Raw genomic sequence first — 144,179 nt, forward strand, 5'->3', positions numbered from 1 at the left:
CCAGTTCGGTAACATAAAAGTTTGTTTGTTAGTACCTGTGGATTAATAGAGAGGACACCAAAGTTAGCATCTTGCTCAAGCCGGAGCTCATTTATTTCTGAGCTGCGCGTGCACAGAGCCTATTGCTAGAGTCTCTCTGGTAGTTCCACGGCAATGCAAGAGCACCATCCACTGGCATAATGAAATATAACCATGGTCTGGCAACACATAATGTCAAAATAATTCACAATTATAAACAAAAAATAAGGGGGTAATTGGTTTTCTTACAAAAATAAACATGTAGCTCTACGGGGTTAATGATGAGGAGGAGACGGAGAGAAACTGAGTACAGCTACAGAACCCACTTTCTGAAACGGACCCTGCTCACCATTCACCGACAATTCTGAGCTAACAAGTTGCATGTTATTCTTGGATGTGCTTGTAGGACCGGATTTAAAATAGCATGACAAACATATACCTGTTAAAGCCAAACAGTATCATCAACGTAGCCCGGAGAACATTTGCTAATAAGATGCAGTTAGCTAAGTCGCTATCGCATCGTAGCAAAAAAAGGCAGCACCTACCGTTCTTTATGCAACTTCAAATGTCAGACAAAGTTGGAAGTTGTTCCATCTCCGTCTGTAATTCTCTTCTTGCATATTTTGCATGTTGCATTTCGTTTTTTGTTGACTACTTCGTAGTTTGTGTAGCCGAAAGAAATTTCTCTTGGGAGCATTTTTGGCTCGAGCGTTTTTTTGTTTTTGTTTGTTTTTTGTTTTTTTGTTTTTTAAAATCTGGTTCATTTGATTGGCTGTGCTACAGCTCACGCTCACGTACATACGGAGTGTGGTAAGAATGAATAAAGTGAATTAATGGTCCGCACTTTTTATATAATATGTATGTTAAATTTTAGATTTGGGTCAAATATCAAGTCTTTTCAAGTAAACAGGTTCAAGTCCAATTCAAGTCCCAAGTCACTGGTGTAAAAGTCCAAGTCAAGTCACAAGTCTTACAACCTCTTTTCAAGTCAAGTCTAAAGTCATAAAATTAATGACTCGAGTCTGACTCGAGTCCAAGTCATGTGACTCGAGTCCACACCTCTGGTTAAAACAACACATTTTTAGACCAAAGTCAATTTCATCTTGTAAATAAAGAATAAAAACATCCCTGCCTGCTAAAACAAGTCTGCATATCTGAGAGAAAAGCAACAACATGAAAGCTTCAGGATTATTTCTTCTGATTTGGTCCAAGACTGTATATGAACTCAAAGATGAGCTTCATGCTGTTTGGGTGGTGTAGTACCTGAGTGGAGGAGAAGCCTCCGTAATAGTTCTGCTGCCCAGTCAGCCACCTGATAATACCAGAGGCAGATAATCAGGATCAAACTGAATCTGTCATGTTACGGCTGTGTGCAGACAGGAATAGGACCCAAGGTGCAGACTCCGGAGACACAACGGTGAACTCAAAACAGCTTTATTGCTGAACAAAGAAAATCTACAAAACCTAAACTGAAAAGAATCTAACAAAACACACACACAGGGAGCCACAGGGAGATACACACAGCATGAGGGACGACGCGACACTTACTCAAAGAAACACAGGGTTTAAGTACACAGAGGGAGCAATCAGGGAATGGGCAACAGGAGGGAAACACAACTGGGGCAAATCAGGACTAACGAGACAAGGAGAGCAAAAGCAGATACACTAACATGAGACATGGACTTTCAAAGTAAAACAGGAAACATAACACAGACTCACAGGCAGGCATTATAACAAAGGGAACAAAGACGTGGGACCAGGGCAGACACAGACAGTGACTGGACGTGGGGATACAGCAAACAGGGGAGACAGCAACTCAGAATCACAGACAGAAAACCAGAACACTAAAACTCTAACAGAACCCACCCAGAGAACCTAAACTAAGAATAATCCAAAAACCCAAAAAGCAAAACTAGAATATAAAGAAATAACAAACTCAAAGAACCAAAACACAAACCACTGGGTCGATGACCCAGGGATCCTAACAGTACCCCCCCTTAAGGGCTGGCTTCCAGACAGCCCAAACCAGAACACCAAAAACGAAAAACAACCCAACCAGGGCGGGTGGTGGGGGAAACAGGACGGAGGGCTCGAAACAACCAAACAAGGAGCAAGAAACAAAAAAAAAAAAAACAACAACACAAAAAAAAAAAAAAAAAGCGCAAACACCGGAGCCCGGAAAGCAACACAACAAAATACAGGCTCACGACAGGCACAGGCGACCAGGAAAAACAGTTCAAACAAAAGTTCAGGGGGCCGTCCATGACGGCAATGACGTCCAGTCATTGGCCTGGAAAGTGGCCGGACAGGACGTGCAGGGCGAGCAGGCCGGACAGGACGTGCAGGGCGAGCAGGCCGGACAGGACGGGCAGGGCGAGCAGGCCGGACAGGACGGGCAGGGCGAGCAGGCCGGACAGGACGGGCAGGGCGAGCAGGCCGGACAGGACGGGCAGGCCGGAAGGGTGAGGACGTGCAAACGGAGGCCTGGAAGGAGGCCGGCACTGTCGAGGCGCAGGCGCGGGAGCCGGAGATGGTGGCGCTGCAGGCGACGCTGATGAAGCCGGAGCAGGACCAGGCGACGCCGAAGCCCCGGAGGCTGGAGCTGGCGAGGATGACGAGGCTGCAGCTGGCGAGGATGACGAGGCTGCAGCTGAAGCCGGACCAGGCGACGGCGAAGCAGAAGCCAGAGCTGGACCAGGCGACGGCGAAGCAGAAGCCAGAGCTGGACCAAGCGAGGGCGAAGCAGAAGCCGGACCAAGCGAGGGCGAAGCAGAAGCCGGACCAGGCGAGGACGAAGCTGTAGCTGAAGCTGGACCAGGCGAGGACGAAGCTGTAGCTGAAGCTGGACCAGGCAAGGACGAAGCTGTAGCTGAAGCTGGACCAGGCAAGGACGAAGCTGCAGGCGACGGCGTGGGAGCCGCAGGTGGTGGCACTGCAGGCGACGGCGTGGGAGCCGCAGGTGGTGGCGACGAAGGCTGGATGGGCCCCTCGGACCCTCCAGCGGAGACGAACAAAGACTGGTGCGGTTCTCCAGAACCCCCAGCGAGAACAGAAGGCTGGACGGGCCCCTCGGACCCTCCAACGGAGACAAACAAAGGCTGGTGCGGTTCTCCAGAACCCCCAGCGAGAACAGAAGGCTGGACGGGCCCCTCGGACCCTCCAGCGGAGGCAGAAGGCTGGACAGATGAGCGAACAGGTGAAAACATTATTGGCCGAAAAACACTAACCTTTGCTTGATCCATAAGCTCTGCAACGCCAAGTCCCAGTTCTTTAGCCAACTTAGTTATGGCAGGTGGTACTCTGTTGCCAGTTCTATTTGCCAGCTGAGGCATGGAAAAAGTCATAGGCTGAGAATCTGCCAGAGAAACAAAAGGAGTCCTAGACATAACAGCAGCCACAGGGGCTGGACGGAACACAAAACAATCACTTTCTCCCAAAACCGGGGTGTGCTCAGTCGTTCTGGGGTGGCAGTGGCGTGAACGCCGTTTACTCCGGGAAGGGGGAGCAGGCGAAATGGGCCGCGAAGCCTCCAGGTGACCGGGCTGCAAATCCTCCGGCTCACCACACAGGAGCAGTTCTCCAGAACCTCCAGCAGAAACACTGTCCTGCTGTGGCGAACGCAGCTGCTTAACAGCGAGCTCCGTCTGCTGCTCCTGCGTTGGTGTGGAGAGAGAGATAGCCAGCTCACTGGCTCTGACGTGCTCCCTCCACGCGGCTATGGTGTGACCCAGATGAGTGTCCATGGAGAACTGATGAAGCTGGGGGTTGGTTGTAATCATTGCCTCGACCGCGCTCAGTCCCACAGCCATAGCCTGTAAGCTATCGGCCTGAGCAATGCGGTCCAGCAAATCGACCAACCTCGTCATCTCAGCCTCAAAGTCTGAGGTGGAACAGTCTGCGGGGTCCATGTTCTGGTCGCGTCGTTCTGTCATGTTACGGCTGTGTGCAGACAGGAATAGGACCCAAGGTGCAGACTCCGGAGACACAACGGTGAACTCAAAACAGCTTTATTGCTGAACAAAGAAAATCTACAAAACCTAAACTGAAAAGAATCTAACAAAACACACACACAGGGAGCCACAGGGAGATACACACAGCATGAGGGACGACGCGACACTTACTCAAAGAAACACAGGGTTTAAGTACACAGAGGGAGCAATCAGGGAATGGGCAACAGGAGGGAAACACAACTGGGGCAAATCAGGACTAACGAGACAAGGAGAGCAAAAGCAGATACACTAACATGAGACATGGACTTTCAAAGTAAAACAGGAAACATAACACAGACTCACAGGCAGGCATTATAACAAAGGGAACAAAGACGTGGGACCAGGGCAGACACAGACAGTGACTGGACGTGGGGATACAGCAAACAGGGGAGACAGCAACTCAGAATCACAGACAGAAAACCAGAACACTAAAACTCTAACAGAACCCACCCAGAGAACCTAAACTAAGAATAATCCAAAAACCCAAAAAGCAAAACTAGAATATAAAGAAATAACAAACTCAAAGAACCAAAACACAAACCACTGGGTCGATGACCCAGGGATCCTAACAGAATCTGAAGTGGTCAGGAGACAGATTTCTTTCTGGCTTTTTGTTTTTGTCTATCCTTGGATTGTGAGTCATAAATTAATGTGCTCTGGAAACTGTGGGTATATTTCTGTGTCTTCTATTTCCCATAAAGCAACAGACTGAAGTGCTTGATGTTGTCACACTCGTCTTTTATTTGAAGAATTCCAGTTACAAACTGCTCCTGCAAATCTAAACTCTAGTCTGAGCTCTCTTTGAATGATTCACAGATTTATCCCTGTTATATGTATTTATACATGTCTCTCGCTCACATTATTCTGTGGCTGCTGTGGAAACTGAATCTCCCTGGTTAAAAATATTATATAATTCCCCAACAGCTTGTGTCAGAACAAATGACCAGACATCCTCCAGCTTCTGTCTCCAGAGGGGCACCAGGCAGGGATGCCCACTCTCCCCTTCACTGTTTGCAATTTTTATCGAACCACTAGCAGCAGCAATTAGACAGAATTCTGTAATTAAGGGCATAAAATGCAAGAATGTGGAACATAAAATCAGCCTTTATGCGGATGATGTGTTACTCTTTCGTCAAAATTCACAAACCAATATCTCTGGGTTAATTGAATTGATAAAGTCGTTTGCAAAAATTTCAGATTACTCAATTAACTGGTCAAAATCTACAGTCCTTCCGATTAATTGCTCCTTCCATAATTCCTCTTCTTCTCCACTGCAATCGGGAAATATAAAATATTTAGGTATTAATGTTTCTCCCAAGCTTGCAGATCTAACTAAATTAAACCATATCCCACTTTTAAAGAAAGTAGAAGGTGATCTGGCTAGGTGGAAATGTCTACCCATATCACTCATGGGAAGGGTTGCCGCTATAAAAATGATGGTCTTACCAAAAATAAATTATTTATTCTCAATGATCCCAACTAAACCGCCGCAAGATTGGTTCAGGTCTCTAGATTCATATATGTCCAAATTCCTTTGGAAAAATAAGCCCCCACCTATAAGCTTAAAAACACTACAAAAGACCAAGGATAAAGGAGGATTAGAACTACCTAACTTTCAGCACTACTTCTTAGCCAACAGGCTTCAGTTTATCTCAGGTTGGCTAAAACATACCCTCTTAGATGAACCTTGGCTAGATGTAGAAAAGGCACTTTGCAATAATCTAGAGATTTCAGACCTACCATTTATCAGCTCAAACATCCAACAACATGAATGCTTCAAAAGCGTCAACATCAGCTCTTCTCTGACAGCATGGTGGGAGTTTCTGAAGTTGACAGAGTCTTCATTAATACCATGCAAATGTACACCTATCTGGAACAACCCTGACATATTACAAAACAATAATATGATAAACTTTTCAGATTGGAGTGGTAAAGGAATCAAATATTTAGAACATATACTAGAAGGAACAGAATTTATTTCATTTGACAGACTAGTTACACAATATGGGATCAACAAGAAATGATTTTTAGAATATCAACAAATTAAATCCATAGTAAAAAAACAAATTTAAACCGGGTCAAGTTGAACTACAAACACCACCAAGTGTGGTTCAGTTTCTTACTCTTAAAACCCCCAAATTACTATCTAAAATATACAGAATGCTTTGTAAAACAGATGAATCAATATCACTTCCTATTGCAAAATGGGAAGCGGATTTATCAGTTAACTTTGACCAAAACTTCTGGTCTTAGATTTACTTAAAAACCTTTCATCTCATTAAAAATCCCAGTCTTCAATTAATTCAATACAATATACTACATAGAGTGCACTATACAGGTCATCGGATGTTCAAGATGGGCTTTACGTCTACCAACAACTGCTCACACTGCCAAACCAACTCACCGGACAATTATATCCACGCTCTTTGGTTCTGTCCACCAGTTCAGAAGTTTTGGCGCGAGATATGTGAAGAATTATCAAAGTGTCTGAAATGTAACATTCCAACTTCCCCTTTAGTGTGTTTGTTGGGCAGCTTAGATAATGTCACTACAGAAAAGAATATAGCCCATATGGTTTTCACTGCCCTATGCATAGCCAAGAAAACAGTCCTCATGAACTGGAAAAATAAAAATGATCTTAATTCTAACCAATATAGAAATTATCTATTAGATTACATTAGTCTTGATACAGCCTCTGCCACCACATCAGATCAATTGCTCTGGGCTACTTTGATCAGCTCCATCACCTAGTGGGGGTGGGGGGTCATAGTTTGGTCTCGCCTTCACTGTTGTGATTGGTGTGGGGGTAGGGACAGGCTTAGGGCGTCGGGGTGTTCCCCAGGAGAATCTTCCTTGGGGGGCTCAACCAGGGGTAGCAGTCATGGCTAATTAGGGGCTCTGTTGGCTCTTAGGTGACGGTTTCCTCGTGGCTGCGTGCAGCGGGGCTAGGGGAGGGTCTGTGCTGACGGACGTGGGTTACTGACCTGGTAGCCTGGCTGCCCCTGGGTGGGTCCGGGACGGGCGTGAGGTTCTGGGGGCGCTCTGTCTCTGGGCTAGGACCCTAGCCGGGCCTCGGGGGCTTGGGTCCTGGTTGGTGTGTTCCCGGGGTTGTGGGCGGGTGGGTGAATGGGGGCCCAGCCCTGGCGCAGGGTGCCGCTGGTGCATCGAGCCACCTGGGGGGCTCTTCAACTGGTGGGGGAGGTTGTTACACCTTGCAGGAGCTCTCCTCTCTTCAGGAACTCTCCCTGCAGGAGGGGGAGATACAGGAGAGGTGGAGGAAGATCTCAGCCTGGGCGTCTATTGTCTTGTGTAGTCTGGAAGATGAGTGGATGATGGGGTGGGTGCAGTTTTCTCTGTAGTGGGGTTGGGTGGGCTGTCCCGGGCTCTGTGGGGCCGGGCAGCGCTGCTGCACTGGGCCCCGGTCCGGATGGGCCTGGGCCCCCTTTCCCTGGCGGGTCGTGGAGTATGGGGGTGCCTACTGGGGTCAGCGGGGGAGCTGGCCCCAGGGAGGGGTCACTTGCCCCTCCCTTCCTTCCCTCCCCATCTCCAGCTTCCTCCCTCTTCCCGCTCCACCACAATCACCCACACATGCAGGGCCTTGGGGTAGGGGTGTGTCACCAGGGTGCAGAGGAGGCATCCCCCCCTCCTCTGTCCCCTTCTGGCTGCCTCTGCGTCAATTTTATCCCACAACTTAGACATTCACATTACTCACACTCTCATTACACATACATATAGGATCTTGGGGGTGGGCACGCTACACGGAATCCAAATTACCATCAGGGTGTACACCTCACCCCTGGCGTCGTTGCCCACCTCTCAATTTTAAATACACGTAGACATTGAGGGCTATCAGGTGGGCTGTGCGCTTACCTGCTGCTCTCTGGCAGGTAGCTCTATGCCCTCCTGGGCTCCAAGAGCACATTGACATCCAGGAGCTCACAAAGAGCCCAGAACAACATGAAAGACCTGCAGGCCTCACTTAAGGTCATCATTGAACAATAAGAAAGAGAATCCATGGGGGAGTCCAAGGAGAAAACCACTGCAGACCAAGAAGAACACAAAGGATGGTCTCACATTGTCCAACAACATGGTGATGATCCCGTTTGGGAAAGACTCTGTGGACTGATGAGACAAAAGCTTTCTGACGAGTCCTGTTACATCTGAAACTAACACAGCATCAATGAAAAGGAGCCTCATAGCAACAGTCACATATGGTGGTGGTAGTGTGATGGTCCCATGTGATGCATCATGGCACCAACAATACAACAACAAATACACACATGTGACAAATGTACAATAACAGATCATTAAGTGTCATGGCGCTGTGCGCATTAGTATATTTGACTTAAGCTTAATAATTAGAATAATGCTCTGATCTCTTCAAATAAATGAAATCATACCTTTCTACTAAAACTGTTTCTGTTGGTCTCCACCTTTTCCTGAACCAGACCCTGCAGGATCCACCTGAGTGTCCCAGTCCTGGACCCTGTTTGTAACCAGGAGGATCCCAGGCCTGATTATTGTTGATGTATTATAAATATTCTTGTTTTATTCTCATTAAATAAATATGTGTATAAATATGTGGATTCATGTTTCAGTCCTGGACGTTGATGCTTGTTTGTTTGAAAGGACACAGATGGACCTTGTTTCCCTCTTTCATGGTCCAAACGTGTCTTCTGTGGACATCCAGGCCTTTCTCTGGTCTTTTCTTTTGTGAATAGACCAAACTCTTGATGTGTCCTCGATGTTGCTGCTGTCTCTCTGATGGATCTGCTTGGCACAGCTGCTTTCACAGGACGTCAGGGCGTTACACAAACAGCTTTAACTGCACAACGACACACTTTAAAAGATCTCCATACCTCTTTATCAGCTTCATTTATATAAAGAAGTGTCCTACATCTGTCTGTAAAAGAGCTGTGATAGAAATATCTGATTAGCTCGAGTCTGTTGAAAAGGTGGAAGGAGAACCAAATTCATATTGATTTTCAGACTGAATAGGATACGGAAAATTATCACTGATAAAAAAAAATCCGTTTTTTGTTTTTTCTGAATATGAAACATGGTGAAATGAGACCAAGTTGCTGATGGTAACACAGCAACAAACCATCAGTGTGACATTATATTCATTCTAAAACAAACGGATCTTATTGTGAAAATCTGCCTCCTCCCCCCTCCCCACCTGTGCTGAGGTTAAGGCTAAGTCCCGCCTCCTTCCAGGAAGCAGCTGGTGTGTGACGAAAGTGTAAGTTTGCTTTGTTTCCTCCTTTAACAGTTTGTCGTTAGGAATTTTACTGTTCATCTCATGTTTGATTTCTTCACACAACAAACTGTGTGTGTTTGTATTTCCGGTCTCTCCATTAAAGTCAGTGTGTAATGTTTTCCGACGAGGCCAAGTGTGTCCACCATTTTCTGTTACTGTGTGATCAGACTCCGGGAATCAGACCAAACACACTGAATGTGTCCTGAGCTCGGCCGGAGAGCCTCTGAGCTCCGAGTGTTTATATTCACAGGGACAGCAGTAGACGGAGAGTGGACTTTGTAAATCAATACTTTTGTATAAATGTGTGTTAGATACAGATTCAACATGTTGGTCTTAAGAAAACTGCGCCACAAACTGTTGGCTCCGCTCCAACAGGAAGAAGCGTTACAAAACACACAAAAATTATTGTAGTTCACTAAAACTGAACTCAGAAATAAAACTAGATCAAAATAAAATAAAATAAAATAAAATATAAATAAAAACTACAAACAAAAATTAAAACTAAATTATTTATAGTGATCAATGAAATGATTTTGGAAAACTCAAAACTAAATAACATTTTATGGGATGTCCTTTTAATGTTTCATAGTTTGGCTGAGAAAAGAACAAAAATAAAAAATAAAACTTGCCTTATTATTCTTCGATAGACACACTTAATTAGATGTTGGATGTCTGTGACTGTGAGTCACTGCTTTCAAAGGGTTCAGTGTTTGTATTATAAAATCTGCATATAACAACTCTACTGTCTGTGGCTATGTTTCGGATGGCGTTTCAGCCACCCCAGGTGTCTTCTCTGTCCAAAATGTGAACATTGGCATCCTCGAAAGAGTGACCTTTATCCTTAAGATGCAGATGGACTGCTGAGTCTTGTCCTGTGGAGGTGGCTCTTCTATGTTGTGCCATGCGCTTGTGAAGTGGCTGTTTGGTCTCTCCGATGTAGAGGTCCGGGCATTCCTCACTGCACTGTACAGCATACACCACGTTGTTCAGTCTGTGTTTTGGAGTTTTGTCTTTCGGGTGAACCAGTTTGTGTCTGAGTGTGTTGCTGGGTCTGAAGTACACTGGGATGTCGTGTTTGGAGAAAACTCTCCTGAGTTTCTCTGATACACCGGCTACATAGGGGATGACAACGTTGTTGCGTCTGTCTTTCTTATCCTCCCTCGCTGGTGTATGATCTTTTTTTCTGTGCCTCTTTGCTGACTTTATGAACGCCCAGTTAGGATAACCGCATGTTTTAAGTGCTTCCTTTACATGTGTGTGTTGCTTCTTTTTCCCTTCAGGCTTAGAGGGAACATGTTCTGCCCGGTGGTGTAGGGTCCTGATTACTCCAAGTTTATGTTCCAGTGGGTGATGGGAGTCAAAGAGGAGGTACTGGTCCGTGTGTGTGGGCTTCCGGTAAACTTCAATGTTGTGGTTGCCATTCTCTTCAATGTGCACGGCGCAGTCCAGGAAAGGCAAACCGTTATCCTTTGTGTCTTCCCTGGTGAACTTGATGTTTCTATCCACGGCGTTAATGTGCGCAGTGAAGGATTCCACTTCTTGTCTTTGATTTTGACCCAGGTGTCATCTACATATCTGTACCAGTGGCTGGGTGCTCTTCCTTTGAAAGAGCCAAAAGCCTTTCTTTCCACTTCCTCCATGTAAAGGTTGGCTACAATAGGTCCTACGACCTATTGTAGCCACAATAGGTCCTACAATAGGTCTTTGACTTTGGCTACAATAGGTCCTATCTGTCGGCCTCCATGTGGTGACCATAAACAATGTGTTTTGTGAAACCACGAAACACACAATAGCGTATAATATGAAACTATAGATGTTTCCATATTGTCATATCGAACAGCCCTATGCAGTTAAACGTTTTTCTAGTTTGAACTTCCATGAAGACACAGGGCTTGCAAAATCGCTAGCCCGACGTCCCGGGGCTAGCGATTTTTCCAGTCGGGCTACCAGAATCTATCCCTGCCCTGCCCGTCGGGCTATCATAGGAAAGAAAAATATATGTCAATGCTTTTGCATTCTTTCGGAAATGTAGCTGGGTAAATATGTCATTGGCATCGCCGAACCACTGTCAATATGTGACTAGGGCTGCTCAATTAATCGAATTTTAATCTAAATTACGATCTGGGCTTTCAACGATCATTAAAAATGACTGAGCCGATTATTAGCACCTCCCTCATGCTTTACTCTCGCGCTGCTCCGTGTGGCAAATCGAGCGCACCTCTCTGTGTTTCGAACACGCGTCACAACAATTAAGAGGAGCTAACAGAGGGAAGCTCGGAAAGCTAAGCAGAAGTTATTTGGAGAGGAGAGTGACTGCCGTTGGTTGAAAAGAGAGGTAAAAAAGAGGTAAAAAGAGAGGTAAAAAAACCCTTCAGTGGTGTGGAAACATTATGGGTTCGCGGAGTCAGACGTGGATCCAAGTAGACATAGTGTGGAAACTTTGGTGTCGTAGCTGCACCACAGAGCGACATGGCAAAGTTCACTAAACATAGATGTTTACATTTTATTTTTTATATTGCAAACATTTGCACTGTTATCAGTATTTGCACACTATTTTATACTATTTTTGACAATCTTTAAAGCCATTATTCAATACATTGTTATTGTTAAATAAATATCGTCAAATAATCGAGATCTCAATTTCAGTGAAAATAATCGTGATTATCATTTTTGCCATAATCGAGCAGCCCTATATGTGACATATTGAAATCGCATTTGAATTTGCGCTTGTTTTTTGCTTTCACTTTGCAATCGCGCGAACTGTGTATAGAGAGACAGTACTGATTGGTGAGTGACGATAATTTGCGCACCAATTCCTCTGGCATCGTCTTATCAATCGTTAGTTTACTATGCGAACATGACAAGTGAAATCTCCCGCAGGAAGCTTAAACATGTGAGAGGTTGATCGCGCAGAGAATCGCTGACCGTTATGTGAGTGCGTGTGTAAAAGCAGCAGGATATATATTTTAATTCTGCTGAGCCAAATAAGACGGGTCAGGGTGAAGAAGTGACAGCCAAAGAAAAGCTGACCACAAAACGCAAAAGTTATGACAAATCAGACTATGAGGCAAAAAGAAAGTGCAGTTTTATGGTTTCATGGACAAAAGAATTTCTGTGGCTGGAATATGACAAGCTAAATAACCAGGGCTGCGCATAAGTGGTCCGCAGGTGCGCATTCGCTGTCAAAATAAAATACGCGCACAAGATAAGAAGTTGCAACGCGTGTTTGCGTCCATAAGATTTTCTGGAGGAGGACAGACATTTGTTTAGAACTCTTAAAGATGTCGAAGAAGCTCCTTTAAGCAATTACTTTGGTGTTCCTCCACCTCCAAAGAAATGTCAGATGGAGTCCGAACCACAAAAGAAGCGCATATTCTAGGAAAAGTGGTTGCAGGAGGTGAGCTGGCTTCAAAGAGATGATGAACGCACAGAGATTTGGTGCAGAATGTGCCATGAAAATTCCACTCTAGCGGACAAAAACAGCCTTTTATATGGACACAAACGCGCGTTTCAACTTCTTATCTGGTGCGCGTCTTTTATTTTGACAGCGAATGCGCACATGCGGACCACTTATGTGCACCCGTGTAAATAACATATTGTTCTGCCAGGTGTGTTGTTGGTTTCCCTCGATTTCTGAGTCGACAAGCGCCTTTGTTACTGGGACCAGTAATTTTAAGAAAGGCCCCCATTAGAACCCATGAGAAATGCAAGAAATGGATTATTGCTCAGTCTGCAAATAACATACTAAAAATCAACCTGAAAAATCTGGTTAGAACAGCCTACTATGTTGCAAAGAGTGAACTACCACTGGCAAAATTTAGCAGTCTTTGCAAACTTCAAAAAGCAAATGGCCTAGATCTTGGTTCCACTTGCCTCTTACCCGTGACTTCAGTGGAAATTTCAAATTCAGGATCTGACACAGACTGATTCCTGTTGTACAGTTCTTACAAGTTCATAGAAATTTCTGTTCAATTACAACCAAGTATTTTTATACAATATTGTAATTTGTGTTTCAACAATTTTTTGATTAATGTTTTGTTTCTGTTACAATATTATACATTAAAATATAATATTGTAACAGAAAAAAAAACAGGAAACAAAACATAAAAAAAATTGCTCCCTTTTTTATTCGGGCTACTTAAATTTATTTTGGGCTACCAAAAACTGAAGAGTCCCTGCCCGAAGGGCTACCAGGGATTTTGAAATTTTGCGAGCCCTGAGACATTTTCCTTGGCTGAAAAACCCCGAACATCATTCAAGGCAGCTTTGTTTCTCATGAATATGATGTGAGGAGAGAGCTGCTTGGGTTCCCCTCAATAAGCATTATTTTATCCCTTTATGTTTTCAGTCCTTCTGTATCTAATGTCTGCATGTTGGTCATCATCAAACATGAGTCTTGAAACTTTGCAGATTGTGACAGTTTTGCTTTGCTAAGTTAAAATCCCTGGTTTCTGCTCTATGGCTGCTGGGTGACCCCTCATCTGGAGCTCTCCTCAGCTCTTCCCAGGAGGGTGGGACATTTGCCCCTCCAATGGTCCTCCTTGGGCTCTCACACTCTGGGGGAGGGAAGAGTTCTGGATGTCTGGGGCCTGGATCACCTCCATACCTGCTTCATGCCCTGGGGGACGGGGCTATGGCTCCCCACACCCTCTAGCAACTCTAGCTGGTGTCCTGAAGATTTTAGATCTCACTTTGGGTCAACACACCTGAGCACGTTCATTACCAGGCCTCTGGAGAACTCTGGAAAGACATGTTGAAGAGGTCATTTAGCCATTTAAATCAGCTGTGTTGGATCAAGGACACATTTAAAACTTGCCCTCGACGCCTGGAGTTCGAGACCCCAGCTCTAGCAGATCGCTACATGGAGAAATCTTTTGAATACAAATTCGCTCATCCACACAGGTGTTCACTGACACAAACTACACCTTTATGGCTGCTACCTCAAAGCAAATTGTGGGCTGTCGGATCTGCGTGCTGTGTCATGTCATGTCATCTTACATTAAAATTAAAAACACAAGAATCCAAAATCGGCTGCTGATGTTAAAGTGTGTTTTCCATGTCAGAGAACACAGAGCTGCTGAACAGGTTTTCATGTTAGTATCTGAAGAATCGATGGAGAAAGCACTGATTCAGGTTCAGGGGAATGAGTGGAGTATTTCTCAAACAGATATGTCTTGCTGGGATTTTTGTTCTGTGGGTTAAATGAGAGGATAGAGAGGCTTATTTTGAAATTATAAAATCATATAAAATTATAAAATGATTCCTGTAGTCCCAGAATAAAAATACATTTTTAAAATTTAGATGTCACAACATATCTGAATGGGAAAAACTCAAGTCAAAGTTTGTTTCTCTAGCGTATTTAAAACACTTCAATTGACCGAAGATATCCTGCTCAACTAGAGCCAATAATTAGATTGTTAGAGTGTTTAACAAGATTGGGCCGCTCTTATGTTATTAAGATGATAATATATTTTTATTATAGGTTAAAGTTTAGGAGCCGCCACTGAAAATGCTCCATCACCTCTGCTCTCCTGCTCACTAACTGCAGCCTGAGCGTGGTCGATGGTCCACCTGCTGTCAGACTGACACATCTGTTTGACCATAAGCAGTTATAGCGTAAACAAATGTTGGAGGTCTTTATAATTACAGTGCAGGTGGATGTATAGATGTAGTAAAGAATTGAATTAAACCTGTTGGCTTCTGTCTGTTTAAAAACCTTTGTTATAAATATTGAATCTGCTTCAACAGGAAGTAATACAACAACAACACTACAAAGGTTTTTGCATTGTTTATTCACCTAAACTTCATTAGACCCAATACAATTATTATATTAAATTAGTGAAAACATTAACAAATAATTAGATATCAGTTATCAGGTATGTCTCAGGCAAAGTGAGATGTTGAGACAGAAGAATTGTGTTACAAATAAAGAAAACATTGATGAATGTTTTCAAAATGTTTCAATCAGATTTAATATAAAAAGTCATAATTACTTGTACTTTAAAATGCTATGTTCCTTTAAAATCCTTCCTTTAAAATGCTATAATAATACCATACCATAGTAACCATGATACCATAGTTATCAAATTCTGTTTAAGTTAAATCATGTCTGTGTACAAAGAGCATGTGTCAGTCTCACTGTCTGTGCCCAAAGTGTTTGACCTCAGCCGTCCCAGTAATATACTCATTTCATTGTCCCTGTTGGTCACTCTCAATATGAATCTTCGGATATTTAACTCTGCCACCTCCAGCTTTTGGGGCAGAGGGTACTTAACACAGAGCTGTAACTCTTAAAATGCTCCTTCTTTTTAAATTAACAGTACAGTTAGGAAAAAAACAACCAACAACAGACAATCAAAACAAACTCCTTGTGTTGTTAAAATCTGCCTCGTCCACCTTCCTTTTGTTTTCTGTCCACATTAACAAACTTAGAGAGACAAACTGTCACTTCTTATTTTTCTTATTACCATTAAATCAGTGTGTGTCAGTGAATGCATCGTGTGTGCTTCATGGCTCCATCTAGTGGACTGATAGTAGAGCAGCTGATGGCAGCTTCCTCTGCCTCACACTGCTGTCTGACTGCATTCAGCTGACACTGAGATGAAGCAGGAAAGAAGCAGCTGATATTTGGACAGCACACATGATGGAAAGGAGGATTTCAGTTGATGTGCACATGAATGATTTGTGTTTCCTCTGCAGGTGAAGGTAGAAAGTGTGTGTGAGCTGATGTGAATTGAGCAGCATGGATCAGTGTGAGGACAGAGAGGAGGGAGTCCCTCCCTCTAAAAGCACTCTGTGTGGGGAACATGAGAGCCAGACCAAAGCTCAGAGGTGAGATGACCATCTCTAACTGTCCATGACTCTTCTCCATGTCACAGCTCAGCACTCACATCACTGCTCCATCATTATTCACAGGGAGAAACGAGGAACTAAACGCAAACCTGAACCTGAACCCAGCTGTGTGTCCTTAAAGAGTGACTGGTCCAATGATCGTGCCATTTATTTTAAAGTCCAGCCTGTGTCTGCTGCAGAGAGGTGAGCTGTTAGTAACATGAAGTCTTGGATGTCAGTTTGGTGTCTGTTTTAAATGAAATGTTTGATTTTGTTTCCAGGGGCCCGTTCTTCGTACCTCGCTAAGTAAGTTAGCCGGATTTGAATGTTGACGATTTCGCGTAATCTTGGATCGTTCGGTTCTCCAAAGCTCAGGAGCAGGTTTACTTTATGTAAACAGGATTAGATCGCGGCCACTCAGGTATGTCCGCTGCAGTTATATGAAAGCAACAGCGACATTTCTCCACTGTTTTACCATAAATAAATATTATCAATGTAACTAAAGATAATGCAGCATTTGATTCTTTTATTGATTGCATACAGATACATACAGGTCATTTCCGAAAAAAAGGGAAATGTACTATTAATCATTCTATTACATGTAGTAGATCATGTCAGATGTAATTCATATTTTAGAGTAGTAATAGTAAATTACTACGTGCAATCAAGATGAGAGACCACGGCTATAAAAGCGAAGGTGGATTTGGGAAGTCTGTCGCAGCCATGTCCTGTCCGTTTGTACGCGAGCAAGGAAGGTGCAAGATTGATAAGGAGAGTTTTCAGAATTTAGCGTATATTGCGGGATAGACAGGATCCTTTAGCTCAGCGCGACGGTGTGCTCATAGAGAGATATCGATTCTCCCGTGAGGGTATTATTTACTTTCTTCCTCTCTCTCTCTCTCTCTCTCTCTCTCTCTATATATATATATATATATACTTACTGTACTGTATATACTTACTCCCGACTTACTGTGCATGCTTCAGTCACCCCTTGCATGGGAACAGGTAAAAGTGATGGAGTGTTATGTCAAACTACACACAAAAAAACCCACAATGTCAATAAATGTCACAGTACAAAAAGGGGTGTGACGAGGGGGTGCAGGACCACCACCTGTCTTTATTTGCCCTGCCCTTTTCTTGGTTGCTGTTATAAACAAACAAACAGATTATTCCAGGGTCTCTTGTCATAGACTAAAAGCAATATAAGTGATAAATATTACCATTCTGTGGAATATTCTTATATTTCACTTTTACTTTTTCCCATGTTCTAGTGGGTCCTGTTGTGGCTCTAATGTGAAAGAGGATATGATGTAATATAATACAATGTGGTATAATATAATATCACATGATATAATGTAATATCACGGATCACTTACGAGTTTAATTTGTCAGCAACTTTCTGCCAGCCCTCTCTCCTTGCTTTTGCAGCCTTTGCAGTGTTCCCCTGCGTTTTAATTAAACTCTGAAACTCCTGATATCCCTCAATCAAGAGTTCTTGGTCTGCTGCCGTGAAATACTGAGCGCACTCCTTCGACATCTTCGCCGACCAATCACAGGGTTGCCGATCAATGTTTCTACTATCGATGCGTAGCCCCTTTTAAGCCACCCAGTGATCTCAGATTACTTCATCCAGCTATACTAATCGTCAACAACAGGTGTGTTCGGAGAACCGGATTAGCGAGCTCAAAGTTAGCGCGATGATTTGATCTTGGATGTGTCATTTGATCTTGGATGTAGTAAGCGAGGTACGAAGAACGGACCCCTGGTCTCTAAACTGCATTTCAAAGGAAGTAACCAAGTCTGGAGTTCCTTTATTCTATAAAACATGTCCAACATTTAAACTCCTGCTGCTCACAGTGGGACCATCAATAGTCCTGCACAGTGTAAATGACCTCTGGGTGGCGCTCTGTTCTCACACTGCCAACACTAGTTCAGATTTTCCTTCAGGTTATGCTCAGCCTGCAAACCTGCAAAGATGCACCCATTAATTTTAAATCCCAGCCTGTGTCTGCTGCAGAGGTGAGCTGTTAGTAACATGAACTGTTTGAGAGCTGAGTTGGTTGGTTGGTAATAGACATAGATTAGTTTTTTGTTAGTTAATTAGTGACAGAAGCAATGACTTGGTGGAGAATAAGAACACTGAAGCTAAAAATCTGTCTCACTGTTGTGCTGCTATTTGCTGCAGCAATGACTTCATTTAAAAACTTTCACTCTCTGTCTCTTCAGCAGGAAGTGGTTCTGCTTTGTTTGCTGGCTGAGCTAAAACAGGAAAATCCACTTGTTAGTTGTAGTGTTTGGGTTTATAACAACGCTAAAGAGGAGAAACAGAGAGAGAGAACTTTATTAATCCCTCGAGTTGGTTCCTTCGGGAAGTTCAGTTAAACAACAGCTGGAACTAATCAGGTACAACAAGACAGGGAGAACGCACAACTTAACAAAATCCTGTAGAGACACAAGACATGGAAGGTACACAGGCAGGGGTGGTCCTAGGCTGTTTTGTGCCCTCGGCATCAAAATTATAAAATGTAAAGGTTTGAAATGTAATGAGTCATCGATAATATATAATAGTTTGGTAGAATAGATGAAGAATAAATAGAATAAATTTAAGTAGAATAGCAGACAAATCAACAATACAGCTCTTTCAATTAATGTCTAATTTATATTATGCTGAACACACTGAACGCACATAATATTATAATATTATGCTTGTGCTAACTTTTCACGTATATGCAGGGCTCTAGAGTGTGACCAATTTGGTCGCAAATGTGACCAAATTTTTCAATGGTGCGACTAAAAAAACTCTTTGGTCGCACTGGTGCGACCAACTGTTCGGGTAACAAAAAAAATCTCTGCAGCTCTCCGTGTGGTCAACAACAGACACACATTATGTCCCTATCGTGGACTAAACCAGTCAAAGATAGTCAGGAGCGGGGCCTCTCTGTTTGGCCGTGGTCAATTTGAAATGCAGGTGGAAGAGGGAGGTGAGTAGCTTGAATAAAACGATATTGATTCATTAAACTTTGTTTTACCAGAAACGCTAGATTCTCAGATTAAAGCTCACAAAACTATTCCAACAACCACCAAACAGTAAATGAGAGCAGCTACACGGAGTCCACACAAAGACGTAAACACAGAGCGGACCCGACGCATCAGAAACAGCTTTCTCTTTCTCGGCTTTCTCAGCCGACGGTCCGTAGACGGACACGCCGTCGGAGCTCAGCAATTCTGATGCGTCGGGTCCGCACTGTGTTTACGTCTTTTTGCGCTGATTCTGAGCTGCAGGTTTTGTCTCTCTCCAACCAAAATTCACCAAGCAAGCAGCAAAAGAAGCAGCAAACTACACTTCACAGTTGATAAACATCGTCATGAATTCCCTCTTACTTTTGCTGTTTTGCTTCCACCATGATGAAAATCACACTTCATGCACAGCTCTCTGTGTGTACTTCAAGAACAGTTTCCCGTCTCAAATCTCTGTTTTCTGCATTATCCATTCGCTTATTACCCACCAGTCTACCGTTGTTTACAGCGCTGTCGGCCGCTTGTCTTTTTCTTTTCTTTTCTTTTTTTCACTTAAATGACCTCGGACAAGAAAGCCTAATTTCTGCTGTTCAATACTGAAGAAATGTAAACTTTTTAAAATTATGCAAAATTACAGAATATTGCAGAATATTTTTAAGGTTATCTGCTATAAAACGCCAGACCAGGAAAATCTCCTTCATGTTTTTCTGTGTTTTATTCTCAGTTACTTTCACACAAAGGCATCTGCTGTGATGTTCACAATTCTGATGAAGTCTCACATGTATCAGTACTGATAAATGATCAGAATTATAATATTTCTGACTGTCTGAGGCTAAATTGAATCGAATCAGGACTTTGAGAACTGGAATTGAATGGATTATAGAAATCAGTGATGATACGCAGCCCTAGTGAGCAGCCTAGGCCTGACAGAAGTGGATGTAGCTGTGGGTAATGAGAAAAGATGAAAAGAACTATTGATAACTTTTTTGTTAAGTTAAGGCCTGATCCATCTGAAATTCATAGCCAGCTCTGACACGGTGCCATCAATCTTTGAATGCTGAAAAAGCACAATGTATCCAGAGAACACATTATATACTGCAATAAATGCACTGCCCAAGTGTCCCCTCTCCCCACTCCCTTTCAGCAGCAGGCAGCAGCAAACAGGTCGTCAGAGGAGGCCAAGATGATGATTAAGTTTAACATTTTCTACAATATTGACAAAGCACTTTAAGCACAAGATTGTTAGTTTTTCATTTAGAAATGTGTTAAGCGATGCGGTTGAAAAATTTGAGTGCAACTGTGGCAAAAAGTTAGTCTAGAGCCCTGCATATATGTGTGTGATAGAATTTAGAAAACACATCGGTGCAAACTACAAGTCTATATCATGATGTTGCTGTGGAATTTTCTGATAAAATAAAGTCTGCAACACATTGGCTCTGCAGAAACTCTGCAGTTCACCATCCACTGACCCCGCTCTGTTTTCCACTTCATGGCTGAGCTGCTGTTGTTCCCAGTAACTTCCACTCTGTTATAATCCTACTAACAGCTGACTGTGGAATATTTAGTAGTGAGGTAATTTCACAGCTGAACTTGTTGCACTGGTAGCATCCTATCACAGCAACACCCTGGAGTTCACTGAGCTCCGGAGAGCGAGCCATTCTCTCACAGATATTTGTAGAAGCAGTCTGCATGCCTGGGTGCTGATTTGGTACATATGCGGTCATGGAAGAGACTGAAACATCTGAGTTCAGTGTTTTGGATGGTGTGTGAATCCTCTTGGCAGTATCCTCCTGCAAACTGAGGCAAAAAGAATCTTCCCATTAAATTTTTCTTGTGATTTCCTGCCTATTTGCCTATTTTGGAGCTAAAAGATTCCACCAAACATATGAGATATCAATGGGAAGCCCAGGATGTCCTCTATCTAGCACATCAGGACTTAGTAGGGTAGCTCGAATAACTCAAAAGATATACACTGAAAACAAATGTCCTTTACAGAGGACATAAATAGGCTGGTTCTCATGAGGATATTGTGTATATGAAGTAAGTGTCAGGAGAAAGTAAGACAGACACAAAGCAAACAAGTCGTTGTTCCAAAGAACATCAAAGAAAAGTAAGAAAATGTTTTAGAAGCTTCAAACTGACGGGAACGATCAGCAGTTGAAAAAATGTTTAGAGTTGATGTCCAATGTCGTCACAGCAGATTCTGTCAGCAATGTTTCACATATTTCTTTGATTTTATAGATGGAGAATACTGCAATGAATGATCACCTGAAACAGTTTTTTTTTCTTCCTGGATACGACTCATTTAAAAACTATATTAACTTCTGGAAGTCATGAAAAAACCATTTGGACAAACATGGAAACAATCTGTCATGTTGTCCCGTGAGAATAAATATCCTAAAATAGCATTTAGAAGTCTGTAATTCTATTATAAGAGTTGTAGTCAGAGACCAGAGTTGGGAAAATGATTAAAACTGAACTTAGGAAATATTTAGTCTATTTAGACATCCTGGAGCCTTCATCTCACAGCTGCTGCACACAGAAAAGTCTGATTAGTTTAAAGAGGAAAACTTGTCCTGATCAAAACGAGGTGGGGGAAAAAGAACAGGAGAATCAGACACATAAATAATAAATGAAAAAATATGTAAAGAGGACCTACTGGAGCCAGTGTGGACATAGAGGGCTGGCCCACTGCATGACCCCCTGACTGTGACCGAGTCAGCGGTGGGTTGATTGTAATAACTCAGAGGTGGGAACAGCGATCTTCTCCTTTCCCTATGCAGGCCCCTCTCAACAGTTTCTGACCATGTTTCTGTTGCATATATGCTAACAATGCTAATGCTAAAGGCTGCATAACTGATGCTTAACTGAGACAAGAACTACATGTTGTGTTGTTAAATAATAAAGAAGCAGTAAAGACAAAGATGTTTGCACTTGTGTGTTTGATCCTGCAGCTGGAGCAGCTGCCAGAAACCACATCTGTAATATGGCACCGAGTACAGTCTGAGTGAAAGCTGGGAAACTTTTTTACATTCATTCATGTTTTAACTGCTTTATGCTGGAGGGTAACCTGCTCACCTTGGATATGTTTCTGGTTCTGCAGACAGTGCATTTCCTCATACTGGGACCAGTCTGCTTCATCAGGAGACTCCTCCTGTCCCCAGTGTGGAGAAAGATCCAGAACCAGAGCTGGACTGCAGACAGCCAGTCAGAGCAGCTGTGTACAAAGTAAGACTGAACATCTGTCTGCTGATGGACTCATTTCTGAAAACTGGACTTCTTGTGTTGTTCAGACATTGAAGAGTTTTCTTTCTCTTTAGTCTCATTGTTTCTCTTTCTTTCAGCAGATGTTGGTCTGCAGGAGGTTTTAGATGAACATAAGATCAGTCTGAGGAGGAGATGTGAACGTGTGACTGAAGGAAGTGATGAAACAGGAAGTAGAACCCTCCTCAACAGGATCTACACTGAGCTCTACATCACAGAGGGACAGAGTGAAGATGTTCATACCCAACATGAGGTGAGGCAGCTGGAGACAGCTTCCAAGATGGACGCCCTCCATGACGCTTCAATCAGGTGCCAGGACATCTTTAAAGCCTTCCCTGACCAACAGAGACCCATCAGAGTGGTTCTGACCAACGGCGTGGCTGGTGTTGGAAAAACCTTCTCAGTGCAGAAGTTCACTCTGGACTGGGCAGAGGGCTCGGAGAACCAACATGTCAGTGTGGTGGTTCTGCTTTCATTCAGGGAGCTGAACCTGATCAGAGATGAGCAGTACAGTCTTCTGGAGCTGCTCCATGTTTTCCATCCAACATTACAGAAGGTCACAGCAGAGAAGCTGGCTGTCTCCCAGCTTTTGTTCATCTTTGACGGCCTGGATGAAAGCAGACTTTCATTGGATTTCACCAACAGGAAGCTGCTGTCTGATGTCACACAGAAGTCATCAGTCAGCCAGCTGCTGACAAACCTCATCCAGGGGAATCTGCTTCCCTCGGCTCTCGTCTGGATAACTTCCCGACCTGCAGCAGCCAATCAGATCCCTCCTACATGTGTTGACAGGCTAACAGAAGCACGAGGCTTCACTGACGCCCAGAAGGAGGAGTACTTCAGGAGGAGATTCAGTGATGAAGATCTGTCCAGCAGAATCATCTCCCACATGAAGACATCCAGGAGCCTCCACATCATGTGTAGTATCCCAGTCTTCTGCTGGATCACTGCTACAGTTCTGGAGCACATGTTGACTACAGAGCAGAGAGGAGAGCTGCCCAAGACCCTGACTGACATGTACTCACACTTTCTGCTGGTTCAGACAAAGAGGAAGAAGAACAAGTACCATGAGGGACATGAGATGAGTCCACAGGAGCTGATAGAGGCTAACAATGAAGTTCTTCTGAAGCTGGGGAGGCTGGCGTTTGAACATCTGGAGAAAGGAAACATCATGTTCTACCAAGAAGACCTGGAGCAGTGTGGTCTGGATGTGACAGAGGCCTCGGTGTACTCAGGAGTTTGTACCGAGATCTTCAAAAGAGAGTGTGTGATCTTCCAGAAACCAGTCTACTGCTTTGTTCATCTGAGCATTCAGGAGTTTCTGGCTGCAGTCTACGTGTTCCACTGTTTCACCAACTGGAACACAGAGGTGCTGGACTTCCTGAGGATAGACTGGAATGAGTCATCTCTGGATGGTTTCCTGAAGAGAGTCATGATGATGTCCCTCCAGAGTAAAAATGGCCACCTGGACCTGTTTGTTCGCTTCCTTCATGGCCTCTCTCTGGAGTCTAACCAGAGACTCTTAGGAGGTCTGCTGGGTCAGACAGAGATCAGTCCAGAAACCATCCAGAGTGTCATCAACAACCTGAAGAAGATGAACAGTGATAAAATCTCTCCTGACAGAAGCATCAATATCTTCCACTGTCTGATGGAGATGAATGAACTCTCAGTACATCAGGAGATCCAAAAGTTCCTTAAGTCAGAGAACAGATCAGAGAAGGAACTCTCTGAAATCCAGTGCTCAGCTCTGGCCTTCATGCTCCAGATGTCAGAGGAGGTTCTGGATGAGTTGGACCTGCAGAACTACAACACATCAGATCAGGGACGACAGAGACTGATTCCAGCTGTGAGGACCTGCAGAAAGGCTCGGTGAGTCCAGATTCAATTCAGTTCAATTCAATTCAATTTTATTTATATAGCGCCAAATCACAACAAAAGTCGCCTCAAGGCGCTTCATAGGTACAGAGAAAAACCCAACAATCATTTGACCCCCTATGAGCAAGCACTTTGGTGAAAGTGGGAAGGAAAAACTCCCTTTTAACAGGAAGAAACCTTTGGCAGAACCAGGCTCAGGGAGTGGCGGCCATCTGCTGTGACTGGTTGGGGTGGGAGAAGGAAAACAGGATGAAAGACGTGCTGTGGAAGAGAGACAGAGGTTAATAACAGATATGATTCAATGCAGAGATGTCTATTAAGAGGGCGATCATGGCTCAAGAGTTGGGAGTTCGCCTTGTAATCAGAAGGTTGCTGGCTCGAGCCCCGGCTTGGACAGTCTTGGTCTTTGTGTCCTTGGGCAAGACACTTCACCTGTTTCCTACTGGTGGTGGTCAGAGGGCCCGGTGGTGCCAGTGTTCGGCAGCCTCGCCTCTGTCAGTGCGCCCCAGGGTGACTGTGGCTACAATGTAGCTTGCCATCACCAGTGTGTGAATGGGTGAATGACTGGATGTGTAAAGCGCTTTGGGGTCCTTAGGGACTGGTAAAGCGCTAGACAAACACTGGACATTTACCATTTATTAACACATAGTGAGTGAGAAAGGTGACTGGAAAGGAAAACTCAATGCATCATGGGAATCCCCGGCAGCCTATGTCTATTGCAGCATAACTAAGGGAGGATTCAGGGTCACCTGGTCCAGCCCTAACTATATGCTTTAGTAAAAAGGAAAATTTTAAGCCTAATTTTGAAAGTAGAGATAGTGTCTGTCTCCCGAATCCAAACTGGAAGCTGGTTCCACAGAAGAGGGGCCTGAAAACTGAAGGCTCTGCCTCCCATTCTACTTTTAAATACTCTAGGACTCTAGTCCAGCCTGGAAGTAATAAATGCATGAACTAGTTTTTCAGCGTCACTCTGAGACAGGATATTTCTAACTTTAGAGATGTTGCGCAAATGGAAGAAAGCAGTCTTACATATTTGTTTAATATGTGCGCTGAAGGACCTATCCTGGTCAAAAATTACTCCAAGGTTCCTCACAGTGTTACTTGAGGCCAAGGTAATGCCATCCAGAGTAAGAATCTGGTTAGATACCATATTTCTAAGATTTTCAGGGCCGAGTACAATAACCTCAGTTTGATCTGAATTAAGAAGCAGAAAGTTAGCGGCCATCCAGGTCTTTATGTCTTTAAGGCATTCCTGCAGTTTAACTAATTGGTGTGTGTTACCTGGCTTCATGGATAGATAGAGCTGCGTGTCATCTGCATAGCAGTGAAAATTTATGCTATGTCTTCTAATGATGCTGCCTAAGGGAAGCATGTATAATGTAAACAGTATTGTTCCTAGCACTGAACCCTGTGTAACACCATAATTGACCTTAGTGTGTGAAGAGGACTCTCCATTTACATGCACAAATTGGAGTCTATTAGATAGATATGATACAAACCACTGCAGCGCAGTACCTGTAATACCTACAGCATGTTCTAATCGCTCTAATAGGATATTATGGTCAACAGTATCGAACTGATGAGTGACAGTGTTGTGGTTCAGAGTGAGGCTCAGAGGTGAACCAGCTGTGCTCTCTTACTGCCATCAGTGGGACAAACTGAGTGAGAAGACACTGCTGACATCTGGACTGAACGTGTCAAATATGTGAGCTAACGCTGATGTCACAGCAGTACATGGATTCACTCTCATTCCTGCTGCTGCTCCTAATGACCAATGTCTGACTTACTTTCCTCATTAATCACAGAGCTGATTGTTCAATAGAGATTGACAGACCACGTGACTTTCGCAAATTGCACGCCGGGTAGTAGTGGCAAAACAATCAAAGCAATGCATCAAACGCAAGTATTTGCAGCACCGCAAAACGTTTATTCTCCGGTTCCAGTACCTTCTTGCTTTTTCTTTGCCCCCCAAAAATGTACAAAACGAAGGAGAACAATGCTGGTCCGTACAAAGACAGACTTAATGAAAAGTCAAAGAAAAGATACGAGGAAAAAATCAAAGGAGTGAAAGGGTCAGACCCTTACGAGCACACAGAGTGGACAAAAGACGTTAGCGTGCTGCCCAACTTTCATCACGCTCATATTTATATTTATATGGTTCTTGGAGTGAGTGCATACACTCATGAAGTTTTTAGTAACTTCAGGTCACTGCAACAAGCCCAGGTACAGTTTACCGACGGATGGGTGCAGGACCTTGAAATGCACCGTGTAGAACGAAAGACCATCGTACGAACAAAAGTAAGTTTACCAGTCTCACGAATCGTCTTCATAAATACACATTCGTTAACCATTTATTATTTTATTATGGAGTTAATTAACGGTAATTAATTAGTAGTGGAAATAATTTCTGGTACGGATTACAGAAATGCAGCAGTGACAATAATGTATGCTGTAATCGTACTGGGCAATTAGTGATACAAAAAAACTGTTTTATCCTGTGAATAAAAGTATATGTTTTTGTCAATGTACCGTGGTAATAACAGAAGCGAAACCCAATATTCTGTAAGGACAATTCACTATTTATGCACAATAAACAAAGGAGCATAGCGTGACAATTTCTGTTCAGTGCCAGACTTGCTTGTAACCTATATCACCAATTATGTTATGAAAATATTAATTACTACAAAACACTTACCTTTGTGGGAATGCTTGGAGCAGACTAACATGTGAGCTGGAATGTTCTGGGACGTTATATTTGGTCTTCGAATGGCTGCAATCCAGGCCATCCGTTGGCTCTTTGTTACTTCGGAAACATGGCTTGAACAATTTCTCTTCAACGACATAATCCGATAACAACTGATCTCTTTACCCGTCGGCTTCCCGTGGCTGTCATGCGACCGGCTATTGCAGTTAATAATATAACAGCTTCTTGCCATTTTTTGTGTTTCTTTTTATCGCTGTGTAACTCATTTCAATTGAAAGCCTGCGTGCGCTAGTACCGCTTGCCACGCGTTCCCAGAATCCTTTGCGGTTTTACCCCTGAATGACGTCACATTTTCAATCTCTATGTTTAGTTGTTGCTGCTGAAATGTCGTCCCCATTTTCTGCTGATGGAATTCACTGCTGTGTTTTTGGCTGCTGTTTACATCCCCAAGCTAACTTCCTGGCACCGCTCGCCAAACATCATGTCGTCATCAGGGCTTTATAGACAGTGGGAGGTTCAGGTTGTAACCACACAGTGTTTGTGTCTTTACGCTGCAATCTTCCACACCATTCCTTTATTATAAAGACTCAGCACAGAGCAGCTCCATGGATCCCAAATCCAAGAGTGGAGAACAGATTTGAAGATGTGTCACATCCATGTAGTCACAGCTGTTTCCACCATGTTTCCACTGATATTCAAGGTTCAAGGTTCAAGGTTCTTTATTCGTCACATGCATAGTTGTACAAGTATAACACACAGTAAAATGTAACCTGACATGCTCAGGTGAGCATGCTACCACTGCACAGGTTAGGTGAATGTGCAGTAGCAGCATTGTATGCAGCAAGCAGGTGAATTCTATACATCAAGTGAATTAAATAAGAATAGACAATCTGAACATTTTACAAAATAGACACAAATGGTTTAGGGCCTGGATGGTTTGGGGATAGAAGCTCCTCTTGAGTCTCTCTGTCCTTGCCCGGATGATGCGGAACCTTCTACCGGATTGCAGAAGTTGCAACAGTATGTTGCCAGGATGGGACGGATCCTTCAGTATCTGCACTGCTCTAGTCCGGCATCTCCTGTTGTAGGTGTCCTAAAGTGGGCGGAGAGCAATCCTGCAGCAGCGTTCTGCTGTACGGATCACTCTCTGAAGAGCTTTTTAGTCCTTAACATAGTTGTTCCTAAACCAGGATGTTCTGTGTGAGGATACGCTCCACAGCACCTGCATAGAAAGTCCTGAAGATCTCTGGAGAGACCCTGAACTTCCTCAGTTGTCGTAGGTGGTACAGGCGCTGCCTAGCCTTTTTAGTCAGGACCTGAATGTGGGCAGATCATGTCAGTTCTGAGGAGAAGTGGACACCGAGATACTTCACACATAGCAAAATTGGTATGGCCCAGATCTGGCCCACACAATGTGCTTACACATGACCCACATACCGCAAAGAATGACGGCCCTTTGGTGGCCCGGATCAGGTTTGCCAGAGGTGGCCCAGACATGGGCCAGCACAAGGCCAGTTGCAGACACACTGGTGGTCCTGTGCTGGCCCAGATGTCAGACAAATGTGTACCTTAATCAAGCCATGTAATAACAACATGTGCAGGAACATAAATAGTGCAAAAGTAACATGACGAACCTCTGTTCAGACAGTGAATTATTCTTTTACAGCGCATTTCCTTTCCCCCTTTATTACTCAAAGTTCTCTGTACAACATGCCATATTCACCCAAGCACACACTTTCTGTGTTTCCTAATTACATTCATACACATTCACACTCTTGACATGCAGACTGGAGGAGCCAAGAATCGAACCACTAACCTTCCGATCAGTAGGTGACCAGCTCTACCACCTGAGCTACAGCCACCCGGTGGTAAACATGAGTAAACTCTCACTAGGTTTTGGATAAAGTGTACACTCACAAACCTGTCATACCTGAATTTGAAACATTGGCTACCATAGCAGTATAGTATATCAACATTGCACTCGGGTCTTCCAACTTAAATAGGAACATAAATAGTGCCATAATTACCAGACCTGGCCCACATCTGGTTGACATACACCCTGCCATGACACTGGTCAGTCAGAAGTGCCAGCTTGATGCCGGATCCAGGGAAGACCTGTTTTCTGTGAGCCTGGGCCACATACACCAAACCACAATCACGCCAGATATGAGATGCCATTGCATGAACAGTGGCATCATTGCCAGACCTGGCCCACTTCTGGCTGACATACACTCTGCCATGACACCAGTCAGTCAGAAGTGCCAGCTTGATGCCAGATCTGGGCCAGACCTGCTTGCTATGTGGGCTGAAGGACTGCACTCTCTCCACTGGAGCTCCATTGATGATAATGGGCTTGTAGTCTCTGTGCTGACTCCTTCTGAAGTCACCACCTGCTCCTTGGTCTTGCCAATGTTCAGCTGGAGATAATTTTCCTGGCACCATGATGTCAGATTCTTCATTTCATCCATGTAGGTTGCCTCATCGTTGTTGTAGATGGCGCCCAACACCACTGTGTCATCAGCAAACTTCACAATGGTGTTGGAGCCGTGGGTGACCACACAGTCTGAAGTGTACAGGGAGTAGCGCAGTGGCGAGAGGACACATCCCTGTGGTGCTCCTGTGTTGATGGTAATGCTGTTAGAGACACACCTACCCACCCTCACCTCCTGAGTTCTGCCAGTGAGGAAGTCCAACACACATGCACACAGATGGCTGTTGAGTCCCAAATCCCTCAGCTTTGTGAACAGTCTGCTGGGCACTATTGTGTTAAACGCTGAACCGTAAACAACAAACAGCATTCTGACATAGTTACCCTGTTTCTTGTCCACGTGGCTGAGGGTGGTGTGCAGGATGTGGGCGATGGCGTCCTCTGTGGATCTGTTGGGTCGGTAGGCGAACCGGAGCGGATCTGTGGTGTCTGGGATGGAGGAGGAGATGATGTTCTTCAGCAGCCTCTCGAACACCTTCATTACTACTGAGGTCAGTGATCTTTTGAAGCATGTGGGGACCACAGACCTTGCCAGGGACTCGTTGAAGATGGAGGTGAACACAACTGGTACCTGGTCAGCACAGCAGGGCAGCAGACGGCTGGTGATGCCGTCTGGCTCCGCCGCTTTCCTTGTGTTCACTCTCAGTGACACTCAGATGTCGTGCTCCTCAATGCTGATCACCGGTCTCTCGCTGATGACTTCACTATCCTCGGTAGTCAGTCGGTAGTAAGCATTAGCCGCCTGGCTAATCTCGAAACGGGCTTAGAATAAGAATAGAATAAGAATAAGAACAACTTTATTTATCCCGAGGGAAATTCTTTTGTCATGTACATGCTGAAAGCAGCAGGAGAGACCGAGGAACAGATGAAATAGATATAAGATATACAATATATACAATAAGAGTAGTGTACAGTAATATACAGTAGGATAGTGCAAGACAAATAATTGGATAACTCTAACAAAGTAATATACATAACTATATCCTGGTGAATAAATAACTAAACTATCAGTGCAGGCGGTTCTAGAAAGTGACAAAGTATTGTGCAATAGAATAAAGGGAGTAGCAGCATATGATGGGGGGATGAAAACAAATATTCAATAAGTCCTCTTGGGTAATATTGCACGGTCTGGAGGGAACAGAATAACATAGGTAATAGTCTTAGGAGAATCACCTACAGAGTGAGGAAGAGTTAAACAGTCTTATTGCCACCGGTACAAAGGATTTCCTGTGGCGGTCATTTCTGCATTTCGGGGCAATGAGTCTTTTGCTGCGTTTGCTCCGATGGTCCATCATGGGGGCGTGCATGGGGTGGGAGGGGTTGTCCATGATAGAAAGAAGCTTTTTTAGCATTCTCCTCTCAGACACCTCCTCCAGGTTCTCAAGTCTGACACCCAGGACAGAACCAGCCTTTCTAATCGGTTTGTTCAGCCTGTTGGCATCAGCTGTCTTCACCCCACTTCCCCAGCACACAGCTGCAAAGAACACGACGCTCTCCAACACCGAGTGATAGAACATGGTCAGCAGTTTCCTACCAACATTGAAGGACCTGAGCCGCCTCAGTAGGAAAAGCCGACTCTGCCCTTTTTTGAAGATAGCATTGGTGTTCTTGGTCCAGTCCAGTTTACAGTCCAAGTGTACCCCCAGGTACCGGTAGTCTTCAACGATCTCCACGTCAGCCCCTCTGATGGTGACAGGGGTAGGAGGAGGAGCCTGCTTCCTAAAGTCCATAATCAGTTCCTTTGTCTTTGTGATGTTAAGTTGTAGGTGGTTTAGCTCACACCACTCGACAAAGCTGTCCACCACACTCCTGTACTCCTCCTCCTGTCCATCCCTGATACAGCCCACGATGGCAGAGTCATCTGAGAATTTCTGCAGATGGCATGACTGAGACTTGTACCTGAAGTCAGATGTGTAGAGGGTGAAGAGGAAGGGTGATAGGACCGTCCCCTGCGGCGCCCCTGTGCTGCTCAGAATGTTATCTGAGCGGCAGCTCTTCAGTCGGACATGCTGTGGTCGACTTGTTAAATAGTCCGTAATCCAACCTACCAGTGGGGTGTCCACCTGCATTTTCGTGAGCTTATTCCCCAGCAGTGATTGTCTGATCGTGTTAAAAGCACTAGAGAAGTCAAAGAACATGACCCTCACAGTGCTCCCAACAATGTCCAGATGAGAATAAGCCTGGTCCAGCAGGTAGATGAGGGCATCCTCCACACCGATACGAGGTTGATAAGCAAACTGCAGGGGGTCCAGCCAAGGCTCCACCAGCAGCCGCAGATGTTTTAGGACGAGTCTCTCCAGCGTCTTCATGACATGTGAGGTCAGAGCCACTGGCCTGTAGTCACTGGGGGTCGATGGGTTGATCTTTTTAGGGACAGGAACCAGGCAGGATTGCTTCCAGAGTGATGGGACTCTCTGCATCTCCAGGCTCATGTTGAAGATCCGTTGTAGAACTCCAGACAGCTGGGAAGCACAGCACCTAAGGGCCCTGGGACTGACACCATCAGGACCAGCAGCTTTGCCGGAGTGGAGTCTGCCCAATTCTTTTTTGATGTCATCTCCAAAGCAGGAGAGGGGGGAGGCGAAAGGAGAAGATGGGAAGAGCTGGGTGTGGAGACAGGAGATGCAGGGCAGTCGAGTCCTCCTCCCCTCTTCTTCTCGCTACTGCCTGGGTCCCTGTCCACTCTCACACACATAAATCCGTTTATATCCACCACCTGGTCCGGGATGTTTTTGTGCAGCCATGTCTCCGTGAAACACATAACACTGCATTCTCGGAAAACTTTCTCTGTCCTTGTTAGCGTCGCGATCTCCTCCATCTTATTAACCAGCGATCTGACATTGCCAGTCACCACAGACGGGAGAGCAGGACGGAATCTTTTCCTCCGCAGTCTTCGCGTTTTCCCCGCTCTGCAGCCACGGTGGTTCCTCTTGATCACCGCGGGGATCTCATGCTGAACACCGGCATGGCTGTGCTGTCTTAACCCCAGCAGCTGGTCCCGGCTATAGACAAAGGGGCAGCGTGGCGTCGCGGTCATCTCAGTTGTTTTACACGGAGTTTCGTATCCAAACACGGCTAAAAACTTCTCGACTACACAAGAAGTATAAACTAAAAAACTAACTAAGTAGACAAAAAGAAATAAATAAGAGGAAAAGAAAGAAAGGGGAAAGTAATTTCCAACTGCAGAGAGCATGCTAGACAGGCTGCCATCCGAGACGGCGCCGGAAGTGAAGTGGTTCAGCTCATTGGTGAATGCAGAGTCGGCATTGATCGGTGCATTGTCCCTGGCTTTGTAGATCGTAATAATGCGTAGTCCATGCCACATACTCCGTGTGTTGCCCTGGTGGAAGCGAGACTCCACACGCTCCCGGCGTTTGGCAACTCTCACCGCGCGTCGCAGCCTATATGAGGCCGCTTTGTAGGCGCTCATATCACCAGTGGTGAGACGCGCATTGTAGGTGGCGGTCCTGGTGCTCACTGCAGTGGGGAGGGATCTGTCCACCCACGGTTTCTGGTTAAGCAATGTGGTGACTCTTGCAGTGGGGATAATCTCCTCCGCTAGCATATTGACGAAGCATACTGCTACTTTTGTAAACTCATTGATGTCGACTGGGCATGCTCTGAACATGTCCCAGTCTACGTCGTTGAGTGCGTCCTGTAGCCTAGCTTCTGATTGGGCAGACCAACATTTCACCTCCCTTGTGGTTACTTCTTCCCTCCGTATGTTTTGTTTATACTGGGGAATAAGGAAGATGGCGTTGTGGTCAGACTTCCCAAAAGCTGGGTGTGAGACAGCTTTGTAGCCCTGCTTGTAGCAGTGGTCCAAAATTCGATCCCCCCTCGTCAGACACAACAACAACAACAACAACAACAACAACAACAACAACAACAACAACAACAACAAACTTTATTTATAGAGCACATTTAAAAACCAGCGGTATACCAAAGTGCTTAACATAAGAGACAGAGAAGTAACACGAGTATTATAAGGCCTTAGCAAAGTATCAAATATACTCACAGGTCAATGCCACTAATACACAGGGGTAATATAAAATGCATATCAAATAAAAACATAGTGAAAGCACAAGCCATAAAAATATGTATAAGAAAAAATAGAGTAAGTCTAAAAGTCAGGTGCGAGCATTAACAAGCAGGAAAGGCAAGATTAAACAAATAGGTTTTTAACCGTGATTTAAAAGATTGGATGGAATCAGACTCCCGGATCACAATCGGAAGGTTATTCCACAACTCTGGTGCAGCCAGGGCAAACGCCCGGTCACCTCTAGATTTCAGCCGAGATCTAGGCTGCACCAAGAGTAGCTGAGTAGATGATCTTAATTCTCTGGCAGGAACATACGATTTAAGGAGTTCCTTAAGGTAGCTCGGTGCTGTGTTGGTAATTTTAAACGTAAGCAGCAGTATTTTAAATTGGATATGGTATTTTATGGGTAGCCAATGCAGATCAGCTAGGTGTAACGCGGTAAAGGACCAGGGCGCCTGACTGCAGCTTCATAAACAATGAGCTATCAGAAGTAGCTTCGACTATGGAGCCTGAGTGTGTGAATAAAACACAGGAAACAAAAATAGAGCTCAAAAATATATATATTTTATGTTTGTTATGAGAATTATATAGACAGATGTACAAAAAAAAATAAAAAAAATATATATACACATATATATCACAAACAAAAATAATGTTGACAATACAAAACAACTTATTAAGTTCCAAAAGGAGGTGGGATGAGGTATAGTCCGGTATGAGATCAGTTTAGTTTCATAGACCTGTGCTAGGTCATGTGGAAACAGTTCGATTCAATCCATAGGATTACAAGTCCTACCGCAATGCAGTGGTGGTTGGGTGGCTCGCCATCCCGCGCTGATCAGGGATGATCGCGGGGGGGAAAAAAAACCTGACCTAAACAAGGTCAAAAACATAAATTATCATTCACAGAAGAAAATGAAACAGCATTCTACTGCTATGACAAAATAAATACATAAATCCATGAATAACAAAGTCAAGTAATTAATGCCATGTTTCATACAACAATCAATAAACCAATAGTCGTCATCTCTTATAATGAATATCATTCAAAATACTAATACTAAACAACATTCTCATGGGCCCCATCAAAGTATATCAGCAATAAAGCTAATAAACATTATCCAAAGTTAATCAAATATATTTACAAAACACATTTAATCACAGGTGTTGCGCAACAGATTCAATAATTCAAATGGAATTTAACTCAATGCGAAAGTCTCATAGGCCGTTTTGGCATTTAATCAGAAAAGTAACAAAAAACATCCAAAACGGACAAAACTACAAACTTCAAATCACTCGTTCAACTCTTGATACGTTAATTCAACATTCGGCCATAGTGGAATAAACAAAAACAACAATATTCGATAAATAAAACTAGTAATTGCACTTTCAGTCACTAGCCTAGCATTAGCTTACCGGCGTTTTAGAATGCGCGACCGCGGCACCGCATTTTCATTAATTGTGACAAAACAAAACAAACAAATAACTCACCGTTGAGTCGATTGTGAGGTGGTGTAAAGATGAATGAATCGGCCGGGTTATTGCACGCTGTCAACTAGTATGTAGTGTAAAAGTTGTCAATATCTGACAAGTACGCCAACCACAGGGACAACAGCAGCCAGAGGAGAAGGGAACATGCAGCTGATTGACCCGGAACTTATACAGAGTTCATTCCCGCCACAATAAAGGGACTGGCGGAAATGGGGTCAGAGGTTACCGTGGTTACACAGGACAGGAGTGATAGAGGCAAACTTCCTGGTTCTGGTCAGAATGCGTGCTGCAGCATTGTGGACTGTCTGCAGTCTATGAAGGAGGGCAGAATGAAGACCAAAATAAAGTGAGTTGCAGTAATCCAGCCTCGAGGTCACAAAGGCGTGGATGAGCTCTTCCAGGTCCTTATGCGGAACATACTGCCTAGCCTTAGAGATGAGACGGAGTTGGTAGAAACTAGATCTAACTACAGCAGACACTTGTTTATCGAGTTTGAACGAGCTGTCAAGCAACACGCCCAGATTGCTAACAGTGTCAGAAAGGGAGCTGGTAAGGGAACCAAAGGCATCACGAAGTTGGCCACGAGGAACGTTGCTGCCAAATACCACAATTTCAGTTTTCTTATCATTTAGGATAAGAGTGTTTGCTAGGAGCCATTCTTTGACCTCGCGCATGCACTCTTGGAAACAGTGCAAGGACAAAGCAAGATCATCATTTAGTTCAAAGTAGATCTGTATATCGTCAGCATAGCAGTGGAAAGAGGTGTGGTATTTCTCAAAAATTTCACTTAGAGGGAGCATATACAGTGAGAAAAGAGTAGGGCCTAACACAGATCCTTGAGGCACGCCACAGCAGACAGGTGCAGCGGAGGCATGCTGGTAGAAGTTCGGCATGACTTGTCTGAATGTGTGTGTGGCTACATTGTAGCCACAGCCACCCTGGGGCGCACTGACAGAGGCGAGGCTGCCGGACACTGGCGCCACCGGGAAGTCGACCACCACCAGTAGGCAACAGGTGAAGTGTCTTGCCCAAGGATACAACGACCGAGACTGTCCAAGCTGGGGCTCGAACCGGCAACCTTCCGATTACAAGGCGAACTCCCAACTCTTGAGCCATGATCGCCATGATCGTTCAGTGTTCTACGTTTCATATCGGTGAATATGTTCTTTAGAACATCCACTGAAATGTTTATTTGTCCTGCTGGAAATCACTCAAATCATCCATGAAATCAATACAAATCCTTTTAGTGTTTGACTTCACCATTTGACCCCCCCCCCCCCCCCCCCCCCCCCCTCCCTCTCTCTCCCTCTCCATCCTCCTCACTGCTTCTTTCACTGATAATCACACAAAAATCGTATTCAGCTACAAAAGAACACAATAATATAATCTGATGATCATTATTAAAAGAACAGGATCCATTTTTGATATCAGAGTAACACACTGCTTGGTAATGTGCAATTGTCATCAGTGAATGTGGGTCGAACAGAAGCTTTCTAATTGGTTGCTGACTTTGGTTACCTGTCCAATCTCACCTGTTTGTGTTTGTTCTCTCTTTGTTGTCTCCATCCTCTCTCTCCTTTTTCTCCCTCTCTGTCTTTGTACCGTCACTCAAGTTCAATGGAAACAGTGACATTTACAAACCAATGAAAGACATTATTTTGACTTGTTGTCATCTGGATCTGGAGTCATAAACACTGAAGCCCAGAACATGTATACAAATCTTTTTCTGCCAACTAGCGATATACCAGCATACTAATGGCTCAGAAAGATAAAATGAGCCAATCATTTCTCTGTTTAGTTCCCCTGAAATCAGATATGATATCAGCAGCTCTGCGTTCATACATCATTATTGTCCAGTGATGAGATTTCTGGTCCGTTTGGTAACAGTCCGCAGATTTTTCCTGCGTGTGAACGTGAACAGTCGTACCTGACAGCAGCAGGTAGCAAACAGAGATCAATTTTCCAGCTGGAACTCTTCACTGAGCTGAACTCATTTAAAATGTTCTGGAGTCAGATTCAAAACACGAAACAGTCCAAATGTGTGTCTTCTCTCTGACTCTGGATCAGATCTCATGGACAGACTGTGGACATTATGGAAGGCTAAATGTGACACCATCTTGCTCTTTCATCTGCAGATTAAAGCCAAACAAAGATTGTCATTAAAAGTCTGCAGGTCTGAGAGAGACTGAACCATTGTGTCATGTCAAACACAGTAAGAGGAGCTGAAGCACAGATGTTAATCAGATTATGACGTCACTGTTTTGTCTTCATATCCATTCAGTCTATGTTTATAATGCAGATTTTCTGCTTTTATAATAACACATTTTAAATTTTCTATGATCGCAGACTGGCTGAGTGTGGACTCTCAGAGACTCACTTTGAAGTTGTGGCCTCAGCTCTGAAGTCCAACCCCTCCCATCTGACAGAGCTGGACATGAGTGGCAACAACCCGCAGGATCTGGGTGTGAAGCTTCTGTGTGCTGGACTGGAGAGTCCTAACTGTCGACTGGAGACTCTGAGGTGAGTTCACTCACTGCAGCTGTTGTTGTTTTTCTATATTTCAGATCTTTGAGTGATCTTTGAAACATTCTTTAGCTCCTAAATGTTCAGGATGTGTGTGAAGACAAATGTGAAGAAGTTTGAGTGCTTTCAGAAATGTTGTATGTTTGCAGAAGACTGAAAAACAGTTTTTGCTTTTGGCTCCAAACAAAGGTGACAGACTTAAGCAGGGTTCATTTAAAGGCTGACATTTTTCTTTTGGCCTGTCCCGTTTGGCTCTTTTGCCATCAGAATTATTGTCTAAAGGCAAAGAAAGATGCCCAATGGATTTACTTTACCAAATGGACCATCCCAGCCTTGCCGTAATGGTCTATTTGATTCACCTTTTATTGTTTATTTTATTTAATTTTCACTTGCTAAATACGGGACAGACTTGACTGGGGAAAAGAAAGGGGAGAAAGAAAGGGAAAGAAAAACAGCGGGGAAGAGGGACGGGGATAAAGGGCAAAAAACAAAAACCAACAAAATAAGCAGACAAAAAATACATATATCAATAACCTGGATCTCCTGTTGAGAAAGAGAAAAAAAAAGAGAAAACAAGCAGAAGAAAAAGAGAGCAATATAATTAACAACATCACGATGATCTATGGGATATAACAGTAAATACTAAATATTAAATATTATTGTGCAGCACCCGTGTGTACACCTTTGAGCATGAGCGCGCTTGTATTTAAAAGGTTTCTTTATGTAATGATCTGCTAGAGGGTGTGGGGAGCCACAGCCCCGTCCACCAGGGCATGAAGCAGGTATGGAGGAGATCAAAACTCCAGACATCCAGAGGCCCTCAAAACACAAGAGACCAAGGAAGACCAACAGAAGGGCAGCCACGCCACTATCCCAGAGAGAGCTGAGGAGAGCCCCAGGTGAGGGGTCACTCAGCAGCTGCGGAGCAGAAGCCAGGGGGGGTTGCAGCGACATGTCCGTGAGTTCCGCCGGCAGCCAGCTGTGCCAGAGTGACCGAGCCCCGGGCCGAGAAGCCCAGGGCACCCACCCCGAAGTGGCCCGAGCGAGCCCCAGGCTTCAGGCCCCGACAAGTAGCCACCAAGGAGTGAGCCGGTGTGTACCCAGACGCCCATGCCCGGACACAAAGAACCACCAACACACTGATGTCTGAGGGCGTCTGCCACCGGCAGGGAAAGTGGTGGGGGGAGATAGGTCTCCAAACCTTGGAGGGCCTGAGATGTCCCCAGAGAGGTGGCGTCTGACACCCAACCTTACATATAGACACAGACATACAGGCACACACAGATACAAACATCCATTCCCACCCGCATGCTCTCATATGCAATTACTCCACACTCACCCAACGTGGAGACAGACATAAAGAGACGTTGTACACAAAATCACACTCCCCAAGCGTACTTTAAGCCCCAGGTCTAGGTACCCTTGCCCCTGGAGGGGGAAACTGCACCCAGACCCATGTGGTGTTACCCTTTTCCCTGGGGTGGAGAGAAGCAGACTGCCCCGACTCAGCAGCAGCAGGGAGGCCCCACATTCCAGACCCCAATCGGACAGCCAACTCCTCCTCCTAGCCCCCCCGCTCCAGCAGGCCGCAGAGAACGGGGGTGTAGGAAGACTCCAAACCTCCCTCCACCCGCTCATATGTAGTGTTGATGTATGTGTGTTCTAAGGTGCATTTAAAACCCAGGAGGGCATGGAGCTACCTGCCAGAGCAGCAGGTAAGCGTATAGCCCCTCCTGCTAGCCCTCAATGTCTACGTGTATTTAAAATTGAGAGGTGGGCAGCGACGCCAGGGGTGAGGTGTACACCCTGATGGTGATTGGAATCCGTGTAGCGTGCCCACCCCCAAGATCCTATATGTATGTGTTATGAGAGTGTGATTAATGTGAATGTCTAAGTTGTGGGATAAAATTGAGGCAGAGGTAGTGTTGATGCGTGTGTGTTCTAAGGTGCATTTAAGATAAGTGAATGAAAGATGGCGGCGCGAGCAGTCGCAGCGGCCCGGCGCTCTCCTCAACTTAGCGGTTTTCGTTTTATTTTGTGTATTTTTGTTTCACTTTTACTCCGATATGCAGGAGCACATATACAGTACAGTAAAACTGAACTGCTTGCGGTTCTAAACTACAAAAACCTGCACACCTTTGCTGACAATGACTGGGACTCAATTCCCCCTGAGATCCGGAGGGTCAACGACTCTAATTTCACCATACCACCGCTGAAGTGGCGTAGGCGACGGAGGCACAGGAAACAGAAGAGAGGGAAGAGAGCGGGGCTGAAGGCTAGGCTACGTGCTAACCCACACGTACCGGCTATTCCGAGTCTCTTCCTCACCAACTCACGGTCACTAAATAACAAGATGGACGAGCTACGACTGCGGATCACCTCACGTTGTCTGGATTACTGTGTTATGATCATCACAGAGACTTGGCTGGACACTTTTACCCCAGACACTGCGATTGAGCTAGCGGGCCACGCTACGTTCAGAGCGGACAGGAACAAAGAGTCCGGTAAGAAACGCGGGGGAGGTCTGCTAGTGTTTGTAAACAATAACTGGTGCACCAACAACACAGTTAAAGTTGTCCACTGCTGCCCAGACATAGAATACATGATGGTCCAGTGTAGACCCTTCTACTTGCCGAGAGAGCTCACAGCGATCACAATAATAGCAGTTTATGTGCCGCCGCAAGCTAATGCTAAGTCAGCCATGGAGCTACTCCAGCGCTCCATTAATAAACAGCTAACAACGCACCCGGACTGCGCTGTGATCGTGGCAGGAGATTTTAACCACACAAACCTGAAATCTGTCCTGCCTGGATTCTTTAAAAACGTGATCTTTCCGACGAGGGAAAACAACACACTAGACCAGGTCTACACCAACATCCCAGATGCTTACAAGGCCAGCCCCCTGCCTCATCTCGGACTCTCTGATCATCTCTCTCTGTCCCTGATCCCTGCTTATAAACCTCTAATTCAAAGACAAAAACCATCTGAAAAATCAGTAAGAGTGTGGACCACGGAAGCCACCACGGCCCTACAAGACTGTTTTGATAACACGAATTGGAGTGTATTTGCAGAAGGATCAGACTTGGAGGGCCACACATCTGCTGTACTCTCATACATCAGCTTCTGTACTGAGAGCGTAACAACAATAAAGACTGTGAAAGTGTTCCCGAACCAGAAGCCATGGCTCAACAGTGAGGTGAGAGCCCTACTAAGAGCACGTGACAGCGCCTTCAAATCAGGAGACCAACAAGTCTACAAAGAGGCACGCCAATCTCTGGTTAAAGGCATAAAAGAAGCCAAGCACAAATACAAACAGCGCATTGAGGAACACTTTAACACAAACAACTCCAGAAACATGTGGCAGGGGATCAAGACACTCACTGGCTACAAAGACAGTTGCACACAAACCAACTCCCCAGACATCACCTTACCTGACACCCTAAACCATTTCTTCGCCCGCTTTAACCAAGAAAACAGGGACACCATCACCCATCCTGCCATTACAGAGAGGGACAACACTCCCATTCAGCTGGAGCAGCACCAGGTCAGAGCCACACTGCGCAGAGTCAACCCGAGGAAAGCAGCTGGTCCTGACGGTGTAGCTGGTAGAGTGCTTAAAGCATGTGCAGACCAACTAGCAGAGGTTTTCACCACCATCTTCAACCTCTCACTGCTACAGTCTGTAGTACCATCCTGCCTTAAGTCAGCCACCATCGTTCCAGTGCCCAAGAAGAACACAGTGAGCTGCTTGAATGACTATCGTCCAGTTGCTTTAACACCCATAATTGCCAAATGTTTCGAACAGCTCATCATGTCCCACATTAAAGCTGCCATCCCTGCAAACCTCGATCCATACCAGTTTGCATACAGGGCAAACAGGTCGACAGAGGATGCCATAATAACAGCTCTTCACACAGCCCTCACACACCTGGACTGTAGTAACACCTATGTGAGAATGCTATTTGTGGACTTCAGCTCCGCCTTCAATACAGTTCAACCCCACAAACTGGTTAATAAACTAAGCAACTTAGGACTCAGCAGCTCACTGTGCAACTGGATACTGGACTTCCTGAGCAACAGACCCCAGAATGTAATAATGGGAGAGCACACCTCCTCCACCCTCATTCTGAATGTGGGTGTCCCACAGGGGTGTGTCCTCAGTCCCCTCTTATACTCACTTTTCACCCATGACTGTTCACCAATCCACACCAGTAACACCATTATAAAATTTGCTGATGACACCACTGTCATAGGACTGATCGACAACAACGATGATTCAGCCTACAGAGAGGAGGTTCAGCATCTGAAGAAATGGTGTGATGACAACAACCTGCATCTGAACACAGCCAAGACCAAGGAGATGGTAATTGACTTCAGAAGAACAAAGCGATCTAAGCACTCTCTACCTCCTCCCCATCAATGTAGAGGGTAAAGGGTAGAAAGCTTTAAGTTTCTCGGAGTCCACATCTCGGCCGACCTTACCTGGTCCACAAACATCTCCCACCAGGTAGGGAAAGCACAACAAAGGCTGTACTTTCTCAGGAAACTATGTCAGGCCCAATTACCCCAAAGACTGCTAGTAAACTTCTACCGCTCCACCATTGAGAGCCTTCTGACTTACTGCTGCACACTCTGGTTCAACTGCTGCACCACGGAGGACAAGAGGAAACTGCAGCGGGTGGTGAGGGCAGCAGAGCGGGCAGTCGGCACTTCACTAAGCCCCCTCAGAGACATCTATACTGGCAGACTTCAGCAGAAAGCCAGCATCATCATCAAAGACCCCTCACACCCTGGACACTCACTTTTTTCCCCCCTTCCCTCTGGTAAACGCTACAGGTCCATCAGGTCAAAGACGAACAGACTCAACAGAAGTTTTTACCCACAGGCTGTCAAACATGCCCTACCTCCTCCCTGATTGGAGGATAACTGCACTGTCAACACTCATGGACATTACACCTTATTTATAAATCGTATTTCTGTTTATACTTCAATTCAATTCAATTCAATTCAATTTTATTTATATAGCGCCAAATCACAACAAAAGTCGCCTCAAGGCGCTTTATATTGTACAGTAGATCGTACAATAATAGATACAGAGAAAAACCCAACAATCATATGACCCCCTATGAGCAAGCACTTTGGCGACAGTGGGAAGGAAAAACTCCCTTTTAACAGGAAGAAACCTCCGGCAGAACCAGGCTCAGGGAGGGGCGGCCATCTGCTGCGACCGGTTGGGGTGAGAGAAGGAAAACAGGATAAAGACATGCTGTGGAAGAGAGACAGATTAATAACAGATATGATTCGATGCAGAGAGGTCTATTAACACATAGTGAGTGAGAAAGGTGACTGGAAAGGAAAACTCAATGCATCATGGGAATCCCCGGCAGCCTACGTCTATTGCAGCATAACTAAGGGAGGATTCAGGGTCACCTGGTCCAGCCCTAACTATATGCTTTAGCAAAAAGGAAAGTTTTAAGCCTAATCTTGAAAGTAGAGATAGTGTCTGTCTCCCGAATCCAAACTGGAAGCTGGTTCCACAGAAGAGGGGCCTGAAAACTGAAGGCTCTCCCTCCCATTCTACTTTTAAATACTCTAGGAACAGCAAGTAGGCCTGCAGAGCGAGAGCGAAGTGCTCTAATAGGGTGATATGGCATTACAAGGTCATTAAGATAAGATGGGGCCTGATTATTTAAGACCTTGTATGTGAGGAGCAGGATTTTGAATTCAATTCTGGATTTAACAGGAAGCCAATGCAACCAACACCCCTACCTCTTTATACTGTATTTATTATAACATTATTTAGTATAGTTCCAACAGCACCCCCCACTCAATGTGCAATATCATTCCCCCCCCCCCCCCCCCCCCCCCCCCCCCCCACACACACACACACACACACACACACACTCAGTGTGCAATATCACTGATCACACTGCACCTCTCAATGCACCTGCTAGTTAGATGGTATGTATGTGTATGTATATAGATGTAAGCGTGTATGTGGAAATATGTGTGTGTAGGTATGTACGGATGAATATATGTGTATATATACATATAGGTATGTATGTGCGTGTATGTTTGCAGGTGTATGTATAACTTGTACATATCTTTGTTGTGTAAATGTAAATTTGTCTGTTATTGTGTAAATACTTACGCTATTGTGTACTCCACACACACGGAGAGATGCCAAACTGCCTTTCACTGTTCTTGTAACAGTGACAATAAAAAGCTATTCTATTCTATTCTATTAAAACCCAGGAGGGCATGGAGCTACCTGCCAGAGAGCAGCAGTTAAGCGCATAGCCCCTCCTGATAGCCCTCAATGTCTACGTGTATTTAAAATTCAGAGGTGGGCAACGATGCCAGGGGTGAGGTGTACACCCTGATGGTAATTTGGAGTCCGTGTAGCGTGCCCACCCCCAAGATCCTATATGTATGTGTTATGAGAGTGTGAGTAATGTGAATGTCTAAGTTGTGAGATAAAATTGAGGCATAGGCAGCCAGAAGGGGACAGAGGGGGGGGGGGGGGCTCCCCTGCACCCCTGCACCCTGGTGACACACCTTTACCCCAAGGCCCTGCATGTGTGGGTGATTGTGGTGGAGCGGGAAGAGGGGGGAAGCTGGAGATTGGGAGGGAAGGAAGCGAGGGGCAAGTGACCCCTCCCTGGGGCCAGCTCCCCCGCTGACCCCAGTAGGCACCCCATACTCTGCAACCCGCCAGGGAAAGGGGGCCCAGGCCCATCCGGACCGGGGCCCAGTACAGCAGCACCGCCCGGCCCCACAGAGCGCGGGACAGCCCACCCGACCCCACCACATAGAAAACTGCACCCACCCCGTCATCCACTCATCTTCCAGACTACACGAGACAATAGACGCCCAGGCTGAGATCTTCCTCCACCTCTCCTGGCCAGGCTACGAGGCCAGTAACCTACGTCCACCAGCACCGATCCTCCCTCCTGCACGCAGCCACGAGGAGAACACCCTCTAAGAGCAACCAGAGCCACTAACCAGGTTATGACCACAACCCCCGGTTTAAGCCCTCCACGGATAACGTCCCTAGGGATTCTCCAGATGCCCTAAGCCCGTACCAACCTCCACATCAACCACAAGAGTTAAGGCGGGACCAAACCACGACCCCCCACCCCCGCTAGGTGATGTAGCCGATCAAAGGAGCCCAGAGGGATTGATCTAATGTGGTGGAAGAGGCTGTATGAAGACTAATGTAATCTAATAGATAATTTCTATATTGGTTAGAATTAAGATTATTTTTATTTTTCCAGTTCATGAGGACTGTTTTCTTGGCTATGCATAGGGCAGTGAAAACCATATGGGCTATATTCTTTTCTGTAGTGACATTATCTAAGCTGCCCAACAAACACACTAAAGGGGAAGTTGGAATGTTACATTTCAGACACTTTGATAAGTCTTCACATATCTTGCGGCAAAACTTCAGAACTGGTGGACAGAACCAAAGAGCATGAATATAATAGTCCAGTGAGTTGGTTTGGCAGTGTGAGGAGTTGTTGGTAGTTGTATAGCCCATCTTGAACATTCGATAACCTGTATAGTGCACTCTATGTAGTATTTTGTATTGAATTAATTGAAGACTGGGATTTCTAATTAGATGAAAGGTTTTTAAGCAAATCTAAGACCAGAAGTTTTGGTCTAAGTTAACTGATAAATCGGCTTCCCATTTTGCAATAGGAAGTGATATTGATTCATCTGTTTTAGAAAGCAATTCTGTATATTTTGGAAAGTAATTTGGGGGTTTTAAGAGTAAGAAATTGAACCACACTTGGTGGTGTTTGTAGTTCAACTTGACCCGGTTTGAATTTCTTTTTTACTATGGATTTAATTTGTTGATATTCTAAAAAGCTTTTCTTGTTGATCCCATATTGTGTAACTAGTCTGTCAAATGGAATAAATTCTGTTCCTTCTAATATATGTTCTAAGTATTTGATTCCTTTACCACTCCAATCTGAAAGGTTTATCATATTATTGTTTTGTAATATGTCAGAGTTGTTCCAGATAGGTGTACGTTTGCATGGGTTTAATGAAGACTCTGTCAATTTTAGAAACTCCCACCATGCTGTCAGAGATGAGGTGATGTTGACGCTTTTTAAAGCATTCATGTCGTTGGATGTTTGAGCTGATAAATGGTAGATCTGAAATCTCTAGATTATTGCAAAGTGCTTGTTCTACATCTAGCCAAGGTTCATCTAAGAGGGTATGTTTTAGCCAACCTGAGATAAACTGAAGCCTGTTGGCTAAGAAGTAGTGCTGAAAGTTAGGTCGTTCTAATCCTCCTTTATCCTTGGTCTTTTTAAGCTTATACGTGGAGGTTTATTTTTCCAAAGGAACTTGGACATATATGAATCTAGAGATCTGAACCAATCTTGTGGCGATTTAGTTGGGATCATTGAGAATAAATAATTTATTTTTGGTAAGACCATCATTTTTATAGCGGTAACCCTCTCCATGAGTGATATGGGTAGACATTTCCACCTAGCCAGATCACCTTCTACTTTCTTTAAAAGTGGGATATGGTTTAATTTAGTTAGATCTGCGAACTTGGGAGAAACATTAATACCTAAATATTTTATATTTCCCAATTGCAGTGGTGTAGAAGAAGAATTATGGAAGGAGCAATTAATCGGAAGGACTGTAGATTTTGACCAGTTAATTGAGTAGTCTGATATTCTTGCAAAAGAGTTTATCAATTCAATCACCCCAGAGATATTGGTTTGTGAGTTTTGGAGAAAAAGTAGCACATCATCCGCATAAAGGCTGATTTTATGTTCCACGTTCTTGCATTTTATGCCCTTAATTACAGAATTCTGTCTAATTGCTGCTGCTAGTGGCTCAATAAAAATTGCAAACAGTGAAGGGGAGAGTGGGCATCCCTGCCTGGTGCCCCTCAGGAGACAGAAGCTGGAGGATGTCTGGTCATTTGTTCTGACACAAGCTGTTGGGGAATTATCTAATATTTTTAACCAGTTAATGAAAGAGGTTCCAAAACCAAATTTGTGTAAAGTTGCAAATAGAAATTTCCAGTTAACTCTGTCAAACGCTTTTTCTGCATCTAAAGAAAATATTGTAGTTTCAATGTTTTTACTGTATGAGTAGTCTACCAAATTAAGTAATCTGCGTGTATTTGTTGATGAGTGCCTACCTTTTATGAAACCAGTTTGGTCAGGATGAATTAAGAGGGGGGTTATTTTCTCTAGTCTCTTTGAGAGGGCTTTGCAGATTATTTTAAGGTCTACATTTATAAGGGATATTGGACGATAGCTTGAGGGAAATAAAGGGTCTGTTTCTGGTTTAGCAGGAGACTAATGTTTGCAGAATTCATATTTGGTGGTAGTCTGCTATTTTCCTTGATTTCCTGGACCATTCCGTGGAATACTGGTGCCAAAATTGTCTAGAATTCTTTGTAGAATTCTGCAGGGTAGCCGTCTGGACCTGGAGCCTTATCAGTGCTTCCTGGAGTTCACCTGGCGTCAGTGGCAAATCCACTGCCATTGCTTGACTGTCTAGTAATTTTGGAAGAGTTAGGTTGTCAAGAAACTGATCAATTTCATTTTTAGACGGGTTTATTTGTGGTGAATATAAAGTTTCATAGAAATCCCTAAAAATGTTGTTTATTCTTCCAGGGTCATATATTGTGTTCCCAGATAAATCTTGAACAGCACATATAGTTGTTTTTTCTTTATTTATTTTTAGCTGGTTTGCTAGAAATTGACCGAATTACTGTGTTCAAAATTCTGCAAGCGAAGTCTTTGTACTAGGAATTGTTTTTGGGTTTTTTTATTAATAATTTCATTTAATTCTAGTTTTGTTTTGCATATTTTGTTCATTATTTCTTGAACTTGGTCGGACGCATAGGCTTCTTCTAAGGATTTGATGGTTTTTTTTCTAATTCCTGAATATTTTTGTTTACTTCTTTCTTTTTATGTGATGAGAAAGAAATTATTTTACCTCTCATCACAGCTTTCCCTGCTTCCCATAGAACAGAAGCTGATGTTCCGGGAGTGTCATTATAGTCTAAATATGAAGTCCATTCTTTTTTAAAATATTTAATAAAGTCTTCATCTTTGAGCAGCGATGTATTGATTCTCCAGTTTTTACTTGGTGTAGCGTTCTTCTTATGTATTAGTGTTAAAGATACAGGAGCATGATCGCTGATAGCTATAGGGTGAATCTCAGTGTCTGAAATATCCCTCACAGTGAGCTGCTGACTAGGAAATAATCCAGATGAGAGTAGGAGTGATGGACATGTGAGAAGAAAGAATATTTCTTACTGTTGGGGTGAAGGGAGCGCCATGCATTGCAAAGGCCATAGTCGCTCATATACTTGTCGCTCATATACTTGATTATATTTGTGGACTGCCAATTGCACTGAGTTCCTGTTGTTTTGAGCCTATCCATTTCTTCATTTAGTCCCAGGTTGAGGTCGCCTCCAAGAATAAGTGTGCAATCAAGGTGTTCAGAGAGTGCAATAAAAAATCTGTGGAAGAATGAGGGTTTATCAACATTTGGACCATATATCCTTAAATACATAGCTTATTGTTAAACATTGATAATTTAATCATTAGGAATCTACCCTCTGGATCTATAACTGTATCTGGTACTGTAAAATTAGCATTTTTATGTATTAAAATTGCTACTACCTCTTGTCTAGAATTATAACAGGCTGCAAACACATTAGAAAACTCAGGTGTTTTAAGTTTGTTTAAACCTGTGACAGGCCTTTGAGTCTTTTGTAATAAAACAACATCTGCCTGTAGTTTTTTAAGCTGGTTAAATATCTTTAACCTCTTTCCTCTGGTGCCAGCTCCATTTACATTCCATGTGACAAACCTTAATGTGCCCATAATTGTGTGTGTATGTCTAATGATGTACACTGGGTGTTTTGTTTAGACGGGTGAAGCGAATGTGGAAACATCACTTGTTTGTAAATAGAAAGAGAAAAAAAATGTGTGGTGAGAGGCTCCATAAGTCTGTTTATGTGTGTGTATTCACATTGTGTCTAATAAACTTACATCTTTCATTCTTTATACAGATTGAAGGACTGTGGTTTGTCAGATATCAGCTGTGATTATCTGGCAGCAGCGCTGAAGTTCAACCCCTCGTATCCTAGAGTACTGGACCTGAGTGGATGCTACAACAACCTGCAGGATTCAGGAGTGAAACAGCTGTGTGTTCTTCTGGAGAATCCACGATGTCGATTTGAAACTCTGAGGTCAGTCACCATGTTTTAGTTGTGCTGAGATGAATATGATGTGAAAGTTGTGCTGACACTGTGGATCAGTAGGCCTACAGACCTCTATACAGGAAGTCTGGTTCTACTCTTTGTAGAACTTCTAGGCCCTGTTTCAGAAAGCCGGTTTAGTGCAAACTCTGAGTAAGTATACCCTGAGTTAACGAAAACTCTGGGTTTTCGGTTTCACAACGCGAGTTTAGATTAATTCCGAGTGAGTTACTATGACGACACACTCCGTGAAGCTAACCTGCCCCCTAGCAGGTTTACTTCAACTAACCCTGACTTTCTCAGCCTCTTTGTCGGAAACCTGACTGTAGGAAGTGTCAGACATGGCGTGCCCCTTCCTTGAAGAGCCAGTAGATGTTGAAGCCCAAATTCTCCGCAGAGGTCTCCGCCGGGAGAGAGTGATTAGAGCGCGTTTGGACATTTTATCATTTCCCGATGATTTTTTGTGTGAACGTTACCGTTTTTCAGCACAATCTATAATTTATTTGAATAACATCCTCAGGCCTTATATGGCTCATGTGACACATCGCGGACATTCTCTCAGTTCTGTACATATTATTTGTATTGCACTTCGTTTTTTTGCAAACGGGAGCTTTCTGTATAATATTGGTGACGCTGAGCACGTTTCCAAGGCTACCGTCTGTCGGGCAGTCAGGAATGTTACAGTTGCACTGAAACGTCTCCTGTACTCGTTTGTGGTGTTCCCCGGTCATGGACCCACAAGATATATCAAAGAGGGATTCCACAAAATTGCAGGTATCAGGATGAACAAAACCTAATTCATGATGTGGTGATACTTGAACTACTACTTAGATTTTACATTTATTTTCAGTGTTCCCAGGCGTGATTGGCTGTATAGATGGCACTCACATTCCAATCATTGCTCCTTCAGTAAATGAAGGAGACTATGTGAACAGGAAGTCTTTCCACGGCATTAATGTACAGGTACATAGTTCCCTGTAGCATTTCAAATTAACAAATTATTTAATTATAGTAATGGATGCTAATTTGTGTTCTCTGCACTGTGAAGATCATATGTGATGCTGCCAACATTATCACAGATGTGGAAGCCAAGTGGCCAGGCTCTGTTCATGACTCACGAATTTTTCGTGAATGTACGCTGAGCACAAAATTTGGACATGGTGAGTTGAAAATACTTTAAAATATATAAAGACCAATTGCTATAGGGACATTTGAACTGAAGTGTATCCTTCTGTCTTAGGAGAGTTCACTGGCTACTTGCTTGGTGATAGGGGGTATCCATGTTTACCCTATTTGCTTACCCCTTACCCTGACCCTGAACCGGGCCCACAGCAGTGATATAATCTGGCTCATTGCAGGACAAGAGCCAGAGTTGAAATGACTATCGGAATGCTTAAGGCCCGGTTCCAGTGTCTTCAAAGACTCAGGGTCACCCCAGAAAGGGCATGTGACATTATTGTGGCATGTGTGATTCTTCACAACATTGCCACAATTAGAGGAGAACACTGTCCTTCTGAACCAAACATCAGCAGTGATCCAAACCATGAACATCCTGACCCTCCCACGGACATACAAGATGGAAGAGCAGTCAGAGACACCATATGTCACAATCATTTCGTTTGACCCAGCACCTCAATATGTTGAAAGAAGAATAAACAGATTTTTTGTTCAACTGGCTTTATTGGTTGCCTGTATTTCCTGTACACGAAGTATTAATAAGTATATTAGTATGTTGTTCAAACACTGAAATAATTCGTCCATCTCTGACCACTTCACCCACCCTTAACTGATGTTCCAGCAGTAAAATCTCAATCTTGGTCTTTTGGATCTGCTGCTTGAAGTGTTCCATTTCCAAGTCGCATTTTTTTATTTTCTTGATCAAATAGGTCTTGTACAGCTGCTTTACAGGGAGCTATTGAAACACAGAAAATAGCATTGACATTCATAGTACATGCCTACTTAGGTTGGTTGTAAATCAGTGCTGAACATCTTACTGAGGAAAGGTTTGTTGGAGAAGTGGCTGGACCCTCTTCCTCTGCATTTCCATCATCACTCTGTTAGAGAAATAGAAAGTCCATGGTTTTATTATAGTACCACATTTTATTCAATTGTTATATTTTCCATTGTAAGATGTAAACCTCATAAAGTATCTCTGTTGCTTCCTCCTCTGTAACAGCTGTCAATGTTTCTTCATTATTTTCCTGTAGTAAAGAAATTAACAACATTGCTGTTCTACTGTAAACTCATATAATCTGTGGAGTATTAAGAGTACTCACAACTGCATGTTGGTCTGGCTCAACAGGAGGCTGCACCAGATGCAGTACACCATCACCATCAACTGATAGAATATGAGGTTTATACAGGTCACTTATAACTTACAAGGGACCAAATGGCAATTAACAAACATATACCAATCACCTTACACTTCATTGTCATTATGCTCTCAAAGACAACCAAGACTGAGGGAAGGCAAAATCAGTAGGAAAATAACTTCACTACAAAATAATTCATTACGGTAAAGAGTTTATCAAATGAATGAGTAGCACTGCAAAGGTGACTGTGAAGAAAGGATGTATGCACATCATGTATTATTTTGAATTTACCTCTTACGTAGGCACTTGTGTCTTGTGGGGTTATTGACTCAGAGGATGTCCCCGCAGAGATGCCTTCAGCCACAGGGCGCCCACTGTTTTGGCTGAGGGCCAACTGCTCAGCCTCTGTGAGTGGTGGTGGTGGTGGACCCCCACCTGTTTTTCGGGCCTCCGCTTTTTTTCTGTTGGCTATAACGGGTCACATTTGAGCATACAGAGTAAGCAAATATGTACTTGTAATGTGCTCAGATAATTTCAATAAGTGCTTACAGAAAGAAAATTAATGTAGCCTCTAACTGCAATTGATTTACATAGGACAAACAGACCAAGCACTATGGTTCATAATACAACATAATACAATTACACCTTACCTGTTTGGACTATATTTTTATATTTCATTTTTACTTGCTGCCAGGAACGTTTGGGGCCTGTTGGGTTGCACCTGTGCTCACATCACATCACAAAATAAAATGTATAAAATAAAAAATAAAATGAAATATAATAAAATAACGTGTTAAATGGGTGGAGATCCCTAGATCAATGTTTAAATTAACACTCACGCATTGACTCTGTCGGCTATGTTTTGCCATGCATGCTCCCTTTCTTTTGCAGCTGAGGCTGTGTTACTTTTTTTCCGCAAAATTTGCATGTTATCGGCATATGCTGCCATCAGAATTTCGGCTTCAAGCGCTGTAAAATACATTGACCGCGCCTTCTTTCCGTCCGTCTCCATGGTGACTCGCTTAATCTGTGCTCCACTAATCAGGGCTTTATGTATCCTCGTGCGCGCGCTTAACTTGGGGTTAAAGCAACTCCGCGTTGATTGAACTAATTGTTATCAGCCTTTCTGAAACCGAATATTCCGAGTTGGACAGTTCGGGGTTACTCAACCCTGAGTATCATTTTTAACTCTGAGTTTTCTAAATCCGCTTTCTGAAACAGACCCCAGATCCCTGATCCTTTGAGTCCTGTTCAGTAGTTAATGCAGAGTTCTCACCAGTCACACCTGTTAGTGCAGCTCTCCTCTAGATTGTAGTGCTTGTTAAACTAGGATGGTTTTAGACACACCTATAAAGCAACCTATTCGAGGTATTTGCACTAAGCTGCATGATCTCCTTAAATGGTTGGCTGCCAGAGTGGTTTCCAAAAAATGATGTGATGTGAAACTTATTAAACCCACCAAAAAGTTACTGTCTAGAGTTTGTTAAGGGTTCAAATATTGAGGAGAGATACAGGAGGAAATCCAAAATAACAACTCTGGTCCAGGAGGTGAGGTCAAACGATGATTTTAATAAACACACGTGTGGGAGATGATCACTGTGCAGAATCAGCGTTGATCTCGCCCCAAAAACTACACAGGAATGGTTTTATAACATCAGGGTATGTTTACTGACACCCCCCTCATACGTCATCCGATACAATACATGCATGAGTTAAAGCCACAAATGTTCTGTTGACAACCTTTGACACAGTTTAAAAAGAACATTGTCTCCGTCTCCACGGCAGGCGCTTCCTGTCGCCACCGGACGCCCTGCTTATTGTCTGGAACATCAGCAGCAGTTCTGCAACAAACTGTCCCTTATGCAAGCATAATTTGCAATTGCAAGCTTTGCAAACTACTGTTTGAACTCTTACCTAACCCTGAGCCTCACTCTGGTGTGTGGGTGCGTGTGTGTGTCTGTGTCTTGACCTCAAATGCACTCTGCCTCACCTCGCCGACTAACTCATGACCTCTCACCAGACAGAGAGACAGAAGCCACTCTCATATGTGTAATAACCTAACTGAAACTATGTATATGTAATCTATTGAATAAATGTTTTAATCAAGAACCACTACTAAAGCTTAATCAAAAGATATAAATGGATAAAAGATAATAATGAATAACCTGGTTATTCAAGTAGCATCATCCAAACAGCTCCTCTGCTTTAGTTTCACTTTCTGCAAAGGCGTACTCTGCAAAAGCATGCAATTTCCTGTCTATTTTGGCACAGAGTGTAGTCAGAGTTGAGCCTTTCTTTTATAATGCAACGTAATCTGCATATAAACATTCAAGATTATAAAAAGCATTCAAAAGCATTTAAGATTATAGATTCAACTCAACAGTTTAAAGTGGTTATAACTGCTCCTGTAATAAAGGCTAATTGGGTGCCAATATGTTTAAACAACTGAATGTAATATCATTAATTATTAATGCAATGGTAATGATAATGATTATAAACAGTAGCAGCAAAATATTTCTCTACTCTCCACAAGTTGGGACCAGAAAGCAGAGCTGCAGTCTTACAGGCCTCTTTGCAGCTTCTCTCCTTCCGAACAGACAAAAAACCAAACTAAAAACCAGCGAGAAACGACTTAAACATAAAAAAAATCACAAAGAACGAACAATACAGTATCCACATCTGAACCAAAGAGTAAAACAGTGAAATGTGGATTATTAAATATTAGGTCTCTCTCCTCCAAGTCTCTGTTAGTACATGAATTAATACTTGATCAACAAATCGATTTACTCTGCCTTACAGAAACCTGGTTACAGCAGGATGATTATGTTAGTTTAAATGAATCAACACCCCCGAGTCATTCTAACTACCAGAAACTGCGAAGCACAGGCCGAGGGGGCGGTGTGGCAGCAATTTTTCACACCAGCCTATTAATCAACCAAAGACCAAGACAGACTTTTAATTCATTTGAAAGCCTGATGCTCAGCCTCGTCCACCCCAGCTGTAAAACTCAGAAACCAGTCTTACTTGTTATCATATATCGTCCACCTGAGCCTTACACAGAGTTTCTCTCTGATTTCTCAGACTTTTTATCTGATTTAGTGCTCAGCTCAGATAAAATAATTATTGTGGGTGATTTTAATATTCATGTAGATGCTAAAGCTGACAGCCTCAAAATGGCATTTAATCTGTTATTAGACTCAATTGGCTTCTGTCAAAATGTAAAAGAACCCACCCACCACTTTAATCACACTCTAGATCTTGTTTTAACGTATGGCATAGAAACTGAACATTTAACAGTGTTTCCTGAAAACCCTCTGCTGTCTGATCATTTCCTGATAACATTTACATTTACAATAATTGATTACACAGCAATGGAGAGTAGACTTTATCAAAGTAGATGTCTTTCTGAAAGCACTGTTATAATCATAAAATGCCCTGTACCAACATAGAGCAGAGCAGTTATTTGAACGCTACCCCAACAGAAGTCGATTATCTTGTTAATAATTTTACCTCTTCACTACGTACAACTCTGAATACTGTAGCTCCAGTGAAAACTAAGGTCTCAAATCAGAAGTACCTGACTCTGTGGTATAATTCTCAAACAAGTAGCCTAAAGCAGATAACTCGTAAGCTGGAGAGGAAATGGCGTGTCACAAATTTAGAAAATCATCATTTAGCCTGGAGAAATAGTTTGTTGCTTTATAAGAAAGCCCTATGCAAAGCCAGAACATCTTACTATTCATCACTGATTGAAGAAAATAAGAACAACCCCAGGTTTCTCTTCAGCACTGTAGCCAGGCTGACAAACAGTCAGAGCTTTATTGAGTAAACCATCCCTTTAACGTTAACTAGTAATGACTTCATGAACTTCTTCACAAATAAAATTCTTATCATTAGAGAAAAAATTACAAATAATCATCACACAGATGTAACATTATCTACAGCTACTTTTAGTACCATTGATGTTAAATTAGACTTAACTTCAGAGTTAACTTCAACAATTACTTCCTCCAAACCATCAATGTGTCTTTTAGACCCCATTCCTACAAAACCTGCCATTAATTAATTTTTCAATCTTAAATAGGTTGATCATATCTCTAATAATCGGCTATGTACCACAGACCTTCAAGGTGGCTGTAGTTAAACCTTTACTCAAAAAGCCATCTCTAGACCCAGCTGTCTTAGCTAATTATAGGCCAATCTCCAACCTTCCTTTCATATCAAACATCCTTGAAAGAGTAGTTGTCAAACAGCTAACAGATCATCTGCAGAGGAATGGCTTATTTGAAGAGTTTCAGTCAGGTTTCAGAGCTCATCACAGCACAGAAACAGCTTTAGTGAAGGTTACAAATGATCTTCTTATGGCCTCTGACAGTGGACTCATCTTTGTGCTTGTCCTGCTAGACATTAGTGCAGCGTTTGATACTGTTGACCATAATATCCTATTAGAGCGTTTAGAGCTTGCTTAGCGCTGGATCAGGTGACCTCAAGTCCCCCCTTAGTTATGCTGCAATAGGTGTAGGCTGCTGTGGCATTCCCATGATGCACTGGGTGTTTCTTCTTCTCCCGCTGTTTATACAGCACTCAGCAGTTACTCTACAGCTATAATATATCTCTGGCCCCATTCCACAGCAAGTCTTTTGTCCTCCTTGCCTCTCCCTGAGCCTGGTTCTGCTGGAGTTTTCTTCATGTTAAAAAGGGCTTTTTTTCCTTCCCACTGTTGCCAAAATGCTTGCTCATAGGGGGTCATATGATTGTTGGGTTTTCTTTGTATGTATTATTGTAGGGGCTACCATACAATATTTATCCCCTTTGTAGCCGAGATATAATGTACTGAGTGAGTCACAGTGAACTTCCTCTGCATCGTATATATTTTATTTTTTATTATTTAAATAGAATTTTTGTAATACTAAGGTTCCACATTTCACTGTTGCAGTGGGGCATCAATCAGTGGGACACTGCTAGTAAATATGTTGCATGTGTTGGGGGTTTTCAGCCAGAGTTGCATGGACTTCACACTGGTAAGCCACATTCTCTGTAGGTCTTCTCCCTGTACTAGATTATAAGTTATAATTAGGTGTATTTTGCTTTACTAAGATTTAGTTGTTAGGGCTAAAGGTCCCAAAGTGCCTTTGGTTACTTTGAAGAAGAAAAACAGTAAAATTGGAAACTGCCTTTTATCCATTAAACCATCCATTTATGTGTGTTTCACTTGTGCTAAACAGGGATGAAGAGAGGCCTGCTGCTGTGTGTGTCCACCGATTTTGCTGCTGCATTTTGTCTTTTAGAAAATAAAGCCAGTTTTAAAACCAGTCCTTGTTTGTTGTCACAACCCCCAGTCTACAATTTGAAATCTGCTTCAGGTTGAGGTGACTGTTGTTGTGATTTGGCGCTGTATAAATAAAATTGAATTGAAGAGTGAAGAACAGGAAAAAGAGCTCCTGTGATGGTGGCAAAGAAACAGTCAGCAGACTGTAGCAGTTTATATCTGGACAAATGTAGAACCAGCTCAGCAGAGCTCAGTCCCGTATCTTTGGTTAGAAAGGAAAAACATCAGCAATATACTGCTGCTCAAAGAGATCCCAACAGTGGGCTCACATTACAGCAGCTGATGAGAGAATCTGTGTGTATGATGAAACAGCTGATCACTTGCAGCTCGTGCACTGTTGGATCTCTAGATGTTCACTTGGCTGAAGTCTGTGAAGAAACTGTGGTCCACATAGTTCAAAGGGTACAGTCTCAGATTGGACCAAGCTCCCTGGATCACTGCAGCTTCCTCAGCTGGTGCATGGATGTCTGTGTTCCTTAGTCTTGGATCCCCTGCAGGACCAACCTCACCACCAGGGTCTTCTCACTCGCCTTTTCTTTGTCCTCGTCCTTCATTGGCCGTGCTGTGTCTTTGTTCGTGTGGTGCTGTTCCCACATGGCAGCGCTGATGTTCCTGCCTTGAATGCACAGCAAGTACGGTGCTGGTCTTTCATTGGGTGGAAAAGCATCCTTCAGTGATCCAGAACAAAGGTCCAGAGTTTGATCCTTCCTAGTAGGACAGGAAACTTAGTGATAAGAGTTTCAAAGTTTCTTTGTAAGCAGACATGATTCAAATGAGCCAGTATGAGTTTAGTTCCTGCAGTTTTTGCATCATAAACAGAGCTGAAGCAGAGGCAGTGTGTGCCTGCAGGTGAATGTACACTGCTGTTATAAGAGCTGTGGAAACTCAGGCAAAAAGGATGTAATGATACTACTGAAAGTTTCAGGACAGTCACAGAGTTACAGCACCACTTGTGAACATAAAGACAGAAAGGTCATCCCAAATTTTACTGAACAGAAGATGATCATCAGTGACGTTGTCTTTAAAATACTCTTATTAGAAATGTACAACTTTAATGTGAAAAATTGAGCACTGGTCTCACAGCCAGCTGCACATAGAGACCAGTGTTGTTACTCCAGGTCAGAAGATGACTTGTTGAAATGAAAATGAGCTTGTAGTTCGTCTGCTTTAATAATGTGACTGGAAAAAGGTGTTGGACTTCAAATGTGTCAATTTCTTTCACACTTCACCTTTAAAAGGGAAGCCATGTGGTTCCTGGAAGGAAAAACACAGCTTTTTCGTGTTTTTATGAGAAATGTACGACTTAAATGTGAAGAATTCAGAGTTTTTCTCTTGTGTTTGTTTGAAGCTGCTTCCTGTTGGCGTCAGCTGTTTGGAGTTTCCATTTTCTAAACTTCTACATTCTGAACCTTCTTCAGCTCTGAACAGATTATAAAACTGAATGATTTCAAGCACACGCTTTGTCTAATAAACTTACATCTTTCATTCTTTATACAGATTGATGGGCTGTGATTTGTCAGGGATCAGCTGTGATTATCTGGGAGCAGCTCTGAAGTCCAACTCCTCACATCTGAGAGAGCTGTACCTAAGAGTAAACAACCTGCAGGATTCCAGAGTGAAGCAGTTTTGTGGTTTTCTGGGGAGTCCAGGATGTGGACTTGAAAGTCTGAGGTCAGTCAGCATGTTTTAGTTGTGCTGATATGAATATGATATGAAAGCAGTGCTGACACTGAACTGCAGACATCAGGCTGATATTATACTGATCCACACTAAGGATCTTCATGGTAAAGTCTGTTTTCTTATTTTGTAGTTTAGTCCATTGACTGTAGCAAAACAATGTTCACATTTCAAAGAAGAAGAAAAATCCTCCACTGGATAATTCACTGTGAAACATTAAAACTCTTCATTGCTTTACAGACAGCAGTTTAACACAAACATACACATGTCATCCAAAACACAGTCCAACATCCAAATCTCCTCCACTGCCAGCATGAATGATGGGAAATATAAGGAGAAACACTCTGACATCCAGGGTTAGAATGAGTTTCATAAAGCAGACTTTGAAGATCAAAGCTGCAGTAGATAGCTTACATGAATGAATTAAATATGTGGCCATACATTTAGTTTTTAAATGTTTATTCTAGTTAACACAAATCAGGTGGGAACAACCAAAATAAAATATCAAAACTAAACAGGAGTATTGACTGCTGGTGTCTGACAAATCTATAAAACTATTACGTGATCATCAGTACTCACTTTGTTCAATACTGAATACATTGCAGCAAAAATTGTCCACATTTCTGAAATATTTCTGGGTGTTAACAATTCAGTGTTGTTTTGCTGCTGTTCTCTCTTCACCTCTCCTCTGATTCTCTCCACATGTTGCTCTGCATCAGTGCTCAGTTTCCTGGCAAAAACAAGATTAAATATTGTTAAATATAATAGTATCTCATCACACCTCAACATAAGTGTTTTCTTTTTTTAATTGTTTATCTGTTATTGTTCAGACTGGATCACTGTGACCTGTCAGAGAGAAGCTGTGAAGCTCTGTCCTCAGCTCTCAGCTGTCAGTGCTCTAATCTGAGAGAGCTGGACCTGAGTAACAATAACCTGAAGGATTCAGGTGTGAAGCTTCTGTCTGAAGGACTGAAGAGTCCACACTGTAAACTGGAAGCTCTCAGGTAAGATCAAACATTGTTTTTTGATGAACTGACAGAATTAGTAAATTAACAATAAGGCAGCCCTCTAATAAGAGTAAATGTGGAGGTCTTATGAAGTGCAACATACTCTTATGTTGAAAGGTTCTAAAAGAGGAAGTAATTCCTGGGGAAGTACTTCCTCTTTTGTTATTGTCTAAGTAGAAATGTAATGGTGAAAAATAGTGATGAGTTTGCAGAGGTGAATCCACAGCACACAACATTAAATGTACTGGTGAGTTAGCTCCAAGCTAACTAGCAAACCAGCTAACTAGCAAACCAGCTAACTGCAGCCACAAGCTGCGACTGTGTCTTTATAAGAAGAGCGTCAGTCATTCAGACTGGTTTCCTTTGTGGATGATGGTAAATGGCCTGTATTTGTATAGCGCTTTACTAGTCCCTAAGGACCCCAAAGCGCTTTACACGTTCAGTCATCCACCCATTCACACACACATTCACACAATGGTGATGCATTCTCACACTGATCCTTCATGGTGATGCTGCCATCCACCCACTGCTCCTGGATTCTTCATCATCATCTCCATCAGCCCTCACAATACTCCACCTTCACCAGCTTCATGTCCAAGAGCCTGGATGGACAGGAATTCTTTCCATGGGTTATGGTGGGACATTGAGAGCTGAAGTCAAACAGAAGTGAGAAATGAAACACTGATTCATTTCTATTTAGTCTTGTCATGTGCAGCTTTGTTCAGAGCATTAAGGCCCAGCAAAGATTACTGAGGTCATAGAGTCACTGATGAAACCTGTGTGCTTATGGAAACTGAAACCAGATGAACCAGAATAGAAGGACATTAAAAGGAAGTGTCAGCTACACAAAGGTATTCAGTTGTTGGTGTGAGTTATTTAAATGGAGGATGAAGTCAGACTTTAAGCTGCTGGACTAATTCACTATATCCTGTTCTCCTCATAGAAACTGGATACACAGACTCACCAGTAATACACAGTGTGGGCTACACACACATTAGAAAGTGGATCAGTCACACTTGTACAATCATTTGTACAATCCAAGATGGCGCCAGTGTGTACGGCGAGCCGTCTCTGGATCCGTCTTCCTGAGTGTTGTTTACTTTTTGCCTTATTATTTTCTATATGCTTTCCGGATGTTACTGCTCTAATTGCCTATGATCGACAACCTCTTTTAAATCTTTGACCCTTGAATCATCAAAAGCCGGATCTATATTGGAACTTAGGGAATTTTTCCCAGTCTCGAACGGATACTTCCGCCTGCACATACTACCTGCCTTCTTTTTACACCACACAACAAACGACATAGGAAACGAGGTAAACGGGGTGGTTTTCGCATTCGTATTAAAGCCTATTTAAAAGCACATGGAGTGGTTAATTACCGCTCCATCATAGACATCTTGCGGCCCTCCCAGTATACTTTCAGACTGTGTGGTCATCGATGGATTCGCTATGCTGGCCAGCAAGCCCACTCGGTCCTACCAGTTGAGTGCCCACCTGTATGGAGCTGGAAGCGGGTCTCTGGAGGAGGTGTGGATCACAGCAATCTTCGCCGGCTGGGACGTGCTCCTAGTAGCGTCAATGTGACTACGTTCCGAATGGCTCTGCTAAACACTAGGTCACTGGTGAACAAGTCCTTCGTTGTAAACGACTTTTTTCTCGCGTCAAGGCTGGACGTCCTGTTTCTAACGGAGACCTGGATCCGCCCCAGTGATTCCTCTTCCTTTTCGGAACTTCTTCCTCTGGATTGTGCTTTCTTTAACTCTCCTAGGACCGTGGGCAGGGGTGGAGGGTGTGGAATTACAGGGATTATTTTATATAACCATCATCTTTGTCATTGCATTAATTATCATTTCATCCAAGCATTTATTGAAGTTGCTGGCGTTATGTTATAATTGATATTATAGGGGTTATCATAATCAAATATTAACATGTTTATTACAGGTGCAGTTATAACTACTTTAAAATGATTGAGTTAAATATATATGTATCATAACTCATATGCTGAGTATATGGTTACAGTAAAATAGTAGCTGAGCAAAGGCCTGAATGTATTCAGCTTCTTGTTGCATTTGAGTTTGCCTAGTTACAGGTGACGGAAGGATGTCCAGCCCATGGTGACCTCAAAGGCCTTAGATCATCACCATATTCTTAAGAGTATGCCACAAGGAGGAACCTCTATGTTGCAGTTAATTCTTAAAATACATGAATGTTCTGTACATGCAAATTATGTGCTTGTAAACGCAAGAAGGGGCGTTACAATACCCTGATGTTATAAAAGCAATCTAGAGTGTATTTTGGGCAGAGATGTACAACTGCTTTGCAGTTTGCACCTCTCCACGCTGCGTGCATTCATTAAAATCAATTGTTTGAACGGCCTTTTCTGGACTATCATTGTTTTACTCTCATCCTCAATTTCGAACCCGTAACATTTGGTGCATTGGCCGGTTGAGGGAGAAAAGTTGGAGGTTGAGACTGAGAGGGTCCAAGGTGCTCAAACAGGCAGACACGAGTCAGTGGTCGAAGTGAGTGGACATAAGCCGGCTTATTCAAAGGTAAGGCACTACCTGTTGAATTATTTCCAAACAGTGCTGAATTGGTTCTGACAAAATTGAAAGTCTACTCACTGAAAATTACTGGTAAAAGTCTGTTTTGATTTTGGTGAAAATCTCATGAGAATTGAAGTTGAAGTAATGATAATGTAAGGTTAAGTGACAGTACTGATTAAAGGAAATGCAGTTGGACTGCTAAGGAAAGAGAATTTAAAGTAGTTGGACTACTGAATTTAGGATATAGGTCATTTGAAATCTGTATATGGTCATACAGTTATAATTGAATATAAAGCTGGGCTTGGACATCAATACAGTCGGTTTTGTGGTTTCATAGGATGTCTTTAAAATACAAGTAAATTTCTGTAGAACGGAACTGTGGGAAGTTCTAAGAAAGTGCATTGTTCGGAGGTGACGCTCCCAATTTCCTGGTGACGACCAGGATCTTCCGTTGGACGGGATAGTTCGATTGGCAATCGTGGACAACTGAGGACGGTCCAAAATAGCTACTGATTGGATCAGTTGACCGTTTGGAACGGTGTTTGCACTTTTTTTGGGTAGTAAAGGTTGGACCTTGGGCGTTGGACGCTTTTAAATTTACTTAGGAACTTTAGCAATTAGACCAGACACAGGTTGGACCTGATACTGGGTCATTGATTATCAAAAACTTGGAGTTTGTCCCTTGGAGGGTTAATTCAAATTTTGTCTAAATTATGTAGGTTGTGCAATTTAAGGCCTTGTAAATATTATTTAATTTATTAGACGTCTCTGTGTTATAATTTCTATGTTTGTATATAGGCTCTGTCTGCCACGGGCACTGCAGCAGGCTGGTTATTTTGAGAGTGTGTCTGTGTCTATGTAAATGAGATGCCTGTGACTTATTTAGAGTGACATTTCCTGTTTACTAATGAGTGGCTAATGACTGACTGCAGAGCCTGGGTTAAGGACGACTTATATTGGTGTTTTAAGGGAAGAATTGTTTTTATTTCTACTTTGTTGGCATTACGGTTGTTAATTATGATGACTACTTTATGATACATGTAGAATTGGAGTATGGGTTTTGCTTTACACGTCCTTGAACGACGTAATACTTGTTGAGAGTAATAGGACTCATGTTTTATTGACTCTTTGTAATCACACCGTGTTTTTTGACCAACATTTTATAACAGTTTGTGTAAATACACATGTTGGATTCAGGGTATTGTGTAATGATTGTGTGACTGATGCTACAAAACTGACCTAAAGAATGGTGATGTGTGTGGAGAAGCGGGGTGTGAGACGATGAGAGGTTTCAGTTTTCTTTTTCTTTTTTCTTTTGACTTGCTCTTTCTGATCATGGAAGGCATGTCCAAAATACTCGTATGAAAGCGTATTTTGTGTGATTTTAACTGTGTGAATGCTGTCAGTATTTGATTTGAGTGACTGGGTGATTTGTCTGAGTGTGTACAGAAAGAACACAGAGAGAGAGATTTAACTCTAGGCACATGAAGCAAATGAAGCCTTTAAGAAAAAATGAATATAATACTAATTATATGGTTTAGTGTGTCAATACAGGTGGGCGTCTTTCAACTTTGCAACCTTGAGTTCAGCAGCAGAAAAGTAGATTAAAAGAATTGGGAGAATAAGCCAGTTTTTGGCTCGAAATTGTGCGGCTGGATCTCTCACTTTGTCCCTGAAGCGGAGAAGAAGTTCAAAGGACAGTTAATCGCCTGATGAAGACCGATAGAACATCGTGGACTTGAATACAGCAGGCAAACGACAGTGCCACTGATCCAGTAACACTGATGACGACTGACGACCAGCAGCAGCATGTAAGTGTAATGTAACATGTACTGTGAAAATACAGGCTGGGCAGTTGAACAGTGGGATAAAGAATTGTGGAAGAGCACTGGACATTGAGTGATATTTTGCCATGCTGGGACTTAATCTGAAAGAAAGACTGTAAAGAAACAGAGAAGAAGACAGCAGCCGAGTTGAGACTGTGTTTGCTGGAGCTTTGAAGCCCGAATAGGACATTGTGCAGAGAGGACCAGTGAGAGATGAAGCTGGACGAGTTTGACTGCGAGAAGATAGGAGATGATTGGATTGAAAATTGAAACCTGAACTCATGAATTGTTTAGGGATGTCCACCATAGCATAACAAAGAGGTAAACATTAGAAAAGGTAAGAATAATGAAAGAAATAATTGTTATTACCTTAATGAATAGAAAACACACATACAAATTGTTACATGTGAGATTATTTTTGAAATGAATCAGAAGTGAGATAGTTTGAATCTAGAGCTCAGTGAAAAGATGCATAAATTAAATATGAATACATGAAAATGCAATGAATACATAAGGATGCAATGAAGAAGCAGCTTACATTCAATTAACATAAAACGCAAGGAAGAACACGCTTACATACATGGCATAATTGGTATTTTTGACTAGAAAAAGAGAAGTGGGTCGTTTAGGCGTCCGTGATAATAATGAAAATGTCTTAGTTTGTTATTTTCAGGAGTAAAGCAGACTTGGACCGGCTCTCCACAGCAGCAGTCGGAAGAAAGTTAGAGGTTAACATCTATGGATAAGTTAAGGCAAGTTTCTGGTTGAATTGTTCACAGCATGATGTGTCCAGGAACCTGAAAAGCAAGCCCCAGCTCCTGGCTGAAGACCAGGAGGGCGGTAATTTAAGGTGGGAAATCAAAATGTGGGTTAGTAACTCGGGGAAAAAGAAAACTGACTGCTTAACTGGAGAGTTGGGAAGAAGTCTGGGAGACTGTGAAGTCATAGATGCAAAATAACATATACCCATACACACACAAACAGAAAATGCATTAACCTTATAAAGACAAGCTCCTGAAGCTTAATGAACAGATATTGATTAAAAACCTGGCTAAGAACATAAGCATATGCAATGAAGATCTGCTTGCTACTTGTATGAGTGATAGAATGGTGTGAATGTTGAATAAACTGATTAAACTAGTTTAAAAGGGTGACTTAGGAGTGCTTTTGCACTGAGTGATCAGAACAAGTGATTAGTATAGAAAGAAAATGAAAATAATTGAATAGTGGCATGAGGTTTAAAAAAGTATTTCTTTTGCCAAGTTAAATTGTTGAGATATGGCTGAGTATGGAAAAAGTTTGAGAGCTCGTGTGAATGTGGACAGAGGAGCTTGCTGTGTGTGTGTGATTGAGGCCTTAAAGGAGGGGTAGATTGTTCAGAGGTGCAAATTTGATTAGGAGGTTTATAAATTAGTGTTGACACATTGTTGTAAGATCTTAGGCTGAATCTGAGTATGGTAAAGTGCCTAACCAGGGTTATTGTTGTGTACGAAACGGTGCAGCTTTTGGCGAGGTTTTCAGTGTGTCGAACGGGTGAAATTTCAGATTGTTGAAGATTTTTGAGGTTGTTGTTTTATTTTTAATAGAGGGAGTTTTGATAAACATGGACATGTCTAAAAGGGCCCATAGTTTTTATAACAGTGCACTTATAAAGAAAAACCTGTCAGGTGATTTTGTTTTGTACTTTGATGAGCTAATACTCAGCTCTCTTTTTTCTCATTTTTGTTGTAAGCAGGCCTGCAAAAGAGTGGATAACAGCGCTGACAAAGTAAAAGGATTGCCGCGAGCCAATCCAGTCTAAAAGCAGAAAGAACTATTTTCTTAAAAACAAAGTAAAACAAATAAATGAGTTGATGTTGCTGAGAGTGAAGACTGAATATTTGCGAGATAGTCTCCACTGTCAGCAAGACCTGATGTTAATGCGTGTGAGTGAATGTGTGTAAATGGATGGTGACTGGACGGACGAGGCAGACCATAGGTTGGACCGACTGGACACTGACAAAAGACTGGACTAAGGTTAGACACATGACTGATAACTTTTCTGTTTTAAGTTTTCTTTTTTATAATACAGGTTGGATCATAAGTGAGGAAAAACTGAGTATGAAATGTGAAGTTCTGGTTAACACACAGGTTTTTGTTTCTAGGACGTTTCAAGGATGCAGGCTGTGGATGGAGCCAAGAAAGGATTTGACATGATGATTAATTTGATTTCATTCCTTAAATACAGGTTTGAAGGGCCGGAGCATGTATGCCTAATATGATAGGACTAACTTTTTTCTTTTAATTTCCTAAGCTCGAGTGAAGGATTTTGAGTTTGTAACACATGAGATGTGTCACAAAAAGGGGGGTGTTAATATATGCGATTAGCTACATGAAAGGTGCTCTTTTAGGGTTACTAAGCAAATGTCTACGTGACCTTTCTGAGTTCTGAGAATAACTCTGTTAAGTTGACAGGAAACACGTCGAGACAGCAATATAGGGCAAATATGTTTGAGCTTGTAATTAAATGTGGGGCTTGAAAAGAGGAAGCAAATTTGGTACAGGACGTACGTGAGATGATCAGACGAGAGAAAGGAGAAGAACAGAGCACAAATACACCGAGTTGTTTATATTACAAAGAAGATCAAAAGCTTGTTAGACACAGGTTATAATGGAAGCATAAAAGGGATGAGAGGAACTTTACATAACATAGAAATCCTGCAACAATTCGTAAATTGCCCAAACACAGTGTTCAGACCGGATATGCGCTACCCGTTAAAGGGGGCGAAGAAATCAGGCCTAAGTTTGAAAAATGAAATGGGTTAACTCGATAGAGGATGTTTCCAAAGGTAGAGAAAATAAGGTAGGACCTTTTACCAGGAGAAAGCTAACTGTATCTTTTACACTTTACAGTGTGCATTGAGGGAAGTCAGGAATAGTTTAAATTAGGATTGAAAAAAAATTAAACTAGGTGAAAAGGGGGTGTAGCAAGTAGATTTAGGGCAGTTCACAGCCTGGCGTAAACGCAAGGTGCTGTCACACAGCTTAAGTTATTTGGTTGATTTATTTTATGACAAAATAATAAGGAAATATTAAAATATACAACACGTTGAGAAGATCTCTTATGTTATATTTTAGTGTTTAACATGGAAGATGCCTCTCTGGAGCTTCTCTCCTGATGCTACTCCACCAAAAGAAGCTTATGTATAGAGACTATGTCAGCTCCCAAACAGACAACAACAAACCAAGATTAGCAATAAACAATCTAAACAAAATAATAACAAATGAAGAACAATACAGAATCCAAATCTGAACCAAAGAACAAAATAGTGAAATGTGGATTATTGGGTTTTTCTCTGTATATATGAAGTATTTGTAATGTGTATCTGCTAATGAAGGCTTGTAGAGGCCAGTTTATACTCACAAACGAGTGCTCGGCCAGACTGAAAAACAGGAAGCTTTAGTGCACAAGGCATATTAATAAATATAGACACAAAAAGAGGAACTCCCCATATAAACAACGTTCAAAAATGTGTGAAGTAAAGTACCGAAATAACACTATATAAGTCACAGCTGATGATTCTAATGTTAGAGAGCTCTTGCAACTGGCGTCTGAGCTGTGCAGAGGTCTCTCTTAAGACAGGTATTTATGTAGGTTAGCATGAGGTTGAGTTAATTTATACACAATGCATAACTGTGCTTGTTTAGAGTTGATGTTCTATCCAAGAGGGTTTTAAGCTTCACTGGTGAGAGTGTCCAGGTGATACATGTTGAGGGAAGATGAGAACATAGCAGGTGAATTACATGCGCGCTTACAAACACACATGATTTAAATATAGGCCAGGCCAAAGGCCTGGACTTGATGCAGCTTTCAACTTTACAGCTCCTAACTTGTAGGAATGGCGTGGAGTGTAATGAATGAATGCAAAACATGCTTACAGACACAATCATAACAGGGGTTTATTTTACAGGGTAAAGGTGGACCACAGGTTGCTTTGTTTCTGCTTAGCAACTCCGGAGGTAAAAGGTGTTAAAGATAAATATGCAATAAGCGAACAGGAAATGTGTGAAGGTGAGCCGGGTGAAACAAGATGTTGTAGATAATGGAAACTTGTCTAACGGGCATTAACAGTAACCTTGGCATGTTATGTATATGCTTGAGGCCAAAAGAGGCGTAAATCCAGATAGAAAATTTTGAAGTGTGCTTTTTAGCGGAGATTTAGGCTGACAGGGGGATGGTGTGCATTTTACTTGGGTTGTGTTTAATAAGACTAAAAGCGTTGCTCACACACATAAAGAGTATTGAGATTAAATAAAGTTAATATAATGGATAGAGCCCAGAACAGGATAATACATAAGTAAAATCAAATGTAATGTTTGATTTCACTTTTATTGGGAAAATAATTAGCCAAGAAATGTGTATTGAATTCTCCACATACTTTGAAACTGCGCAACTCTGAGTGGGCAATGTAATGAAGCAACTGTTACATATTTGCATTAAACTAGCCAACATAGACTCACCACCACATGATGTTGCCCTGCAGCGGGGGCAGAAAATCATTTGCAAACCAGGGATCTTATGTTGATTATCATATTCTTACTTATGTACACACACACACACAGAAGGGAAAAATTTCAAAACAAAACAAAAAACAACTTCGCTTAACCTGTCAAGCACAGGAGCAAAATAAAAATCTTTTTGGGCTCTGTTAAAATTTCTTTAGTAAAAGTGTAAAAGGCCAAACCTAGGAAGTTCGGCAAACAGGAAAGTCCCTCCAGTATCAGGAGTTAATAGTCAGGAAACATTCTTCACTTTAACGCCTTTTTTTTTTTTTTTTTCTGAAAAACCACTGACTCATAGATGCAGACAGACATACAAGTGCACATACATCCAGATGTGCATTTAGACATTAAAAGTGTAGAGGCATGTACACACAGATTGGCAAACCGGTACAGAGTCTAACTGAAGAGCTTAACAAAGTGGACGTGGCAGTAGGGTTTGTGATTTTGCCTGATATGATATTGTGAACCAACTTTGAATAATGACAGGAACCTGAGATGAACACAGTAAGTTAGTAAGGTGTAGCAGAGAAAAGGTTGTTTGTTTTCTATCCCTTACAGGAGAAGATTTCCACTAGAGAGGGACCCAGAAAAGGAGCGGAGATTACCTAAGCATGAAGTGTTTTCAAGTGGGAGCTGGTGTTTTATTGCTGGACCACCTAGAGGACATGAGGTTGTTGTCGGATTAGCTGAGTCAGGGGGCGGCAAGAGAGGGTCAGAGCGAAGGTAGTGGACCTGGGAATGGTGTAGTGACGTCTTTGGAAGACGTCAAAAGGGGGAATTGTGGAATTACAGGGATTATTTTATATAACCATCATCTTTGTCATTGCATTAATTATCATTTCATCCAAGCATTTATTGAAGTTGCTGGCGTTATGTTATAATTGATATTATAGGGGTTATCATAATCAAATATTAACATGTTTATTACAGGTGCAGTTATAACTACTTTAAAATGATTGAGTTAAATATATATGTATCATAACTCATATGCTGAGTATATGGTTACAGTAAAATAGTAGCTGAGCAAAGGCCTGAATGTATTCAGCTTCTTGTTGCATTTGAGTTTGCCTAGTTACAGGTGACGGAAGGATGTCCAGCCCATGGTGACCTCAAAGGCCTTAGATCATCACCATATTCTTAAGAGTATGCCACAAGGAGGAACCTCTATGTTGCAGTTAATTCTTAAAATACATGAATGTTCTGTACATGCAAATTATGTGCTTGTAAACGCAAGAAGGGGCGTTACAATACCCTGATGTTATAAAAGCAATCTAGAGTGTATTTTGGGCAGAGATGTACAACTGCTTTGCAGTTTGCACCTCTCCACGCTGCGTGCATTCATTAAAATCAATTGTTTGAACGGCCTTTTCTGGACTATCATTGTTTTACTCTCATCCTCAATTTCGAACCCGTAACAAGGGCTAGCCTCAGTTTTTAGAAGTAAATTCCGAGTGCGGCAGCTGCCTCCTGCCTCGTACTCCAGCTTCGAAGTACAACTACTGGAGCTGTCCGGTTCCCCCTGGACTCTCTGTGCGGTGGCGTATCGACCTCTGAAGCACAACAAGGATTTTTTATCTGTGAATTTGCTGGTCTTTTAGGATTTATCATTTTAAATTATGATTGTGTTCTTATTTGTGGTGATTTTAACATTCATATATGCTGTGAGGCGGACCTATTGGCTAAGGAATTTCTTGCCCTTATTGACTCTTTTAATATCACTCAGTGGGTGAAAAAATCAACCCACACTAAAGGCCATATGCTGGACATGGTATTTGCGCATGGACTGGATATTTGCATCACGGACATTAATGATGCTGGGATTTCGGACCATTTCCCAGTAATGTTTGATGTTCAGGTATGCAATATGGAACTGAACTCTGAGGGTCCACTGTGCCTATCGCGTCTGATTAATTCTGAGGCTGTTGCCCTTTTCTCTGCGGCCTTTGCTAACTCTGTCTGTTACGATGAAATCAGTAATGCACCTCTCTTGGTTGATGGCGCAGTCACCTCTTTTATTTCTACATGCTCTTCTATTTTGGACACTGTGGCTCCAGTAAAGACTAAACGCCGTAAAACCTCTCGCCAACCCCGGCTAAATGAATCCACCCTCGCTCTTAGGCATGAATGTTGTCGAGCTGAGAGGAGATGGAAAAAAGATCAACTTCAGGTGTCCCTTGACATTCTGCACATGAGCCGGTCTAAATTTCAGAAGGCTGCCAAAACGGCAAAAACTTCTTTTTTGTCGAACATCATTGCAACTAATAGTCACAATCCTCGAGTTCTGTTTAAAATTTTTAACTCAGTGGTTAATCCCTGCTCTGATGTTTCGATGGATGCCTCCCCGGCCCTCTGCGAAAAATTTCTAAATCATTTTATAGATCAACGGTTTTTCAACAGTTTGAACCTGTGTCATTCTCTACTTTAAAGGAAATAATTAATAACCTGAGAAGCTCAAATTCTCTGCATAACATTATTCCTTCTCGTATTATTAAGGATGCATTGAATACAATCGGGTCCTGTATCTTAGTTTTAATGAATTCATCACTGTTATCTGGCTGTGTTCCGACTGTCTTTAAACATGCAGTGGTGCAACCTGTTATCAAGAAAAGCAGCTTTGATCATAACCGAAACTGCCCTACTAAGAGTTTTCAATGACCTCCTTCTAATCGCTGACTCTGGGCGCCCTACGGTCTCAGTTCTATTAGATTTGACTTCAGCCTTTGACATGTTTGACCATGATATCCTCTTGGCAAGGTTAGAACAAGTAGCAGGCCTTAAAAGAAATGTTCTATCATGGTTTAAATCATATTTTTCTGAGAGGTCGTTCTCTGTCATGATGGGAAAATATTCCTCTTCTTCTGCCCTTTTTAGCTGTGGTGTGCCCCAGGGCTCGGTATTGGGTCCTGTGTTGTTTTCTCTATACATGCTGCCCTTGGGCTCCATTTTTGAAAAACATAATGTCTCTTTTCACTGCTATGCTGATGATATTCAAATCTACCTCCACTTGACTGGGGATGTTTCATGTCCACTACATCCTCTGTTTGATTGTCTGAGGGATGTCAAAGACTGGTTATCACGTAACTCTCTTACTTTAAATGAAAGTAAGAGTGTTTGTTGACTCTCCGTGCGGATAAACTACGAGCTCTGAGTGTGTTCTTTGGTTTGAGAGGACTTTGTGACGGGGGGTTTGGTGAGTTTGGGTAAAACCGACAACAAAGCTCCCTAACCGGGAGATAGCTAGCAAGTTTACGGTAGCATTAGCTACCAGCAGCTGCTAGCTCGCCAGTTAAATAAAAGAAGAAAGGACCCCTGGACTGGAAAGGCTGGTTAAGACAAATATTTTATCGGAGTTTCACGAGTAACACAAACTAAAGACAGTATGCCACCCAAGAAAGGCCCAACACCAGAGGAGGTCGAGGACATAAAAACCTCCCTCGGAGCGCTGTGCGGAGACGTGGCCGCAGTCAGGGCGCAGCAGGAGCTGCTTCTGGGGCTTCTGGAGGAGGTAAAACAGCTATGCCTCCAAAATGCCGAGAAGGACAGACGAATTATGGATCTCGAGCGGCGGGTGGATGAGCTGGAGCAGTACACCCGTACAAACGACGTGGTCATCAGCGGTATTAAAATCAAGCCGCGCTCGTATGCGCGCGCGGTGGCCGGGAACGTCGAGGAGCCCAGCGACGAGGAGACCCGCTCGGTGGAGCAACAGGTGGCGTCCTTCCACCAAAGCAAGGGGATAGAGATGGACCTGGAGCACGTAGAAGCATGTCACCCACTGCCCAGGAGGAGCGACAGACCGCCGGCCGTCATTATGAGATTTGTCAATCGGAAGAACAAGGTCGCACTGCTGAAACAAGGACGCAAACTGAAAGGCACGGATGTTTTCGTTAATGAGCATCTGACACGAAAAAACGCAGACATCGCGAGGAAGGGAAGGCAACTGAAGAAGAACGGTAAAATACAACATACATGGGTAACAAACTGCAAGATTTTCATTAAGCTAAACGGGACACCAGAAGAGGCAAAAGTACTGACAGTGAGGAACATGGAGGATCTGGACTAGTACAAATGACACCAATGTATCGAGGTGTAATGGAATTTCTTTCACTTATGTATTAGTCACGTTATTGTAATGCCTTGGTGATTTTAACATGTCTGACACTCATACTTAAGACAAATGGTAGGGGGTGTAGTAAGGATGTTGGGGGAAACAGGAACTCCAGAGGACCAGTCTTTTGTCTCTTCAAGGACTCTGGGAGGTAGCAAGGGAGTGTGAACCTTAAGGTGTGAAACAGCTGTGTACTGCCTTTTGTTCCTGGAGAAGGTATTTAAGTGAGAGCCGTGCTAGGCTCAGTGAGACTCTGCTGACCCTGCCCCGTGGTTATGCAGGCTCTCCACAAGCTTGTTTGTATGTGTTCTGTGTGCTTTGGATTAAAGAATGTTGGCTACCGCTCACTGCTCATCTGCAGGCTTTATTTAAGTGGAAAAACTTCCACAACAGAAGTAATATCCCAGATAGCAAGGAAACATTGAAACAATGTTGAGTCAATATCAGGCGACGTCATTGAAGCAACGTTGAAGTGTGACGTTGACCCAACGTCACTCTTGCACCCATTTTTAACGTTGAAACAACGTCAGGTTTTGATGTTGAATCAATGTTGAAACCTGACATCGATTCTACGTTATATTTTCTAACACTGTTGACATTGAAACAATGTCAGATTCTGATATTGAAACACTGTTGAGCTATGGTATTGATTTTCCACCTCTTTTGCACAGTTGCTTTTTATTGAAAAAAAAAACAAAAACAAAAAAGGTCAATAGACATGTATCATTTGCAAAATACTTTATTAAAAGACAAAGTTTCCTATTTATATTTCTATGTTTCACGTCACTTTTTATCATTTACTCCGGGATGGGGATGGATGATGTGCGTCCTACGCGCCACCCGTACGATCTGGAGCATATCTGAGCCATTTCTGGACTGCTTGAGCAAAGACCAACTCAGACATAGAGTTCGCCCCTACCTGCTGCGCAAGGCCATCTAGGACAAAAATAGACACACACACAAAAAAACAAAGACAAAAAAAAGGGAATTAGAGCACATGAATAAGCTCTTGTTAATTGTCTTCAGCAGGGAGAAAGTATGTAAACTCCTAGGCTGATAAACATGAAAGTCACCAGGCGGAAATCAGCAAACTGCCGCATTTGATTCCCAAAGAGCTATAAGCTGAAAATGTGATATGTCTTAGCATGGTGTGCCGTTTTTTTTTAAAGGATACACGTGTATCCTTTAAAAAAAAAAGAAAGAAAACATGGGGTCCTCGGGCTGTACAAAGTGTACAACCCGAGGACAAAACAAGCCAAAGACCAAAGACTAGGGATGGGTATCGTTTAGGTTTTATCCGATACCGGTGCCAAACCGGTACTTTTGAAACGGTGCCGGTGCTTAAACGGTGCTCAAACCGGTGCTTAAAGAATGGAGAACACAAACTTTGTCCAAAAACCTCTCATGTTTAGCTGGTTTTTTGTAAAAAGATAACAATGTTAGCCTTTTCTGCAGCTACAGGGCATATATGGTCTCACTCTTGACTGGAAGTAGTGCTTAAACAATGGAAAAAAAACAAACTTCCCATATGGAAAAGAAATAGTAAAAACTTATACAAGACTTGCATAACATGTGGCCTACTTCATATAGTGAATCATTTAAGGCTTATATGATTCACTCATGAAAGTGGCCACTTTCTCATTACTTTCATATATTGTTTTAGTAAGTATCCAAAACATACAAGTTTCATTTATATAATTTTTCAAGGGATCTTATATCTGTTTTCACTCTTGTATGCTTTTCATACAAGTTTCACACAAGACAGATACAAACTTTATAAGATTTTTATATATCTTTTACATATGGGTTTGTCCAAAAACCTCTCATGTTTAACTGTTTTCCACTCTTTCTTTGGTCATTTTAGCCTTTTTGGCCAGGGTGAAGGGAGTATTTGCCATCAAACAAGAAGACAGCCGCATGTAACTACGACGGTGTTTGCTAGTTCACCTTACATGCATTAATGTGATAATGTGGTTAGCATACTCAACGTTAATTACACACGAACAACATGAAGCTACTCACGCAGAGGAGAACGGCTGCTGCTGCCATCATCATCCGTCATCATTTCTGCTACACTGGCAGGGCTAGGGGACAGGACTCTACTCTTTTGGGGGGATGTTGCTAACTCCAGGTCCGATAACAGGCACCACACCCGCAGTAGATGTGCACGGTGTGAGGTCTCGCAGCAAGCTATCAAACACGGCAAATTTCTCGGCTTTTAAAAAAAAACGCTATGCGTCGCCAGGTGTTTCATCAGATTCGAGGTGTTACCTCCTTTGACAGTATCACAGTATCAGCTTAAAGCACTTGTTGCAGGCTGCTGAGTTTGCACCTTTTGCTGTGAAGTACAGCCAGACTTTTGACCGCTTCGCCTTGGGCATTTTTAATCTGTAGCTCTGCTCTGAAAGAACGTATGTACCTGGCCCCGCCTACTATCCTCGGAAACGTAAAATGATTGGCTAGAATTGGCTCAGGAAAAAAAAAAAGAAGCACCGAAATAAAGCACCGAAATGTGCGCTGCTTTTCGGTCTGGTTACTACCGTTTATGTCAGAACCGGTGCCATGATGGCACCGGACACCGGTACCCATCCCTACCAAAGACTATCTCCAGATTAACCGGACATGAAAGTCTTGTTATTAAGAAAGACAAAGTAATATAGCAAAAACCAGACATAGGAAATGTGAAACGCACCCAGCACATCAATTGATCCCTTTATTGTTCACTTTAGGCTCATAAAACTACAATAAATGTTAAAACTTACCAAATATGCATCTGCACAGCGCTGTCTCTTTAAATGCCCTTTTTTGCTTTGTCTGGTCCTTGGTTTTTTTTCCCTGCCCAGTTGAGTACAGAGGCCAGCTCCTTTGTAATGGCATAAACCATTACACGGCGGACTCGCACCTCCAGTGTGGTCCAGCAGCACCAATCAACGCAAAGCGTCTCACCTATAGACACATTTTATGAGATGGAATTAGCGTGTCTCATGTCTTAAATGTGTATGCAAGTGCTTGTGTGTTTACTTCATGTAATTGATGATAGAAACATGTCATTTAGTTTTCCCTAAAGCCTGATTTTCAAGTCATACAAAGAATAAACCAAAGTATTGGCAGTACAATGTATTTCTATTCCCTTTTGTTGGATATTCATTTGTTAGTTCTTGTAACTGCTAAAAGTGTTTACTAGTTTTTGCCTGTCACATATATTTGTTATACCATGTAAACTGTGAAATTCCAAGATTTTCAAACTTGCCTTGTAATAGTGGCCTCACAGAGTCTCTGGAATCTACAGAAAAAAAAAAAATCACAACAAGATGACATTCAGGAGTATAAATTGGGGATTTTTTTAGATAAGAGTACAATGACATTGTGATGCAGCTTTAAAGCTTTTTTAAAAGCATACCATCTATAGGGAAGACATCAGACTCTGCATGCTGGCGAGATCGCAAAGCTGTGTCGGTTTGTGCCGGAGTGGCGAAAGGTGCCGGAAGCTGGGTGGGGCATTATGATGGTTGCTATCAGTGGGCTGGGGGGCAGACTGTGGAGTGATGAGGGCTGTTTAGAAAAAGATAATTTTTTAAGTATTTAAGAATACAGACAACTTGTCAGAAAAGTTTCCTCGTGTCAGACACAGATATGTACACAGACACTAGTCAGTATTTTATTACCTGGTATTTTCACTCGAGGGGCCTGGGGAAACCGTTTTTTTGTAGGCTGCTCATCCTCTGAGTCCATATATGTGTACAGGGGATTTGGTCTAAAGAAAAGAAATTAAAAACGGTCTTAAGTAATTGTAAATATGCTTTTGGCATATTGTTTCCTAAAGTTAGTTTGATTTCTAACAACACACACAGGAAACAGAGACGTGCAAGAAGGTACAGTATACAATGAATTTTTGAAGTGCACAAGTGTACACGGCTTTGCATTTTTAAAAAGTTTACAAACTTCCACTTTTTGGACTATATTTTGTGGTGATATTGCAGTATGCAAGCACCACAGATATGTATAAAAGACAAGATCATAAATTCTTAACAATCAAAGATATGTTTGTGAATAAAAAGGTTTTACTTGTGCTTTCTTTTAAGCCTGGTCTGGGTTTCTTCTTCGGACTGAAGGTCAGACGTATCACAGCGTTCACGTGGATATCTCTGACGACTGCGTTCTGCTTCGTGAAATGTGCCTGGAAATACAAACACAACGTACGGCCAGACATACATTACGTGTGGACAAAAGGTGCAAACGCATAGAAAAATCAGCGGTTTCAAAAATACGCTGGTACATGTGGACGTAGCCTTATTCATTATTCAAGGCACAAACGGAAAGTCACGTACGCGTGCAACGTACAGTCACGTGGGCATGCTGCATGAGCATTCGAACTGAGTCTAAAGTTTTCGTGTGCGAATTGAAGCGAGTGCTCTCCAATCATCAAAAGTAAAGTCATTGAACACGTTTATACAGTTAACTTTACGTTTATCAATCATATATCACAGATTTAGAATTTTTTGTAGTACTAAGCAACTACAGAGCGAAAGTCTGGGTCAAGCGCCTTTGTTCCAAGAACAAAGGAAACCTCAAAGCGTTAAAGCTAGCTTTGTAAGGGAATATAACGAAGAAATTATGAAACGAAAATCTTTTCTTTCTTGATATACTTTGTTCGCAGTGCAATTTATTTGTTGCCGGATTGCAAGAAGTAGACACAATTTCGGACGTAAATAACAGTAAAAAAAACTTGTTAATGTACAACATTAACGAGTTTTTTACTGTTATTCAAATGCAAACATGGAAATAACGAGTAGGAAAAAAAAAAGCATTCATTCTTACCTTATACTAATCGTGGTGCAGGCCAGCGCAGTGCATGAACTGATGCCTTCTCCGGTCAATTCCGCTGAGAGTAAATCAAATGTCCCGCTCTACTGTAGAAGACAATGAATACCTGGGGGGATGTACCAATGTGAGAGGGGTGCTGCGGAATAGTCCAAGTGATCGCTGCTTTAATTTCGGTCAACTATACATAAATTGCACGTAGACATGATTTTTTAAAGCTGGTGAACTAGACCAAGTCATTGATAACAAATGAACAATAAATCTACTTTCTCTGGTACTTTATACCCGATCAGTTGCAATGCAATTTAATGCTCAACTACAAATCGATGGTTTTTGATGGTGACCGGAGCCGAATGATCGTCAACTATAAATAGACGTTTTCTCGACGTTGTTGTTGTCACCTGGTCGACTATAAATAGATCAAATATCAATGACAAAAAAACAACGGTGAATCAACATCGTTACAACGTCTCTATAGTAAGACCGTCGGTTTACCACAGTATTTCAATGTTGTTACAACATTGGCATTTCAACCCCGACCATATACGACGGTTCGGATGAAAAATCAACATAGATTCAATGTCGTCTTGCTATCTGGGATATAACTCTAATGACAATCAAAACGATAAATACATCAACATTTTTAATTACACCAGGAAATGACATGGACACGTTGAAATCAATTCTTCATCAGAAAGTAATTGATCTAGATTGTGAATATAAGGAGCATAATATAATAGACCCAGAAATAGATTCTGAAAGTAATTTTCTCTCTTCATTTGTTAAAAATTGTAATTATTTCACACAGAAACAATATGAAAAAAAAAAATCAACCTAGACGGGAAGCTCTCATTAATTCACTTTAACAGCAGAAGTATGTACTCTAATTTTGATTTCATTAAGGACTACTTGCAACAATTTTCTCGACCCTTTAGTGTTATAGCCATCACTGAAACTTGGTTCAATGTCCATAAAGGAATAGATTTCTGTTTGAATGGATATGATTTAAAATACATGAATAGATTAAATAAGGCGGGTGGCGGGGTTGCTATATATGTTCATAACTCTATAAAATATAATGTTGTAACAACTATGTCTATGGCTATTGATGGAATTTTGGAAGGTTTGACTATTGAAATCATGAATGAAAAAAAGAGAAATGTTATAATAAGTTGCATATATCGGACACCCAGTTCAAGTATTGACACTTTTAATGAATGGATAGAAAAAATGTTTGCTTCGGTGAACCAAAAATTACTATTCATCTGTGGTGATTTTAATATTGATTTGCTAAACCCAACAAGGTTAAAAGCCATTGATGACTTTACTGACACGATGTACAGCTTATCACTATATCCAACAATAACAAAGCCAAGCAGAATAACATCACATAGCGCCACTATTATTGACAACATTTTTACTAACGTCATGGATTTCCAAATTAATAGTGGCCTGCTTGTCTGTGACATAACTGACCACTTACCAGTTTTTACTTTGTGTGACTGTGATTTAAAAAAAAAATAGATACCAAGATTACGATAGCAAAGCGAACAATAAATGATGAAGCAATTCATGCTTTCAATTTCGATTTGGCACAACAAGATTGGAGTTCGGTGTTTGAAGAGTCAGATGTGGACAAGGCTTATGACAATTTCCTAGATATTTTCATTATGTTGTACAATAAACATTGTCCTGTAAACGAATACAAGACAAAGAAAAAAAAGATAAAAAGTCCTTGGCTCACAAAAGGAATTATCAATGCTTGTAAAAAGAAAAACAATCTGTATAAACAGTTCATCAAAGTAAAAACAAAAGAAGTGGAACAAAGATATAAAGCATATAGAAATAAATTGACTGATATTAAAGAACGAGTAAACAACTTTATTATAGAAGAAGATTATATGAAAATAAAAACAATATAAAAGGAACTTGGGATGTGTTAAATAACTTAATTAAACAAGGATCTTCTGGAACATCATATCCTGAATATTTCATTGATCCAAATGGTGAAAATCACAACATGAGTAACATTGTTGATGGGTTCAATAAATTTTTTATAAACGTTGGCCCTGAACTAGCAGCGGACATCCCGTGTCAAAAAAATGAAAATATCAGTAATATAAAATCAAATCCCTTTTCACTGTTCCTCTCAGCTACAAATGAGCAAGAAGTAATAAATATCACATTAAAATGTAAAAGTAAGTCTTCAATGGATTATCATGACATAAATATGTCTGTAGTTAAACAGGTTATTCTGAATATTGCTAGTCCCTTAACATATGTATGTAATTTATCATTTCAGTCCGGTTGTTTTCCCAAAAAAATGAAAATTGCGAAAGTAATACCATTATACAAAAGTAATGACAAACACAGTTTTACCAATTATAGGCCTATTTCTCTACTGCCTCAATTCTCAAAAATTTTAGAAAAACTTTTTAATTCAAGATTAGAAAAATTCCTTGAAAAACATCAAGTAATAAATGTTGGTCAGTATGGTTTCAGAACGCAAAGAACCACTTCAATGGCGATAATTGAGGCAATAGAAGAAATTACTAATGCACTGGATAAAAATAAATATGCAGTTGGTATTTTTGTTGATCTCAAAAAGGCCTTCGACACAATCAATCACTCAATTTTATTGGATAAATTGGGAAGATATGGTATTCGAGGGAAAGCTGGTAACTGGTTAAAAAGTTACCAAACGGGTCGGGAACAATATGTTAGCATTGGGCATTACCATTCAGAGAAACTTGGTATTACATGTGGTGTTCCCCAAGGGTCAGTGTTGGGACCAAAACTTTTCAACGTATACATAAATGATATTTTTGATGTTTCTCAAGTACTTAAGCTCATACTGTTCGCAGATGACACCAACATATTTTTCAGTAGTGATGATTATATTGATCTTGTAATGACCGTAAACAGGGAGCTAAAATTAATTAAAAAAATGGATGGATATAAATAAATTATCATTAAATATAAATAAAACTAAAGCAATGTTTTTTGGTAATTTAATAGAATTACCAATTATTATTGAAGGTGTACCAATTGATAATGTGAGTGAAAACAAATTTTTGGGAGTCGTAATTGATAACAAAATTTCATGGAAACCCCACGTCAGACACATAAAAACCAAAATTTCCAGAAGCCTCGCAGTTTTGAACAAAGTGAAACCATACCTTGATAAAGATGCACTTCGTACTCTGTACTGTACCCTGGTTCTTCCATATTTTACATATTGTGTGGAAGTGTGGGGAAACACATATAAAAATACAACTAATCCATTAGTCACAGTACAGAAACGAGCACTGCGTATTATTCACAAGGCTGGTTATCTAGATCATACTCACAAACTCTTTCTTCAGGCAAAGTTACTCAAATTCCAGGATCTGGTTAATTACAATACATCCATAATCTTATACAAAGCCTTTAATAAACTTCTACATGCAAATTTACAATCTATATTTGAAATTCGTGAAGGGGTTTATAATGTGAGAGGCTTCAGAGAATTCAAATTACCCAGAACTCGAACAACCCGTAAAGGTTTTTGTGTGTCTGTATGTGGTGTGAAAATCTGGAACAGTCTGAGTTTACAATTGAAACAATGCAAAAATATTCATAGATTTAAATTCCTCTACAAACAGTTGGTCTGGTCACAATATACTCAATGATGGTTTTTAGTGTGCTCTGTAATGTCTGTTCTCTTACCATTGCTGGTATGGATTCCAAAAAAAAAAAAAAAAAAAAAAAAAAAATGTGCGTATGTATGTACATATATGTACGTGTGTGTAGATATATATGTATGTATGTATATGTATGTGTTTTGTTACTATGTAATTATTATTGCCTGTTACCTGTGGTAACGCAATTTATAATTAATATATTTGAATTCAGTTATGAAGGTTCTATTTGTTGTTTGCGAACTGCCGTTGAGATGCTTGCATGTGCCCGGGGCTGTTGATGGGTTTGTTTGGTTTGCAACGATGGGCGTAGCTGCGGGAAGCTTATTGTTTTTTGTTGATGAGTGAGCACAGGGGTGGGATTTAATAAGTTTTCTTCGTCCCACTCCTTTTCAGGTAAATTTTGTTTTTTGTTTTGTGCACTTTATGTTCAATATATGTATTTTGTTGTGCCTGAAATGAACAAATAAAATAAAAAAAAAAGAAAGAAAAAAAAAAGAAGACAGAAATTATTGTTTTTGATAGAAATATGCCTCTGGGACAACTGACTGGCACACTCGGGCCTGTTGCTAGTCACCTTACTGAAGCTGCTAGGAATCTTGGAGTTTTCATGGATAGTTCCTTCAAACTAGATAAACAGGTTTCTACTGTGGTAAAATCCAGCTTTCACCAACTCCGCCTAATTTCTAAGTCTAAACCTTATATACCACGCAAAGATCTGGAGGAACTCATTCATGCTTTCATCACTTCAAGACTAGATTATTGTAATTCTCTCTACTTGGGCCTCCAATCTTCCCTCCTTCAGCGATTGCAGCTGGTCCAAAATGCTGCAGCACGTCTCTTAACTGGCACTAGAAAGTATGATTCTATCACCCCTTTTCTAGCCAACTTACATTGGCTACCTATTAAATATCGAATTGATTCTAAAATTTTATTGTTTACTTACAAAATCCTAAATAATATGGCACCTGACTACCTAGCTGATCTCCTCTGTCTGTATAACCCTAAGAGAGCACTAAGATCATCAGGCCAACTGCTCTTAGTGCAACCTAGGTCTCGGCTGAAGACCAGAGGAGACCGTGCCTTTGCCGTTGCCGCACCCAGGTTATGGAATACTCTTCCTCTTCATATTCGCGCATCAGAATCCATTCAGTCTTTTAAATCACGTCTAAAAACGTATTTGTTTAACCTGGCATTCAAGGCTAATTAGGGTAATTTACATCTGGCTTTGCATTTAAATTATGTAATTATTTTATATTTTATATTGTGATTTTACCTGTATCATGATTTTACTGGAAAGGTATACTTCGGTCTTTAAAATGTGCTATATAAATAAATTTTGATTGATTGATTGAATTGTAGTGCTGGGCAACCATGAACACTTTGAATCACCATTAATGGCATTGTTACAGCAACATTCAATCCTGAGTTCAAAAGTAGTATATTGTGTACTTATTTTAATAGTACTGCAGTATGAAAACTCCAACATTCAGTGTGCAGATGTGAAACAAATCGGGTGCTTTTTAACAGCAGTATTCATTTTAACACAGTAGCAGTTCAAATATTTCGGTCAATCTGAGCTGAAACATGAATCTAATCAAATCAAACATCAAATCAAAGTTCTTTGCCTCTGCCAGGACGTTAACATTTGATCTAGTTTGTTCCGAACAAAGTTCCCCTCAGAGTGTAGAGCCACCATTATAACAGGCACCTTTGATCAACAGCAAGTGAACATTTATAAATGTGTGTTTTCAGAACAGGAACCACAGAACTATTTTCTGTTGTCAGGTAGCAGCACAAACGCTCATTTACTGTGCAGGGACTTTGAGTGTGTGAAGTGTGTGTTTGTGCTGGATTTCCTTTGGAGAAGCTCAGTCAGAAACAAGACAAAGAAAAACACTTTCAGTTGTCCAGATTGAGTTGACAACATGAACTGCAATTATCTTCCTCTGACTTGACATTTCCTTCCTCCTCTGCACCGAACCAGCTGCTAAGACACACAAGCTCATTGACATTTTCTGATGATAAAGAAACTCTCTTCTTCTGTACAATATGAGCAGCAAAAGAGAACAAGCTTTCACAGGTACAGATGTTAGAGCTGTGGCCAAGTACTTGTGTGCAGTTGAGGCTGTGCTGCATGTTTGGAGCAGCACTCTAATGGACAGGCCTCTGTACAGATGGTGGGCTCTGTATCCACCACACTGTTCTCAGCTGAGTCTTCCTGCTGTTCACAATCCCACTCTGATGAAGCAGCCAATAGGGCCAACTTTTTCTCTGGTGGCTCGGATGTTGTTGCTTCCACAGGTTTCTCTCCAACAACCCTCTGTTCCTTCAGTAAGTTGGTGACTGAGGCATTAACTTCAGCCTCTCAGATCTGGGTAAACACTTGAGCTCCTTGAATCTGGCTCCAGTGCAGCAGCAGTTTTCACATATACAATGTTGGCATTTTGTTTGTGTGTCTCCAGGTCTGTTCTGAATGTAGACTTGAATTTGACCACGTAGGCGGTGTCATCATCTGAGCTCTCATCACCCGAGAGAGACGACAAAACACAGGCAGAATCACAGAGCATGAAACTAACTTTTCTTCTCCCAGAAGTTCAGTCACAGACCTGCAACAGAAACAATAATCAACGATTCAAATGAGAATGTAGAGCATTCATTTACTTATACACAAACATGCAGGGACATGTTCAAAGGCAGACGTTTTGGCAGCAGCATCATATTTTTTGCACTATGTGTACTGAGTGTGCTGACTGTATTTGAAATGTCCCACTGCTGTGCAACATGAATCAAATGTTCTGCAAGTTTCAATCAAATGTCTTTGTTTTCATTATAGCCAGAGCATGTGAATGCAGCTCCCACTCTTCATTAATATCATGTACTGTAACTCCCATGGTAACCATGGTTACCCAGCCACATCCAGTAGTCTCCAGAGAGACCAACAGCTGGTGCACGTTGTAACGCTGTGGCTTTCTTGGCACTCTCCTTTTTCTTGGGGGAGGGGACTTGTACTAATTACCTTGAAATCATCCAGATGTCGTCCCTACTAACCCTGATAAGAAGTAAACATGATGAGCGTTAAAGGTAAAAGCCTGTCAGTCCATCTGTTAAAGGTAATTTAGCTTAGTTTGCTCTGGGTTCAGCTTTGACAAACATGTTCGACTGTTTCCATTAAGGCTCCACAGTTGTCATCTTGGACCCTCTCAGAGCCCCGTATGTTTGCAGAGACACCTACAGTAGGGAAATGTGCAAATGAAAGTCCAAACCATTGTACTTTAGCTTTACTTATATCTTACGCAGCAAATTTCAAATTCATACAAATTCAGTTTTAAAAGCTTTTATTGTGTGGATGCTGATTAAGCATCCACACGATTGAGTTCCTGTTTCTCTCTATTCTTTTTTGTGTGGAAGCTGATTAAGCATCCACACTATTGAGTTCCTGTTTCTCTTTATTCTTTATTGTGTGGATGCCTCAAAGGCAGCCACACTGTTGAGTTCCTGTTTCTCTTTATTCTTTATACTTTATTCTAGTTGCTTCCATACGTTTTTCGCCGTGGAACTACTTCCACAATTTTTGTCCGATTTTCACCGTTCAAATTTTGAAATATTCTGCTATTTCTGCTAATGCCGTCTATATCTTTTGGTGTTTATTACTATTATACTTTTTAAAATATTACACTTTTTTCCTTTTTTTTGTCCCATTTGTAACGCAAAGTTATTTAAGGGCTAGTGTTATTGCAATGGACGAGTTTATTGACTGACGCGCAGAAGAAATGGTTCTTTATGGAGCCTAGATGGTGTGAATGATGAGACCAAAGACTGCAGTATCTTGTACCAAAAATATATTGAATAAATGGGGAAAAGGGGAAATGGACCAAAATAATCAATACGACACACAACATAAATAAATGCCCACAATCAAATAATTGTGTAACAAATAAATCAATTGCTGTGATTTCCTGTGCAACAGTCCTTTTGTTAAGAGTCCTTTTCTTTTTAAAGTTCACTTTTTAAGGTATTCCTCCTTAGGGTCCAGTTTCATACAATGGGGAACAAATATGTCCGTAATCCATAGACGGCAAAGCGGGGGAAAAAAAACAAAGAATGGTCCTACCGGTTCGCCACTTCAATATGAAGATGATCAATTTAAAGGGAAAAAAAACCTGACCTGTAGGCCAGAAAAATATCCATTAGTAAATCAAAATCAATTCAGTTTACCGGTAAACAAATACATTTTTCGGCAAGTCTATATAACAATGCAAATCATCATCATCATCAATCACAAATGTACAACAGTTAACTTAGTAATCATCTTGGCTACGTAGCTTAATCTATATATTCCAGTAGCGTTCGCTACAAACAAATATAAAAACAACAATAAAGAAAAACAACTGTCTAACAGACAGCATAGCCGAATTCAAGGCAACACATAACAATAATCATTCAATTGCACTTTGTTTCAAAGTAAGCCCATTAAAGTGCTTAAGGAAATAAAGGTGTTCAAAAACAGCGGTTTTTGAACCGGAGTTCTGCTCGCGGTGGGAACGCCGCCGAACAAAGTCATTTGTTAATCACGAAAACGACCGACTGGTGACTGACAACTAAAAGATTGTTATTAGTAGATGCTAAGAACACTTACCGCTGAGGTGATACAATTTTATAGACGAATTTAGGGGAGAAAACGCTTTGTTTTCCAACACTGTTCTTAACGCCATAAGCATACAGCCACAGCAGGAGTCGAACCCGGAAGTATCCCTCCACGGCCGTATTCATAGTTGCCGCGACGTGGAAGGAGCCAATCAGGAGAGGGGCCTCAAATCAGCTGGCTTGAGTCATTTGACAGGGAGTAGTTGACATGGGTTACACATTGAAATGAATGGAAAACTTCCACAATTCTCCTAAAACTTGCTTGTTTTTGAAACTTCACTACTTCCTCATACTTTAACGTAGAACAACCCTTCAAACTTTAAAATGTTCTGAACTTATTGGGCTATTCAGGTATGATTCAGCTTTTTCATATCTTCTACCGTTTTAATCTTATCCCTCTTTAAGTTTTCAGTTGCAAAATTGTGATTTTTCAGAAAATACATGCGTTGTGATGGTTGCTATGCAATTAACTCAGAGTGGAGACTGGTCCTTTCTGAATTTTCTCTTCATGTCCAAACAACTTCTTGCTACTCACTCAATTTCCATTAAACCCCCACAAATTACATGAAAACGTGGGGCTTTTTGTTGGCTTTCAGAAAATGTCACTATCATTGTTGTGGAAGTTACAGATTTTTTGCAAATCTCGTCAGAGCAACACAAAGTCTGAAAACTCTCAATAGACAATCAATGGAGAGTTTGTTCAAAATCACCGCTGGAATTCTCTAACGAGAGGCATTTTCAAATTGTCATATCTCCTTAACGAAACAGAGTTAAGACATAAGGCTTGTGCCAATATATCTTCAGCCACTCCTGATGCTCACAATTCAATAATTTTTTTCCTCACCTATTACCGTTTGGCCATGAATTACATTTCTTTGAGGGTAGGAAATTCGTCCCGCGCTAAGATTTCTTCAGATTTCAAACTCTGGAAATGAGGCACTTTTTTCTCTCGTCATATCTTTTTGATGGATTTCAACAGAGCCCTGAAAATTTCCATGACTGTTCACCAAAGCCTGCTGTTTCTTACGCTGAAAGAATGATTTTGATGCTCCATATAGATTTAGAGTTACAAAACGTTGTTTGAGGGCAAGTCAAGGCAGTTTTTGCTTTGCCTCTACTCAGAGACAGTGTGTTACAAGTCATATATCTTTAATAATATATATTTTATTTCTGAATTATGAAGACCTGAAAATTCCTGCATCTCTTCTGAACAAAACGGTGTCAGAATGACCGTTCTAGCCCCTACGGTTAGGAAATTATGCCCATTTGTTCGAGGGGAATCCTGAATGTCAGAAATGCACTGAAGAAAACCCATGGCTCTCTCTGTGTCTGTGTGTGTGTATCAATATTTCTCCTATGTTAAAGTATTACTCCTCAATCATAGTATTTCTGCTAAATCATAGTATTTTTGTCAAATCATGGTATTTGGGCCAAATCATGGTTTTGGGGTCAAATCATAATATTTCTCTTATGTTAGCAATTACTCCACTTAGTAGTAATACTATATCTGTCAAATCATAGTATTTATTGCAAATCATAGTATTTGTTATAAATCATAGTATTTATAGCAAATCATAGTATTTGTGCTAAAACATAGAATGTCTGCAAAATCATAGTATATCTATTATGTTATAGTAATACTACTAAGGCATAGTAAAATCATAGTATTCCTTCAAAATCATAGTATTACTGCAATTTCATAGTATTTGAGCGAAATCATAGTATATGAGCAAAAACATACTATGTCTGCAAAATCACAGTATATCTGTTATGTTATATTATTACTTCTAAGTCACAGTGTTTCTGCCAATTCCTAGTATTTGTACTAAATCAGAGTACTTGTGCCAAATCATAGTATTTGTTGCAAATCATAGTATTCGAACTGCCCCGATTCGAGATATTGAGAACCAAAACAAAATACCAGAGCCCCAGAAGGATGCAATCAAACAGATGAGTTTACTGAACACACGCGCGGGAAGATGTACACTGCAACACATCAGATGTAGATCTCTGCCCAAAAATACACTTCAGATTGCTTTTAATTCATCAGGGTTACGCCCCTTCGTGCGTTTACAAGAACATAATTTGTATCTTAAGAACATTGTTCGCATCTTTTACAGACAATGATCATTTTTAGAGCTAAATGCAGACACAGACGTTCCCCTCTCTAACATCTTCCAAATATGGTGAGGATCTCAGGCCTTTGAGGTCCCCATGGACTCGACATCCTCTTTAGCACATCTTCTGTCACCTGTGTTACTAAGCAAACTCACACGCAACAAGTTGCTGAATAGATTCAGGCCTTTGCTCAGGCCTGTTTCTAGATTATATGCACTATATGTGTTTTGTAAGCGTGTATGCAGTTTTAACCTTCTATAGCTCCAAGTCACTTACACAATAGATCGTCCGGACATAGCGCCGAACGAGGCTTACAACCTTGAATTAATTGACTGAGCTTCAACTCTTTAATAAGCACAAAATGCAATGTGTGTATACAATGATTATGGCTGCACCTGTAATAAAAAGGTTAATGTGATTATGATAACACCTGTAATACAAGTTTTTAATGTAAAGCCAACAGCTTCAATAAACGCTTTAATGAAATGATGATTAATTTAATTAATGCAATGGTAATGACTTAATAGAAAGTTAATTAATGCAATGATAATGATGATAAGTATGAGTAGCAGTAAAATATTTCCCTCATCTCCACAGAACCAAAACATAGTATTTGTACCAAAGCATTGCATTTGTACGAAGTCGACAAGCTGCAAAATCATAGTATTTTTGCAGAAACATAGTATTTCTGGTAAATCATAGTATTTGTACTAAATCATAGTATTTCTGCCAAATCAGAGTATTGGTTTCAAATCATAGTATTCGAACCAAATCATAGTATTTGTGCCAAAGCATCGTATTTGTACAAAGTCATAGTATGTCAATCAAATCTCAGTAGTTGTGCTAAAACGCAGTATACTTGCCAAATAATAGTATTTGTTCCCAACCATAGTATTTCTGCCATAATATAGTATTTGCGCAAAAACATAGTATGTCTGCAAAATGATAGTATAACTGTTATGTTATAGTATTACTACTAAGTCATAGTATATCTGCTTTGTCATAGTATTTGTGCTAAAATGTAGTATTTCTGCCAAATCAGATTATCTCTGCTAAATCATAGTGTCTGCCAAATAATAGTATTTGTGCCAAAGCATAGTATTTCAACAAAATCACAGTATTTCTGCTGTGTTATAGTGTTTCTGCTAAATCATAAATAATGTTTTTGCACAAATTGTATGATTTAGCAGCTGCCGTACATTTTTTGGCTCTTAACTACTCCCTCAGTTTTTGTGCTATTTTCACCGTTCAAATCTTAAAAAATTCTGCACTTTCTGCTCTTTCATGCTATGACTTTTGGTGCTCATAACTTCTATACTTTTTGAGATATTGAACTTTTATGCAATATTTTTTGCCCATTTATTCCACATTATCAGTGCGGTTACTGATTTTGCCTGCCGGGCTGAGCTGGATTTTAGGTTAGTGAGATGAGCAGGCGTTCTCAGATCGGAGGCCCAGGTTCAAATCCCGCTTATGGCAACATTTTTTTCAGGTAACGGTTAAAATTTTTTAACTCTGTATAACACAAATTTTAGCTTCTTCACCCCTTTTCAGGAGAATTTTCAATTTTTTCACCTCTTTTCAGCACAAATTCCAGCTTTTTCAGCTGTTTTCAGCAGAAACATCTTTTCAACAGAAATTCTGCCGATTCACCTTTTTTCAGCGCAACATTCTACTTTTTCTCTTTTCAGCAGAAATTCTGCAGATTCACCTCTTTTCAGCAGAATTTTCTGTTTTTTCACCCATTTTCAGCAAAAAAGGGGTGAAAATTTCTTTCTTCACTGGTATTAGTTTAAGTCTGTTGAGCATTTGATGTGCTGAGGAGTTAACTGCTAATGGAAAAGGTTTGAGGAGGACTCTAGTCTAGCAGGTGGACTCGGTGGGCTCTCAAGTGTTTTGAGCATTTGTTAAACATTTGTTAAACAGAACTTCTGCAGGAAGCACTGGGTGGAGTTGTGGGAGAAGTCTGCAGTGTAGATGGTGAATAGGAACGGAGCCAGAACCGTTCCCTGTGGGGCCCCCGTACTGCAGACGACCCCGTCCGACACACAGCCCTGAGTCCTCACATACTGTGGTCGGTCAGTGAGGTAGTCCAGAATCCAGGTAGTGAGGTGATGGTCCACTCCAGAGTTCTCCAGCTTGTCCTTCAGAACCGAGGGAAGAATAGTGTTGAAGGCACTGGAGAAATCAAAGAACATGATTCTCACAGTGCTTCCAGCGGTCTCCAGGTGAGCGAGGGAGCGATGTAGGAGGTGAATGACGGCATCATCCGCTCCAATGCCAGGCTGGTAGGCAAACTGAAGTGGGTCCAGTGATGAGCTTCACAAGGCGCCGAAGCTGAGCCAGGAGCCACCAGCCTTTAGCTGTTGAGGTCCTTGGGGCATGAAGTCTTTGGCACTGGTACAACACAGGAGGTTTTCCAGAGCTGTGGGACTCTTCCCAGCCTCAGGCTCAGGTTGAAGAGGTGCTCCATCACACCACACAGTTGGTCCGCGCAGGACCTGACGACCCTCGAGCTGATGCCATCTGGGCCCGCTGCCTTCTTGGCTTTAATCCTCCTCAGTTCCCTCCTAAACTGGGTGGTTGAGAGAGACAGGCTGGAGCCTTGTGTTGAGTGTGTATTGGATGCTGTTGTTGGGGGTGGGGAGGAGTGAGCAGGGTGAGTAGAGGAGGTGTGAAGTGTATGAGGTGTCAGAGGTGGAACAGCAGCAGTGGGGGTGGGTGAGTCTGCAGCCGGTGTTGGAGACTGCCTCATAGCTGAATCAAATCTGTTGAAGAAATGATTCAGTTCATTTGCCCACCTCACATCCCTCCCAGGCAGAGAGTTCTGATGTTTGTGGCCCGAGATGGTTCTGAGACCTCTCCAGACTTCACCAACGTTATTTTGCTGAAGCTGGTTCTCCATCTTCTGCCTGTAGCTGTCCTTCCCATTCCTTATCAGTCCCCTCAACTCTCTCTGCACTCCTTTCAACTCCTCTTTGTCTTTGGATTTGAAGGCCCTCCTCTTCTGCTTGAGGACAGCTTTAATTTCTGGGGTAATCCAAGGTTTGTTTTTGGAGAAACACCGTACAGTCCTGGTAGGTACGGTGTTATCCACACACAAATTAATATAGTCAGTAATGCATGTAGTAAGGCTGTCGATGTCCTCTCCGTGGTCGTCACAGATCACCTCCCACACAGTGGACTCAAAACAATCCTTAAGAGCCTCCTCGCTCTCCTCCGACCATCTCTGCACTGTGCGGGTGGCTGGTGGCTCCCTGCGCACTAAGGGCTCATACACAGGGACAAGGTGCACCAGGTTGTGATCAGATCTGCCCAGGGGAGGGAGAGGTGATGAACTGTATGCCTCTTCAGCATTGGCATACAGTAAGTCCAGTGTTTTATTGTCTCTGGTTGGGCAGGTCACATAGCCAACAGTTCATGGAGGCTGTTACCTTACACTGTTAATCACCTTGAGATGACTGTTGTTGTCTGTTGGGAATTCTCACTTATAAATAAAGTTACATTGAATGGATGTAAATGGATAGATGTTACTGTGACAAAGAGAAAATGATTGTTGACAGATGGATTGTTGTTTTGTGTGTCTGCAGTCTGTCAGGCTGTCTGATCACAGAGGAAGGCTGTACTTCTCTGGCCTCAGCTCTGCGCTCCAACCCCTCCCATCTGAGAGAGCTGGACCTGAGCTACAATCATCCAGGTGACTCAGGAATGAAGCTGCTGTCGGCTGCACTGAAGGATCCAGGCTGGAGACTGGACACTCTCAGGTAAGGAGAGAATGTCTGATAGAGGAGGAAGAGCTGGAAGCATTTCCTGCATCCTTCACTTACTTCCTGTTTGTTTCCTGCAGACGAGACATGAACAATCACACATGCAGGAATATTTTCAGGGACAGACACACTAGTCTAGCTGGATAGTACATGGATATTTATGTAGGGGGTCTCCAAGGAGTCTGTTTGCAGGAACATTAATGATAACTGATAAGTCATGTTGAGAGACAATTCGGTCCATAAATATTTTGACAGAGACGTTTTGTAACTTTAGATACACTTTATTAGGTCACAGGTGTAGTGTACTGTACCTGAGATAGTAGCCACTGTGTAGCTAATAAAGTGTCAGCCATGTGTATGTTTCCCATGCTGTATGTCCACAGTCACAGTGACAGTCAGTGACACTGATTGATGAAACAAGGCTGAGGATCATTTTATTCTTTGTGTGTGACAAAGAGGCAGTCAGGAGCAGCTAACATTTGGAAATGGAAGCTTAAATACTGGAAACTCTGATAAGCTAATGCTGCTAAGCTAATGCTGTTAATGGCCATGTTAAAATTACTATTTCATTCTCATACTGTTGTTTGAGAGCAATAACAGAAAAATATATACTTGAGAACACATTTATTGTGAATTCAGTGGTGAATGTAGAGTTTGGCAGAATATATCATGGTCACACAAATCCTGAGCAGAGCAAAGTGGCCTACTTAGCATTAGCTGGTCAAGTTGTAGAAAGCAAGGGAAAACAGTATTGGCATCAGCTGCTAATGGCAGCCTACTTAGCATAAAATCTTCACATCGTTATAATGCAAGGGAAAAGAGTCACTAATGGCAGCCTATTTAGCATTAACTTCTCACATAATTATAACACAAGAGAAAAGGCTATTAGCGTTAGCTATTCTCACATTGTAGTAATCCAAGTGAAAAGAGTATTAGCATTATAGCTACTCACATTGTTAAAAATAAGGGAAAACAGTGTTAGCACTAGCTGATAATAATTATTTACCCTTAATTAGAATTGGCCACTAATGGCAGCATACTTAGCATTAATCCCTCACATTGTTATAACGCAAGAGAAAATACTGTTAGCATTAGCGCATAATGCTAATTCACATCAAATTAGCATTAGCTTTTAATGGCCACCTACCTAGCATTAGCTGCTCACATTGTTAAAAAGGAAGAGAATATGGTATTAGCTTTAGCTGCCAATGCTTATTCACCGAAAATTAGCATTGCCCACTAATGGTAGCCTATTTAACATTAACTTCTTAATGCTAAAGTTAGTGAAGTTAATTGATGATTAATAGGCTTAATTGAAGGGAAAGTAGTGTTAGCATTAGGTTTTGATATTGTTAAAAAGTAAGAAAAACCATTGTTAGCAGTAGTGGATAGTGCTAATTTACCTCAAATTAGCATAAGTTAATAACAGCAGCCTACTTAGCGTTAACTCCTCACATCGTTATAATGCAAGGGAAATGAGTTAGCATTATCGAATAATGTTTACCTTGGCCCACTGAAAAAGTTCAGAACTTTGTTTGATAAAGATTTAGGACTGTTTCTCGATAGCTCTTTCTTATTTGAGAAACAAATAAATTCTGTTATTAAAACCAGCCTTTTCCAGCTTTTTACACTGGTTACCAGTGCGTCGTAGAATCGACTTCAAGATTTTGTTGTTTATCTTTAAATCTCAGAATGGATTAGCTCCATCTTATCTCTCTTTAACAAAAACAATCCAAGTAGAACCCTCAGGTCTGCAGATAAGTTGCTTCTGACTTTCCCCAGAACTAGACAGAGAAACAGAGGTGAGCGAGCTTTTGCGATCGCTGCACCCAAACCCTGGAACAGTCAGCCCCTTCACATTAGGTCTTCACCAGCACTCGACATTTTTAAAACCCGGTTGGAAACACATTTGTGCTCTGTAGCTTTCAATTATGACAAGTCTTTTATAGTAATTGTCTGATTTATATTTTATTATTGTCATTTACGCTTAGAAGTATAAAATTGTTTGTATAATGATTAGAGGTTTGATCCTTATCAGTCTGTAAAGACTCTGTGTGCCTTCCAGAGTGCTCTGGCATGTACACAAACAGCCTAAGGACATGAGAGAGGTCGTACCTTCTGTTACTGATTTATGGTATAGGAGGACACCTACTCTGAATCTGCTTAAGTATAAGAGCCCTTTCTTTAGGTGGACCGCTGGACTCCTAGCACCAGCTTGGGGAGTCTTCACATATCAAACACACACCTACACTATGCATAGACTTGTACTATTTTTTCACATTAGCTGCATGGTAAATGTATTTGTATAGCGCTTTGCTGGTCCCTAAGGACTCCAAAGCGCTTTACACATTCAGTCATCCACCCATTCACACACACCTTCACACACTGGTGATGGCAAGCCACACTGTAGCCACAGCTGCCCTGGGGCGCACTGACAGAGGTGAGGCTGCCAGACACTGGCCCCACCGGGCCCTTATGACCACCACCAGTAGGCAACAGGTAAAGTGTCTTGCCCAAGGACACAACGACCGAGACTCTCCGAGCCGGGGCCCGAACCGGCAACCTTCCGATTACAAGACAAACTGCCAGCTCTTGAGCCACAATCGCCCGTTACATGCCTATGTAAGATGTCATATGTTAATGGACCTATGCATATTCATGTAACCACAATAAAAGGAGCGCTACTAGGAACCTGGCTGAGAAACCGACGGAAGTCGAGTGGGCAGAACAACACTCGACTTCAGTCGGGTCTCTCTCATGCACGAGCAACACAGAGAACTTTACCGACATGCGTCTTGTTTTACCAGTGTAGCAGAATTGTCTTAATGTTTCAGCAATAGGGTTGTGCCTAGATAACCCTATCATTAATTACTGTGTATGTTTCCTGTTTTATCTCTACTATGTGCAGCACTTTGGCTCAACCTGTGTAGTTTTTAAATGTGCTTATAAATAAATGTAGATTTTTGTGATTTGAATTCCTAAAACAGTGAAGCCATGCTTTGATCCATCCTCAGAGTCCAACAGTCTGTGTATTAGACCCATGTAATGTCCATGTGTGCATGCTGACTGTGCTGGTCTGACCCCCCTCCTCCTTTCAGGGTGGAGCCTGCTGGAGTCCGATGGTTGAGACCAGGTCTGAGGAAGTGTAAGTGTGTTTTTAATGGGATTCATGAAAACAAAGCAGCACACATTCAACCATCTTCATCATGTCAGGAGTCATCATCAAAGTGTCAATCAATGAACAGATGATGGATCAATAACTGCAGCTGGATTGTGTTTGTTCTCTCCATCAGATTCCTGTCAACTCACAATCGACACAAACACAGTGAACACAAAGCTCCAACTGTCTGACAACAACAGGAAGGTGACACGTGTGGAGAAGGTTCAGTCATATCCTGATCATCCAGACAGATTTGATGATTGTGAACAGCTGCTGTGTAGAAATGGTCTGACTGGTCACTGTTACTGGGAGGTCGAGTGGAGAGGAGGCGTTTATATATCAGTGAGTTACAGAAGAATCAGAAGGAAAGGAGGCAGTTATGACTGTTTGTTTGGAGGGAATGATCAGTCCTGGAGTCTGTGGTGCTCTGATGATGGTCCTGTTTGTGTTTATCATGGTAGCAGATCAACAGCCATCGCCTCTTCCTCCTCCTCCTCCGTCTCTAACAGAGTAGCAGTGTATGTGGACTGTCCTGCTGGCACTCTGTCCTTCTACAGAGTCTCCTCTGACACTCTGATCCACCTCCACACCTTCAACACCACATTCACTCAAACTCTTTATCCTGGGTTTAGAGTCTATCGTGGTTCCTCAGTGTCCCTGTGCTGAGTGGAGTGTAAAGGGTGTCCTCCTGTTAGAGAAACACTCTGACTGTTGAACAGATAGTTCAGTCTGTACATGTCTGTCTCTTTCACTCACAAACATGTTTTCAGATTCATGGATTCAATCAGTTGATGTTTGAAACTGTTCTAAATGATTCCTTCTAAGCTTCTTCCTCTTCAGTCACAAACAAACAGGAAGTGATGTCACATGTGTTAATGTCCACAAAGCAGAATGAGTCTATTGATGACAATAAGTGATGTACAAACAGTGAGCATTTCTGAGGCCCGAAATAAATTCAGTAGTTCACTGAATGAACAATGGACTGTGAGCTGAGTTCCTTCATCATTAGTATGTATTATATATGTATATGTATTATATTAGTATAATACATATTATTTGCCACGGCTGCTAGTTTCAGTCATTGTGTAAATGTTTATAAGGTTTATAAGGTTGGAAACCTGCAGACTGAAGAAGTCAGTGGATCAGTGACCAAACGTTTCTCCCGCTGAAAACATCCAGATGAACTTTTCACCGAATTTGAAGGATGGGTCAGGTGTGTCCTTGGTGGCCCACCATATCCCAGAATTCATAGCGTGGCCCAGCCAATTCCAGTTTTCAACAATGGCGGCCGCTACTATGTTTTAATATTACTCTTATTATTATTTCTGGTCACAAAATAAACTTTCAGCATATTTTCAGGTGAGAATGTAGCTGTGTAAACTTCAAATATCTGCTCGATTTATCAAGACATGACAGATTTGCAAAAGTGATTTGCACATTTGCACATTTGCACATCACTTCTTCACTTCCTGCCACCATCAACTCACTTCAGTTTGCTTACCGGACTAATCGTTCCACAGACGATTCCATATCTCACCTGCTCCACACATCCCTGAGTCCCCTGGACACTGGCAGAGGGAATTATGTTAGGATGCTGTTCGTGGACTACAGTTCAGCATTCAACACAATAATTCCCTCTAAGCTTTTCACCAAGTTGACGGATCTAGGACTCAGCTCAGCACTGTGTCAGTGGATCCTCAACTTCCTCACAGACAGACCCCAATCAGTGAGGGTGGGAAAACAAGTCTCCCCCTCCATCTCACTCAGCACTGGAGTGCCTCAGGGCTTTGTTTTAAGCCCCCTGCTGTACTCACTGTACACTTATGACTGTGTAGTATTGAGAATAGAAATATTTTACTGCTATTATTTGCTGCTATTAGTATAATCATCATTAACATTTCATGATTGAGAGTGATGTTGCATTCAGATGCATTCAGATGTTCAAATATATTGGTATTATATAAGTCTTTATTATAGGTCCAAGAAGAACCACTTTAAATTGTTGAGTTGAATCTATAATTTAAAGGTTTTTGAATGTTTTTATATTCTTGCACATAGTCTTCAGTAGGTGAGAAACTGACTGCATGGACAGGAAATACACGTCTGCAAGGCATGCTCTTGCAGAAGTGAAACTGAAAGCAGACTCTGACTGCGAGTACTGTGAGTAGGATATGAAACTTTTAGTAGAGGCTTTTGATTAAAACATTTATTCAGTAGATTACATATATAGTTCCAGTTAGGTTATTATATGTAAGGATGAGCCTCTGTTCTGGTGAAAGGTCAGAAGTGTAACGGGTGAGATGTGAGAGCATTTAAGGGCGAGACATACACATACAGACACATATAGTGAGAGAGGTCACGACACGTACGCAGTACACAGCATGCACGCGCCCCCCGCACGTGTACGCACACACAGATAGACTCATTTAGTAGGTAAGAGTTTATGACTGCAAAGTTGTGCATGAGTGACATTTTGTGCAGAACGTGGACCTGATGTTCCAGGAGATAAGCAGATAAGCCTGGGCAGGATGGAGACAGGAAGCACCTGGCGTCGACCTGAAGAAGATGTTCTGTTTTAGACTATGTTAAGAGTCATTGTGATTTTGGAGTGACGTATGCTTTGTTTAAATCTGCCTAGCAACAGAAAAGGGGGCTGTACTATCTTAACCCTATAAAACCGTTGTCTGAATATGGTAAAGCAGTTCAATACTGATTGGGTTGTTGAACTCACACATGTGTATTCATTAAAATGTCGTCTAATTGTACACGCCTGGATCTGTGGTTATTTATGGATTCCTCTCTCAACATTTGAACCCTAACAGTAGCCACATCAGACACCACCTCCATTGTCAAGTTTGCTGACGACACTGTTGTTGTAGGCCTGATCTCCGACAACATCGAGACGGCCCACCTGGAGGAGATTAGGAACCTGGAGAACTGGTGCCAGGAGAATAACCTCCTCCTAAACGTAAGCAAGACTAAGGAGCTGATCGTGGACTTCACTACAAAGCAGGTGAGGAATTACAAACCCCTCATCATCAGTGGCACGCCAGTGGAGAGAGTGGACAGTTTCCGATACCTGGGTGTCCACATCACTCAGGACCTGTCATGGTCCTGTCACATCAACACCCTGGTTAAGAAAGCCCGTCAGCGTCTCTTCTTTCTCAGAAGACTTAGAGACTTCCATCTGCCACTGAAGGTGCTCAAGAACTTTTTACTCCTGCACCATCGAGAGCATCCTGACGGGAAACATCTGCACCTGGTTTGGGAACAGCACCAAACAGGACAGACGAGATCTGCAAAGAGTGGTGCGCTCGGCCGAACGCATCATTCAATCAGAGCTCCCTGACCTGCTGTCCATCTACACCAAGCGGTGCAAGTCCAAAGCTAGGAAGATTATGATGGACCTCTCCCATCCCAACAATGGACTCTTCTCACTGTTGAGGTCTGGGAAGCGCTTCCGCTCCCTTAAGGCCAAAACAGAGAGAATGAGGAGGAGCTTCTTCCCCCAGGCTATTCGGGCCCTGAACCAGGTGTAGGACTGGACTCCCACACACATCACTATAAGACTGGACTCTCACAAACATCACATTAACACACGCACCACCACACATTTCCTATAATTTATAATCTTTATAATCTCTTTCTGCTATTTGCACATTTTTTACTGTAAATTTCTAAGTTAATTTGTAAATTTTGTAATAACCTGTAAATTGTAAATACTGTAAAACTTTTTTCTGTCATTTAATGGCCGGGCATTGTACAGCTACAATCATTTCACCCCTATGTCATACTGTGTATGGTTGTGTGTGCGTGACAAATAAAATTTGAATTTGAATTTGAAAAGTGCTCAGACGTTTTCAGAGACGTCTGTTACCCACCAGATCGATTGTTAGCTGGGGTTCAAGCCTCACTAGAGCCAGTGGGAACAGCGAACTCCCGGCACATTGTTTTCAACCCCTGCGGTCTTTGGCTACTCAGGTTAAACATGACATATAAGTCACTAAGTTAACTTAAAATGTTACTATTTGGTTTATTTCAGTGTTTGATTTGTTCCTGAGTAAATCAGTTTGTTCAGCTTCATAACTGGACCGTTTTATTTAGTACTGACATCTTACTTGTAGAGCTGTCACTATATTTTGAGTTTCACCCGTCATATCCCCTGATGTAAAAGATAAAGATAAGATAAAGAAGAACTTTATTGTCATTGTAGTTAGAAAACAAAATTTGTTTGGTAGCTCACAGAGGCCAGCAGCAATAAAACAAGAAGCAGCATAGTAACATAATAACCATAGTAAATGTATAAAATATAAAGTAAAAAGAAGGCACTTAGCACAGTAAAATAATAAATAATTGTATTTACGCTATGGTAGTTTGAGCGCAAACAGTATAATATAATATAACAGTATTTACAGTGGTAATTTAGTGCAAACATTAATGCCCAGTAAATGATTTTGTACAATAGAAGCAGACATGACATGGGGTAAAGGAGAGAGAGGGAGAGGTAGCTGTTCTTTAGTCTGTTTGTGAGTGTTCTGATTGGCCTATATCTCTTCCCTGATGGGAGGGGTACAAAAAGTCTGTGACCTCCACACTAGGTGCTTTCTGACAGTCAGAAAGCACCTAGGAAAAATGTGCTTGTGCGAATGGGTGTGAATAGGTGAATGCTCAAGTTGTATAAAGCGCTTTAAGTGCTCAGAACAGTAGAAAAGCGCTATATAAGAACCACTTACCGTCACGGATCGGATCAATTTTCGGATCAGCAAAAATAGAAAAAAAAGAAAAATTCTACTCGCCATTTACTTATTTAAGTATTCTTTTGCCTATTAAAAAACATTCAACTGAAGACTCATTCCACGCACTTATATAAAAACAAATTAAGGTGCAATATGGACATTATGGACCATGCTGGGCAGCCTCTGCATCCTCTGCACACGGCCATAAACAACCAGAGGAGTCTGTTCAGTGACAGGTTGCTTCTCCCAAAGTCAAGGACCAGCAGACTTAAAAAGTTCTTTGTCCCGCACGCCATTAAACTGTTTAACTCCTCGCTGGAGGGGAGAGGGAGGGGAAACGGGGACAAAGGAGGGGGGAACAACTGAGCTGTAGTGCCTTTTCACTGTGCAATAGTTTTTGTTAATATCCAACGGTGTAATAGACTCACAAAATGTTTTCCTTCTTCACCCCAACCGGTCGCAGCAGATGGCCGCCCCTCCCTGAGCCTGGTTCTGCCGGAGGTTTCTTCCTGTTAAAAGGGAGTTTTTCCTTCCCACTGTCGCCAAAGTGCTTGCTCATAGGGGGTCATATGATATGATTGTTGGGGTTTTCTCTGTATTTATTATTGTGCTATCTACTGTAAAATATAAAGCGCCTTGAGGTGACTTTTGTTGTGATTTGGCGCTATATAAATAAAATTGAATTGAATTGAACAATACTTACAATGTGCCGTTCCCTTGTATTCTTATTCCTATTTATTCTATTTATCCCTTTTGTATACTCTGTATTTATATATGGTATATTTCTGCTCACATTCTGCAACTTCTGTCGGTGCTGTGCTACTGGAAACTGAATTTCCCGGAGGAACCCACCCGAGGGATACATAAAGTTTCATCTAATCTAATGTAATCTATAGGGCAGTACAGGGCTTTGTATCTACCACTCCGCTGTGATATAATGAGCGGTCACGGTCACGTGGCTTTCCGTTGCCCTGGAGGTCCACTTATTTGTATTTAGGGCAACAGAAGATGCCTGGGACAGTTCAGCCATAACTTTAAACTTCTCCTGCTCATACATGCTTGGAACGATCTTGTCACACTGTATGCCGCAAACTCCTCTGCTCCGCCAATTGGACCGCTAGTGCTGGCCAAAACTACCACTTGACAGACCCACCACGCGCACCATACACATACTTTTTTTTTTCTTTTTCGAATCTTCAGATCATGTGCGTACCGAACCGTGGAGTGGGATCGGTTCGGATTTCGGATCAACCGTGATCCGTTGCACCACTAGTTGGCACATTTGCTTTTTTAAGTTTTCTTAGGAAGAAAAGTCTCTGCTGTGCTTTCATCACTAAGTGGGATGTGTTAATAGTCCATGTGAGATCTATTGGTATGTGTAGGCCCAGGAATTTAATGTCATTCACCCTCTCAACTACCTCACCATGTATGTGGAGGGGTGGTCATGTTGTTTTCTTGGCTCTCCTGTAGTCTACAACCATCTCCTTTGTTTTGGCAGTGTTCAGAACCAGGTCATTGTTTCCACACCATCTGATTAGATGATGTTGGACATCCTCTCTGTAGTGAGACTCATTGTTGTCTGATATCCTTCCCACTATTGTAGTGTCATCAGCAAACTTCACTATGGTGTTAAAAGAGGAGTGGATGGGTTTGCAGTCGTGTGTGAATAGAGTGAAAAGAGCTGGACTGAGAACGCAGCCCTGTGGTACTCCTGTGTTAATGGTGATAGCAGATGATGTAAGGTTGCCCACCCTGACCTTCTGTGGCCTGTTTGTGAGGAAATCCAAGATGCATGAGCAAAGTGTGGTGGTTAGTCCCAGGTCATTCAGCTTGTTTACAAGTTTGTATGGCACAATGGTGTTAAATGCCAAGCTGAAGTCTACAAATAGCATCCTAACATCTGTATTGGGATGCTCCAGATGAGTAATGCTGAAGTGCCTCAATTCTCTGCTTTATATGAACTAAAATGCCACATAACCATATATTGTAGTATTAAGTGGACACGGCCCTGAAAATAAAGGCATTAGACTACGTGTCCTGTGGGGGGGGGGGGGGGGGGGGGTTGAAGGCTGTAGACTCTCGCTCACGCTTGCCTGGGAGAAAGTAGATAACAGTGGACCATCTTCTAGTGGAAAGTTACTGAGACACCGTTGTTTAGACTAGAATGAGAGAGCTGGTAATAAAAATGTGCGTCACCATTTTGAGTTCGGCGGCACCGTGTCATGCAGGACGCATCTCCCTTCTAGAAGTAATTTTGTGAGAGAATAAAGTGTGAAATGGTCGACTGAGCAGTGTTTTGTCTTCCATCGGATAAAGAATCAAAAGAACTCGGTGAAGTGTTGATATTTAACACTCTAAATTAAATTTAACAATAAAATATTTGCATTTAAGAGGAAACATTTTCACCGGGAGCAGAAACAGTGTGTTAATACGTGGAGATCCTGAATGCTGCTCTAAAAATGATCAGATTATATGTTCAGTATTTGTTCTCTTCCAAACCCCTGCTGTCTATTGTCAGTTTGATTGTCTACTCAAATAATAATAGACTTCTAACATCTGTTTTTTTTTCATTCAGGCATACATGTGTAACAGGGTTTCTATGCTATTATTGCCACAAATGTCAGTGCAATGGGGGAAACAGCGCCCCCTGTTGGTGTGGCCGGTTAGTTGAGGCTGGCTGCGGAAATGACTGTCAGTCTGCTGAAGCTACACCAGAGTGTGCTATGTGGAGTGGTGAAGCCATTTGTACTGACCCCACACTGTTATATTTCCACTCAGGAAATAAATCTGCACAGATTCCTTGTGTTCTTTATAAATACAACACAACGCTGGGTGAAGCAGAAACTGGTTACAAGGCTTGTTTTAAAGAGACAGTTTCAATGGGATTGAGGGGACGACGTGTTTGCAGTTTCTATCCAACAACATCAGGCAGTTAAAGAGTTCATGTTACTAACAGCTCAGCGCTCTGCAGCAGACACAGGCTGGACTTTAAAATGAATGGGACCATCTGCTGACCAATAAAATTAAATAGTAAAATAAAGTTTTTGCAGCTGTTTACCTGAAAATGCAGCCAAGGTAGTTTTTTAAAAAAACATTTCAAACTATTTACAGAACAATCAGCTGTTCTGCATCAAATCTGATGCCACACAAATTATTTGTGCCACTCCAAAAAATAATTACTGTCCACTATGAGATAAAGGAGAACAACAGCCTGATACCTGCAGGCCTGACAACAGGAGGTAACATTCAGCAGTCGCCTCAATGTTCTGACATATACAGGTGTTTCTCAAAATATTAGCCTATTTTTTGAGATAGGAATTTTGGGTTTTCATGAGTTATGTATGCCAAAATCATCAATATTAAAACAATGAAAGGCTAGAACTACTTCAGTTGTGTGTGATGAATCCAAAATATATGAAAGTCTAATGTTTATCAGTACATTACAGGAAATAATGAACTTTATCACAATATGCTAATTTTTTGAGAAGGACCTGTATATAACTGCACACTCTCTATATGCTGATGTAAAGCTGAGGAGCCAAACAGTTTCATTATAGTTAAATGTGGCTGCTCTGTTTATCTGTACATCACAATAAAAGCTGAAACTTGAAGCTTTGCCAAGCACCAAAGTCTTTTGGACTGTCACTCGATATCAGTGCTGTTATTCAACTTATTGACTGTTTTACAGGAAAATGTATTTAACATGTTAAAGAGCTAAAGCCTGACGTCACAGATGAAGCAAACAATCAGTCCAGACTGAGTTCTTCATCGTTGGTACCATTGCTTTGTTTTTAGGCAGCAGCAGTGAAACCTGAAGAAAACAAAGTGTAAATGTTGATGAAGTTTAAACTTTGCCAGCACGTCTCCTCTGCTGCAAACGATGGAGAGAGATGTTAGTGAAGTTTAGACCTTTGACCCACAGGAAGGTTTTTAAAGACACAATGATCAGGTTAGTGAAGGTGAGCATGATAAACTGAGCTGATCAGTCATTGTTCAGGTTTTTGTCAAACATGTAATCAGACTGATGTGTGTTTGTGTTGGATTGAAACATTTGTGAGTCCTCAGAGGTCACAGTGACACACTTGCATCCACTTCCTGTTTGTGTCCAACACGTCACACAGACCTGCAGCTGCCTTACAAATAAGCTTTCCTGTGTTCAGGATGATGTCAGCAGGTTACAGGAGAATCCGTCAGTCTGTAACTGTTGGAGGATCAACATCAGAGTCTGAGATTAATGACATGAAAGTGCTGACAGGTGATCTGCCAGCAGGTGTGAACAGGTGAACCTGTGAGCTTCAGATTTCTGTGTTTTCATCACTCGAGTCTGTTTAAAAAGCTGAAACTCTGATTCATTGCTGCAGGAAAACTCTGAGTATTAAAGTAAAGACGAGCTGCTTGAAGAACAGCTTGAGCTCATATTAATATTATACTGTGTACACAGTATAATATTAATATGAGCTGTGCTTCTTATTAATATGAAGCACAGCTCATATTAATGAGAGTGCAGACTCTACATGTACAAATATGTGATCTTATGTGTTCAATGTGAATGAGCACAGATACTGAATGCTTTCTTTCCTCCATCCTGCTCACTGAGCAGTGATGATGCATATTTGGAATAAGTGCACATCTAAAGGGCACAAACAGTGAAGCTGTGAACTCTGCAGTCACTCCATCATCTAAAGACACTGTGGATGTGACACAGAGAGGAAACTCAGCTTTTCTTCCTGCTCTTTCTCTCTCTTCACTTTCCTGTTAAACTCTGGAAGCACAAATCAAAGACAGTCAGAGGAACTCAGCCAGACCAGCTGCTGCTACATCTACAGGTGGAGAGCACCACCCACGTGTCTGTAGGAGATCCAGAGTCACAAAGTAACAGAGTGAAGAGCAGCAGATGAAGCACAGAGGACACAAAAAGGAAGGAAAGAAGGAAACAAGGTCCATCTGTGTCCTTTCAAACAAGCATCAAGGTTTCATATCTAATGAATATAAAGCTGGAAACACACAGTTCATACAGAAGTGATTTTATCACAATATATATCAGGAAATCATTCAGTCTTCATGGATCCACATTGATGACGTGCACAGTTACATCCTGGTGTCACTGATGTGTCAGGTTCCTGGTGTTCGCCCAGTGTTTGCACTTGTTTCATGTTTATTCACCTGTTCACATTTCCTGTTGTCATGTTTGCTTCCTGTGTGTTGTTAGTTCAGTTCAGCTGTGTGTCCCTAATCATCATCATCATCAGTGTATTTAAACCCTCAGTTTCTCTCTGCTCAGCGTCATTGTTGATGTTAATGTGCTCGACTCTGTACGTGTGTTCGTTTCAGCTCAGCCACTCATCCTGTGTTCCTGATAATAAACACCAGCCTTCACCTACCTGTGAGTCCTTTCCTCACCCACACAGCAACCACTGACATGATGGGGACCACCTGCTGTGGGAACTGTTCCCAGTCGGGCTTGCAAAGCGGCAGCTCTGCTTGGAAGTGTTTCCAGAAGCTGGAGGCCAACAGGAGCTGATTCAAAGCTGCACCGAGCCCATTTACATGCAGCCTAACTTATGTTTGTTTTGTTAGCCACATGTCCCCACATCACATGCAGCCAATCATAAAGTTACTCAAAATACAAGGATTTTACATTTGCACCATTTCATTATTGTGATAGTTAAACTGAGTTATTAGGATAAAATCCTTTTCAAAACAGCCAAATAAACCTGCCATAAAAACAGGCATGTATCTGACTGTGTCAGCTAAGTTATTAGTTACAACTCACCCAGCTTTTTCATTGGCTGTCCTCTTACATGTGACCTTGGCTACATTTTTGCTGAGTCAGAGTTTTCCACATCTGTGTCTAAATACTGCAGTAAGTTCACATGTGGTAAATCCACTGCATCGGCACAACCGTCACTACCAGTCGACTAATGTGACACTTGCAGACTGAGTGATGCTGCTGGTTTGTACTGAGTGTGAGACAGAGCTGACCTCTGACCTCAGGGTGCAGAAATCTGATAGATATTCAGATCTATCCAACTGAGCCTGTCTGTGATCAGCACAACCACCATGAGCAGCCCTCTAACATCACACCTCAGCCTGTGGAGTATTCACCAGCATCTCCACACAGAGCTACATGAATTCATATGGACTGAAATACACACAAAAACAGTTTTACTGCAGTAACAGCTCCATAAGGTAACTCCCATTGCCAGCAACACACCCACTGTGTTTAAGGTGGACTGGATGAAGAGCTGTCAATAAGAACAAACAGATGAAGGTGAACGAATGCTCAGACATGTGAGATAAAGGCTCTGTACTGGTGCTGGTAGATGTCTGGGTCTGGGCTGATGTGGTTCTGATGTACAGGTCATCCATAGACAGCCGTGCAGCATCGCGTACCTCATCACTCCAATCCTGTTTTTAATCTACAAGGAAACCAAGAAGGCTCACTGCTCTGTGCGAGCAAATATGTTTTTGAAAGGATTTCCTCAAACTACCAGGTTTACATCTTGTACAAGCACATCAGACATTATCAGGAAATAATGTTTTTTTTCTTCTTTGAAAGCTGTGATGCTGCTTGGAGACATAATTACAAAAGTAACGTGTTCAGCAGCAGCAGCTCAGAGCTGGAAGTACAAGTGTGGCAACATGTGGCCAGAGTGGTGACAGAGCTGAACACTAACCTCTGTTATGGTGGATAAATAATGCAGCTGCATTATTAAGGCTCCTCATGGCTGTACAATACATGCATCAGCAAAGGACAAGAATCCCAACTAGGAGCAGAGCCCAACCCGAATACGGTATTCAGAAAGGCACAAATAACCTGTTTTTTACGAATACTTATTTCAAACAAATGCTTTAAAAATATTTGTATTCATGAACAAGAAAAACTTTATCAAAAAGCTGAGTTTCTTTATGAGACCGCAGTGCATGACCGGATGAGTGAGTGACACAAGCTGCTGCACACAGATAACTGGGTTCCAGAGGCAGTTTAAGTTCAGTGAAAAAACTTTAGTGAAACTTTGAGCAGGAAGGAAACACCCAGAGACTCGTTTAAGACACTCAGAAGCATCGAAAAGTCTGGGTTGCATTCAGGTGAAACTTTGAAATTCACAAATCTTCAACCAACTCCTTGGTTTATTTATTTCTGCTGGTTTTCCAGAAACACAAACGTCTTTTATCACTTCGTTGTTCTTCTTCATGCAGCATTTTAATATTTCAGCCATTAACTGATGTTTCTTCAAAGCTCATTTCAACCTGTTGAAGTCATGAATGAAAGTGCAGACTGAGAGTGGATCACATGATGTTTAAGGTGTGTCATGTGACATGTTCAGTATTGTCACACATGTCTAGATTGTCCCTGATATCATAACTGCTCAAACACTGATGATAATATTTGAAGAATTATTACTGATGGCAGCAAAGTTTGAATGGAGCTCTCTGTCTGTGCTGATTTGTCGCCCTCTGGAGGTCAAAGCACAAACTGCATGATGTCACTGTAACCACCACAGTGACAGGACGTGCTTTTATGACTGAAACACTGAAATGATGCTCAGACGTGTTAAACGATGCTGCTGTGCTACATTTGTCATTTCCTGCTTTCGCTACCATCCATGTCAAAGTGCTGAAGTCATCTGATCCCTTTAATGCAGTAAAACAGGAGCTGTAAGTCTGACATGTATTTACTGTCATCACAAACACACACAGCTGGATTAGCACACAGACAACGGGCTGAAAAGATGAAAATCAGCATTTGATTATTATTATTATTATTATTATTATTATTATTATTATTATTATGTATCCTGTTTATATGGATGCACTTTTCTATCTGTCTGTGCTGAAGCAGACGCCACTGATCACATGACTCTGAGGGATGTTTCCAGCACCTCGCTGAATCTGAGCCATGAAGATTTAAGGCGGCTCTGAAGTCAAAGCAGGTCTGAGCCTGTGTTAGCAAGCTGTACCTAATAAAGTGGCAGCAAGGACTCTGTCAGTAATGATAAGAGCCAGCAGGGGGCAGCACAGAGAGGTGAGGCGCTGTCAGAGAAGCAGGCTGACATCAGACTGGTCATATTCCATCATCTATACCTGAAATAATAAACAGGCACACAGCCAGAGGTTCAGCTCTCTGTTTTGCTGCAGGGTCTCTGTTCTTCATTCTTCACATATCCGTGTCGAGCCAAGTGTAAATCCTGAGGCTGAGCGGCCTTTGTACAAGCACACACACTTCTAAGCAGGGCAAAGCTATCAGCACAAGCAAGAAGTGAAGAAAAATCCAGGCAGCCTGTGTCTGTCCAACCAGTCAGAGAGCTCTTTACATGCCAAGTGTGGCTAATTTGCATTGCAGCAGGATTTTTTAAAATAAAGTTGCTAATCTAGCTGCTAATCCAAATGTTAATCCCTGAGCTAATCTGTGAGCTAACAGGAAAGGGAAATGGATTCTGAAATGAGGAGTGGAATTGCCATTTTAAAAATCAAAAATTCAAAAATGAATTTACAAATGCCAAATTTATTCTAAAATTCATTTTTTAATCACAGAATTCTTCATTTCGATGCGCGTGGCTCTTGTGGTCCTCCATAAATTTCATATATACAATATTGTTTTTAATGAGCAGCTTCAGGTTTTCTTCTTCACTTAGATGACATCATCTTCACATTTTAATGTTTTACAATAACAAAAGATCAGAAACAATTACAGAGTCTGCAGGCATGAAAATATAGATGTACAACTTGTAGACTTGTGTTACTTCTATGTTTGGAACGTGACACAGTTCAGAGTCTGAGTTAGAAAGTTGTGGCTCATAACTTATTGTTCCACCCAAGTACGGATCTAAAAGCCCAACATAAAGCAATAAAAGATCAAAATATTACATAATACATAATGTACATAAATAATCTATATATGTCACGTCAATGATCTGTGTGTGTGCTGGTTGAAGGTCTGACATCAGCATCACGTCACCTGTGAGCAGCGAGCAGAGAACAGGTGAGTCTGTTTATATTAACAACCTCCACAGATGTTAGCAGATATGATCAGATTATGAGCTGGAACTAAATGATGATTCAAGTCCATTCATCATAAATCTGAGCCTCAAATATAGAAAAATAACTTTTATCATCTTCATCTTTACACTAAAATGTCCACAAACATGTCTAACACAAGCAGCATTTATCATCATCTGAAAGCTTCAGGTGAACATTTCATCCAGCTGTTGTCGATGGTGCAGGCGTACTGCTCCTGAAGATACTTCCTGTCAAATTTCTGTCCAGTAGAGTGATCACTGAGACAACCATCGAAGTGAAGAGTGGCTTTAAACCTGGAGGAGAGGAGCACCAGGGACAGAGCCAAGGTCACCACAGAGAACGGGATGCTTTCATATTCCCGTCCTGGGAGGTTGAATGGGATGACGATGCGGTTCCTTCCTGGTGGTCCGTGTTGAGCTGAGAGAGACTCAAAGTATTTCCATCTTCTATCTTCATCTCGAAGAGGGTTAACCGTGATGTTTGGGACCATCTGTGCTCCAGCTTTCTTCAGTGAGTTCCAGTGATCTGGCAGGTTCACAGGTCGATGTTTGTCATCAGGAATGGTACAGCTTTCTTTATCGTTGCAGTAAAAAACTCTGTGCTGAGGCCTCAGTTTTCCTGTAGCGATACCGTACACTAAACCAGAAGTGACGCAGTTCCAGGGAGAATACAGGAGCACGTCAGTGATGGTGGGCAGAGGCAGGTAACAGCTGGCTGGGATCATGAAGTCTCTGATTAAACTATGAGCCATAAAGGTGATGTGAACATCATCACTGTGGTTCTTCTTCTCCTCCTCATCAATGTGTTTCTTCAGGAAGTCAAACATGTTTGTGAGTTTGCTGAAGGCGTCAGATTCTGAGTTTTTTCTCAGCCACTGCAGGACAACTTCATCTGTGCAGCTTCTCATTGCCAGCTTTGTCAGTCTTTTCCTTTCATCACAGCTGCTCAGTCTGTCTGCTCTGCAGTGTTTAAATACGCGTAACCTCTGAAACAATGTGCTGAAACAGGAATTATAGAAAAAACATTTTAAGCACAGCAAACATTTAATCTGTCCACAGATGGATCCTGAAACAAAACACAGAGAAAATCTTCTCGTTTCATTTCACTCTTTGCTTCCAGACTTACTCCAGTTCCTCGTTTCTGTCCATCTCCTCAGAGGAAGTTTGACTGTCTTTAACGTCGTCCTTCAGGTGCTTCCTGTGGTCAATAATCGACAGCATGTGGGTCAGATCTCAGGTACATAAATACAGAGTCTTGGCTTATCTTCGGTATTTTGAAAAGCTTGCAGTAAAAATGATCAGAGTTCAGTTAAAGATTATTTCGTTGCTGGGAAACAAACACTCTTTGCACACCTGTGTCCTCAAACTGAAAGAAGAAGAACGTTTATGCATCATAGACGTCGTCTATTTGTCTGATTTAAACCTGAATAAAATCCTAAAAACAGCTAGCCTCTGTTTGTATTCATGCTTCATGCTTGGTTGGTTAAAAACTGTTGATGACATTTATACCATAATGTATGAATGTTCAGTTATGGACCAGCCTGCTCATCATGTGGACAAACTAACAAAAGAACATTTCAGAAAGACAAAAACGTCCGCTTACCTGCTCCAAAACGTCCACTCTGACCCTGTGCAGCCTGTAGAATAGAATAGATCAGAATAGAATAGACCTTTAGTCGTTTAGCCACCATGCTGCAGGTCTCTGATTGGCTGACTAAACAAGCTGTATGGTATGAAAGTACCTGGACAGACACCAAATGAAAGTAAAACCTGATCGGGGATTCCCCAAATGTGAAAACAAAAGTAAAAACATGACTCAGAGTTTCAGTACAAAGAGCTCAGCTGGACCTCAGAGCCGCGGTCACATTCATGAACACGAAGTCGGGCCTCTACACCAACGTGACCGTATGGATGACATCTGCCCATCCCTGGTGGATTTAATAACCCTTCCCACAGCCACAGGTGTCAGTGGCTCCAACTTCGGGGCCCACACCTTTGTGATTAACCCACACCTGTTTGCTTCATCTTATTTCTGTTTCATGTGGTTCTTTGTTTTCTGCTTTGGCTGTGAGAAACAGATTTTTTGTTATGGATATAAAAACATTAAATACAGATGCTGATATAAGTTTGTTTACAACAACCACTGCTCTCTCCCACAGCGTGTCTGTGTCCTGTCTTCCTCACCCAACCACCAGCCGGTTGCGGCAGATGGCCCCGCCCCTCCCTGAGTCTTCCTTTTAAAAGGGACTTTTTCCTTCCCACTGTCGCCAAAGGTGTTGCTCACAGGGGGTCATATGAATGTTGGGTTTTTCTCTGTATCTATTATTATTATTGTAGGCTCTACCTTACAGTATAAAGCACCTGTTGTTATTTGATGCTGTAGAAATAAAATTAAATTACATCTTTTTTCTTTTTTTTCTTTAATATTATTAAAAAATTCAATTCAATTCAATTCAATTTTATTTATATAGCGCCAAATCACAGCAAAAGTCACCTCAAGGCGCTTTATATTGTACAGTAGATAGCACAATAATAAATACAGAGAAAAACCCAACAATCATATGACCCCCTATGAGCAAGCACTTTGGCGACAGTGGGAAGGAAAAACTCCCTTTTAACAGGAAGAAACCTCCGGCTGAACCAGGCTCAGGGAGGGGCGGGGCCATCTGCTGCGACCGGTTGGGGTGAGGAAGGAAAACAGGATAAAGACATGATGTGGAAGACAGACAGAAGAGAGAGCAATTTTAATACATAAAAATATTAATTTCACAGTACTCGATACAGTTATAGATCCAGAGGGCAGATTCTTAATCATTAAACTATCTATACTTGATAAAAAGCTATGTATTGTAAGTGTATATGGTCCAAATGTTGATGATCCCTCATTCTTTCACAGTTTTTTCAGTGCACTCTCTGAACACTTAGATGGCACACTTGTTCTTGGAGGCGACCTCAACCTTGGACTAAATGAAGAAATGGATAGGCTCAATATAGCAGGAACTCAGCGTAATTGGCAGTCCACAAATATAATCAAACAGTATATGAGCGACTTTGGTCTTTGCGATGCATGGCGCTCCCTTCACCCCACCAGTAAAGAATATACTTTTTTCTCACATGTTCATCACTCCTACTCTCGTCTGGATTATTTTTTGGTCAGCAGCTCACTGCTGAGTGACATTTCAGACACTGAGATTCATCCTATAGCTGTCAGCGATCATGCTCCTGTATCTTTAACACTAATGCACAAGAATAATACTACGCCAAGTAAAAACTGGAGATTTAATACATCACTGCTTAAAGATGAAGACTTTATTAAATACTTTAAAAAAGAATGGACTTCATATTTAGACTTTAATGACACTCCCGGAACATCAGCTTCTGTTTTATGGGAAGCAGGGAAAGCTGTGATGAGAGGTAAAATAATTTCTTTCTCATCACATAAAAAGAAAAAAGAAAACAAAAATATTCAGGAATTAGAAAAAACCATCAAATACCTAGAAGAAGCCTACGCGTCCCACCAAGATCAGGAAACATTGAACAAAATACGCAAAACAAAACTAGAATTAAATGTGATAATTGATAAAAAAAACCAAAATTCTTAGTACAAAGACTACGCTTACAAAATTATGAACATAGTAATAAATCCGGTCAATTTCTAGCAAACCAGCTAAAAATAAATAAAGAAAAAACAACTATATGTGCTGTTCAAGATTCATCTGGGAACACAATATATGACCCGAAACAAATAAACAACATTTTCAGGGATTTCTATAAAACGTTGTATTCACCACAAATAAACCCATCTAAAAAGGAAATTGATCAGTTTTTAGACAACATAACTCTCCCAAAATTATTAGACATTCAAGCAATGGCACTGGATTCACCACTGACATCAGGTGAACTCCAGGAAGCCCTGATAAGTATGCCCAATAATAAGGCTCCAGGCCCAGATGGCTTTCCTGCAGAATTCTACAAAGAATTCTGGACGATTCTAGCACCAGTTTTTTACAGAACGTTGTTGGAAATCAAAGAAAAGGGCAGACTTCCATCAAATATGAATTCTGCAAACATTAATCTCCTGCTAAAACTAGGCAAAGACCCTGTATATCCCTCAAGCTATCGTCCAATATCCCTTATAAATGTAGACCTCAAAATTATCTGCAAAGCTCTCTCAAAGAGACTAGAGAAAATAACCCCCCTCTTAATTCATCCTGACCAAACTGGATTCATAAAAGGTAGGCACTCATCAACAAATACACGTAGATTACTTAATTTGATAGACTACTCATATAGTAAAAACCTTGAAACTACAATATTTTCTTTAGATGTAGAAAAAGCGTTTGACAGAGTTAACTGGAAATTTCTATTTGCAACTTTACACAAATTTGGTTTTGGATCTTCTTTCATCAACTGGTTAAAAATATTATATAATTCCCCAACAGCTTGTGTCAGAACAAATGACCAGACATCCTCCAGCTTCTGTCTCCTGAGGGGCACCAGGCAGGGATGCCCACTCTCCCCTTCACTGTTTGCAATTTTTATCGAACCACTAGCAGCAGCAATTAGACAGAATTCAGTAATTAAGGGCATAAAATGCAAGAACGTGGAACATAAAATCAGCCTTTATGCGGATGATGTGTTACTCTTTCTCCAAAATTCACAAACCAATATCTCTGGGGTGATTGAACTGATAAACTCTTTTGCAAGAATATCAGATTACTCAATTAACTGGTCAAAATCTACAGTCCTTCCGATTAATTGCTCCTTCCATAATTCCTCTTCTACTCCACTGCAATCGGGAAATATAAAATATTTAGGTATTAAGGTTTCTCCCAAGCTTGCAGATCTAACTAAATTAAACCATATCCCACTTTTAAAGAAGGTAGAAAGTGATCTAGGTAGGTGGAAATGTCTACCCATGTCACTCATGGGAAGGGTTGCCGCTATAAAAATGATGGTATTACCAAAAATAAATTATTTATTCTCAATGATCCCAACTAAACCGCCGCAAGATTGGTTCAGATCTCTAGATTCATATATGTCCAAATTCCTTTGGAAAAATAAACCCCCACGTATAAGCTTAAAAACATTACAAAAGACCAAGGATAAAGGAGGATTAGATCTGCCTAACTTTCAGCACTACTTCTTAGCCAACAGGCTTCAGTTTATCTCAGGATGGCAAAAACATATCCTCTTAGATGAACCTTGGCTAGATGTAGAACAAGCACTTTGCAATAATCTAGAGATTTCAGATCTACCATTTATCAGCTCAAACATGCAACGACATGAATGCTTCAAAAGCATCAACATCAGCTCTTCTCTGACAGCATGGTGGGAGTTTCTGAAGTTGACAGAGTCTTCATTAATCCCATGCAAACGTACACCTATCTGGAACAACCCTGACATATTACAAAACAATAATATGATAAACTTTTCAGATTGGAGTAGTAAAGGAATCAAATATTTAGAACATATACTAGAAGGAACAGAATTTATTCCATTTGACAGACTAGTTACACAATATGGGATCAACAAGAAAAGATTTTTAGAATATCAACAAATTAAATCCATAGTAAAAAAGAGATTTAAACCAGGTCAAGTTGAACTACAAACACCACCAAGTGTGGTTCAATTTTTTGCTCTTAAAACCCCCAAATTACTGTCCAAAATATACAGAATGCTTTCTAAAACAGATGAATCAATATCACTTCCTATTGCAAAATGGGAAGCGGATTTATCAGTTAACTTAGACCAAAACTTCTGGTCTCAGATTTGCTTAAAAACCTTTAATCTAATTAGAAATCCCAGTCTTCAATTAATTCAATACAAAATACTACATAGAGTGCACTATACAGGTCATCGGATGTTCAAGATGGGCTTTACGTCTACCAACAACTGCTCACACTGCCAAACCAATTCACCGGACAATTATATCCACGCACTTTGGTTCTGTCCACCAGTTCAGAAGTTTTGGCGCGAGATATGTGAAGACTTGTCAAAGTGTCTGAAATGTAACATTCCAACTTCCCCTTTAGTGTGTTTGTTGGGCAGCTTAGATAATGTCACTACAGAAAAGAATATAGCCCATATGGTTTTCACTGCCCTATGCATAGCCAAGAAAACAGTCCTCATGAACTGGAAAAATAAAAATAATCTTAATTCTAACCAATATAGAAATTATCTATTAGATCACATTAGTCTTGATACAGCCTCTGCCACCACATCAGATCAAATGCTCTGGGCTCCTTTGATCATCACCTAGTGGGGGTGGGGGGTCATAGTTTGGTCCCACCTTCGTTGTTGTGATCGGTGTGGGGGTAGGGAGAGGCTTAGGGCGTCGGGGGGTTCCCCGGGAGCATCTTCATTGGGGGGCTCAACCCGGGGTAGCGGTCATGGCCAATTAGGGGCTCTGTCGGCTCTTAGGTGACGGTTTCCTCGTGGCTGCGTGCAGCGGGGCTAGGGGAGGGTCTGCGCTGACGGACGTAGGTTACTGACCTGGTAGCCTGGCTGCCCCGGGGTGGATCAGGGACAGGCGTGAGGTTCTGGGGGCACTCCGTCTCTGGGCAGCGGCCCTGGCCGGGCCTCAGGGGTTTGGGTCCTGGTTGGTGTGTTGCCGGGGTTGTGGGCGGGTGGGTGTGTGGGGGCCCAGCCCTGGCGCAGGGTGCCGCCGGTGCATCGAGCCACCTGGGGGGCTTTTCAACTGGTGGAGGAGGTTGTCACATCTTGCAGGAGCTTTCCTTTCTTCAGGAACTCTCTCTGCAGGAGGGGAAGATACAGGAGAGATGGAGGAAGATCTCGGCCTGGGCGTCTATTGTCTTGTGTAGTCTGGAAGATGAGTGGATGATGGGGTGGGTGCAGTTTTCTCTGTGGTGGGGTCGGGTGGACTGTCCCGGGCTCTGTGGGGCCGGGCGGCGCTGCTGCACTGGGCCCCGGTCTGGATGGGCCTGGGCCCCCTTTCCCTGGCGGGTTGCGGAGTATGGGGGTGCCTACTGGGGTCAGCGGGGGAGCTGGCCCCAGGGAGGGGTCACTTGCCTCTCCCTTCCTTCCCTCCCATCTCCAGCTGCCTCCCTCTTCCAGCTCCACCACAATCACCCACACATGCAGGGCCTTGGGGTAGGGGTGTGTCACCAGGGTGCAGGGGAGGCATCCCCCCCCTCTGTCCCCTTCTGGCTCAATTTTATCCCACTACTTAGACATTCACATTACTCACACTCTCATTACACATACATATAGGATCTTGGGGGTGGGCACGCTACACGGATTCCAATCACCATCAGGGTGTACAACCTCACCCCTGGCGTCGTTGCCCACCTCTCAATTTTAAATACACGTAGACATTGAGGGCTAGCAGGAGGGGCTATGCGCTTACCTGCTGCTCTGGCAGGTAGCTCCATGCCCTCCTGGGTTTTAAATGCACCTTAGAACACACATACATCAACACTACATATGAGCGGGTGGAGGGAGGTTTGGAGTCTTCCTACACCCCCGTTCTCTGCGGCCTGCTGGAGCGGGGGGGCTAGGAGGAGGAGTTGGCCGTCCGACTGCGGTCTGGAATGTGGGGCCTCCCTGCTGCTGCGGAGTCGGGGCGGTCTGCTTCTCCCCACCGCAGGGAAAAGGGTAACACCACCTGGGTCTGGGCACAAGGGTACCTAGACCCGGTTCTTAGAGTACGCTTGGGGAGAGTGATTGTGTGTACAGCGTCTCTTTATGTCTGTCTCCATGTTGGTTGAGTGTGGAGTAATTGCAATCGAGAGCATGAGGGTGGGAATGGATGTTTGTATCTGTGTGTGCCTGTATGTCTGTGTCTATATGTCAGGTTGGGTATCAGACGCCACCTCTCTGGGGACATCTCAGGCCCTCCAAGGTATGGAGGCCTATCTCCCCCCACCACTTCCCCTGCTGGTGGCGGACACCCTCAGACATCGGTGCGTTGGTGGTTCTCTGTGTCCGGGGTTGGGCGCCCGGGTACACACCGGCTCACTCCTTGGCGGCTGCTTATCGGGGCTTGGAGCCTGGGGCTCGCTCGGGCTACTTCGGAGGTGGGGTGCCCTCGGCCTAGGGCTCGGTCACTCTGGCACAGCTGGCTGCCGGTGGAGCTCACGGGCACGTCACTGCAACCCCCCTGGCCTCTGCTCCGCAGCTGCTGAGTGACCCCTCATCTGGGACTCTCCTCAGCTCTTTCTGGGATAGTGGCGCGGCTGCCCCTCTGTTGGTCTTCCTTGGTCTCTTGTGTTCTGGGGGCCTCTGGATGTCTGGAGTTTTGATCTCCTCCATACCTGCTTCATGCCCTGGAGGTCGGGGCAGTGGCCCCCCACACCCTCTAGCAGATCATTACATGAGGGAACCTTTTAAAAAATCAAGCGCGTTCATGCTCACAGGTGTACACACGGGTGATCACACACACAAACTACACCCTTTTTGGCTCCTACCTCAAAGCACACTGTGGGCTGTCAATCTTACGTGCTGTACAATAATGTTTAACATTTAATATTTACTGCCATATTCCCATATATCATTGTGATGTTGTTTATTCTATTACTCTCGTTTTCTTCTGCTTGTTTTCTTTTTTCTTTCTCAACAGGTGATCCAGGTGGTCAATATGTATTCTTTTTTTTTTTGTTTGTCTGCTTATTCTGTTTGTTTTTGTTTTTTGCCCTTTTCCCCCATCCTTCTTCCCCGCTGTCTTTCTTTTCCCTCCTTCCTTCTCCCCTTTCTTTCCCCCAGTAAAGTCTGTCCCACATACAACAAATGAAAATAAAATAAACAATTAAAGGTGAATCAAATAGACCATTACGGCAAGGCTGGGATGGTACATTTGGTAAAGTAAATCCGTTGGGCATCTTTCTTCGCCTTTAGACAATAATTCTGATGGCAAAAGATCCAAACGGGACAGGCAAAAAAAAAAAAAAAAAAAAAAAAAGGAAGAGAGACAAAAATTAATAACAGACATGATTCGATGCAGAGAGGTCTATTAACACATAGTGAGTGAGAAAGGTGACTGGAAAGGAAAACTCAATGCATCATGGGAATCCCCGGCAGCCTACGTCTATTGCAGCATAACTAAGGGAGGATTCAGGGTCACCTGGTCCAGCCCTAACTATATGCTTTAGCAAAAAGGAAAGTTTGAAGCCTAATCTTGAAAGTAGAGATAGTGTCTGTCTCCCGAATCCAAACTGGAAGCTGGTTCCACAGAAGAGGGGCCTGAAAACTGAAGGCTCTCCCTCCCATTCTACTTTTAAATACTCTAGGAACAACAAGTAAGCCTGCAGTGCAAGAGTGAAGTGCTCTAATAGGGTGATATGGTACTACAAGGTCATTAAGATAAGATGGGGCCTGATTATTTAAGACCTTGTATGTGAGGAGCAGGATTTTGAATTCAATTCTGGATTTAATAGGAAGCCAATGAAGGGAAGCGAATACAGGAGAAATATGCTCTCTCTTTCTAGTCCCTGTCAGGACCCTTGCTGCAGCATTTTGGATCAGCTGAAGGCTTTTCAGGGAGTTTTTAGGACATCCTGATAATAATGAATTACAGTAGTCCAGCCTGGAAGTAATGAAGGCATGAACTAGTTTTTCAGCGTCACTCTGGGACAGGATATTTCTAATTTTAGAGATGTTGGGCAAATGGAAGAAAGCAGTCTTACATATTTGTTTAATATGTGCGTTGAAGGACATGTCCTGGTCAAAAATGACTCCAAGGTTCCTCACAGCATTACTGGAGGCCAAGATAATGCCATCCAGAGTAAGAATCTGGTTAGATACCATATTTCTAAGATTTTCAGCTTTAGTGAAGGTTACAAATGATCTTCTTATGGCCTCTGACAGTGGACTCATCTCTGTGCTTGTCCTGCTAGACCTCAGTGCTGCGTTCGATACTGTCGACCATAATATCCTATCAGAGCGATTAGAACATGCTGTAGGTATTACAGGTACTGTGCTGCAGTGGTTTGTATCATATCTATCTAATAGACTCCAATTTGTACATGTAAATGGAGAGTCCTCTTCACCCACTAAGGTCAATTATGGTGTTCCACAGGGTTCAGTGCTAGGACCAATTCTATTTACATTATACATGCTTCCCCTAGGTAGCATCATTAGAAGACATAGCATAAATTTTCACTGCTATGCAGATGACACACAGCTCTATCTATCCATGAAGCCAGATAACACACACCAATTAGTTAAACTGCAGGAATGTCTTAAAGACATAAAGAGCTGTTTCTGTGCTGTGATGAGCTCTGAAACCTGACTGAAACTCTTCAAATAAGCCATTCCTCTGCAGATGATCTGTTAGCTGTTTGACAACTACTCTTTCAAGGATGTTTGATATGAAAGGAAGGTTGGAGATTGGCCTATAATTAGCTAAGACAGCTGGGTCTAGAGATGCTTTTTAAGTAAAGGTTTAACTACAGCCACCTTGAAGGCCTGTGGTACATAGCCGATTATTAGAGATAGGTTGATCATATTTAAGATTGAAGCATTAATTAATGGCAGGACTTCTTTGAGCAGTTTAATAATAATATATTAATAATCCACATTTCACTGTTTTACTTTTTGGTTCAGATGTGGATACTGTATTGTTCTTTCTTTGTGATTTTTTTTTTTTATGTTTAAGTTGTTTAGTGCTGGTTATTAGTTTGTTTTTTGTCTGTTTGGGAGCTGACACAGTCTCAGTGGAAATGGGGTTTTGGGGGGATAGCAGGAGGGGAGAAGCTGCAGAGAGGCGTGTAAGACTGCAACTCTGCTTCCTGGTCCCAACTCTGGATAGTCATATTTTGGGGGTTTTAATAAATTGGTCCATATTTCTAGAAATGAGAGCTGCTCCATCCAAAGTGGGATGGATGCCGTCTCTCCTAACAAGACCAGGTTTCCTCCAGAAGGTTTGGCAATTATCTATGAAGCCCACATCGTTTCTGGGACACCACTCAGACAGCCAGCAATTTAAGGAGAACATGCGGCTAAACATGTCACTCCTGGTCTGATTGGGGAGGGGACCAGAGAAAACTACAGAGTCCCACATTGTTTTGGCAAAGTTACACACCGATTCAATATTGATTTTAGTGACCTCCGATTGGCGTAACCGGGTGTCATTACTGCCCACGTGAATTATGATCTTACTGTATTTACGTTTACCCTTAGCCAGCAGTTTTAAATTTCCTTCAATGTCGCCTGCTCTGGCCCCTGGAAGACAATTGACTATGGTTGCCGGTGTCTCTAGCTTCACATGTCTGAGAACAGAATCACCAATTACCAGAGTTTGACCCCCGGCGGGTGTGTCGCCGAGTGGGGAAAAACGGTTAGACACATGAACAGGTTGGTGGTGTACCTGGGGCTTCTGTTTAGGACTATGCTTCCTCCTCACCGTCACCCAACCGCCCTCTTTCCCCAGCTGCTTGGGGTCTGCCGGGGAACAGCTAGCGGGGCCTGCGCTATCTTCGGCTGCACCAGCTGCAGGGGCCTGGCTAGCTACGGGTGAATGAAGGGTGCGAAGCCGAGTCTCCAATTCAGTAATCCTGGCCTCCAGAGCTGCAAATATGCTACATTTGTTACAGGTATCATTACTGCTAAAGGAGGCCGAGGAGTAGCTAAACATCTGACACAATGAGCAGGAAAGTGCAGGAGGGACAGGTGAAGTAGCCATGGTGCTAACGAGTCAGCTACGAGCTAAGCTAGCAAAACAGTACAGAGACAGTGAGTGAATACTTTGGCTATAAATTAGGTAGTGAGCACACAGAAAGGGTGATTCAGATGAAGCACGTGAAGATTATACTATGAAGAAGGAATGTATCTAAAAGTTTTTAGATTAAATTGCTCAGCAGAAAAGCTACTCAGAAACACCACTGTGTTTGAGCAGGAACAGGAAGTGATACTCTACCACAAAGCGAGCGAACACCGATGACGCAGTCAGCCATGTTCTCCATGTCCTGTTTTATTAGGAGCAATAAAAAAAAAGCTGAGGCATCGCCCTGAAACCTGACCTTTGTATTCATGTATTCTGTCATGGTCCTGGGTTGGTGTTTTTGGTTTTTTGTACTTTTACTTGTGATATTGTTTTGTATTATGACTGTTGTGTTTTGGTTTACTAGGGTTTAGTTTGTGCTCCCTCTGTTTGGTGTCATCCCTGCCTGTGGATCCCCTCTAGTGTAGTCAAGTCTCTGGCTGTGTCCCAATTCAGGGTCTGCACGCTTGAAGTACGCACACTACGCGTACTACGTACGGTGCGTACTACAAGTACGGGAAGTGCGGAAGTGAGAGGCTTGTGAAATGGGACGGTCTAGCCTTCGTCGCGCTGTTCAGGTTGCCTAGCAACCATGATACTAACCACGCAAAACGTTTCATACAGCTTTGTTTGACAGAAATGAAGGAGAAAAAATGTTTTGTTGGTCATTCATTTTTGTCATGACATCACTTTGATTAGTTGAGAACCGGCAAACTTCTGATTACAAGGTGAACTCCCAACTCTTGAGCCACGATCGCCCCATGAATAATTATAACCAGCTAACACTGTGTTTGCTTACTCTGTATTACAAAACCTGTCAAACCGGTTTGGTTGCCCGCCATTTTGTTTTTTCACACCTGTGTTACTACTTAAAACATAATAAGACATGAAACCAGGAAGATAAGATAAGATAACTCTTTCTTCTTCTTTGTAATTGCACATTCATACACGGTAGAATAGTACAATGAAATTTGAAAACCACGCAAGCACTTCAGACAACACGACACAACATAAGGCAACACAGTTATTTAACTTAATAACTTAGTGTGTATTGCACACTGTTAGTATTGCACATTATGATCATTATTGCACCTTGTTGTAAAAATAAGTATTATTTTTGTTATTGTTGTTACCCCCCCCCAAAAAAGTCCAGGGAGGTAGCCAATCTGGTCAGCTGTTTGTACTGGTTAGGGCTAGCCCTGTTGTAAAAGCTGTCCTTGAGTCTGTTTGTCCGGGACTTCAGCAGCCTGAATATCCTGCCAGACGTCAGCAACTTAAACACCCCGTGTTTTGGGTGTGTGCAGTCCTGTAGGATGCTGGGTGTCCTCTTTAGACAGCGAGTGCTGTACAGGTCCTTCAGGGAGGGAAGAGGATGTCCAATGATCTTTTGGGCTATGTTAATGACCCTCTGAAGTGCCTTTTTGTGTGCAACTGAACAACCAGAAAGGACGCTGTGCCTGTTCCTAAAAGCATAAGCAAAAACAAAAAAAGGTTTCACAAACAAAAGGAGAACACACCATGGCACATGTTTAAATCATGAAGGTCTGTTCATCTAAATTATTTATACTAAAAGGACTGTGTTGAAACGCTTTGAGTAATGAACCACTTTTCAATACAAGCTTCATTTGGCCACTACTGGTGAAAATTATTCATTTGACACTAAATATTACAAGTGGCATGATAAGCTGTGTAATATTATTATTGTAATATACTACTGAGAGACTTCTGCTCGTCAAACACATTGCATTGCAATGTTGACCCAGTGTCACCTTGCATATGACTAATAAAGCTGAAAAGTGAAACTATTTGTGGCAGGCAGCATTCCAGCCCCAAAATGCAGACTGACAGGAAAGACTGCGCATGGATGGATTTATTGCTGAGTTTACAGTCAAACAACTAAACTGAGAAAGCAAACTGGGAGATATTAAACACACAACATTATACAGGGAATAACCATAGAAACAGGACACGCAGCAAAATAGAGAGATCACAACAAGGAACAGGAGGAAATGCAGTCAATGGCTGTATCCCAATTCAGTGACCGCACGCTTGCAGTATGCATTTTGAGACCTATTACGTCACAGCGACGCGACGATGGCTGTCCCAAACGGACTTTAACATGTGTTTGAACGAGCTGACGGTTCACTCGTTAAGCTGAAAGAAAGATGCTTTAATCACAGGAGTCACACATGTGTCCACTGGACCATCTGGGAACTCTTCTTGTTTAGCACTCGTAATAACACAAACACTAAATCCTCCTTCTCTTGTGCTGTTTTGTAGCAGTGTATACACCTGAGTAGGGATGGGTATCGTTTAGGTTTTATCCAATACCAGTACCAAACCGGTACTTTTGAAACGGTGCCGGTGCTTAAAGAATGGAAAACACAAACTTTGTCCAAAACCCTCTGATGTTTAGCTGTTTTTTGTAAAAAAATAACAATGTTAGCCTTTTCTGCAGCTATAGGGCATATATGGTATCACTTTTGGCTGGAAGCAGTTCTTAAACAATGGAAAAACACAAACTCTGTCCAAAAACGTCTCATGTTTAGCTGTTTTCCACTTTTTCTTTGGTCATTCCTCGGCTTTTAAAAAAACGCTATGCGTCGCCAGGTGTTTCATCAGATTCCACAATGGCACCGGATACCGGTACCCATCCCTACACCTGAGACTGTCACCTGTCTGTCCTGCACTCTCTCTCTGTTTCTTTCTCTCTGATTGTGGAATAAAATTATGAACATGTATTTATAAGTTACACTTGTGTTTGAATCCTGCAGCTTATCACACATTTGATTTCCATGTGTGACAACTGCAAGTGTCCAGAGTGAGGACAGACTGAGGGACCCACTGCTGCACATCATCTGTGAGGCTTTGCACCCCTGATGATCCACCAGGACAAACTCAGCAGTGTGTGAGGAAGAGGAGGAGGAAGAGCCAGCAGCAGCTGACAGATGGAGAGAATAGACAGACTGTTCCCTGTTTGTGAAGGACTGCTAGGAAAGTTTAACATAACTAATTGTCTGTCCTGAATCAGTCTTATTAGGTAATGTTCAAATAATGTTATCATCCCAGTGTTTTCAGTGTGGGAGAAAGTACTCAGGGCCTTCAAGTTACACACTATGAAAGGCAGCAACAAGTTTAATATTCAGAAACCTAAAGTATGTATCAGCAGCAGAATGGAGCTAAAAATAAATGTTTGTTTCAGTTCTATGAAGCTTTGAGTATTTTGGATTAGTAGCACTGCTGTGTTTGTTGCATCATATTGCTGTAATTGTTTATATGCTTTATATATTCTGAGGTAAGTTGATCTATAGTGTTACATCATATTCTATAAGGATGTTATGGGTTTGGATACTTTCTGCCCAGTTTGACCCATTTAGCAGAAGTCAGCCTGTTTAAGGCTCTGATATCTATTCTGTATGACTTAAAGCAGTTATGACATGGTCTGATTTTCTCACCCAATAAAGGATTATTTAATATATCAGTCTACTCTTCATTCTATCAGACACAGTTATCACAGCTCGTACATTTTCTTTTTACACATATATGTAAGCATTGAGTGAAATTTAGTAATGCCAACATACTGAAGGAACAACATTTGTCTCTTATATATAATACATCTGTATATACACTGTCAAAGATACTTGTCTTTGAGTGAAGATTTAAGGTGATAGGACATATAAATAACTGCAACTTGAATCTTTACTGAAGCTCAGTGTTAGACAGAGTTCACTCACATGTGCTGTACCAGTGTACCTGCACATGTGATGTGTAAATAGAAGTGATTTGATTTGAGAGTTCAAACTCACTGCTGTAATGGCTTATGATGATTAATATAATAACTATAATATTGGCCATATCATATTTACACTGACTTCAGTCTCATGAACAACATTAGCTAATTGTTATTTACTAGCTAATCTTAAAGGCCAACAATCATGTTTTACAGTCCTGTGGTCTCAGCCTCAGATACTTATTAAATCACACAAAGCTCGTGTAGAAACAAACACACGAACAAAATATGTTCTCCTTCATTTCTGTCAAACAAAACTGTATGAAATGTTTCCAGCGATTGGTGTTATGGTTGCTAGGCAACCTGGGCAGCGCGATGGAGGCTAGACCGTCCCATTTCACGAGCCTTGCACTTCCGGCCTTAGCGGTCTTTGAGTACGCGGCCCTTGAGGATCGTTGAGGCTGCGTACTTTAAGGCTGCAGACCCTGAATTGGGATACAGCCATACTTTGCTTATTTTTTCTGTCTGAACTGGCAGGAAGTCCTCTGTGAGAAGCAGGAAGTCCTCTGTGAGGAGCAGGAAGTCCCACTTTTGTTGTTTTTGGTGACTTTCAGAAATCTTCCAGTTCTATAAAATAAAGTGATGCTGGAAACATCGCTGTGGCAGATGGAGGGCTCAGCCGCCTCCAACCGAGTAAAGAGGTTCAGGCTCAGCAGCTCTGATGGTTCATTGGAGTCAGCACAGAGTGTGGAGACATCTAGTGGTGGTGGAGAGAAGTGCAATCAAAGCTCTGCTGCTGGATGTAGTTACTGTAAGGTCCCTGATGGAGCTCTGTGATTGGTGGATTGTCCAAACTAAACTCAGTGATAAAGTTTCCTCTGATAAACAATGAAAGGACCGCTCAGCTGATCAGCATCGTGACACGAGCACTAGATCCAAATTTGAATTTCTTTTCTCTGACCAATGAAATCTGACCTGGAATTTGGGGAAAGTCCTGTGTTACGCCGAGAGATGCGGTGAGGGAAACATCAGACTTCACTCTGTCTTAACTGCAGTAATTGCTTTATTGTCTCTTGCCAATATCATGCACATACAGACAGCAACATCTCAAAATGGCCCCCAATCCTGCAAAACACTTTTATTACATGATAGCTTCCCAACATTACTCACACCCCCCCCCCCCCCCCCCCCTTCAGGTTGACACATATCCGGCAAACGGGAAAGATAGTCAGCAATAAGATTCTTCTTACCCGGACAATGCTGGATGGTGAACTGGTATGGCTGGGGGGCTAGGCACCAGCGCAGTATACTCGCATTTTGATGTTGTTTGGAGTGCATCCACACCAGGGGTCTGTGATCTGTCTGAAGAATAAATTCTCTTCCAAGGAGATGATATTTCAATGAATCAATTGCCCACTTAATTGCCAGTCCTTCTTTTTCTACTGTAGAATAGTTCTTTTCCCTTTCAAACAGCTTTTTACTTAAGAAAAGCACAGGTTTTTCCTCACCAGCTTCTCTCTGAGCCAGCACTGCTCCAAGTCCAACATTAGAGGCATCTACCTGCACAACAAATGGTTTGGAAAAATCCGGGCTTTGCAAAACAGGTGCTTCAGAAATCTGTCTCTTTAAAGATTGGAAGGCATGTTCACAGTCGTCATTCCACATCACTTTAGAAGTGTGTTTTCTCGTGAGATCTGTAAGAGGGGCTGCCAAGGTTGAGAAATGGGGAATAAACCTCCGAAACCAGCCAACCAAGCCCAGAAACGACCTCACTTGCTTCTTGGTTTTAGGTCTGGGAATTGTTTGTATAGCCTTTACCTTTTCAACTTGTGGCTTTATTTGTCCATGGCCAACAATGTATCCTAGATACTTCACTTCTTCTTGTGCCCAGGCACACTTACTCACATTCAGAGTCAAACCAGCCTTCTGGATCTTTGCCATCACAACCTTTAGATGCTGCAGGTGTTCCTCCCAAGACTCACTGTAAATCACCACGTCATCCAGGTAGGGAGCTGCAAACTTGAAACAACCATGAAGGATAATGTCCATCAACCTTTGAAAAGTTGCAGGCGCCCCATGAAGACCAAAGGGCAACACAGTGTACTGAAATAAGCCCATTCCTGGAATTTGGAAGGCTGTGTATTCTTTACAGGACGGCTCTAAAGGCACTTGCCAGTAACCCTTACATAAATCTAATGTTGTAATGTATCTAGCCTTTCCTAGTCTTTCCAGTAGCTCATCAATCTGTGCCATTGGATAAGAATCAAAACAGGAAATACATTTTAGCTTTCTCATGTCAGAACAAAACCGTAGTTGAGGGGAGTCTTTCTTTGGAACAAGTACAATGGGGTTTGACCATTCACTCCTTGACGGCTCAATCACTCCGAGTTCCAGCATCATCTGAACCTCCTTCCTAAACGGTCCCATCATCCGTTCTGGGATCCTGTAAGGCTTAAGACGAACAGGTTTTGTGTCTTTCAAGATGATGTTGTGTGTTATGGCATCTGTTCGGCCCGGTGTGTCTGAGAACAAAGATGGAAAAGATTGCCTCACCTCGTTCAACTGATGACACTGATCTTCAGTCAGATGTTCAGGAGGGTCTTCAGATTTGGGCATGTCTCTGAATGGACTCATCTCAACTTCTCCAACCTCCAAAATGCCACTGTCTTCAGGCTGAACATCCCGTACCATCAGGATTTGCTTCACACCTGGTTCTGGGGCATTTCTCTCATGATACTCTTTTAACAAGTTTACATGTAGCAGTTGCTTTGATTTGTGTCTGTCTGGACAAATGACCTCATATGTCACTGGGCCGGTTTTTCTGGCCACAGTATAAGGTCCTTGCCACTTAGCCAGCAGCTTACTTGGTCCAGTAGGCAAAAGTACTAAAACTTTTTGACCAGTCTTTAGTTCTCTCTCACAGGCATGCTTGTCATACCATACCTTTTGCTTTTGCTGCGCCTTCTGCATATGGTCTCTAACCTTTTCTCTGTATGTTTCCAGTTTGTCTCTCATCTGCAATATGTAGGAAACGATGTTGGTCGTCGAAGCCACTTCAGTAGACCCCGGTGCCACTCCAGCCACCCAGTTCTCTTTCAGCATATCCAGAGGGCCTCTAACCTGCCTTCCATAGAGCAGCTCAAAAGGGGAGAAACCAATTGAAGCCTGTGGCACTTCTCTGTATGCAAACAATAGAAAAGACAACCATTTATCCCAATCTTTGCCAGTATCATCAATAAACTTTCTCAACATTTGCTTCAATATACCATTAAATCGTTCCACCGAACCGTCCGTTTCTGGATGGTAGGGAGTAGTTCGAATACTTTTTACACCAAGTTGGTCATAAAGAGACTTTACCAAATGTGACATAAAACTGGTACCCTGATCTGTCAGGATCTCCTATGGAATGCCAACTCTGGAAAAAAGGTCTACTAAGCATCGAACAATGTGTTTGACCTGCAGAGAACGCAGTGGATAATCATCCGGATATCTTGTGGCATAATCACAAATGACTAATGCATATTTATGACTATTACTGCTCTTAGTTAAAGGACCTATGATATCCATAGCTATTCTCTCATAAGGTACATCCATTATTGGTAATGTTTGCAACTAGGCTCGGTCTGAAAGTTTAGTGGGGGCCACTTTCTGACATTCATGACATGTTTTGCAGTAGTCAACCACATCTTTGTACAATGCTGGCTAGTAAAAACGTTGAGCAACACGATTATAAGTCTTTGCCTGTCCCATATGTCCTGACCATGGTACAGTGTGGCCCAAATGCAGAATTACTGATCGGTACTCTTTTGGCACAACAAGTCTGGGTTTCTCCATGTAAGCTAAATACAGAAATTTATACTTTATTATGAAAGGTTCTCCAGTTACACTTTTAAGCCCTACAGCATTTTCTTTTCCATCATCCTCGTTGCATGCTTTCTTAAAGAGAGGTTTTAAAGATGGATCATTTTCCTGTCTTTCTCTAAAATTATGGGGAAACTCCCACTGAAGATCAATAGGTGGAGACATTGGTAAGGTTGGTTTCGGAAGTTTTGCCCTACCACTGTTTTTATTTTTCTCCTGCCTACGTTGTCGTTTTGTTTTCCTGATTTTACTTCCTCCTTCAAATAAGTCTTCATCTACATCGGGCAGTGGTTCTAAACCCCTTTTCATTGAACGAGTGACAACAGCACAGGAATAGGCTTCAGAGTTATTGTGAACCAAACTGTCTAAGATTGGTAAGTCTTCTCCCAGAATGACATCATATGCTAACTGATCCAACACTCCTACAGTTAACATAAATGCTTGGCCCTCAACTTCAATAGTGACATCTGCTGTTGGATAATCTTTTTGACACCCATGAACACAAGTAATATTTACAGGTTTGTTAAAGTCAGGTAATACATTGCTCAACATAGAAGATTTAACCAAGGTTTGTGAGCTACCAGTGTCAGCAAGCGCCTTTACTGTTTGGCCATTTATTGAAACATCTACCACATGCTTATGTGGCACTAAACTATCACCAGTTAGTTCACCCTCAAGACCTGTAGGGGGAACTACACACAACTCTACTGACTTTGGTTTCCTTAGGGGACATGAAGAAGCTTTATGACCAGGCTGCTGACAGTAATAGCAAATGAGGTTGTATCTTTGACTGCAATATATAGGCTTCTTACCACCCCTAGTGTCCAAGCTTTCAACACTAGTCACCCCTGGAGGTTTTACCTCCCCAAACCTTGGTCCCACCACAGTCATCTTTGACTTAGAAGGTTGACGATGAGCAGCTAGGTAACGTTCAGCCAGATCTGCAGCTTCCCCTCCTGTCTTTGGGTTGTTCTCCTTCACCCATGTGTGGACGTCTGGCTGCAGCACACGAAGAAACTGTTCCAAAATAATGGTTTCACCAATCTCTTCTTTGCTCCGACTGTCAGGACGCATTCATCGCTTATAGAGTCCCTTTATCCGATTGTAGGTTTCACGCACACTCTCTCCCACTGGTACACTGGTGCTCCGGAACCGGTATCTGTAGGTCTCCTCTGTTACATTAAACTTGGATAACACTGCAGCTTTAATGGCATCATAAGAGTCAGACTGTTCTTCATCCATGCCAGCATAAGCTTCAAGGGCTTTTCCAGTCAATAACGTGACCACTCTAGCTGCCCATTCAACTTGTGGCCATCCCCACGTTTTAGCTATGCGTTCAAATCGTACAAAGAAACTTTCAGGATCCTCACCTTCCCTGAAGTCAGGCATTCTTGGCTCAGCACCACGGTGCATTTCTGCTCTCTGCTCTGGAGCAGGTTGAACAACATGCATTTGAGGCTGTGCATGCAGTGGTTGAGATGGAGGGAGCAGCTCAGCTTGGTGCTCAGCGAATCCATGAGGTGGCTGCAGAGCTGATAGTGGAGGCAATTGCCCAGTCTCTTGCTTTGGGAAAACAGCTGCTGTAGAAATGTCACTCTGGACAGAAGGCTGAAGTTCAGAATGTACATCATGTTACAGCCTTGGTATATTGTCACTCAGTTGTTTAATCTGTTCAAACAGTATTGCTTCTGTTCTTCTGGAATGCCGCATAAATGCTCTAATTTCACCAAAGATATCCAGTTCAGAAAGTTCTTTACTCACAACACCAACTGCAGTCTGCTTAGGTTGTACTACTGGTTCAAAATCATCCTCATCAGCCACTGCTCCTTCAGGTGGTGGATCTGGCTCAATTGTTTGTCCACCTTCTCTTTCTTCCATGTCAGCAAGGGGGTTTTTCCTTGTCCCACGGTTTCTTCCACGTCCTACACCCCTCATTCAGCGTATTCTCTCCCTCATTCACAGGCGTAACCAAATCCCACTTCTGACACCACTGTTACGCCGAGAGATGCGGTGAGGGAAACATCAGACTTCACTCTGCCTTAACTGCAGTAATTGCTTTATTGTCTCTTGCCAATATCATGCACATGCAGACAGCAACATCTCAAAATGGCCCCCAATCCATTTCCTGCTTCCTTTAAATACTCTAAAGACCACGCCTTCTCAATTCAGACTGGCCTATAAAAGAGCTGCAAATGAGGCAGGCCACCTTTTTACTGGGAAACCAAGATGGCCACCACAGAGGTAACCTGCAAAACACTTTTATTACATGATAGCTTCCCAGTTGTTTTCCTGCATTAAGGATTCTGCTCACAGCCTGGGTGACCTTTGACCTTAAGCTGAAGATTCAGCTCCCACAATAATCATTAATAATAACTGACATATGAAAGTGTATCAGGGCCTGATGTGGCCCGCTGGCCGTATGTTGGACACCCCTGCTTTAGCTGCTGAGTCACGGCTGAACGAGCACAAACAGCTCAGACTTGTTTCTCACTACTTTCTGTGGAGAAAGAAAGAAAACAAACCCACTCATGATCTTCAGAGTGTGCATTTGATTCTGTGTCACAGTGTGACTGTAGGGATGAAGGAGCTCTCAGGGCCTCCACAGCCTCCTGTTTATAAAAGCAGCAGCTTCAATGACAGGAGGAGGAATAATTATCTGTTTAGTTACAAACAACAACGTCTCTGATTTGATGCTGTTTCATTTTAATGCAGACAGAATATCAACAGCATCACAAAGGCTGCAGATAAAGTGTTTTCATGTCCCTGAGTGAGGAAAGTATTAGATGCTACAACACACACACACACTCCTGATCTTAGCTCATGTGTGGATGAAGCACAGCTGTGCACAGAGTCACTTTCTTCTGCTCCACCCTCTCCACCACCACAGGACCAAAGAGCTAAACCACACCCCCTCACCCCCATCACTGCTCTGCTCTTACAATAACACACTTATTGACTCAGGCTGTGGAAACTCTTTGCTCGTCACTCCTGCCTGGATTTTGCACTCAGCTCATAATCATCCATAGTTCATATTTTCTAATCTATATCTGTGGGCAGGTCTGGTCTGGAACAGGTGAGTGATCAGCAGGTGTGACCAGCCCACCTACTGACCAATCAGCTGTCATGAGGGTGTGTCAGAGCTGTGTGGGGAGAGCACAGTTGTTCACAGTTGTTCCTCTGATGAGCATCAGTGTTGATGAAGCTCAGACACAACTTTCCTCTCTGATTTTTCCTCCATCAGCTGCTCTGTGAGCAGTAATATAGGATCCTGTCTCTGACAGACAGATGATGACCTTTGTGAACTCTGTTTTTAAGTTTACTCTGAGCGTGAAACAGCATGAAAACTCAAATTTAAACATTCATTTAATGAAACACGATTCTTCCTCACATTCTCCTCGTCTTCATATTGATGCTACGCTCACTAAACATCATTAATACTTCACACACACCAGCTTTGTCTCAAATGTCCAACATAATAAATCCCTGTGTGATGTGTGATCAGCTTTAACATCACTGTCACTGCTGTGGGCGGAGCTGAACTCTCAGAAGGAGACAAACGAGCGTAAAACTGCGAGTAGAAGAGAAACTGACTGAGACTGAATGAGATCCAAACATCTGGAGCTGATTTTACCTTCATCTGTTTAAACTGTAACACACCTGGATCCCTGTGATTTTATTATTACGACCCTCACGTGTGATATGTGAGGAGTCCAGCACACACCTGCTTCCTGCTCTCTGCTGACATCGTGACCCTGAGCAGTCGTGTAACTGTGCAGAAGGTGGAGCAGCTGCTTCCTGCTGCGTCTGAGATTTATTCAGGAGGAAGAGAAGATGTGTTTGTCTCTTCTTCTCTGGAGCCAACCACAGTCCAGCTGCAGCCCTGATATGCTGCCTTCAGCTGCAGATACTGAGTGTGTGTGAACCTGCTGTGTGACTGTGTTTGTTGAGCCTGTAGTTTCACACTGTTGTTAGTGTAACTGTGCTGCTGCCTTAACTCGGCTACATTACAGGACGTGGCCACGATCCTATAGGTCCAATGAAAACTCTGCAACACTAAATGTTTTTAAAGTGTCAGCCTCCTCTAGAGCAGGGCTGTCCAACATAAGGCCCGGGGACCGGAATCGGCCAAAGACTTCAGCCCATTGGACAGCTTTGGAAAATATGAAGCGGGGCATCAGTTTCTGTAACTTTAAATATATGAAATAAGTCTTACAGCGCCCTGCGACAGACTGAAGTCCAGGGGAAGCCCACCTCTCCCCCCATGGTGACTGGGAGAGGCCGTCCTGTCCTGTAGAAACACTGAGACGTGCTGCTGAAGCTGCTCCTTTATATTAACATGTCTCAGGAATCAACAGTGACTTAAACATCTTTGCACTGACACAAAGAGGAGCTTCACTCGTCCGGCCCACCGACCATCAACATGTGTAAAATCAGTGTGACGCTGCGCTCTACAGGAAGAGGACGACACTCCACACACAGAATCCAGGAACTAGAAAAGCTGAGGACAGAAACCCGAGAGGGGCGCGAGCAATTCAATTCAATTTTATTTATATAGCGCCAAATCACAACAAAAGTAGCCTCAAGGCGCTTTATATTGTACAGTAGATCGCACAATAATAAATACAGAGAAAAACCCAACAATCATATGACCCCCTATGAGCAAGCACTTTGGCGACAGTGGGAAGGAAAAACTCCCTTTTAACAGGAAGAAACCTCCGGCAGAACCAGGCTCAGGGAGGGGAGGGGCCATCTGCTGCGACCGGTTGGGGTGAAAGAAGAAAAACAGAATAAAGACATGCTGTGGAAGAGAGACAGAGATTAATAACAGATATGATTCGATGGAGAGAGGTCTATTAACACATAGTGAGTGAGAAAGGTGACTGGAAAGGAAAACTCAATGCATCATGGGAATCCCCGGCAGCCTACGTCTATTGCAGCATAACTAAGGGAGGATTCAGGGTCACCTGGTCCAGCCCTAACTATATGCCTTAGCAAAAAGGAAAGTTTTAAGCCTAATCTTGAAAGTAGAGATAGTGTCTGTCTCCCGAATCCAAACTGGAAGCTGGTTCCACAGAAGAGGGGCCTGAAAACTGAAGGCTCTCCCTCCCATTCTACTTTTAAATACTCTAGGAACAACAAGTAGGCCTGCAGAGCGAGAGCGAAGTGCTCTAATAGGGTGATATGGTACTACAAGGTCATTAAGATAAGATGGGGCCTGATTATTTAAGACCTTGTATGTGAGGAGCAGGATTTTGAATTCAATTCTGGATTTAACAGGAAGCCAATGAGGGGAAGCCAAAACAGGAGAAATATGCTCTCTCTTTCTAGTCCCTGTCAGGACTCTTGCTGCAGCATTTTGGATCAACTGAAGGCTTTTCAGGCAGTTTTTAGGACATCCTGATAATAAAGAATTACGGTAGAGCAGAACCAAGGCGTCAGCGACAAAGACGAGAGCACGATCAGATATCTGCTGCACCGAGACACCGAGCCAACAGCTGGATGTGAAGAACATGTGAGAAGATAGCGCGTCCGAGAGGCTGACGAGGGAAGAAGATGTTCCCACAGGAGCTGAAACAAACACGTCTTAAACTTTATATCCTGTATATTTAACTTCAGCTGTGCTCTCAGACCGACCGTGGACCCAGCAGGACTGGGCTCAGATCTCTGGGCCACTTACATCACCTTCATGTCCCGGGTCCATGACAGCTCTTCAACACCACCTGGTAAAGAACTCTATGGTACCAGTGACTGTAGTACAGAACCATCACTGTGTGAGGACACAAACCAGTATCTTTGATGGTGAGGACAGGACCCAGTAAACTATCTAAATACTGCAAATTTAATGAGGCTGTGCTAAATGATGAGGTCACTAAACAGAAGGAACACAAAGATTTAACTGTGTGTCACATGATGATGTCACAGTCTGGCTGTCTACCCTGTGGGAGGGGCCTAAAGTAGGCATGAGGGGGGCATTACAGCCATTTCCTCCAGACTGAGAAAACAAAGCTGAAGCAGAGAAACTAGAGACAGAGCAGCAGCAGCCACACAGACAGGAGGCGTCTGCATCAGTGAAGGACTCTGTGACATCCACATCAAAGCAAACACACACTGGGACAACACACAGGAAGATGATGGACGAGGTGGGAGGCGGAGTAAATCTCCAGTTTCACCAATCACAATCCATCAGGACCGTTCATCAAATCAAACGCTCGCATCGTAACGAGACGTCGACACGACCAAACGCTATCACAGACACGTCTCTGCTCACTGTCAGAAGACGAGGACGATGAAACAGGAAGGATTTAACTCTTCTGTGACATCAACGCCAGCAGAGGCTGAAACACGTCCTGACCTTGAACATCACAGATTCCCACGGGCACGCTCCCATCTGACACATCACATCCTGTAACAGGAGGAGAGCGCCGGGGTCGTGCTCAGGAGACATGAAGCTCAGTCACAGCAAAGACCATAAAGCAGCATGTAAACAAAGTGCACAGGGTTCATTCATGTTTGCAGGGCGCCATCACTGCGCCTCCACAGCTGGAAGTGTGTGTGAGTGTTCAGTCACCCTGCAGGGATCTGTGATCACTCTCAGAGAAAACCAATCAGAATACAGACACGTTTCTTTCTCCCTGCTGGAGGTTGGCTGGAGTTCTTTACTGTCCAACAGCTGAGCTGGACAGAAACAATCACAGGTTTCCCTGACTGAAGGTCACCATGCTCACCTGTGATCAGCGTGGGAGGAGTTTCAGGCCTTCAGACAGACGGCTGCAGAGCTGCACCGACGTTGTTGGTCCTGAGTCATGGGGACAGCAAACGACTTGTCAAAGCATCTGCAGGAGAAGAAAGCTGAACTTTATTAAGCAGCAAAAGGACATAAAAGCACTAGATGTGAGTAAAGAGCTGCTCCTCGGCCCCATCATCGTGTGTGAGGTCTGAGGTCTGGTCCTTCTAATAAAGATGCATTTCCTCCAGTATATCCATGAACTCGTGGGGCTGAATGATTACATGTTATCACAGTGATCATGAGGCTCAATGTGAAAAGTTCAAATAGACTGAAACACTGTAGATAAAGGTCAGAGGTCACGCTGATGCCTTCATGTTTGACCACAGAACGGTCAGTCTGTGTAACAGACTCTGTGATCAGTGATCAGTGCTGTGGGTCCAGGTCAGAGGACATGTTGGATCTCTGATTGAATTGATTTCTTTTTGATGAAATCCTCTGTAACACAGTCAGCCTGTTACAATAACAATGAACACAAACTGAACAATGTGGTGTATGCGGTACAGTGCAGCGAGGAATGCCCAGACCTCTACATCGGAGAGACCAAACAGCCACTTCACAAGCGCATGGCACAACATAGAAGAGCCACCTCCACAGGACAAGACTCAGCAGTTCATCTGCATCTAAAGGATAAAGGTCACTCTTTCGAGGATGCCAACGTCCACATTTTGGACAGAGAGGACAGATGGTTTGAAAGAGGAGTGAAAGTAGCCATCTATGTCCACTGTGAGCGACCATCTTTGAACAGAGGCGGGGGTTTACCACACCAACTGTCTGCCAGCTATAATCCAGTTTTGAGATCCCTTCCCAGACGCCTTAACGCCCACTCACATCCTGGGCCATCTGACCTCAGGAAATCACATGATAGGGTGGGGCCAGGTTTCACAATGAGCTCACCCGAAACTCTGGCTGATTAGGACCCACACCCATTTTCACACCTTGGCTCATGTGATTAGGTAGAGGATCATCAGGGGGTCCTTTGTCCCTCTTTGGGGGGAAACTCCCACTGGGTTTAAATCTGGGACTCTCCACCATTTGACCTTAGAACTGAAGAAGCTTCTTTTAAATGTGTCACATAAACATTCAGTGTGGATTTGATCCAGATGTTTCTGCGTATGGAAGTTACTCAGGCATCAAATAGATTTGAAGTCTTTATGATCCTGAGCTGACTTCAAACAAGGAGCTTCTCAGACTAACAGCACGAGCACAAAACTGAAAGGATGAGAAACAAAAGTTTGATTTTAATGCTTCACAGAAAATCTATTTGAATACGCTGGAGACTTATTGAGGTCACTGCTGTTATCTTTCACTCAGTGCAGCGTTTCTGAAATGTCTTTGTATTATAGTGAAGTTTGAGCTTTGCAGGATACAAAGAAGAAGAAATCAAAGATGTGCACACAGCAGGTAGTTGTACAGAGGACGTCAGCTGATGGAGCAGAGGGAGGCAGACTGTGGATGAATGAGGAGGTGAAGGCCTGCAGGCGGGTGGAGACAGAGGAGGTGATGGTCACTAATGACTTCAGACCAGCTTCCACCTTATTAACATAGTTGTTTGGTCACGTTGTGTTTCAATGAGACACGTACAGTTTGTGGAGTGGACCCGGGGCTTTGTGTGTTTGTGATCAGTCTTGGTGTTGAGGATTTCTCATGTTCAGCTCCCAACCAACAAAGTTGGAGCTAAAACTCTTCCTGTAGCCACGTGTGCTTTGCATTCTGCAGCAAAGTTCTACAGATGTGCAAAGATCTGGGCGAACAATGAGCTGTGACATCAACATGAACTTTCTGTTTCCTCCAAAAGTCCACAGCACTTCCTGTTGTTGCTCAGACGTGACTGATAACTAGAATTGAATAGAACTATTTGAAAGGACTTAGCTTTAGCTGTATTCTAGCTACACTCTACAGTGACTTTCAGCTTCTTTTGCCACCAGGATGTTTCCCTCAAAGATGCTTGTAGGTGGATCTGACTGTGGTCAATCAACACCTGCGCCTTGCCGCCCTGATCAGATACCCAGCTGGGATAATGAGCTCGCCAAAGGAGAAGACTGAAAGCACTGACACGAGGAAGGAACGAGTCAGAGGACCAGTGAGTGTCAGCAGAACCACTGTTCAGGACCAGACCACAGACATCAGAAACAACTGACCGTGTACTTAGTGAAAACCTCAGACAGCAGAAAGCAGAGAAAGAGGAGGAGCAAGGAGAGCAGCCATGATGGAAGGACAGGTATGTACCAGCAGCAGATAGAGGAAGTGGCTCTGTAGATATTTATAGTCAGTCCTCATGCATATGCTGTGCATATAGTAAGTGTCTGTCATGAAGGTGTCATGTGTGCATATCTGTGGTCAGTAAAGCTGATTGTGATTCATAGCTACACTACAGAGAGCCCACAGAGTTGTTGCATTGCTTGTTAGCCTTGTTTAGGGAGGGCTGGGGTTTCTTTGGAGCCGAATTCATTAAAGTTAGTTCAGCACCAAGTGAAAAGAATCCCTGAAGACTCAGCACAGAAAGTGTGGCACAGAAGTTTGCTTTGGAGACATGGACTGAGTTAGAAAACTAGCCAACATGATTTATAACGGACAGTCATCATTAATGATGGAGAACTGAAAGGACATGAAGGCTGCGCTGTTACACTTTTTGATAGCTGGAAACTTTAACTGTCATCAGAAAACATCAAATATTCTGGATCCTCTCTGCAGTGTCTCTTCTTTCCTCTGTGACTTCCATGGATTTTAGCTCAAAATGTTTTTAAATGGTTTGTCAGCAAACTGACCTCTGACCTCTGCAGTACTGACCTGTACAAAGAGCTGTCAGTCTCAGCTCTTCTCTCCCAGCACTGGTGGAGCAGGTGTAGTTGCTGCTGACAGCCATTGTTGGTTTTCTCAGAGACAGGCGGAGGTCTGAAGTGTTGAGAGCATCAGCTCTCATCGATGTGCGCCGCTGTAACGCTGCTTTGGTCCTCTGAGATCACCAGGTATGAAATCCGAGTACTGACAGGGCAGCAGGACAGATCTTTCCCCCTCATTCACTTCCATGAGCACAGCCAAGGCATGCTGGGAAACTGAGGACACACCGACAGATGTAGAAATGACCTGCATGCTGTGGGTTTGTCTCAGAGTCCTCACAGGTGACACATTAGCTGCAGAAACCCAAGCCAGGTGTCTGAATACTGACACATGGACTCTTCCCATCCAGAGGGAGGATTTAGTCGCACTTTATAACAACTACACAATAGTGAGCATTAGCATGTAGTTTATTAATGGAACCAGACCCAAACTGTTCAATCCAATCCAATCATCAAAGAATCCAATCTGCGTTTGGATTCTTTGATGCCTTTAGATCAGACGCCTCTTTGTAGGTTTGTTGGTCTCCTGATCTGAAGGCGCTGCTCTCAGTAGAGCTGCACCTCACTGTTGAGCCATGGCTTCTGCTTTGGGAACACTTTGTCTTTGTTGTTGTTACACTCTCAGTGCAGATGTATGAGAGTACAGCAGATGTGTGGCCCTCCAAGTCTGTTCCTTCTGTGAATACACTCCAGACCATATTGTCCAAACAGTCCTGCAGGGCTGTGGTGGATCCACAGTCTAGTGTAGACTGTGTTACTTCTGGGTCTTAGAGACAAGGTTTGGATTTCTGAGGATGTTTCTGGGGGATCTAGTTTTGGTTAAATTATAGTTCTGCATTCTTCATCATCATTTCACTTATTTCTTGGTGTTCACATCTCATTTATTTCCCTTTCCTTATACAACTGTTAGTTCATGCTGCTTTAATTGAGTCCTAAACTTCATTGTATGTGACATTAAACATCTTAAATGTAAGTTTCTATAGCAAAGAAAGCTGCAGGAGCCCAGGTTTCTTCTTCACACACATCAGGAGCAGCTGCTCCATCACAAACACCACAGAAGAAGAACAACACTGGATCAGATTTAATGTAACCAGCTGTTTTTATCTGGATTTATTTGACAGGGACAGAGTTCATGTTCGTGGACATCAGGATAAAAACAGAAGATGGAAACCTGCCAGATTTGAGCTGCTCATGTGTCGTCCCTGGGCAGGTCACATGACTCTATCCAACACACAAAGACACACAGACACACAAGAAAAGCCAGAGAAACAAAGACGAATCCAAACAATCCATCATACTGAGTTAAAGTGATCACAGGTCTGCTTTGTTGGAGCCTTCAAAGTGTCACATGGGGACTGTTCCTTTATTACTACCACTGAAGGCCACGCCCCTCTGGTCATGTGATCATGTGGTTTGTAGGAACGCTCCTCTTCCTCAGAGGATCCACCTGTGCTTCCTCTCCTCCACCTGTCACAGTGAGGGAACATCCTCCATGATGGAGAAGCTGCTGGAAAGTGCTGAGAGTTTCCTCCAGAGTGAGACCTCTGTCACAGTTCAGAGGTTCTACGGCAGCAGAGACCTTCATGGACACTAAAAGTCTCAAACACACAACAACAACATCACACTGACTCCACTCTGACATCACTGATCAATAGTCAAACAGATCAAACTGATTGATCAGCCATCAGAGGAGTCGGATCAATGGAGCTGCTTCTGTTCCTGATGTTTGATCCTGGACCTGAAGCGTCCCTGCAGAGGAGACACGACAGCTTCACACAGAAACACAATAAAATAATAAGTGAAAGCAGAGAGAACCAAGTGAAAGTGAACAAACAGCTGTAACTGTGAGCAGCACGATTCTCCATCCATGATGTTTCCCTGGCTCCAGGCCACACAGCTGTCTCTCTCTGTGGGGCGTTTAAGGGTCAGGCTGAACTGTCCGCTTTTCACACGCTCGTCTTTCTTTCACTCTGTGATGCTGCTCCTGTTTGTCAGGCTTCTCAGGACGGTGCCACTGTTGGGTCTAAACTCAGACCCCGCTGTATCCAGGACTTATTCCCATGAAAGAAAAGCAAGGCAAACAGTGTTCGATCGATCGCTTGCGCAAGGGAGGCCTCTCATCTGTGTCCAGCACCACAATGACGCCCGATGATGGCCTCCTCTCGCTGCCTTTTATTGACAAACTTCAAACAATAGTTTACAAAACACCTCCCCTTGCAAACCCCTTTGGTTACAAAGACAAGGCACTGTATGTAAATGTATATACAGAGTGTGTGTGTGTGTGTGTGTGTGTGTGTGTGTGTGTGTGTGTGTGTTAGACCTCCTGCTGACCAAAGGGTCGTAAACGCAGGAAGCTTACATCAAAAGAAGTAGATCTTCCAGATAGGATGTATCTGACAGCCCCTCATCCAGAAACTCAAGAATCTGGGGAGGGGGACAGTGGAATTGTTTTCATCCCACAGTTAAACAATATAGAGATGGATTGCAAGTATAAAAATGACAAACATTTAACAATTCACTCTAACATTCCCTCCTGTTTTGTGATTTTTATGCTCCAAATTATTCCTGTGTAATATATTCTTAGTCATGCACCTCTTGCTTGACAATTTCAGCGCAGGCGTCATTTATACACAGGCTTCTATCATATCATTCATTTCAGTCAATTCATACTGTTGTAAAACTACATAATTAACAAATGTATTAGAAATCATCTTAGTTCGCATTGATCTTATACACTGTAAAATGCATCCTATACATAAGCAAATCAAATGTCAACAGTCCAAACACAGGAGTTAATATTTTCAAAAGAAGATGCCAACAAGGACCAGACATTAACCAAACTCTCCAGCCTTGTGGTGCATCTACTCCTGTTGTGCGATTCATTATGTATTCCTGCAAGTAAACAACTGAATGTAACAGTCAAACAAGAAAAATCAGCATACTCAAAAATCATATGTCACTACAATCCAACTGTATACAGACATAGACATTCAAACACATCAGTTGACTTTATCTTTTGTCCATGTGGCTCTCAGCTGACTTCAAAGCTGTAGCCTGGTCAACACCCTTCTTTATGACTCCTATCAATCCCCCGAGATCTTCTCACTGTAGGCATCCTGTGGGGGTTAGAGTCAACTGGTAAATTATCTGCATTTACAACTCTTCTCCTGTCTTGTTGTCACCACAGAAAAAGCTTTGTAAAGGAAATTGGATCAAGCTGTTTTGATCTTCTCGGCTCAAAGCCTCGACCAGCTTACAGAAGTGTTCATGTAACTCAGTTCATGTAAATGTAGACAAAAGGCTTCTCTGTTTACATCCTTCTTGCAGAGGACACAAAGAATAGGTGATGTTGTACAAATTCCATGGTAAATCTCCAACTTGGACTAATCCATTGGCCTTCATACACATAGGCAACTGTCCTGTTTCCAGTTCATTTAGCTGTTCAATGTCCTGCGGCAAGTCAGATTCTTTGAGTCAGACTATCAGGTCTGTCGTACCAGAGCAGTTCACCGTCCCAGCTACTGGTGAATCAACCTTCCATTCAGGTTCAGAGGAGTTGAAAAGTTGCCAGTGTTCCACGTTTACTCCTGGATGTGTTGCTAAGGCAACCAAACAACTGTCTCGCTCTCAGTGATGCTATAGGGCCACAGTCCAGAAGAATGTGTAGACAGTGGCATCACAAGCATAACCATTGGTCTCGTTCTTTATGTGAGCGGTTGTTCACAAACTGCCACCAGTAGTTGTTGGAAACCCATGCGGGTACTGGGTGTGGTTTGCTCTGTCCCAGTGCGCTCCCTGTCATCCCACTCAGGGTCCACAGGCACAAGAAGGCGAACAGCACATTCCCAGCCAGTCTAAGTTGGGTTCAGGATCCGTTGGTTTCTTCACCAGGATTGAGACGAGGGGCCTGGAGGCTTTCCCCCCCCTTTGTACCGCTGGCCTCTTCACCATCACCCAGAGTCGGCCAGAAAGCGTGTTACCTTCTTGCAGTGCGCTTGATGTATCCAAGTGTTCCTTTCAGCGATCTTCACTGCTGTGGTCGTCGTCAGCAGCATCCGATAAGGACCTTCCCACCGTGGACTGGACCAGCACTTCCTCTCCATGGCCTTATCAACATCCAATCTCCAGACTTCAGACTCTGCTCCTGTGGAGAACAGAATCATCTGGCAGATCATTTGTTCTCAAGACTTTTTTACTTTTAAACATTTTAAGCATCTAACCTGCTAATATGCTCTCTCTTCTGCTCTCCTATCATCACTACAGAAGACTAGAACTCCAAATGCTCTAACATATATAATCTCAAAGAGTCAGACAATTCTCTGTTGGAGTAATCCTCATGTACATTCATATACATCTTAACTAATTCTACACAGTATAACCATGTCCTGCGTGTCTCTTCCATTGACTTCCTAAGTCTTAACTTTACTGTTCCATTAGTTCTCTCTACCAACCCTGCACTTTGTGGGTGATATGAACAATGACGTTTTTAGTGTTATTCCTAGATGTTGTGCTATTAATCCAATCACTTCATTTACAAAATGTGAACCATTATCACTAAACAATACTCATAGTTATTACAACTGGACAGCTCTATAAAGTCCATGTGAATAACTTGCAATGGGTGACTGGGTCTGGGGAATTTCCCTGTCTTAAGTCTCAAATTACCCCGAGAATTATGCTTGCAACATATGACAAATGACCTGCAATTTTTTTTTTTTTAAAAGGTATTTAATCTTAAAGTATAAACTACTCATTATCTCCCTCCTGTTGCGACATGGCAAAGCCCATGGCGCAAAATAGCAACAGTTTTATACAACTTCTAAGGCAGTATTGGTTTATCACACAGATAACAAACACCATCCTGCAAGCTCGCTCCTTCTGTAAGTCACAACTGTTTTCCTGCAGTAGGTGATTGGGCCTGCATGTCCACCAGTGCACCTCGCATAATAGGCAACGTCTGCTGGCATTGCACTGCTAAAACGTTAACAACATGTTCTCCTAAAGTTACTTCGTTTGCGATCTTATCTGCAAAAGCATTCTCCAATGCAACCGGATCTTTCCCTCACATGTGTGCTACACATTTGCAAACAGCAATCCTACTGGGTAAAAACTCTGCCTCCAGCAGATTTTGCAAGAGTTTGGCGTGTTCTACAGGTTTCCCTGTAGAGGCTGTCACACCTCGTCTCACCCACTGTACTATAAAGAAATGTAATGTAGCAAATGCATACTGGCTATCAGTGTACATTGTCACATCTTATTTCTCTGCAGCTTTACACGCTTCCGTTAAAGCTAGCATCTCTGCTGCTCAAGCAAATATGAAACATGCTAGTTGTCCTGCACAGATAACTTTCTCACTATCTACTACAGTAAAACCTGTTTTAGTCTGTCCCTCTACTGTTGTAAAACTCAAACCATCAACAAACCAAACCTTTCCCTCAAGAAGTGGCACATCTATTAAGTCATCCCTCGGCTTACACTCCTTCTCCACGTGGTCTCTACACTCATGAGAAGTGCCCTCTTCTTTCGTTGGCAAAAGGTTTGACAGATTCAGAATTGTGCACCACTTTATGGTTATGTATGATTATGAGAGTAACAGTAACATTAAAGACAAATGTCTTGTAGGTGACAGAAATGTAATTTTAGTCTGCAGTAGTAGACATCTACCTCGTGTGGAACTAACAGTGTCAAAAGGGTGAAATAAACTATTTGCTGAAACATTGTACAGCTTAAGCTGCTGCACATACTGATCTCACGCATGGAGGTAAAGCACAAGCAACCAGAGCTAATCTTTTAGGATAGTAAGTTACTGGCTTCACTTGTGGAAAAAGTGCTGTTAGTCATTTCACAGTCACCTGGCATTTGTGCTCTTCACAGAACCACAAGTCCATCGCTGGACCTCCTCTGCGCTGTCACTTTTGGAGCTTGGCACGCTCCCTCAGGTTCTCATGTTCCAACGCTGCTGAAGATTTTTAAGGCAGAGCACGTCGTACACCTTAGTTGTCTTCCTCAATGTCAACGTCGAAAGTCTTTCATCTTATTTAGGATTTTGCTGTGCAGAGTCTCCTCATGACGATCTCCTGGAAGCCCAGTAGCACAGTTCTCTGTGCTGAACGTGATCTCCGATCCTCCTGAAGACTCTCTCCAGGTCTCAGCTTCCATCTTGTGGACGATCCCCTCAGTCGCTCCTTCTCGTCATGGCATCTCACGACATCTGCAAATTAAAATAACACTCCTCTCGCCACATGGCTTCCGCCATGTGTCAACTCCCCAATGAGACATGTACAAAAATGTTGCACAGTCTCCCTAAAACAATCTCCAGGGTTTGTCCCTTGGAGCAGCTTCACTCCAACCTGTAATCCTGTGTTAAAACATCAGTCATCAATTAAATGTTTAGCTTGTCTAACTCTCAGCTCCACCTGGAGCCTGTATCCTGGAAGACAAATCTGTTAAATCAAACTTCACATTTTCAACCGACTAGATCATAAGAGTAAATAAAGTATTCAGCATAAAAGACAAATATCATGTGCAGGTTTTCTCCAATCATCAAATCACTATTATTATCATAATTTGTCCCAAATTATGAATCATCCCAATTTATTCCACAGTTTAATCTGTGACTTTCCTTAAGTTTGTCACTCCACTCATTTTATCACTGTGAGCTCAATAGTGGCCAGCTAATGAGCCCCATATTCAACTATTCTGTAACCACTGCACATCTGTTCAATTGTCACTTGTCTGTCTGTGCTGAATCCTTTACAAGCACTCTTAAAGAAAAACAAACATTAACACACGGTTCATCCTGTTAGTCTGGCGTGGGCCATCCAGATTCCAAAGATGCTGTAAAAAGGTCATAAAGTTAACACTCTGCTGTGGAAAAAGTAACAATGGTTTCATCACAGTATGTCTCAAACTGTATTCACTTCTTCCCTGTAATTTTCACATTTTCTCAACAATACAGTGTAATTTCATCATCAACATATAGCCTGTAACTACAGTTTTCTTCACACAAAATCTCAGTAAGTTGTATCCTGCTGTAAATCACGTGATCAAACCACATGATTAACCATCTGCTGTAAAAAGAAATGTAAATATTAGCGCTGCGCAGTTGGATACACACTTTCTCACAGTCATCTCTGTGAGCAACACAAAGTAGTGAATAACACACCCATGGTAAATTCACAGACAGAAAAATTTAAAC

The 144,179-nt window shown here is 42.4% G+C and overlaps 2 protein-coding genes and 3 long non-coding RNA genes across 7 annotated transcripts; 2 read left to right on the plus strand and 3 right to left on the minus strand.

The window, feature by feature from the left end:
- Positions 1 to 16,034: 16,034 nt before the first annotated feature.
- On the plus strand, positions 16,035 to 22,493 carry LOC109199412 (uncharacterized). Of its 2 annotated transcripts, none has more exons than XR_003219269.1 (4): positions 16,035 to 16,098; positions 16,183 to 16,302; positions 22,220 to 22,344; positions 22,464 to 22,493. It is a non-coding gene; the product is annotated as an uncharacterized LOC109199412 (long non-coding RNA). The 2 variants fall into 2 exon arrangements; XR_002059821.2 differs by having other exon boundaries at positions 22,461 to 22,488.
- Positions 22,494 to 23,321: 828 nt separating this feature from the next.
- LOC102076691 (NACHT, LRR and PYD domains-containing protein 12) lies at positions 23,322 to 69,544 on the plus strand. Its single transcript, XM_025905198.1, has 7 exons — positions 23,322 to 24,249; positions 37,327 to 37,500; positions 48,563 to 48,742; positions 57,890 to 58,063; positions 58,900 to 59,073; positions 68,549 to 68,608; positions 69,451 to 69,544. The coding sequence occupies exons 1-7, from the start codon at positions 23,348 to 23,350 to the stop codon at positions 69,542 to 69,544; spliced, it is 1,758 nt and encodes a 585-aa protein (XP_025760983.1). The 5' UTR covers positions 23,322 to 23,347.
- On the minus strand, positions 50,200 to 51,264 carry LOC102077013 (uncharacterized). 2 transcript variants are annotated; one of them, XR_003219247.1, is made up of 2 exons: positions 51,028 to 51,264; positions 50,200 to 50,805 (listed from the first exon to the last, which is right to left on the minus strand). It is a non-coding gene; the product is annotated as an uncharacterized LOC102077013 (long non-coding RNA). The 2 variants fall into 2 exon arrangements; XR_003219248.1 differs by lacking the exon at positions 51,028 to 51,264 and adding an exon at positions 50,890 to 50,899.
- A 14,882-nt stretch (positions 69,545 to 84,426) lies between the features above and the next one.
- Positions 84,427 to 85,461, minus strand: LOC112846376 (uncharacterized). The gene is made up of 2 exons (XR_003219314.1): positions 85,239 to 85,461; positions 84,427 to 84,767 (listed from the first exon to the last, which is right to left on the minus strand). It is a non-coding gene; the product is annotated as an uncharacterized LOC112846376 (long non-coding RNA).
- A 22,198-nt stretch (positions 85,462 to 107,659) lies between these two features.
- On the minus strand, positions 107,660 to 128,599 carry LOC102077085 (uncharacterized). The gene is made up of 9 exons (XM_019354748.2): positions 128,477 to 128,599; positions 128,229 to 128,356; positions 126,479 to 126,674; positions 126,050 to 126,169; positions 125,402 to 125,515; positions 125,005 to 125,056; positions 109,651 to 109,684; positions 109,174 to 109,245; positions 107,660 to 109,046 (listed from the first exon to the last, which is right to left on the minus strand). Exons 1-9 carry the CDS (start codon positions 128,597 to 128,599, stop codon positions 108,200 to 108,202), a joined length of 1,686 nt encoding a protein of 561 aa, XP_019210293.1. The 3' UTR covers positions 107,660 to 108,199.
- Between the last annotated feature and the right edge of the window lie 15,580 nt (positions 128,600 to 144,179).

This window comes from Oreochromis niloticus, linkage group LG3, assembly GCF_001858045.2.
Source record: "Oreochromis niloticus isolate F11D_XX linkage group LG3, O_niloticus_UMD_NMBU, whole genome shotgun sequence".
Taxonomy (NCBI): Eukaryota; Metazoa; Chordata; class Actinopteri; order Cichliformes; family Cichlidae; genus Oreochromis; species Oreochromis niloticus.

What these genes read in the sequence shown, in the direction of transcription:
- LOC102076691 (XM_025905198.1), top strand. Translation starts at nt 23,348, where the DNA reads ATGTTGACTACAGAGCAGAGAGGAGAGCTGCCCAAGACCCTGACTGAC. An exon ending in TGTCGACTGGAGACTCTGAG is followed by an intron (nt 37,501 to 48,562) that starts GTGAGTTCACTC and finishes TTCTTTATACAG; the next exon opens with ATTGAAGGACTGTGGTTTGT. An exon ending in TGTAAACTGGAAGCTCTCAG is followed by an intron (nt 59,074 to 68,548) that starts GTAAGATCAAAC and finishes TATCCCTTACAG; the next exon opens with GAGAAGATTTCCACTAGAGA.
- LOC102077085 (XM_019354748.2), bottom strand. Translation starts at nt 128,599, where the DNA reads ATGGATGAAGAACAGTCTGACTCTTATGATGCCATTAAAGCTGCAGTG. An exon ending in TGGAAACATACAGAGAAAAG is followed by an intron (nt 126,170 to 126,478) that starts GTTAGAGACCAT and finishes CGGGATGTTCAG; the next exon opens with CCTGAAGACAGTGGCATTTT. An exon ending in GACAGAAACGAGGAACTGGA is followed by an intron (nt 109,047 to 109,173) that starts GTAAGTCTGGAA and finishes TTCCTGTTTCAG; the next exon opens with CACATTGTTTCAGAGGTTAC.